This window comes from Vipera ursinii (genome assembly GCF_947247035.1).
Source record: "Vipera ursinii genome assembly, chromosome: 2".
Taxonomy (NCBI): Eukaryota; Metazoa; Chordata; class Lepidosauria; order Squamata; family Viperidae; genus Vipera; species Vipera ursinii.
Window position 1 is genome coordinate 90,767,452 of NC_139513.1, and position 115,923 is coordinate 90,883,374.

General features: G+C 41.6%; 1 protein-coding gene across 1 annotated transcript; it reads left to right on the forward strand.

Annotated features, from left to right (window-relative positions):
* The first annotated feature begins 20,053 nt into the window (after positions 1-20,053).
* RAD50 (RAD50 double strand break repair protein) lies at positions 20,054-71,906 on the forward strand. Its single transcript, XM_083354372.1, has 26 exons — positions 20,054-20,308; positions 21,049-21,228; positions 24,213-24,296; positions 25,056-25,207; positions 25,837-26,022; positions 26,165-26,369; positions 26,924-27,052; positions 27,607-27,772; positions 30,675-30,868; positions 32,930-33,136; positions 34,991-35,173; positions 35,485-35,642; positions 42,779-42,954; positions 44,435-44,672; positions 45,134-45,323; positions 46,727-46,853; positions 48,431-48,624; positions 48,812-48,922; positions 51,652-51,744; positions 51,853-51,966; positions 54,424-54,551; positions 56,259-56,483; positions 64,976-65,061; positions 65,668-65,810; positions 70,231-70,364; positions 71,494-71,906. Exons 2-26 carry the CDS (start codon positions 21,100-21,102, stop codon positions 71,678-71,680), a joined length of 3,939 nt encoding a protein of 1,312 aa, XP_083210498.1. The 5' UTR covers positions 20,054-20,308; positions 21,049-21,099; the 3' UTR covers positions 71,681-71,906.
* Positions 71,907-115,923: the final 44,017 nt, after the last annotated feature.

The window sequence follows — 115,923 nt, forward strand, 5'->3', positions numbered from 1 at the left end:
GGCAAATGCCATCTATAAAACATTTTATATAAATTTTCTTTGTACACAGTTGACATTGACAATTTATAATTTCTCTCCCATAATTTTTTGCCATTTTTCTAATTGTATATTACAACCAAAGTTTTTCGCCCACCTTGTCATTGACTCTTTAGTTTGTTCACTTTCCATCTCTAAAATTAATTAAAAAAATATACATTTTCTTAATTTCTCATCAGAAGTTAATATCTTATTAAATGGTTTGTTCTTTATAAAATCCGTACAGTTTCACATCTTTTTCATATCTATTTTGTATTTGTAACAATACCCACCATGACATGTTGATGCCCTGATTTTCCAGCTCTTGTTTCGATTTTAATGTCCTATCAGTATTCAAAATATCTCTATATGCCCAAGTTTTTTCAAAATCTAACAAATTTGGGTGTGAGAAAACTTCCGTCGTTGATAACCACCCTGGAATTTTTACGTATATTTTTGTTTTAATTTTTCCCCATACTGTTATCAAAGCATTTCTAATACAGTGATTTTGAAAATACTTATGGATTTTGTTTTTCCTGTACCACAAAAAAGCATGCCACCCCAATTGTAAGTCATGTCCCTCCAAATATAACCTTTTATTCCTAAGCATTATCTATTCTTTCACCCATGTTAATACAGATGCTTGATAATACAAAGCCCACTCAGATAGTCCAAAACCTCCATTTTCCTTAGCATCTTGCAACATTTTCATCTTTATTCTAGCTTTCTTTCCTTGCCATACAAGCTTCAAAATTAATGAATTCAACTCTTGGGAGAATTTTTCCCCAAGTTTTATCGGACTTGTTTGAAATAAAAATAAAATCTTAGGCAATATATTCACTAACTGTAGCAATTCTTCCTAGTAATGACAATTGTAAATTCTTCCACTTTTCCAAGTCTAGATTTATTTGTTTCAATAACTTTGTATAATTATCTTCTTTTATTGTTGAGCATTTGGCTGATAAATATATACCCAAATATTTAACCTTTTTCACTATCTGGGGAAGGAAATTATGCTGTGGAATAAGGGAACATACATTTTAAACTTATTGAGGCTGAGAACCAGTTTTATTTCCCGCCTTTATTATTTTTATAGTTAACTCAAGGTAGTGAACATACCTAATTCTCCTTCCTCCTTCTATTTTCCTCACAACAACCACCCTGTGAGTTGGATTGTGATGTTTTCTGGAAGTTAAAAATATTGGCTTGCGCTGAATTTGTTTGTTGATCTCGACAACCCAGTGAGGTCCCAAGCATTCTTGTAACCAGCATGGGATCCAACCAGAGAAATGGTGTCTGCACAAGCCAATCCATAGTACCAGCCACCAGTCAATCCTTCTCTTCTTAACAATTAGGAAATTACCTGAAAAGCTGGAGGGAAGGATGGATGGAAGGATAAATGAATGCAAACCCAACTTGGGCAGAAGCAGTGTTAAAAGGACATGAATGAGGCAGGGCCATTTCATTTTAAAAAGTGTGTTTTGGAGGCACCTTGGGCATCTGATTCAAGGGGTTAGGAAAATATAAATCAATCCAGATACCCTTGGTCTCTCTGGTCACTGGAAGGAAAAATAACAAGAGCTGCTTCTCACTTATTTTGGCCATGTCATGCGGGGGATTTCACTGGAGAACGTAAATTATGTTGGGAAGAGTTTAGCAGTAAAAGGAAACCAGGCCAAAGAACACGATGGCTGGATATGGTCAAAGCTGACACCAGCCAGAGCAGAGAGAAACTCAAAGAAGCAGTCAGTGCAAACTTGGAAGATGTGGAGAGACCTGGCTCCACAGAGTCGGAGACATGACTGAACGGATGCCGCCACCATCATCATCATCCTCCTCCTCCTTGTCATCATGATCATCTCGCTCTCCGGCCTCTCTTTCATTCCCTTCCCTTCCTCCTTTCTTTCCTTCAGCAAACGGGTCCTGTAAATAGAGCCTCACTTCCGGCTCAAAGTAAACAGCAGGCCCACAACCGTTCACAGGCTGCTGGAGCAGTGTCTCCCCGGTTCCCTTCCCGCCACACCCAACCCCCCAACCCCGATCTCCGGAAGGGCTCTGGATACAGACGGGCACATCGCTAAGTGGAGAAAGCGGGCTACTTTCGGACTTCCCGATACTTGCAACTCGGCTGATTTACAGCAGCGTTTCCCAACCTTAGGAACTTGAAGATGCGTGGACTTCAACTCCCAGAATTCCCCAGCCAGCTATGCTGGCTGGGGAATTCTGGGAGTTGAAGTCCACGCATCTTCAAGTTCCTAAGGTTGGGAAACGCTGATTTACAGAAACTCCAACGAGCAGTCACGATCGGCGGGCCTGCCCGTGCCTCGGAGGAAGGCAGCCCCAGGGAATCACAAGGGAGGGAGGGAGGGAGGGAGGGAAGGGAAGAGCGCGGAGGCGGCGCTATCTTCCATTCTTCTGAAAGGCGAATTCTCCCGGCCTCTTAAGTTTCGTTTTCTTGCAAAAGGAGCGTGGTCTCAATGAAATCGAGGATTTTCCCGGAATCGCTACTAACGTCGGCGGGTCACTAGAGGACGGTAGCGCCACACAGAGAGAAAGGCGCACAGCAACAACAACAACAAAAAAAAAAAAAAGGAAGAGAGGGAATTTCCTGAGAAGAGAATTATTAAAAGAACTTGGGATTCCTTGGGTGGGAGGGAGGACTTTTAAGGGTGAGGGGGAAACGCTGCGGCGGATGAAGGGTTGTTCCAGGCGGCGATCTGACGGTATTCTCCACCGGTCTTAAAAGGCAGGGGTGGGGTGGGGTGGGGAAAGAGAGCAGTAATTCATTTTATTTTATTTTATTTTTATTTTTATTCCATTTATATCCAGCCCTTCTCCGAAGACTCAGGGCGGCTTTACAAACTTAGCAGTAGCCTTCATTCTATGTGTATGCCTGCTTATTAGGGCTTTCACACACACCCCAAGCGGCATTATTGCAAAGTCAGCTTAATTGCCCCCAACAATCTGGGTCCTCATTTTACCTACCTCGGAAGGATGGAAGGCTGAGTCAACCTTGAGCCTGGTGGGATGCGAATGGAGAACGCAGAATAATAGAGCTGGAAGGGATCTTGGAGGTCTTCTAGTCCAACCCTCTGCTCAAGCAGGAGATCCGGACGAATGGCTGTCCAGTTTCTTAACAACCTCCAGTCACCAGTTAAAGAAAGGGACCTGTGGTTTTCTTGGGTCTGGTTTTCCTTCCCAAGAAGCTTCACTGGTTGGGCAGGGAGGCAGGTGCTTGGAATAGCAACCTACCAAGTTCCTTTACTAACTAAAAGATGGCGGGCCCTAAGGCAGAGGTCCCCAACCTTTTGGGCACCAGGGACCAGTTCCTTTAAGAGGGTTTTTTCCATGGAGCAAGGGTACATGGTTTTGTGTGCTGCCTGCATCCCATGATAGAGCTTTGCTTGTTTGTGTGGACCGGTTGCTGGCATGCCGTGGCCCGGTATTGGTCCATGGACCGGGGATTGGGGACCCCTGACCTAAGACTTGGCTATTCGAGCTTGCCAGCCTGGACTCAGGGTTTTTAAGGTTTTATTTTTGGGGGCTATCTAATTTAATTTTTATTTTAACTTGTATATATTGTATTGTTTTAATCTGCCCTGTAAACCGCCCTGAGTCCCTCGGGAAAAGGGCGGTATATAAATATAAATAAATAAATAAATAAATAATAAGGGATGGGCTTGGGGTGACCCTAGTGCAGGGGTGTCAAACTCAATTTCATTGAGGGCCGCATCAGCATTGCGGTTGCCCTCAGGGGGCCTGGTGGGTATGGCCAGGGTGGGTGTGGCTTACTGGGTGGGCGTGGCTAGAGTGCGTATGGCCTACTGGGTGGACGTGGCCAGCTCTACATCGTTCGCATCAAGGGTGCCTATGGGGGCCTGGGCAGGAGTGGGACAGATCTGAGGGTCTCTGGTAGAAGGAGGGTCTCAGGGCCAAGGCAGTGGGGGCCGTTCCCTCACTGTTTCCAAGGTGGCTTCGCGGGCCACATGAAACCACTTCGCGGGCCGGATCCGGCCCCCGGGCCTTGTGTTTGACATGTCTGCCCTAGTGAGATTTCCTCAAGTGTTTGCAACCTCTGCAGGTTGCGTAGCTTTTCTAATTGAGCTGCCTGGTTTAGACATGATAGGGACTAATTGGGGGCAAAAAAGGAGGGCTGGGATGAAACCATCAATAACCAGTAAGTTTTTTCCCCTTCGACTGATGTTGCAGGAGAATGGTAGCATGAGACCAAGCAGTCCAGTTCCAGTTCTGATCTTGTGGACACCAGTGCCTGGAAGTGGCCACTGGGTGGCCAGGAAGAAGTTGCAGTTATGATAGGCCTACGCCTAAATAGTAACACCGATCATTATGGCAGGTTGTTCTGCAAATAAGGAATTAAGTAAAGTAGCAGCATTTTTCCCCTAAACCAGTTTCTCGACCTTGGCATCTATAAAATTTGTGAACGTCAAGTCCACACATCTTAAAGTTGCCAAGGTTGACAAACACCGCCCTAACCCATTTCATCCTAGACATCATTAGAAACTATATTGCATTACAGAAAATAGCAACTGGAATTGCAATGTACTAGTTGTGAGATGGTTGGCTAGCTAAGGTAACAGTTTGGACATGAATCCTCAGAAATAATAAAAATAGTAAAATAAAAATAAAAAATATAGAAAGCCTTTTGCCAGGGACAGCAGAGGAAAGTCTTATCACCTATCCAATGTTGCAAGGAATGGCAGTGCTGATTGAGAGTGTTAAAAATACCAAAAGTATCCAATTTTGTTTGCAACCATAAGCCACACCGATAGGAAGTAGCTGCTTCTGACAACATCGATAATCCATGGAGCAGGCAAAAATAGTGTAGGAGTAGGCAACCACCTGTCTCCATAGCATATGCAACAATGCCATAAGGAGAATAAAAAAATATGAAAAGCTCCTTGTTGGTAGATACAGCAGGAAATATCAAATGCACTCATTGCTGACAAACTAGAAGCACACAGATAGCAGACCTCATCTTCATGCCAAGTTTAAGTCAATCTTCTTTGCTTCACAGATAGCTAGAATTCTTTCAAAAGAGCATTAAATTACATGCACGTGAATGTGTGTAGCTAACTCTGTCTCCTGAGTGCTGGAGGAGCTTGAAAAGTCACAGGTGCCTTTGTGGCAGCCAGGTGTTTGACCTCCTCTGTAGTTCAAGCCAGAAAAAACATAAGGGCCGCTTCCCAATGGCTGGAGGTAAGAACCAAAGTGACCAAGGAGAAGCTGGGCAGATCCCTTAACTATTGCAAAGATGAAGATCCCAATGGTACACCCATTGCCATTGCCATTCCAGTTTCAATTCCATTCCACTTTAGTCCATCCACCTTACTGATGGTCATCTTCATCTACACCTTTCCAGCATTAAAGATATTATTATTATTATTATTATTATTATTATTATTATTATTATTATTATTATTATTAATCCATGCTATAGTTAGATGAAGTGACACTTCCATTTCTTCTACTGGAATTTCTGCCTGAGCAGGGGGAGACTAGATGACCTCCAAGGTCCCTTCCAACTTCTTCTTCTTCTTCTTCTTCTTCTTCTTCTTCTTCTTCTTCTTATTATTATTATTATTATTATTATTATTATTATTATTAATCCACCTTACTGATGGTCATCTTCATCTACACCTTTCCAGCATTAAAGATATTATTATTATTATTATTAATAATAATAATAATAATAATAATAATAATAATAATAATAATAATAACAATATCTTTAATGCTGGAAAGGTGTAGATGAAGATGACCATCAGTAAGGTGGATTAATAATAATAATAATAATAATAATAATAATAATAATAATAATAATAATAATAAGAAGAAGAAGAAGAAGAAGAAGAAGAAGAAGAAGAAGAAGAAGTTGGAAGGGACCTTGGAGGTCATCTAGTCTCCCCCTGCTCCGGCAGAAATTCCAGTAGAAGAAATGGAAGTGTCACTTCATCTAACTATAGCATGGATCAGGGAGTCTCCACACTTGGCAATTTTATGACTTGGGGAATTCAACTCCCAGAATTCCCCAGGCAGCATGGAGACACCTAGCATAGAGGAAAGTGCCACATTGCATCAACATCAAGAATTGGGTTGGGATGAGCTTGGTATTTTAAAGCTGGCACAGCTAGACATTTTCACGTGGCTTTACCTAAAGGCTGGGAATGATATGAAGTAGTATCATGAGCAATGCCATATAAAACAGTGGCTGGGGCTTATGGATAAGGTCAGTGCTCCAGAGCTCCCTCTTGCCAATAGTTACAGGCCTAACTGCACTGCCTATTTATACTTGTGGTGAGTCAGTGCTGGGCATGGATCCATGGGGTGTGACAGAAAGCAGCTGGAAGTTCCAAAATCAAGGGGAAAATCCATCAGCTTGGGACAAATCCTTTCTGAAAAACACCTACTATCCCGTGTTGCTTGTTCATTTTTCTGTCTTGGCTAAAATTCGAACAAAAATGGAATGAAAAAATTAGCATGCTGAGATAAAAAGGAAGATAAAAATAAAAAAAAAGATCTGGCATAGCCATTGCTATAGTGTGCAGTCAAAAGCCTTCAATGTCTCAAAATCAGTTGAACTGAAGCCAAGTGCCATCTAGAGGCAGCTATGAATCTTTACAATTGATAAAAGTTAATTTTGATTCCTATAGTAAATTATATCTCCTTTTAGTTTCACAAGTTAATCAATCAGTCACATTTTTACTACTTACTATGAACGATTTACATTATGGTGCTGCAGTGATTCCCACCTTGGTCTGTGTTGCCTGCATTTCATTCTGCTAGGCTTTTGAGATGAAGATGAATTCTTGGGAAAACCCCAGAGGTTGCAAAACAAGAGCAGGAAACACCACTCTTACATAAGCATGTTGCTATTTTTCCTGGTCATTGTTGAAAATAATAGCCACAAAGATCAGCCTGACCCAGTAATTTCTGAAACAGAGGCTCCAGAACTACTTCCAACAACTTTTTGAAGTTGAAAAACATTTTTGAAGGTAAAAGTACCAAGCTGTGATTATATTGCTGCATTGTATGGACATGCCCATGAGGTAACCAGGGATCAAGCAGGACTCCAAGGGACTTTACTTTTTTATCTTATTTTTATGGTAAGGACTATTTTCAGATAACAGCCTGCTCTTTTCTTACTTAGTTGAAACTCTGCCGCCTACAATATTATAAAGAAGAAATACATAAAAGGACAAAAGTCTATGAAACATTCAGGGCAATGCCAAACCAAGAGCTCATGATCCCAACTGCCCTCTGTAAGAGTTAGTCTTTTAACTACTTCAACCACTTCCAGAAAATGGCCAAGAAACAAGTAGATCTAACCTCAAGTGGGAGGCTGTTCCACAGGGTCAGTGCCACCACTGAAAAACAGCACTTCTGAGCCTCAGCCTCCCAACCTCCCTGAAATGAGAACAATCAGCTGCTTTCCCCATCTCAACTGTTGAAGCCAGGCTGACTTCTGTAGGGAGATATGATCCTCTAGGCCAGGGGTGTCAAAGTGCCGGCCTGTAGGCCGGATCCGTCACGCCAAAACTACACCCACCCCATTGCCAGCAATGGGAAAAAAGTTGTGATACGTCGCGACACGTCACGTGACATCGCGGGTTTGACTCCCGTGCTCTAGCTAGGTATATATTGTGTAAAGTGTACTTTTTTACGTGGAATGATAATAGGAGAGTCGATTTCAAGACTTGAGGAAACCAGCCATAGATTGTGTGTTGGTACTTTAAAATTTCTCTTCCAGGTATGTGTGTATGTGAACTGAAATTCATTTCATCAGATAAAGTAGCTAGGTAAAGTAAATTAAATCCTATATCAATCTACCCACAGGTAAAGTGATTAGGTTGGTATAGGATTTGAAACAAACTAGGTGGGAAGGCAGAGGAAGACAGTTATGCAGAATGAGATTATGTTAGGTTAATGAGTAAATTAAACGTAACTGATATAATACATCAGGGCTTTTCAACCAGAGGTTACAGGTACCACCTGTGGTACATTGGCACCTGGCAGGTGGTACACGACCATCCTAGAGAAGTAGCGGGGGAGGGGAATGAGCTGAACTGGTGACAGCACTGCACAAGCCTGAGCAAGAGACAGCTGGAGCTGCAGGGCTGTCAGGGCTCAGTGGAAGCACCAGGATCAGTGCTTCTTCAGGGCTGTCAGAGCTCAGTGGAAGCACCAGGATCAATGCCAGGCTCCAGTTGGAGCTCAGCACTAATCCTGGCGCTTCTGCTGAGCCCAGAAGAAGCACCAATCAGCTGGAATGTTGCAGCATCTCCAGGGTCTTATGATTTACATTTAGATGCTTGGCAACTGATTCATATTTATGACGGTCACAGTGTTCCAGGGTCATGTGAAGTGACCAAAACCTACTGCAACCATCCAGCAGATGGGGGGAATAAAAACCAAACACCCCCTCAACCCCACTACTGCTGCCAATCCTCAACAGAAATGCTCGCAACAATGAAAACCTCGTACAGGAGGAAGAACGCTGCCGGGCGGACAGGCAGGTGTCTTGCTCAGCTGTGGCTTGGGGGGCACTTTTTTTAGTGCCATTGTAACTTCGAACAGTCACTAAGCAAAATGTTGTAAGTAGAGGACTACCTGTACTTCATTATTTTTTTCCTTTTTTGGTGGGTGGGGTGGTGTCATCAAGTTTTTGACACCTTGCTAGGCAACTGGTACTCGGATGTTGCCATACCCTAAAAGTGGTACAACGGGTGAAAAGGTTGAAAAGCCCTGTAATACATCAGTGGTTGATTATTATTTGTATTATTTTTCAAATTTGGTTTAGTGGTTTAAGGCATCAGGCTAGAAACATGGAGACTGAGTTTGACTGCCACCTTGGGCACAAAGCTAACTAGGTGACTTTGGGTATATAAATCTAATAAGCAGGCATATACATAGAATGAAGGCTATTGCTAAGCACATTGATTTGTGCTTAGATTGTAAGCCGCCCTGAGTCTTCGGAGAAGGGCGGGATATAAATGGGATTTAAAAAAAATAAAAAAATAAAATCTAAATCTAAATCTCAGCCCTAAGAAGGATGCAATGGCAAATTACTTCTCAAAAAGCTTGCCAGCAAAACTTCAGGAACTTGTGGAGGCTGACTCCTAGAATCGGCCACAACTGAATGATTAAAAAAAAAAGCTGTTATTGTGGAACCTGGGTCTGCGTTCTGTTTCCCCTCACCTTTTCTCCCCCATCTCGGCACCAATTAAATCCTACATCAATCTGGTCATTCTATGCATCTCATGTAGCTGAAGCTCAGAAAAGCTTAGATCTTTCAATAAACTGTCTTAGTCAAAAAAGGTGCTAACAGATTCCTTTGGATGCTATCATACAATATAAGACAGTTCTTATATAGTTCCAGAACAGAATTTCTAATGTAGAGCATTTCCCAGTCTGCATAATTGCATGATTTCTGTGGTGAAGTTTGCCATTTTCACAGATATTGTACACTAGTCAGTATTTTTACTGGGCTATCGAAAGAAACGATCCTGTTTCAGTTATCACAGACTGTTATTTCAGACTGTATATAAAGTTAGTCCCAAATGGGCAACATGGGAATCCAATGCAGCAAAAAGGACAGTTTTGTGACACCTTTAGAAATAAGTGTGTTTTGGAAAGTTGTAAGATGCAACCCATTTTATCATGGAGTGGCTTCCCAGGTTTTTTTTTGGGGGGGGGGGCTGGAGCACATACCCTCCATGATTGAGGAGGAATAGGTAGAGGGGGCAAATGCTTACTGGGATTTTCAATCCATACACTACTTCTTGCTTATTTTAAATTTTGTTGCTCATATACACCTCAGTTTGACAGAATTTTTAGGAGAGTGATTGGCCCAAAGTCACCCATATTGGTGGCTTCATGTTGATGCTGGGATTGGAACTTATAGCCTTCCTTAATTACAGTTGAGTCACTTGGCAACCATTCAAAGTTGTGACTGACCCGAAAAGGGGGACTTATGACCTGGATTCAAAGTTCAAATGGTTGGGCCTCCTCAAGTCATGGGACTGAACTTTGGGGGCACGAGCAACATGTCTGCATCTACAGCGGCTTGCAGCATTCTGCAGTTATGTGACCATGTTTTATGTTTTTTTTCTGAAAACCAGCACCTCCAGTTTTCAGCAAGACTGCACCCATAGCAAACCATTGATTCATTTAATGACCTCAGTATTCATTTAATGACTGCAGCATTCACTTAGTGACTGCTGCATTCACCTAACAACCATCACAAAAAAGTTGTAAAATTGGGTCAGTCAGGAGACTGACTTGTTTTATGGCTGTCACAACATATGACTATATGGGCAGGCCTCATTACTATCACATGTCAAGGATTATCTGTATACCAAATTGGCTTTTTTTGTTCCTGCTGCTGACCTACAGATGCATAATATCTCAGCAGGTAATAGCATCTGGATGACCTTGTCTGAGATCAGAAGCTAAGCAGAATCACTTTGGATGGAAGATCTCTAAAGCAGGGGTTTCCAACTTCTGGGCTGTGGCCCACTATTGGACCCTGGGTTATTTGCAACTAGGACACAGAAATGGCAGTGAGCAGAGCCAAATTACTTCTGGCCTGTGTCCAGAAAATCATGGATATGGCAGTGACTACGAGGCAAGTTCAACTTTAAAGATCACTTTACTTTCTTTGCCTTTTATCTTGAATTTGCTAAATTTGTTAAATTTGGCCCAGAATCTTTGGTGAGATTCAAGTGAGGAAAACAATTTTGTTGAAATTTCTCTGGTATTGTAGTTTTCAGAGTCCAAATGCCACAGAGAGGCATTGTTCAAACAGGCCATTTAGCCCGTTTCATAGGGTGAAGTGGAAGAATGTTTTCCTTTAACTGTGGCTTGGCCACAGAATATTTTCTCTAGCTTTACCTTCTGAACATTGATCTGATTCAGCTTTATGTGTAGCCTCTGAACTCAGACAAGATTGAACAGGTGCTGCCTCCTACTGAGCACATATATATAATCCACACCGAAACCCACATTGAACAGGATCCAGTTGTGGATTCAGTTGCGTAAACTGTCATTTCCTATTCTAATTATAAAGTACAGATCAGATTGAATTAGATTTGCTTATTCAAAGCTGTTTCTCCAAAGTGTGATGGCCACTCTGGATCACTTACAAATTACATCAATAAAACAGAGAATAACATTATAATTAGAGAGTGCCTGAAACATATATTCAATGTTTGTTTGAATTATAATACTGTTCCTGGCAACAATGTCCTATAATTGGATGCCAGCAAGGTCTTTTTTTCTTCCTAGTGGTCCTGCTCAAGAATGTATGTTTTGTGTTCATTCCTAACCCATTTATATTGTTTATGCCTCAGAACAGCCTATGTGCTGGGTGACCAGCCTTTTTCCTTGTTGTTATTAAAACTCTCCAAATCAGGCAAAATTGCACTAAGTACCTAATCCTTAGCTACTCTGTGGCTATTCTTATGTTATGTATGTGAGAAGAAACTTGGGTGAACGAGGAAATAATATGGAGACGTAATGTTCTTTTCTGGGTTGCAATGGTTGGCAATTTTTATTTTTTTAATACTGGACAGCCATCTGCTGGTTCCAACATATCATTGCCATTTCTAAATTACTGCCCTCTGCTGTTGTCTGATATTATTTAAATGATATTGTCAGTTTTGATATTCAGAACTCAGAATGGAAACTGCAACTTCCTAATTGTTGAGAGAGTAAAACCAATACACCAAGGAAAAGCTGAACAATTTTTTTATTTGATTGTTTTTGTTGTTTTTAATCTAGCTGTTGAAATATTGTGTCAAATAGTGTCTAGTGTCAAATAACCTAAAAAGCAATGATGCTGAAATTTCCTGCTAATTAATATTAGCTGGTACACTCAAAGAGACATTATAGTCCAGGGGTAGGCAACCTTGGCTCTTTTATGACTCGTGGACTTCAACTCCTAGAATTCCTGAGCCAGCACTGGCTCAGGAATTCTGGGAGTTGAAGACCACGAGTCATAAAAGAGCCAGGGTTGCTTACCCCTGTTATAGTCTGTATTTTTTCTATCCTGCTCTATGGAGTAGAGAGTTAGTCTCTGACAGAAGGCCACCTGAAGAGACTAGAAGCATTTGAAATGTGGATTTACAGGCAGCTGTTATGTATAAACTGGGTTGACAAGATCAGAAATGAGGTGATATCCTGCCTGGGAAAGCCATGGGAAATCATCAAAACAGTTAAAAAACTAAAATTAGAATATCTCGGAAATGTGATGTGACACCCAGAAAAATACGGCATACTCCATTTAATCGTCCAGGGAAAGATTGAAGGCAAGCGAGGTCCAGGCAGAAGATCATGGCTTCAAAATCTAAGGGACTGGTTTGGACAAAACTCAGCAGTACTTTTTCATGCAGCTGCTGATAAAAATAGGATCGCCAACATGATTGCCAACATCCGATAACGGATATGGCACAAGAAGAAGATTACATATTTATTTCTAGTTTATCAGAAGAGATATAAAACCAAGCAGACAAAAGCTGTACCATTTCCATGTACACAGGGAAGGTTGTCAGAATTGGCATTTTGAATTCAAGTTTGTTCTTAGCCTCTTTAAGCTATTCAGGAACTGTATGCATGGACAAAAAATGGGGACAGCACTGTTTCTTCTGCCTTCATCCTTCTGGTTGTGGAAATGGTCTGGGGGAAAAATCCTAACTACATTTGGCTAGACATCTACAGTACCTCATAAATTGAGGACTCGGGTTACAGAGTTCCACTCCCATACAGTATAGTTATTTATTTATTCTTTTTATTCTGTTTATTTACTAAATTTATATGCTGCTCATCTTGCTATCCAAAGCAACTTTAGTAATAGTGTCCTGCAGTTCCTTTTGAACCTTGAAAAACTGAGAGCCAGACAGGGTGGAAAGGCTGTCTCCTACCCCCCAAAAGAATTCTGAACAATTGAGGAGGGCATTTGTCATGGTCAGTGCAATGGATTTTGAACTGTATGTCTATGTTACAATTAATAGTTATGCCTGTGCTCCCCAAAATAGTAATAACTTCACCAGTATGCTTACTTAATAATTGTAGAATTTTTCAGAAAAGGAAAATTTTGCTATTAAAATTTGTCCTGCCATTGCCAATGCAGATTTTATTCCTGTGATTGATGTGGAAGATGCCTTGCGGATGAGCAAGTCCAAGCCTCTGATAGTATCCAATACCTGAGCTGGGTGGATTTTTTTTTTAGGAGCAGGAGCATCAGACTTTATACCTCAGAATGTCAAAAGTTCCAGCCAGTTGCATGAAATGAATGGCTCTCTCCCAGATTTCAGACTGGGGAAGAAATGCCTGAGGCAAATTGGAGAAAATGGCTTGGAATTTCAATCACCCACAGAAAAATTATCTCCTTAATTCCCTGACCTAAATCCAAGGATATATGTTGAAATCTTATGCTCTGCAATTAACTTTTGTTTAGAAAACAAAATACAGCAAAATAATCCCTCATGCCAAACTTTGCTCTTGTACAGACATATCTGGAATTTATTGATCCCATATATCCCACTGGTTTACCACAACTTTTTCCCCCCAATATGCTTTTTAAATTCCCAGTCCAGCCTGCACAATTACGATTTTCCTCATCCATGAACTAACCAGATTCAGCCTGTTTAGTTTCTGAGGTCTTCAAAGTCAGTTAGGGGCTGTTGAATGTCCTAGTCCACCTCCCTGATCTCATGAACCACAATTCTCTAAGTAATAGTAACAGAGTTGGAAGGGATCTTGGAGGTCATCTAGTCCAACCCCCTGCTCAAGTAGGAAACCCTACCAGGGGTGTCAAACTGCCGGCCCATGGACCGGATGCGTCATGACGAAAACGCGCCCACCCCATTGCTGGCAATGGAAAAAAAGTCACGATACGTCCCACGATGGAGCACTTCTTCAGGAGAATGGAATGGAACGGAATAGAGTTGGAAGGGATCTTGTAGCTCATCTAATCCAACCTCCTGCCCAAGCAGGAAGCCCTACACCATTTCTGACAAAGAGCAGTCCAGTCTCTTCTTGAAAGCTTCCAGTGATGAAGCTCTATAACTTCTGAAGGCAAACTGTTCCATTGGTTAATTGTTCTAACAGTCAGGAAATTTCTCCTTAGTTCTAGGTTGCTTCTCTCCTTGGTTAGTTTCCATCCATTGTTTTTTGTCCTGCCTTCAGCTGCTTTGGTAAATAAATTGCCCCCCTCTTCCTTGTGGCAGCCGGGAGTTGTAGTTCTAAAAGCATCATTAGTCAAGGAGAGAAGCAACCTAGAACTAAGGAGAAACTTCCTGACAGTTAGAACAATTAACCAGTGGAACAACCTGCCTCCAGAGGTGGTGAATGCTCCAACACTGGAGGTTTTTAAGAAGAGACTGGACAGCCATTTGCCTGAAATGGTATAAGGTTTCCTGCCTGAGCAGGGGGTTGGACTAGATGACCTCCAAGGTCCCTTCCAACTTTATTATTATTATTATTATTATTTATGATGATGATGATTATTATTATTATTATTATTATATTATTATTATTATTAGTAGTAGTAGTATAAGCCTGGAGCTATTTCCTCGTTCCTAAGCAGCAAGCTGTCACAGGCAGGAACGAGGAAATTAGAAACGCCACTCGTGGAATCACTGGCAACCACGTTCCTAGACATGATTTCTTAAAGAGCTCAGGCCTACGCTTGCTCTACCAGGTCCTTTCCTCCTTCTCCTCCTCCGCGTTTGCTGAGGCCACTCTAACTTTGACTATCTCTATGCTCGCAGGTTGCTGACGTCAGACGGGGGGGGACGTTTCTTCGGCGGTGGCGGGAAACTAATGTCGGGTTCGCGGCCCGGGCGGTAGACGTAACTTGCTCGCGCTCGAGAGCCCTTGCTCCGTCAGGCACGCCCCCAGGCCCCATGCCATTTGTGAGCCAGGCGTGTCAATCAATCTCTCTTGCGCGATTCCATGTTAAAATCGTCGAGCGGCCGGAACTGCCTTTCCCCCTCCCACCCCCAAAATCCGAGTCTCCTCCTCCTCCTCCTCCTCCCTCCGCAGAGCTGCGCCCCTTCCCCGCCCCAAGAAAGGTAGGGTTCCCCCGCCCCCCCCTTCTCGCGCCGTTTCGCTGCGGGTCTGGGAAGTTCACCGTCGCAGAAAGCGGGAGTCTCGCGCGCGCGGGATGCTCATCCTCCTTCGGAATTCCGGGGCTGGGTTATCCCCTTCCTCGAAGCCCTGGCCTCTGCCCCGTGGCTTCTGAATCCCACTGGGGGATGTGGGGGGGCGGGGGGGCGGGATTCTTGCCCTAAAGCAGGGGTAGGCAACCTCGGCTCTTTTATGACTCATGGACTTCAACTCCCAGAATTCCTGACTCAGCTGACTCAGGAATTCTGGGAGTTGAAGTCCATGAGTCATAAAAGAGCCGAGGTTGCCTACCCCCTGCCCTAAAGGAATTGCTGAATCAAGAAGGAGAACCCGCTGTGGCGTTGGGGTTTTCTGCCAGGATGGGCTGCATTGTCTTTTTGCCCTTTCCATCGGCCTATGTTCTCCTCCCCCCCCCCCCGGCCCGGGGCATTGTGTTTTTTTAACAGAAACAACGGATGTAGGCAGATCTCAGATCTCCTCAGTGGAATCAATTGCTAGAGAGGTGGCGATGCCTTTCATCAGCCAAATCTTTCTGCAGAAGACTTCTCTTTGAAATAGCAGCACTGAGGCTTCTAACGCTGCTCCTAATATGTTTAAAAAAATAAATGTACGCATGGAATGCACTGTGTCTGTGTGTGTGTGTGTGTCTGTGTGTGTGTGTCTGTGTGTAACGGTATGTATGCATGCATATATATGTGTGTATGTGTATATATAAAGGGACGCGGTGGCTCAGTGGGTTAGGATGCTGAGCTTGTCGCTCAGAAGGTTGGCAGTTTGGCGGGTCAAATCCCGAGTGCCGCGTAACAGTGAGCGCCTGTTACTCGTCCCAGCTTCTGCCAACCTAGCAGTTCGAAAGCACGTAAAAATGCAAGTAGAAAAATAGGGACCACTACGGTGTGAAGGTAACAGCGTTCCGTGCGCCTTTGGCATCTAGTCATGCCGGCCACATGACCACGGAGACTTCCTCAGACAAGCACTGGCTCTTCGGCTTTGAAACAGAGATGAGCACCGGCCCCTAGAGTCGGAAACGACTAGCACACATGTGCGGGGGAACCTTTACCTTTACCTTTTTTATGTGTGTATATATATATATATATATATGTGTATGCATACAATTTTTAACCCCTTCATGGATTACTGCCTTGTCGTGGCGAAGGGGCTTGCGTAATTCAATGAAGCTATGAGCTATGCCGTGCAGGGCCACCCAAGACGGACAGGTCATAGCAGAGAGTTCTGACAAAACGTGATCCACTGGAGAAGGAAATGGCAACCCACTCCAGTATCTTTGCCATGAAAACCCTATGGACAGTACCAAAAGGCAAAACGATATGACGCTGGAAGATGAGCCCCTCAGGTCGGAAGGCGTCCAATATGCTACTGGGGAAGAGCAGAGGGCTAGTACTAGTAGCGCCAGAAAGAATGAAGCGACTGGGCCAAAGCCGAAAGGACGCTCAGCTGTGGATGTGTCTGGTGGTGAAAGGAAAGTCCGATGCTGTAAAGATTTTTTCTCCATAGGAACCTGGAATGTAAGATCCATGAATCAAGGAAAACTGGACGTGGTCAAACAAGAGATGACAAGACTGAACATTGACATCTTAGGTATCAGCGAACTAAAATGGACAGGAATGGGTGAATTTAATTCAGATGACCATCAGGTATACTACTGTGGGCAAGAATCCTTCAGAAGAAATGGAGTAGCCTTCATAGTCAATAAAAGAGTAGGAAAAGCAATACTGGGATACAATCCTCAAAATGACAGAATGATCTCAGTTCGAATCCAAGGGAAACCATTCAATATCACAGTAGTCCAAGTCTATGCCCCAACCACCAGTGCTGAAGAGGATGAAATTGACCAGTTCTATGAAGCACTACAGCACCTTATAGAACTAACACCAAAAAATGATGTTCTTATCATCATGGGGGATTGGAATGCTAAAGTAGGAAGCCAAAAGATAACTGGAATAACAGGCAAGTTTGGCCTTGGAGTGCAAAATGAAGCAGGGCACAGGCTGATAGAATTCTGTCAAGAGAATACGATGGTCATAGCAAACACTCTTTTCCAACAACCCAAGAGACGGCTCTACACATGGACATCACCAGATGGTCAACACAGAAATCAGATTGACTATATGCTCTGCAGCCAAAGATGGAGAAGCTCTATACAGTCAGTAAAAACAAGACCAGGAGCTGACTGTGGCTCAGACCATGAGCTTCTCCTTGCAAAGTTTAGGCTTAAACTGAAGGAAGTAGGGAAAAGCACTAGGCCAGTCAGGTATGAATTAAATCATATCCCTGTTGAATATACAGTAGAGGTGACAAATAGATTTAAGGAATTAGATCTGATAGACAGAGTGCCTGAAGAACTATGGACAGAGGTTCGTGACATTGTACAACAGGTAGCAACCAAAACCATCCCAAAGAAAAAGAAATGCAAGAAAGCAAAATGGCTGTCTGAGGAAGCTTTGCAAATAGCTGAGGAAAGGAGGGAAGCGAAAGGCAAGGGAGAAAAAGAAAGATACACCCAATTGAATGCAGAATTCCAGAGAATAGCTAGAAGAGATAAGAATGCCTTCTTAAATGAACAGTGCAAAGAAATAGAAGAAAACAATAGAATAGGGAGGACCAGAGATCTTTTCAAGAAAATTGGAGAAATGAAGGGAACGTTTAATGCAAAAATGGGCATGATAAAGGACCAAAATGGCAGGGACCTAACAGAGGCAGAAGAGATTAAGAAGAGGTGGCAAAATTACACAGAAGAACTATACAAGAATGAGCTTAACGTCCCTGATAATCACAATGAGGTGGTCACTGACCTCGAGCCAGACATCCTAGAATGTGAAGTGAAGTGGGCCTTAGAAAAGCTGAGCAACAACAAAGCTAGTGGAGGTGACAGTATTCCAGCTAAGCTATTCAAAATCTTAAAAGACAATGCAGTAAAAGTGCTACACTCAATTTGCCAGCAAATTTGGAAAACTCAACAGTGGCCACAGGATTGGAAAAGATCAGTTTACATTCCAATTCCTAAGAAAGGCAGTGCCAAAGAATGTTCAAACTATCGCACCATTGCACTCATTTCTCATGCTAGTAAAGTCATGCTTAAAATCCTACAAGCTAGACTTCAGCAGTATGTGGATCGAGAACTACCAGAAGTGCAGGCAGGATTTCGAAGAGGCAGAGGAACTAGAGATCAAATTGCCAACATACGCTGGATCATGGAGAAAGCTAGGGAGTTCCAGAAAAACATCTACTTCTGCTTCATTGACTATGCTAAAGCCTTTGATTGTGTGGATCATAACAAACTGTGGCAAGTTCTTAAAGAGATGGGAGTACCAGACCATCTTATTGGTCTCTTGAGAAACCTATATGCGGGTCAAGAAGCAACAGTGAGAACTGGACACGGAACCACTGATTGGTTCAAAATTGGGAAAGGAGTCCGGCAAGGCTGTATACTGTCGCCCTGCCTATTTAACTTATATGCAGAGCACATCATGAGAAAGGCAGGGCTAGATGAATCAAAAGTTGGAATTAAGATTGCCGGAAGAAATATCAACAACCTAAGATACGCAGATGATACCACTCTAATGGCAGAAAGTGAAGAAGAACTAAAGAGCCTCTTGTTGCAGGTGAAGAAGGAGAGTGCAAAACTTGGGTTGAAACTTAACATTAAGAAAACCAAGATCATGGCATCTGGCCCTCTCAATTCCTGGCAAATAGATGGGGAAGAAATGGAGGTAGTGACAGATTTTATTTTCCTGGGCTCCAAGATCACTGCAGATGGGGACTGTAGCCAAGAAATTAAAAGACGCTTGCTCCTGGGGAGGAAAGCCATGGCAAATCTAGACAGCACACTAAAAAGCAGAGACATCACCCTGTCAACAAAAGTGCGTATAGTCAAGGCTATGGGCTTTCCAGTTGCAATGTATGGTAGTGAAAGTTGGACCATAAGAAAGGCTGAGCGCCAAAGAATTGAGGCCTTTGAACTGTGGTGCTGGAGAAGACTCCTGCGAGTCCCTTGGACTGCAAGGCGATCAAACCGGTCAGTCCTAGAGGAGATCAATCCTGACTGCTCTTTAGAAGGCCAGATCCTGAAGCTAAAACTCAAGTACTTTGGCCACCTAATGAGAAGGAAGGACTCCCTGGAGAAGAGCCTAATGCTGGGGAAGATCGAGGGCAATAGAAGAAGGGGACGACAGAGAATGAGGTGGCTGGATGGAGTCACTGAAGCAGTAGGCGTGAGCTTAAATGGACTCCAGAAGATGGTAGAGGACAGGAAGGCCTGGAGGAATGTTGTCCATAGGGTCGCGATGGGTCGGACACGACTTCGCAGCTAACAACAACAACAAAACAATTTTTAAAAATAAAGTACAAATTTTGAAAAGAAAGTAAAGTAATATATAAAAAAAGATGTAAGAAAGAGGAAAGAAAGATTTTTAAAAAGCTTATAAAGAAGTGGTTTTCAATTGTCTTAACAGCAGTTTCGAGTATATCCCAGAATTGTAGATCACGAAATAAGAAGCATCCAAAGATGCTTCTGTTAAACATATACTCCCTCTTTGATTCCATTTTTAACAACATGGGAGTGCACATTTTGGGGTTTAACAAGATTGTGTATTTCTGAATGCCTTCTTATTCCTTTCCACCTCTGAAGATCTTTTCAAAGTAAATTTTAGGGTAGAGGTCAAAAAAAAAATAAGTATGAAGATTATTCTGTAGCTCTTTGAAAAAGAACCACTTGATCTTAATATGTGGTTTAAGCAAGTTTTTGTGCATCTATATGCTCAAATTTATTTAAAAGTGTATGATGTGGTTTTTGAGAAATAATTGAGAGAATTTTCAAAGAATACAAGGACTGAGAGATTCCAAATATGAGACAGACTATTTTTCAAGTACTGTATTAAGTATGGATGTTGGAAAAGATGGACATGGAGGAAAAGGGAAGAAGTGAAAGAAACTAGAATGAAAGTAGATTGAGTACAGAAAAAGGAAGCAAAAATCCAGTATGAAGAAATCTTGAATCCTAAGTAATCTCAACAGAAGGAATGAAAGTGCGTGTAAGAAAGAGGATGCGGAAGCTGTTTGGAACAGAATTAAAAGAACTGCATAAGCATTTAGATTGAGACAGCTTCAGTTACCAAAGCAACTTTAGGTGAGCAATTATAGTTACAAATGACAGTAACAGCAACAAATATTACCAAGCCATGTCAGGGAGATAGTACTGCAGCTATGTACGTTCTGTAATTTCCTTGGTGTTAATTTTTCCATCCATTTCCAATAACCATCTTTCATTACTGACAGCTTTTTCACAAGCTATTTATTCAAATGATGTTAGCTCCTTTAGATATTGTCTTGTTTTTTACCCTGATTGGTATTATTTGAGCTTACACTATCCTTAATTTTCTTTTTAAGAATTCCCAGCTGGTTACCCCACCTTTACCTTTATGAGTCTATTCTCATGCAACTTCCTTATTATTTTTCTTAGCTTATTCAATTGGCCTTTTGAAAATCCACAGTTTGTGTTTATTTTTAATCAAGCTTTTTATTAAAAACAAATGCTCTTATCTATACCCAAACTCCTCACAACTTTCTGCCTTTCTTTACATACTATAGTAATATTGAGGTGAGAACTTGAGTGTCATCTAGTTTATGGTTCAATAAAGTCTGGAATAGATGGTGCTAGTCTACCTTTTGAATTGTGGGTGAAATCAAATGAAAGTTTTGACAAAATTGTTTATTTGACAAAATGATGTTTTATTCTTTTAGTTCTACATTTAGAAATTTGCTTAGATGCAAATTTAAGCAAATTACATATGGAATATTGTTTCCCTTATCTAGAAGAAAGATTACTGAAACTGTCACTTTTTATTCTATTTAACTATTACTCTGCAGGGTATTTTGAATACAGTTTACTGCTAGAGGAAAGAAGAATATTTTTCAAACATGTCCAAGGTTGATAAAATGAGCATTCTTGGTGTGAGGAGCTTTGGTGTGGAGGATAAAGATAAACAAGTTATCAGTTTCTTTAATCCTCTAACTATTTTGGTGGGTCCAAATGGTGCTGGAAAAACGGTAAGATTCAAGTGGGTTTAATTTCTTTTTAAATAAACTATACTTTCTTACCACCCATCCCAATGCTCAGAAGTGGCTTAATTCTGAGAATAAATACATTTTAAAATCTTAACTACAAATATCCCAAAAGAATTGTTGTTGTTAGCTGCGAAGTCGTGTCCGACCCATCGCGACCCTATGGACAACATTCCTCCAGGCCTTCCTGTCCTCTACCATCTTCTGGAGTCCATTTAAGCTCACGCCTACTGCTTCAGTGACTCCATCCAGCCACCTCATTCTCTGTCGTCCCCTTCTTCTCTTGCCCTCGATCTTTCCCAGCATTAGGCTCTTCTCCAGTGAGTCCTTCCTTCTCATTAGGTGGCCAAAGTACTTGAGTTTTAGCTTCAGGATCTGGCCTTCTAAAGAGCAGTCAGGATTGATCTCCTCTAGGACTGACCGGTTTGATCGCCTTGCGGTCCAAGGGACTCGCAGGAGTCTTCTCCAGCACCACAGTTCAAAGGCCTCAATTCTTTGGCGCTCAGCCTTTCTTATGGTCCAACTTTCACTGCCATACGTTGCAACTGGGAAGACCATAGCCTTGACTATACGCACTTTTGTTGACAGGGTGATGTCTCTGCTTTTTAGTGTGCTGTCTAGATTTGCCATGGCTTTCCTCCCCAGGAGCAAGCGTCTTTTAATTTCTTGGCTACAGTCCCCATCTGCAGTGATCTTGGAGCCCAGGAAAATAAAATCTGTCACTACCTCCATTTCTTCCCCATCTATTTGCCAGGAATTGAGAGGGCCAGATGCCATGATCTTGGTTTTCTTAATGTTAAGTTTCAATCCAAGTTTTGCACTCTCCTTCTTCACCTGTAACAAGAGGCTCTTTAGTTCTTCTTCACTTTCTGCCATTAGAGTGGTATCATCTGCATATCTTAGGTTGTTGATATTTCTTCCGGCAATCTTAATTCCAACTTTTGATTCATCTAGCCCTGCCTTTCTCATGATGTGCTCTGCATATAAGTTAAATAGGCAGGGCGACAGTATACAGCCTTGCCGGACTCCTTTCCCAATTTTGAACCAATCAGTGGTTCCGTGTCCAGTTCTCACTGTTGCTTCTTGACCCGCATATAGGTTTCTCAAGAGACAAATAAGATGGTCTGGTACTCCCATCTCTTTAAGAACTTGCCACAGTTTGTTATGATCCACACAATCAAAGGCTTTAGCATAGTCAATGAAGCAGAAGTAGATGTTTTTCTGGAACTCCCTAGCTTTCTCCATGATCCAGCGTATGTTGGCAATTTGATCTCTAGTTCCTCTGCCTCTTCGAAATCCTGCCTGCACTTCTGGTAGTTCTCGATCCACATACTGCTGAAGTCTAGCTTGTAGGATTTTAAGCATGACTTTACTAGCATGAGAAATGAGTGCAATGGTGCGATAGTTTGAACATTCTTTGGCACTGCCTTTCTTTGGAATTGGAATGTAAACTGATCTTTTCCAATCCTGTGGCCATTGTTGAGTTTTCCAAATTTGCTGGCAAATTGAGTGTAGCACTTTTACTGCATTGTCTTTTAAGATTTTGAATAGCTCAGCTGGAATACTGTCACTTCCACTAGCTTTGTTGTTGCTCAGCTTTTCTAAGGCCCACTTCACTTCACATTCTAGGATGTCTGGCTCGAGGTCAGTGACCACCTCATTGTGATTATCAGGGACGTTAAGCTCATTCTTGTATAGTTCTTCTGTGTAATTTTGCCACCTCTTCTTAATCTCTTCTGCCTCTGTTAGGTCCCTGCCATTTTGGTCCTTTATCATGCCCATTTTTGCATTAAACGTTCCCTTCATTTCTCCAATTTTCTTGAAAAGATCTCTGGTCCTCCCTATTCTATTATTTTCTTCTATTTCTTTGCACTGTTCATTGAAGAAGGCATTCTTATCTCTTCTAGCTATTCTCTGGAATTCTGCATTCAATTGGGTGTATTCTCCCAAAAGAATAATAAATAACAAAATTGGGAATTATGTCTTATGAAGAAGAGTGGTATTCTGTTTGTCATTTACCTTGAAGATTAGCTCCTTACAAATATATATATTTTTTAACAATGACATTGAAAGAACAAATTGTATAGAATATATATTTTCTTTTGAAGAGATACATCATCAAAACTTCTGTGTGCTCATTTACAGATCGATTGTTTAATTTGCACAAGTACCAAGATCCTGCCCTTTCTTTTCTCTCCATCCCACTGGTTACTTCTTTTTTCTTTTCTCTTTATTCTTCCTAACCTGTCTTGTCTCTTGACCATATCTTTTTTTTCTCCCTTCATTCTCCTAAATTTGTGGCTGCTTTTTTTAAGGTAACACCAATTAACTTTTTACTTATATTTTAATTGTGCAACAGATAAACTCTCATCACACGCAAAGTGTTTATGAGCAGGTTAACTATAACGCTAAATTTTTTAAAAAACATGACTGCACAGCACACATGCATTTTTAAAGTAATTTGTACATTCATTCCAATTTATCTACCTGCTCTATATTTAGCGGAAATTTTGAATGTGTCCATGGATTTCTAACTGTTCCAAGGTGTTAATGTATGTTTCTTATTTAGTGTATTTTACATTTAAGAACATGACTGTGGAAAATAGCAAGACACTTCTTTCTATACAGGAGGATGTTTTGAAAGAACTAACTATAAACATTTTGCTATCTCATTTGTTTAACAATATACACAAGAAGTCAGCTTGTGTCAAATGCATAACATCTTGCAATTCTGTACAAATCTGTTGGTGGAAATTCTTGCTAATAGAAGTGATCAGCAAAGCTCTGTATAGTTCTTCTGATAGCATCAGCATCATTATATGAGTAAATCATTTATATCATTTCTTAGACATATGGGAAGGTTGTAGAAAATAATACATGAAGTAGTCTACTTTTTTAATCTGCTCATCTAGACATAGTCATTTAGTGGCTATTAAATATATTTCTGATGCTTGTTTCCATTTCATTAGACCATCATAGAATGCCTCAAATATATTTGCACTGGGGACTTCCCACCTGGCAGCAAAGGAAATTCATTTGTCCATGATCCAAAAGTAAGTAATTCGGTTGCTAGTTTGTTTGTCTAGTAAACCGCAGTATAGATTAAGTTGATGAGGAACTTGTAGTTCCCTATTTCAAGAAAAATGACAATTGTTATTTTCTATGTTGTGCCTTGAGTTGCACTGTCCCTATTTGAAGAGCATATTTAAGCATAAATGTAAACAATGGATTAAAATGTTTTTCACCAGAAAAATTGCATTATAAATCCGTTGGAAAAATACAAAATATTACCATAGACACAGAAATGTGAAATCACAGCTGCCAGTACTTAGTTGGTGTTTGGCATACTATATGTGCAGATCCAGGCAATGTGTCCTTTTGTAATTGACAGATGGAAATTTCGTCAGCGCACATACCTTTACAATTCTGTTCTCATGACAACTTCCTTAGGATTTTTAAAAATTCATTAGCCTTCTTTGGGATGTTTAAGATTTTTTTTTCATCCTCAGATTTGCTTGCATGCAGCTGACAATGATTTTCTCATGCAATAAAGTATTGACTAAGGTTTCTTGTCCTCATGCTTCTCCTTGTGTGTCTCAAATCTGTTCAAAAAGAGCCCCTCAACTCTGGAGAGGAAATAGAGGAAATTCAGTCCATTGTCAGTGTCCAATACCCAGAAAACAACTTTTAAATCTCTGCTTCCACTTTTATTATAAATAAACATGGTTAAAGAGGTGATTTACGAGAAGAAACCGTTGGTCTTCCTGGACCTGTAAGCAAGCTGAACCAATTCTTAAATGCATTTTCCACAGGTTGCCAATGAAACAGATGTCAGAGCTCAAATAAGACTTCAATTTCATGATGTTAATGGAGAGCTTGTTGCTGTTCAGCGGTCCATGGTATGTTCTCAGAAAGGAAAGAAGACAGAATTTAAAACTCTTGAAGGAATAATTACAAGAATAAAGTGAGTGAATTATCATATTTTTTAAATTGGATGTGATCTTGGGATTATATCAGTGCATAAGTGTAATTGTATGTCTCATAACAAAGTATAGATGTACCTTCTATTTTTACATGCCACCAAAAGAATTGTAATCTTGTACCAAGTTGCGATTGGAATCTTTTCTAAATATGTTTATTTTACTTGATGCTTCCTGTTCTTTTCCATTACATTGATTTAACTGAGCAAATAATATAACTAACAATGTATGTTTTTCTTCTCTGATATTGAAAAGAGCTGTAGTGTCCTTATATATGATATATTGGAAAACAATAAACGTAAGAATATAAAAAATCAAATAGTCATGAAATATATGGAATAAAACAAGGGACCGTGAGTTCTAGTCCTGCCTTAGGCACGAAGCCAATGGGATGACTTTAGCTAGTTGTTCTTTGTCAGCCGTAGAAAAAAAGGTAACGCTAAGCCACCGTCAAATATCTTACCAAGAAATCTGCAAGGATTTGTCCAGGCAATCATAGCAGTCAACACTGATTTGAAGTGACCAAAAAAAAACCCCACACAAAAAAATAAGAAAATTGTGTATATAATGTTTAGCATTCACTTGCTGTGTTTTTGTGCCTATGTTCATACAGGCATGGGGAGAAAGTCAGTCTGAGCTCCAAGTGCGCGGAAATCGACCGAGAGATGATTGCTGCCCTTGGAGTTTCTAAGTCTGTAATTAATAATGTCATTTTCTGCCATCAAGAAGAATCCAACTGGCCTCTAAGTGAAGGAAAGGCCCTGAAACAGAAATTCGATGAGATCTTTTCAGCGACAAGGTAATCTATACTTGTGCCTTCTTGAGTAAGAAAGATTAAAATGAGTCAAATAACCTTTAATATTGAATTAATAAAAGGTTGTCTATGGAAGTTATAGATACAATTTTAGTTAAAAATCACCCTACGTTTTCCTTTCCAAAAGGTATATTAAGGCTTTGGAAACGCTTCGTCAGGTGCGCCTGAAGCAAGGGCAGCGGGTGAAAGAATGTCAGGTGGAGCTGAAGTACTTGAAGCAGAATAAAGAAAAGGCACAGGAGATCCAGAATCAGCTAACTGGCAGGGAAACTCAGTTAGCTGCCTCCAAAGAAAATGTCAGACATATTGAAAACCAACTAGAGCCTCTGAAGGTGATTTACTATTTGTAATATGTTGATTAAATGGATGTGTCCTCAGAGCTGGCAACTTGAAACTTTTTATTTCAGCTTGGTCGCTGATTCCAAATTGTCACCCTAATTTAAAGGTGTGCTTAATTAATGAAATGAAACATGAAAAAGCATGAAGAGAACATTAAGTTGAATATATTTTTTTAAAAAACACAAAATTGGATATTTGAAAGTTGGGACTAGTCAGCCATTTGTCCAAAATGGTATAGATTTTCCTGCCTCAGATGACCTCCAAGGGCCCTTTCTACTACTACTACTACTACTTATTATTATTATTATTATTATTATTATTATTATTATTATTATTATTATTATTATTATTATTCATATAGATGGCAGCCTGAGCTCCATGCCCACCTTAAAAATGTGGTGGTTGAAGATGGGAGAGAGCTTTGCTTGCTTCCTTCTTGAGAGCCCAAATGGCTAATTCCTTCACGGGCTTTATTTACAAGGTTGTTTTATCATCCCTCCTAATTGTTATGCAGCTTCTTTACATTAAATATTTATTCCTTTCTCAGAACTCTTTGATGGAAATAGAACAGAATCTTGTAAAAGTGATGAGACTTGATAATGAAAGCAAAGCTCTGGAAAGTCGGAGAAAGCAGATGGAAAGGGATAATCAAGACCTGCAAGAAAAAATGGAGAAGGTTTGTTTGTATTGTTTTATGTTTGCATGAAGTAGAATACATAAACTGCATTTACTAATGAAGAACATTTGTAGCTCAGGGTTGAAATGAGAGGTCCTTGGTGCTCTCTGAGCTTGGTTGTCCTCTTTCAGACATTTCATTACCCAAACTAGGTACCATCATTGGTGCTACTGCATGTGAACGCTATGCTGACCCAATGGTAAAGGTTAGGTTTTTGTTCCCAGCAGCTGTCCTGTTTATGATCAGTCATCCCTCTTGCATATGCTATTACTATTGCAATGTTTTTAGTGAGCAAATCCACAGGTAAGCGGTACAGCAACATTCAGAACTGAGATAAGAGCTAGATTAGGAAAAAGGTTTTCCCAGCCCACTGCGGTATTTGTCAGTCTTCGTGGTAACAATGCGGCCTTGTGGGTTGGGTTTTTAGTTTAGTAAAGGCAGTCATAATCATCTACTTCTTTACGTCATATCGTCTTTGGCCTTTGCAAGACTCCCACTCTGAAAAAGATATATTATTTCTAAAAGTTTTTTTCTCTCCTACATTGCAATGTTAGGTTTTCCAAGGAAGCGATGAGCAACTTAGAAGGATGTATCAAAACCATCAGAAAACCGTGAGAGAAAAGGAGAAGCGGTTTGTGGAGTGTCAGCGAGAACTGGAGGCAGTAAACAAAGAATGCCAAAGATTTAATAAAGAAAAATCAGAATTACTAGTTGAACAAGGTACATTTTTGTTAACCTTTTAGTGCATGTTAGTAGTGAAATTGATACGAGTATTTTTTATTTTATATATAACTTATAAAGATTTTAGCAGGAGCTGCATTGGTTACTGATCTGCTTCCAGGTGCTATTCAAGATGCTGGCTTTAAAACCCTACATGGCTTGGCACCAGGTTATTTGAAGGACTGCCTCTCCCCAGTTAAATCTACTTGACCCACCAGGGTGGGAGGGCAGAACATGTTGTGGGTCCTATCTATTAGGGAAATCGGGGGGGGGACCAAGAAAAAGGGTCTGAAAAAGAAAAAGTGATCGCTTTCTCTCTCTCTTTGGAATGAATATAATCCCCTCAGACTTAAGGTTGGCCCCCAACTTGTTACTTTTCCAGAAGACCCCTAAGTTGGAGGCTGATACATATAAAATTAAATGATTGGTATGATTATACTTTTTGGAGTGGGTGAGAGGTGGCACTATATCAGTTTATGCTTTGGATTTTTTTGTAACCCACACGTAGTCACCATGTGTTGGATGACTGTATAAATTTGTTTAATAAATAAATAAACATTGATTATAGTAGTAAAATTTAATAAAAACTAAACTTAAAAAGCATAGAAGAAAGTAAAAATGCAAGAAAAAGAAGAAAGAAAAATGTATAATAAAAAGTAGTATATAAAGAAGTGACTTTCAACCTTGATCACAACAAGCATAAATTTTGTGATTCTTCACCTCCTGTAAGGTTACAAACATTTATCTCTTCATCCCATCTCTTTATCTGTGAACAAATCCATGAAACATCATCTTTTCAGTCCTGGTATCATCAGAAAGTTCATAAAAGATTGCCAGAAGTAACAATCTACCTTGTTTCAACCTTGATCAAATAAGCCAACTTTATAATCCTTCTTTTTACTTTTAAGTCTTAATCTTTAGTACATTCAAATATTGTCGTAGGATTTTATTTCTTTCATTTTTTCCCCTCCCATCTCATATACTGTAGTTCTTCTTTAACAAGCCTTCTTTGTAAATCCAGTAGGAAAAAAAATATTCAAATTACTTTCTTGGTTTGTCATTTTTGTTTGCCTTTAAAATTTGAAAGCCTCAGCCAATTTCTTTTGTAAATCCAGTGGAACGTCCTTTTCTAAGTCATTCTCCTGGTCTGTCAGTTATAAATCCACTTTCAATACCATCTCTTATCTTGTCAAATAATTGGTCAAATCTCTGTCATTTCTTCTGTTACATCTTTTGGGTTCAGTCCATCCCAACACCAGTTTAATTGACTTACTAACTTAAATTATAATTTGGTAAAGGAGGATGGCCACATAAATTGTCATTCATATTTAACATGAGTGTGGCCTCAGCAGCTCAGCTAAAGTTACACATATCTAAATTAGAAGATGGCATCAAATTTTCACTGTGATCATGTAACAGATCCTAGTCCTTTTCCAGGAATGTTCATAATTCATATAAGAAGCTTTCAGAAGAGATATGAGGAAATTGCAACAAAAAAATTCAGAATCAGCCTCCTCCTCCTCCTCCTCCTTTACCTGACAATTATAGTGAGCTGCAATAAGAACTCAGGTTGAATCAATTATATAACAATTAATTTATCTACTTCTGCTTACTTATATAATATATAGATTTCTCATGCAACATCTTTAAGAATGAAATGTTTGTTATTGTGGCAATCAGTGCTTTCTAATGATTGATTGTGTAGTTCACACCTTGAGAGGACTTGGGGAAATATGCTACAGCATATAACTTATATACTGTATATTCTGTAGCATATGATATATATATATATGCTACCGTATATAAATTTCTAGTTATAAACACAGTGTCAGTCTGTTAAGAATAACAATCATAGCTAATATATTAAAGCTGTTACGTTGAATTTTAAGGAATGTGCTCATGGTTACATTATGAAAGATCTTTGTGTCTTCTTTCTTGACTGTCCTGTTTCCTTATCAGTTATAAAGCTATATTTTCTTTATTTGGGACCTTCTGCTTGTGTATATACACACACCTTGAACTATGTTGTCGTTTAAGATCTCTCTTGTCCTGTGTCTCTTACTCTTCTGTCTAGGTACAACAAACCAGTAATTCACTGTAATATGATAGCTTTGAAATTAATTAACTACCGTGTTTCCCCAAAAATAAGACCGGGTCTGATTATTATTTTTTTTCCTTGCTTCCAAAAGAAGCACCAGGACTTATTTTGGGGGGATGTCTTACCTCTGGCATCGCCAGCATCACCCAGCAGGTCCACTTCTTCTGCAGCCGAAGGAGCAGCTTCATTCTGTAGCTGCATTCCAGCCAGCATTTTGTAGTCAGGCCTTTCCGTAAGACCACTTCATCCGAGTACTGAGCTATGGATTGAATCCATAGCTTGATCCTCGGCTGCAGAGGTCTTGCAGAATCGAGCGATGGATTGAATCCATCGCTCGGTTCTTGGCTACAGTGGCTTTCTGGAAAGGCCTGTGACTGAGAAATACAGGCCTGGCTGCAGAGGACGCCGCAGAAGAAGTAGGCCATCGAGGAGAGGCCTGGGTGCGGGGTGTGTGGGGGCAGCTCCATACACCCCACCCCCATCCTAGCTTGATTTTTTAGGTGTATGCCTCACCCCGAAACTAGGGCTTATTTTTGGAGTAGGGTTTATATTAGGCCCACCCCCAAAAATCAAGCTAGAGTTTATTTTCGGGGTAGACCTTACTTTCGGGGAAACACGGTACAATTTGGACTTTCCAATTGTCGGTTTTTTCCACCACAGAATTAATTTTACTTGATGATTACACAACTAGTGGGTTTTTTTCCTATTTATATGTAGATAACAATTTACCGTTTCTTTAATCTGATCAACAGTCCTGTAAAACCTTGAATACATATATGTTTAAACTCTGTTTTTTCTGCGAAGGTCGTCTTCAGTTACAAGCAGATCGTTACCAGCAGCATATTAGAACCCGAGATTCGTTAATTCAGTCTTTGGCAGCTCAGTTGGAATTGGAAGGATTTGAAAGAGCACCTTTGAATGAAAGACAAATCAATAGTTTTCAGAGGCTGGTAAAAGAGAGACAGGACAAAGATATAGAAACTGCTAATAATTTAATGGTAAATATTTGAATTTGTACATTTTTAAAGGCTCAGTTGGTCTAAAATAGGAAAATCTCTGTATTCCAAGTTGCAGTGAGATTAGGATGTAAATAAAAACATATTTCTTTAAAGTACACTTAAACAGTAGGTTGTAGGAAAATTCACATCAGTCAGTGATAGTGTATACCGTTTTCTTTTTGGTTATAACTGGAGAAAAGTGAACTAGATAGTAGAAAGTAGGGATGGCATTATATTTGGCAGACGTAAGAAAAAATAACCAGTAAGAACAAAGTCTTGGGTTTTGCTTTTTCTGGTTGTTGTTTTTCTTCACTTCAATATATTTCTGTGGTAGCAAAATATCACAGGCACTATTTTTGAATAGCTACAGGTAGTCCTCAACTTACAACATTCATTTAGCAACCTTTTCAAGTTACAACGGCATTGAAAAAAGTGACTTATGACCGTTTTTCATACTTATAACCATTGCAGCATCCTCATGATCAAGTGATCAAAATTCAGACTCTTGGCAACTAACTTGTTTTTATGACAGTTTTTTTATTACATTTATATCCCGCCCTTCTCCGAAGACTCAGGGCGGCTTACAAGCTTAGCAGTAGCCTTCATTCTATGTATATGCCTGCTTATTAGGGCTTTCACACACCCCCGCAAGCGGCATTATTACAAAGTCAGCTTATTGCCCCCAACAATCTGGGTCCTCATTTTACCTACCTTGGAAGGATGGAAGGCTGAGTCAACCTTGAGCCTGGTGGGATGCGAACCTGCACTAATTGCAGGCAGCTGGTGTTACTTAAGGAGGCATTAGCCCACTGTTCCACCAAGGAACCAAGTTGCCGTATCAGGGTCATGTGATCATGGAATTGGGTATGTCTAGTCTAATGAAGAGAAGGGCGATGGGGGGACATGATAGCAGTGCTCCAATATCTCGGGGGCTGCCACAAAGAAGAGGGAGTCAAGCTATTCTCCAAAGCACCTGAAGGCAGGACAAGAAGCAACGGATGGAAACTAGTCAAGGAGAGAAGCAACCTAGAACTAAGGAGAAACTTCCTCACAGTTAGAACAAATAACCTGTGGAACAACCTGCCTCCAGAAGCTGTGAATGCCCCAAAACTGAAGTTTTTAAGAAGAGACTGGACAGCCATTTGTCTGAAATGGTATAGGGTTTCCTGCCTGAGCAGGGGGTTGGACTAGGGCCCTTCCATCATCATTATAATCATCATTACCACCACCACCACCTTTTGTAACCTTCTGACAAGCAAAGTCAATGGGGAACCCAGATTCACTTTAACAACCATGTTACTAACTTAACAACTGCAGTGATTCACTTAAATGTGTCAAGAAAGGTCATAAAATGGAGCAAAATTCACAACAAACGTCTCCCTGAGCAATGGAAATTTGGGGCTCAATTGTGGTCGTAATTCGAGGACTACCTGTAAAGAGAAATGTATTATATGCACATTAATTACAAATTTCCCTTTCCTGATATGTTAATCTGCCAGTGCAACAAAGTTAGGTGGTGAGAAACCTGGGGTTAATTTGCGACATGCCATGCTCCAAAAGCAAAGCACTTATTTCAGACAAAAGGCATGTATAAGAGGGATTCTATCTCAGTCCTTATTGGTGGCTTTTATTGGCTTTTTAACATAAAACATTGTTTTAAACAGTAAATGTATATACATTAAAGTAGATTAATAAATAAATAGTAGGTTAGCTTGGGCCATATATGTATATAAGTTATCACAAATTTAGTTAGGTTCAGTATAGTAAAATATTAACATTAAACAGCATTAATTGTGGGACATTTCTTAATTTTACTATGTTTGGATTAGGTTTTTTTTTAACTTAGCCCTAAATAATTGTTCATAGAGTCAGTAGTGACAGAATTATTTTCAGAACATGGAAAATGGGAATTATATGAGCATTTGTACATAATGTATAATATTATTACTTAATTTGATGCCATTTAATTGCAGAGGAACCCACTTGCATGGGCCTAATTTTGTAATATTGTTTAGATTACAACCTTTGCTTAAATAAACTGTGATTTTATCTTTTAATCAGAAAGAATTTGGCGAGAAGGAAACAATGAAGCAGAAACAAATTGATAAAATAAGGGATAAAAAAACTGGACTTGAAAAAACCATTGTCCTAAAGTCAGATATTCAGAATAAGAAACAAGTTGAAGTAAAGAATCTAAAACAGGAATTACATCAGCTTGAAGGATCCTCAAGTCGACTCCTAGAACTGGATCAAGAACTTACAAAAGCAGTAAGCCTTGGTTAAGAAACTATATGTGATAAAACTAAAGGATAAACATAGCTCTTCGCATCCATGGTTTGTTCTAAATACTCTCTAAATCCGTATTCTAAAACTAGTTTTCCCTCTTAACAAGTAGGAAGATATTAAACTCACAGCTCCCCCATGCAGCCCAATTCCAAGCAGGCCATACATTGAGGCTCCCTTTGATGTTGATATGTGAAGAAGGTGCCACCAAAATATCTTCTTATTTATCACCTTATTAAATGTCGGATATCAGAACAGAACACAAGAGGCTACTTTGGTATAGTCAAGAGTTTGAGCACATCACCTTTTTTCACCTGCGTGTGTGAAAAAAAATAACATCAGCTTGAGAAGGGCACACTTAATGTAGCCCTTTCTCTGAACTGACCTATTTCTATATTCAGATGCTTTTTCCATAGGAGAGTGCTATTGTGGTAATAATGACTGAGAGATGTTTTATTCTTTGGCTACAATCCAGTATATATTGCTAGGATTAGCATTAATTCAGTGAATACAGTTCTAATCTGTTCATTAGAGCAGGGCTTTTCAACCTTTTCACAGATTGTACCATTTTTAGAACATGACAATATTTGAGTACCACCAGTGCTTAGCAAGGTGTCAAAAACTTGATGACTAAAAAAAAGGGGGGGTTGGATTTTACTGATTAGATTCATTTGTTCTTATAGAAATGGCTAGTTTATAATATTATGGAAAAGTAAAAAGTTGAGGCTTAATGTTAATGCTTCCTTCTATTGCAACAGAGGAAGTATGTTCTTTTTCCCTCCTCCCCCTCATTTTCCCCCCTTTTTCCTCCCCACTATGTCCTACTATTTGCTTTTGTATTTTATTCTATAATCTAATAAAATATTACAAACTGTAGAAAAAAAGTACCAGTTTTAATTTCTTTAGTGGCTGTTCCTTTGCTGAATCACTTTCCCTTTGCACTGACAAGTTGTATGATGAATTTATCCATGTTTATTAATATGCATCACTACCAGCCAGCTCAGGGGTCTTCAAACTTGGCACTTTTAAGACTTGTGGACTTCAACTCCCAGAATTCCTCAGCCATCATCGCTGGATGAGGAATTCTGGGAGTTGAAGTCCACAGGTCTTAAAGTTGCTACGTTTGTAGACCCCTGAGGTAGCTGAGCTCTTCCACAGCGTAGTAAGAATGCACCCCCCCCAAAAAAAAACCCTTCCCTGTACCCTTAAAGACACAGGAATCAAGTGCAAAGCAAGAAAATAAAGAAATACAAACTCCGTTTTTTTCTCTTTAAGCTGCCTCAGGTGTGTCACGTCACAATGTTGTAATCCTAAACAGAAAGGCTCTGGCAATTGAGAAAAGCTTTAGCTTTTTATTAAGCCAGTTTATCTTCAAAGAAAACTTTCTAAAAGCCACAGACAGACTCAATTAAAGGGGGTAAAACTAATTACATTTGTTTAAAGGGATTAAACCTTTCCAGTTGTCTTTTTTCCCCTTCCCCTACCCAAACCATGTTCTTTTATAGCCTCTCTTCTCCCCCACGCCTTTTTTTTTCTTCTGTTCACCTCCAACTCTGAACTGCTTCTGGAAGCACCAATCAGCTGGAGCCTTGCTGGTTCCTGGTGCTTCTGCCGAGCCCAGACAGTCCTGCAGCTGCAGCTGCCTCTCCTTCTCCCTCAGGCTTGGCTCACTTAGGCTCATTCCCCTCCCCTGCTACACTTGGCTAGCAATCATGTACCACCTGCCATGTGGCAAAGTACCACAAGTGGTACGTGTACCACTGGTTCAAAAGCCCTGCATTAGAATATGTATACCTAAATGGAGGAGGGGGAAAAATCTGCTTTTTTATTTCTCTTTAGAAACATGAATTAGCTGAAGCTGAGAAAAATTGCAACGTTGAAACCCTAGAAATGGAAATTAAAGAACTGCAAAGAGAAAAGGAAAATTTGGACAGTACTCTTCGGAAACTGGATAAAGAGATGGAACAACTGAACCTGAATACTACAATTATAACCCAAATGGATATGCTGAAAAAAGATAAAGTAGTATATTTTATTGGATACTCCTATATGCTTGAAATATTTAGCACAGATAATATCTCGTTTGCATGAAAGCAACAGCTAGTTCAAATGTAATGCCTGAGCCATCATTTGGAGTACTCAGATTAACATTATTTCCCACATCTATGAAGTAGCAAACAATGTTTATTTTAAAGTAATGACAAACAAATATTGAAAATCTTTAAAGCTTTCTATATATATTTTGCTATTAAGTCTTAGCTAGTTCAGTATTTAAAGACCAAGGAAATGCTTTCTTGCTTTTAAGCAATCGTATTGTTGTTTCTTTTTTTAAGGCTGACAAAGAAGAACAAATCAGAAAAATTAAATTCAGACACAGTGAAGAATTAATCTGCTTATTAGGATTTTTTCCAAGCAAAAATCAGCTTGAAGATTGGCTTCATTCAAAAGTTAAAGAAATTAATCAGACAAGAGACAAACTCGCCAAGCTCAAGTGAGTATTAATTCTATTTGATACTGTAGTGAAGTGTGGGGATTAACATTAATTAGATCTGTCTTTCACTTTTTGATCATTAGTACAGAATACAGTGTCGTGGTCCCGACCGACAGAGACGAATAAAGCAGAACTCCCAAGGCTTGAAAATTCCTTAAAGAACATGTTTATTAGTTACATAGTATTGGTACAATCAAAAGTGAAACCAAGTCTGAATACAGAAGTAACAATTACCTGATTACAAAGTATAATGTCTCACCCACAAGACTATGCAAGCCTCTCAGGGCTTCCCCCATCCTCCTGTGGTAACCCCCCCCCCACACACACACACTCTATCTGAGACTCTCTGTTGTGACTCAGGGCCAGCCTGTGGGTCCGACAGCCGACTCCGATGTATCGGATGACTCAGATGAGGGGGAGGGAAACGAACCGGCTGATGATGGTTTGGAGGCTTTGCAGAGCCCTCAGCCGGGGACCTCTTCTCAGCTGCGTGAGCCCGAGAGTGCGGAGGAAGATGACCCACAGCTGGCCCTGTTCAAGGACACCCGACGCAGGAGGCAGTCGAGCAGGAACAAACAAAGAAAGGCTGTGGGACTCCTCGGGAGGAGGCACAGGGAGACCACGCCCTGAGCTCTCTATAAAAGGAGTGTTTGGGGAGGGGCTGGTTGCTGAAAGCAACTTTTCCTCTTGAGAAGACAAGCTCTAGTGTTTTTGTTAACTGCGTAATTAAATCTTGGCAGATGCCTTTTAGCCTTGGACGCTCTCCAGTCTCTTCTTTCTGAATAGGGGTTTGCCTTACTACAAGGCCAGAAGAGGGCTGGTTCAGAACAGTTTTGCTTTCAGCCACCCACCCCTTATTACTACGATGGAGCAGCTTCTTGCCGAGAATGCCCAGCTCACCCAGCAACTCACTTTGCTGGCAGCTCAGGTGGCTCAACTGCAAGCTCAGGTACATGCTGCACCCCCACCCAGGAGGAAATGTCAGATAGCTATGCCGGATAAATTTGCTGGTAATCCAGAACTGTTTCCTGCCTTCCTGGGACAATGCCAGCTTTATATCAGCGTGAGAGCAGCTGATTTCCCCACTGACCGGGATAAGGTGGGGTTCGTGTTGAGTCTTCTGTCGGGGGATGCAGCTCGTTGGGGCACGCCTTTGCTGGCACAGCCTAGCCCTTTGTTGGATAACTTTGGGGGGTTTTGTGACCATATGCGCCTCATGTACGAGGACCCAATTAAGGCGCAGACCGCCACCCGACGCCTGAAAGCTTTGAGGCAGGGTCAGCGCCCCCTACAGGCCTATATCAGTGATTTCCGGCTGCTTAGCCAGGATTCCGCCTGGAATGAGGCTGCGCTCGTGGATGCCTTCCAGGATGGCTTGTCGGAGGAGGTGTTGGATGAGCTGGCCCGCGTGGACATTCCCTCAGACCTGAATGGGCTGATCCATCTTTGTCTGCAGATCGATGCCCGGCTGCAGCAGCGAAAGAGTCGCTGTGCCACCCCACAGACCCCTGCCGCTCCTGTTGTGCGTGAGCCCCCAGTCCAGAGGGAGGAGCCAATGGAGCTGGGTGCCGCCAGGTCCCGTCTCTCGGTGACGGAAATGGACAGACGACGATCGGGGGGGTTGTGTTTTTACTGTGGGGACCCTGGACATTTGGCTGCTTCTTGCCCGAGGAAGCGTCAGCGGGCATCAGTGACCAAGCCTGCCCCGAGAAAGTCTTCTACTTTGCTGTCGGGAAATGGCCCGAGCCCGATCTAGACAGTGTGATAGATCGGGCGACCCACAACGACCACGCCGAGCGACGCCGTTCTGACGGTGCCTGTGAACCTCCACGGCATTTGATTTTGGAGGCACGTCTGATCCTTCCTGGCAAGCCAGAGGGGATTCCGGTCCATGCCTTAATTGACTCTGGGGCTACCACTAACTTTATGGACTCGGCCTTCGTGGCCAAATGGGCTGTTCCCCAGTGTCCGGTGGATCCGCCCATGCTTGTGGAGACCATCGATGGTCGAGTGCTCCTGTCCGGGCCTATTACGGCCGCCACGCAACCCGTGTGTATGGCCATCAGTTCTCATGTGGAGGCCATCCAGTTCTACATCACTTCGGAACTGCACTTCCCCGTGGTCTTGGGATTGGCGTGGCTCCGGGCGCATGATCCACAGATCTATTGGTCTCAGAACTTGGTCACCTTCCCAAGTTTGCAGTGCGTGGATCACACCCGCCATATCTGTGCCGGCCAGGTGGAGGGTTCCCCAGGGGTTTCCTTGCCTCCCGAACTGTCCGACTTTGCTGATGTGTTCAGCGAGTCAGAGGCGGACCAATTACCCCCGCACAGGCCCTATGACTGTTCCATTGATCTAGTCCCTGATGCGCCTCTCCCAGTGGGGCGTTTGTACTCCATGTCGGAGCCCGAGTTGGCTGCATTGCGGGACTTCCTGACAAAGAATTTGGCTCGTGGTTTCATCCGGCCCTCGTCCTCGCCAGTGTCTGCGCCCGTGCTCTTCGTCAAAAAGAAGTCGGGCGAGTTACGGCTTTGCTGTGACTACCGGAAACTCAACGCCATCACGGTGCGTAACCGCTACCCGCTGCCCCTCATCCCCGAGCTCTTGGACCGACTCCGGGAGGGTAAGATCTTCACGAAACTGGACCTGCGTGGAGCTTACAACCTCGTCAGGGTTCGGCCGGGTGATGAGTGGAAGACGGCGTTTGGTACTCGCTATGGACATTTCGAGTACACGGTGATGCCGTTTGGCCTGACCAACGCCCCCGCTGTGTTTCAGCATTTTATGAACGACATCTTTCGGGATCTGTTGGACCAGTTTGTTGTGATTTACCTGGACGACATCCTGATTTACTCCCCGTCGCGTGAAGCGCATCATCAGCATCTCCGTCAGGTCCTGCAGCGCCTCCGGAAACATCGGCTGTTTGCCAAGTTGGAGAAGTGCCAGTTCTACCAGGTGACCATCGATTTCCTGGGTCATCGCATTTCTCCTGAGGGCATCGCCATGGAACCGAGTAAAGTTGAGTCGTTGCAGAGTTGGCAACCCCCGCGTCGCGTGAAGGACGTTCAGCGACTTCTTGGATTTGCCAACTACTATCGGACATTCATCCCTGGCTTTGCTGCCTTGACAGCCCCCCTCACCCGGCTCCTGCAGAAGAAGACTCGGTTCCAGTGGAACACCCCCGAACAACAGGCGTTCCAAGCTTTGAAGGACGCCTTCATGAAGGAGCCCATCTTGAAGCATCCTGACCCGCAACGGCCGTTTGTCGTGGAGGCGGACGCCTCCGACATTGCCATTGGGGCCGTGTTACTCCAGGCAGCGACGCCCAACGGTACCCTTTTCCCTTGCGCGTATCACTCTCGGAAATTGAATCCCTCGGAGCGCAACTATACCATCTGGGAGAAGGAGCTGCTGGCCATCAAGGCGGCGTTCGAGGCTTGGAGGCATCATCTGGAGGGGGCGCGGCATCAAATCGAGGTCCGGACGGACCACAAGAATCTGGAAAGCCTGCAGACCGCTCGGAATTTGAACCAACGCCAGATCCGGTGGTCCCTCTTCTTTGCGAGGTTTGACTTCCGGGTGCGGTACATACCAAGCGGGCACAACCAGAGAGCGGATGCTCTGTCCAGGAAGCCCGAGTACACCCGAGTGGAAGACAAGCTTCCGCCCAGGACAGTGATCCCCGTCGAGTCTTTTGCTGCGGTGCGGGAGCCGGTGGATATACGGGCTCGGATCCGGGAGGCGCAGCAGCAGGAGGCGTGGGTGGCTCAGCGGAAGGAAGAGGTGGGGCCAGATTCGCCTTGGTCGGTCACGGATGGACTCCTGTATTATCGTGACCGGCTCTATGTTCCAGGAGGGCCACTCAGGGGACTCGTCCTCAGCCAGTGTCATGATAACCCGGCTGCGGGGCATTTTGGCCTGTTCAAGACTCTGAACCTGGTCTCCCGTACCTTCTGGTGGCCCCGAGTCCGACACGATGTCCAGTCTTATGTCACCTCCTGCATCCCATGCAGGCAGGCCAAGTCAGCGACAGGGGCCCCGCCTGGTTTACTGCAGCCTTTGCCAACGCCCAAGAGACCCTGGGGGGCTGTGTCCATGGACTTTCTGACGGATTTACCCCCATCCTCCGGCTTCACGACAGTGTTTGTGGTGGTGGACATGTTGACCAAGATGGCGCACTTCATCCCCTGTCGCGGCTTACCGTCAGCTCGCGCCACTAGTCGCATGTTCATCCAACAGGTGTTCCGGCTGCACGGCCTTCCCGATAGAGTCGTCTCCGATAGGGGGGCCCAGTTTACAGCCCGCTTCTGGCAGGAGTTGATGCGGGCGTTGGACATTAAGGTTTGCCTCTCGTCCGCGCATCATCCTCAGACCGACGGGGGTACCGAGAAGGTCATCGGCATCTTAGAGCAGTATCTGCGCTGCTACGTTAACCTGCAGCAGGACAATTGGGTGGACTATTTGGCCATAGCCGAGTTTGCCTTTAACAACTCGCAGCACACCTCCACGCAGATGACACCGTTCTTGGCCAACGTGGGTTATCACCCCCGGTTTTTCCCCCTTTCTCCCGTGGACTCACCGGAGCCGGCAGCGAACGAATTCATGGCGGAGTTACAGGCGATCCATCGGTTGGTGCGACGGCAGCTGGAGAAGGCCAAGGCCGACTACAAGAAGTTCGCCGATCGGTCAAGAAGGGATACGCCTCCATTATCGGTGGGGGATCGGGTCTGGCTGTCCACCAGGAACCTACCATCCACTCGGCCGGCGAGGAAGCTGGACCACCGTTACCTTGGACCGTTCCCAGTCGAGGCCGTCATCAACCCGGTCGCCTATCGTTTAACTCTGCCACGTTCCCTGCGCGTGCACCCCGTCTTCCATCGGTCCTTGTTGGTCCCCGAACAACCGGCTTGTCCACTTCGCCAAGCGGAACCTCCCCCATCAGGACCTCGTGATGGCGACAGCACCCCCGAGTACGAGGTCGCCAGCATCAGGGATTCCCGCTGGCTGAAAGGTCGCTTCCAGTACCTGATCGAGTGGAAAGGGTACGGGCCGGAGGACTTCACATGGGAAGACGCGACCGCCGTTCATGCCCCTGCGTTGGTGACTGCTTTTCACGAACAGTTCCCATCCCGACCGCATCCGGATCGGCAGACCCGGGGGAAGGGCCCTGCGGTGCGGGATAGTGTTGTGACTCAGGGCCAGCCTGTGGGTCCGACAGCCGACTCCGATGTATCGGATGACTCAGATGAGGGGGAGGGAAACGAACCGGCTGATGATGGTTTGGAGGCTTTGCAGAGCCCTCAGCCGGGGACCTCTTCTCAGCTGCGTGAGCCCGAGAGTGCGGAGGAAGATGACCCACAGCTGGCCCTGTTCAAGGACGCCCGACGCAGGAGGCAGTCGAGCAGGAACAAACAAAGAAAGGCTGTGGGACTCCTCGGGAGGAGGCACAGGGAGACCACGCCCTGAGCTCTCTATAAAAGGAGTGTTTGGGGAGGGGCTGGTTGCTGAAAGCAACTTTTCCGCTTGAGAAGACAAGCTCTAGTGTTTTTGTTAACTGTGTAATTAAATCTTGGCAGATGCCTTTTAGCCTTGGACGCTCTCCAGTCTCTTCTTTCTGAATAGGGGTTTGCCTTACTACGAGGCCAGAAGAGGGCTGGTTCAGAACACTCTCCACTTCCCACCTAATGATCTATGCATCTGGAGTTATGGAAACAATTGGGTGCCTGCCTGTATCATTGTTGCTAATCTATGTGGTCATGTGACATTACACATTATGACAGCATTGCTTAGCGGCCGAAATTCCAGACCCAATTGTGGTTGTAAGTTGAGGACTACCTATGTTTTTATTTTATTTTTTCTTTCTTCTCTGTTTTTCTTTTCTGCACTTTACAGTTTTTTGTTTTTCTTTTAGTTTGTATTAGTTTTTTTATTTTTGTAAACCTTTAATAAACTTATTAAAAAAAGAAACTTAAGCAGTAATGAGACCAAGCTAAATGGCTTGAGTCAGAGCATTCATTATCAGGGTACCATCAGAGAGAATGTATTTAATTAAATTAAACTAGAAATGGCCAGCATATGAGTAACATTAGAAAAATCTTAACAAAAACTCCATAGTCCGTGCTTTGCCACAAAGCCCAACAGAGAGGTGGGGAGGGGGAAAATAGGTAAGTGATCTTTAGTAGATCTGAGAGTTAAAGAAATTGGTTTGGGTGAAAGCAGTTCTTAAGAGCCTAGCATGTGGTTGTTTAAACTTTATAACAGAACTTTGATGAAGGAAATAGACGAGACAGATTCAGGGTAGAGGGAAGTAGAAGAATCAGACTTGGAGATGTGGTTTGGCAGCTGTAGTAGACCTGTAGAATGTGGCAAACCCTATGATTCACTATTTGGGTTACTGAGTGGTTGTGCCCATTGGGTTTATCAAGTAAAATTTTACATGTACATATGTGGTTGAGAGGGTTGTTCTTTGTCCAATAGTTTTAAATGTTTACCTCCTATGCTATTTGACCTGCAAATAGTTTGAATGATTTCTTCTGAGTATTTTCTTTTAAACAAAAGCATCTATTCCTTTCAGGTTATAAACTCATTGAAGTAAAAGTGTAAAAAAGCTTGTGTTTTTTTTTAAAAAAAAAGTATGATCCTTTTGGTTAGTTTTTGATGACAGTCTTATTGGTTAAATTATGATTAGGGTTAACCCCCAAACTTAAGATAACTCAATTTACAAGCTAACTGCATTTCTTGGAAAATTATGGGTGAGATAATCCTGGAAATGAAGGAAGTTACTGATATGCTGAATTAGAGAAACAAATACACAAGCCTATAATACAGTCCTACCAGAGCGTGAAAGCCATGCATATCTGCCAGAGCAATCTTAAATAACAAAAAGATAGATAGAATTGCTTTGAATTGATGAACATCATTTGGTAGTCAGATGCCCACCCAGGGAACATTTTTAAAAGCTTCCTTTTAAATAGAACTAGAAAATCAAATCACTTCAACCATATATATATATATATATATATATATATATATATATATATATATATATATATATATATATATATATATATATATATATATATATATATATATATATATATAACCCCTCAGTTCTGATTATAATATTTATGTTTCAGCAAAGAACTTATTTCAGCAGAACAAAACAAAAGTCACATTACCACTGAACTAAGGAAAAAGGAGGAACAGCTGTCCACATATGAAGAAAAGCTTTTTGATGTCTGTGGAAGTCAAGATTTTGAAAGTGATCTTAATAAACTGCAGCATGATATTGAAAAAGCATCCAAGCAGCGAGGCAAGTCTATATAACTCCTTCCTACTCCCATAGGATACAAAACAAAATTCATTTTTTCCCCTTATATACTTGTTTATACCAGTAACTTGTAAGCTTTAAAACAGGGATCTTCAAATTTTGCCCTTTTATGAGTTGTGGACTTCAACTCCCTGAGGAGTTCTGGGAGTTGAAATCCACAAGTCATAAAAGGGTCAAATTTGAAGACCCCTGCTTTAAAACAATATCAGGAGCTTCATTCATAGTAGAGCTGGATATCAGAATAGAAAAAAATAGGCAATAGCATGATGTTTCCCTCCTTAGTTTAGGAAGTTTATACTGAACACTGAAGTTGAGCAAAGATCCAACACCGTGTGCAAGTCATCCAATAATCTTGTTAAATTATGGCATGAAAATCTTGATAGAAACTTAGCATGGAGATTCCAGTATTATTTTAAACAGGGATCGTTGTGTTACTGCCTGTTATTTTAAATAGATTTACTAGTAACTAATTTTTGTCAGGTGGACAGGCATTCAGATTGTCATTCCTTAAATGTAAGCTCTCATAAAGGTGGGGAGGGGATTTAACTTTTCCAGTTTTAATTGTATAATTGGCCTTAAATCTTCTGCGAGAAAACCGATGTGGGTTACAGTAGAAAGTTAGTTATTATTAACTTTAGCTTCTTTCCTATTATTTTGCCTTGTGGGAAGCCAAGAGAAGGTTGCAAGGAGGTACTTAATAGCCCACAATCCTCAGAGTGCCTGGATTGCCATCTATAAGTCATGTGACATTGCGCTTTACAACTGCATTTCTTAATGATGGAAATTCTGATTCCAGTTACCCTTGCTAACCAAAGGCTATCTGAAATGTTCAATTGAAAAGAAATTGCAACTCTTGATGCAAATTTTTTATTTTATTTTTATTTGTTTAGATTTATATACCGCCCTTTTCCCGAGGGACTCAGGGCGGTTTACAGGGCAAAATTAAAACAGTGCAATGTACAAATTAAAATAAAATTAAATTAGTAGCCCCAAAAGAGTTTAAAATTTAAAATTTAAAACCTTAAAATCCCTCAGTCCAGGCCGGCTAACTCAAATAGCCAGGTTTTTAGGTCCCGGCGAAACGAGCGAAGGTTGGGGGCGATCCGGAGTTCCACAGGCAGTTGATTCCATAGGGCAGGCGCGCCCACTGAGAAAGCTCTCCCCCTGGGGATGGCCCGCCGGCACTCCCTGACCGGCGGGACCCTGAGGAGGCCCTCCCTGGATTTAAGAAATATTCTGGCTTTCAGCCTTTGTTTTTATTGATTTACTTTGTTGTTCATCTTTGCTTTGATAACAAATTGCTTTGGAGGTTTTTTGGTAAGCAGGTATAAGTTCTTGATTTCAATCATCCATTAGTAAGAAAGGCTAATCCTCTTTGCCAAAATGAATTTGAAAAATGATAATTGATAAAAAAAAATCAGTCTTCCCTCTGTCTTATAAAATCATTTGTTTTTCAATACAGCTATGCTTGCAGGAGCCACAGCAGTTTATTCACAGTTCATCACACAACTAACAGACGAAAGCCAGTCATGTTGCCCGGTGTGTCAGAGGGTCTTTGAAAAAGAGGCAGAACTGCAAGATGTCATAAATGATCTTCAAGCCAAACTGCGCCTTGCTCCAGACAAACTGAAGGCAACAGAATCTGAACTGAAGAAAAGAGAGAAGAAACGTGATGATATGATTTCTCTAAAGCCTATCAGGTGAGGCAGGAATCACAATGTTCTGTGTTGTGAGAAGTGACTGAAGTTTTCAGGAAAGGCAGTGTTTTGATATGTGCGTGTTAAAGGCGTTTCCTGGCTTATCAGGCACTAACATTCTCTATCACTTCCATCATAAAATAATACAGTGGCTTAGATAATGAGTTGCCCTTCTCAACAGCCTCGGTGGCCGTGTGGTTGTGAAGGATCCCTAAATATTTGGAGGCCAGAGGCGGCTCAGGAGAAAACAGTAGACACATTCCTCCTTCTCATCCCTTTTTCTCCAGAGGAATATGCCATGAGGAATTCCACTTAAGGGAAAGAAAGATTTAGGACTTCACAACCCAAATAAACCTAATTGTAGCATTCAAGTTAGAATCCGAGTATAGTTGTCCTAAGTTGACTTTATGGCTATTAATGGAGAAGAAAACGTCAAGCATTTTTATTTTCTGTTTCTTACAAAGGCAAACAGTATCTGAACTCCATGAAAAAGAAATACCTGAGTTGAGAAACAAGCTACAGATTCTTAATAGAGAGATTCAAAGACTTAAAGCTGATATAGAAGAACAGGAAACCCTCTTGGGTACTGTCGTAACAGAGGAAGAAAGTGCAAAAGCATGCCTGCAGGATATTATACTTATGGAAAGGGATCAGGTAAGGATACTTCTTACCAGATTTGCACACAAAAACCTTCCTTTATCACACTTCACACGTGAAGCGGCAAAGTCTGTTGGAAAAGAATGTCTGTTCATTTAGCTTCCCCCCCCCCAATTGGTCACATAACAGGAAGGAATCCTTGAATTGAGGTTGCAGGGGACATCTGTATAAATGTGCCATGTTTATCTGCAATAGATATTCTGGAGCCTCAAATATATTAAAAGCCAGTCCTTTACTTAAGATGCAGAATTTACCTTGCTAATTGATGCAGTCATAAAGTGCAATCTCTTTGCTTAGTGAGAGCAGTCGCTGCAGTCCTGGTTGCTGTCATTAACTGAATCCTATAGTCAGTAAAGGTAAAGGTTCCCCCGCACATGCGTGCTAGTCGTTTCCAACTCTAGGGGCCGGTGCTCATCTCCGTTTCAAAGCCGAAGAGCCAGCGCTTATCCAAGGACGTCTCCGTGGTCATGTGGCCGGCATGACTGGACGCCAAAGGCGCACAGAACGCTGTTACCTTCCCACCGTAGTGGTCCCTATTTTTCTACTTGCATTTTTACATGCTTTTGAACTGCTAGGTTGGCAGAAGCTGGGACGAGTAACAGGCGCTCACTCTGCTACGCGGCACTCGGGATTTGACCTGCCAAACTGCCGACCTTCTAATTGACAAGCTCAGCGTCCTAACCCACTGAGCCACCGCGTCCCCTAATAGTCATTAGCCGAGGCAATTTCCTGCCAACTTCCCCCAACTCAGTCAGTGGGGAAGTCAATAGGAACTTGCAAACCCCAAACGGCTCCTAAGCAGGCCCACAGGCAGTTAAGTGAGTGCTGCCTGGTGGGGGAGGGCATGATGGGTTAAGGAGGCATGGTGAAAGTTGGGGAAGTGCAGGAGGTGTGAGAGGCACAATGAGAGTGTGAGAAGCACAGTGAGGCTCAGTGTGGGTGTGCAAGGGTGCATGAGTAGTAAAGGCACAGCGAGATTCAGGGATATGGGGGAGTGGTATGAGGGTGACAAGAAGGTATAACTCTGGGAAGGGTGCGCAAGTGGAGCAGAAAAGTGCAGAGGGGGGTGGGATAGGATGCACAGGTGGGGGAGACTTTTCCCAGGACTTTCAATCCTCCCCTGCCGGCTTCCCCATTGAATTTCTGGAAGTGATCGAGGTGGGTGGGCTGTGAATGGTTGTAAGTGCAAGATGGTTGCCAGGTACCCAGTCTAGGATCGTGTGACCACGGGGGAGGGTGGGACGGCCAGAACTCTTAACAACCAGTCAAAGCTAATATTCACTGAGCAACATCATAGCTTCAAACGATCGCTGAACCAATAGTTGCACATTGAGGACGACCTACGTTAAGCGCATCAAGATTCACAGTGTTTTCTTTCTGGTTTTTTGTTTTTCCCCCAGATTGATCTAAAGGATGTTGAAAGAAAAATTGCTCAGCAGGCTGCTAGGCTTCAGGGAGTGGATTTGGGCCGGACTCTTTTACAAGTGAGCCAAGAGAAACAGGAAAAAAAACATCAGTGGGATACAGGTGATGACATACAAGGAGGGATCATATTTTCATAACTAAAACCGTGTTTCTTAACCGTGTCCTTCTATGCAAAAATCTTTAAAACCACATTTTCAAAATTAATGGAAACATGGAATCATTTTCCACCAAAGAAGTAATTTATTTATTTATGTATTTATTTATTAATTAAATTAAATTCTGCCCATCTCATGGTTTGCAATATTCAAAAGAAACAATTGTTCGTTTTAAGACTGGCTGCATTAAATTAAAAATGTGAGGAGGGAGTGATATTTGTGTCATCTTGTGCTCCCCAACAAAGGGTAGGATATAAATCAAAGAAAAAAAAACTGCTTATAGTTACAAGTACACAGCTAAAATTAAAATTTATCCTTTTACTAATAAAAAGTAATATTAACACATTTTTCTTAACTCAAATATTTGAAACTGTCTTACAGGTCTCTATTTTTTTATTTCCAGTTTTTTTTCTAATTTTTAAAACTTACAAGAAGAATTTTATGCACAGCTATAAAAAAATTTTGAATCAGAATGTTAAATCATTTTTGATATATATGTTATAATGAATGTAGGTAATTAAAATTCCTCTTGTCTCAATTAATTGCAATAACTACAACTTAAATTTAATCTTAAGGTATCTCTTTGTCCAAACAATCCCACACAATATCATCAGAATAAATATGATAGTTGTTAATCAGATTTTACCAGCCTGTAGTCTTTATAACTGAAGTTTCCTGTGAGAGCTAATAATAGAAATACAGTACTGGTAGTCCTTGCTTAACAACTGCCCTGTTTAATGACCATTCAAACTTACAACAGGATTGAAAAATAACTTTATGACTGGTCCTTGGACTTACGACTGTCACAATGTCCCTCTGATTGAGATTCAGGCATTTCGCGATCAGTGGGTATTTAATAACATTGCAGCGCCCTGTGGCACGTGATCTGATTACCATTTGTGCACTTCACAGCCAACTTCCAACAAGCAGAGTCAATGGAGAAGCTAGGAGTAAAATTAGAAGTTGTGGTTATATGATGCCATGCTTAACAGCCACAGGGGATTCATTTAACAACTACAATGAAAGTGAGTCCCTAAGTGTTGTGGTCTTGTGATGTCTTGCTTAACAAGTGCATCACTTAATAATGGAATTGCTGGTCCCAGTCATGGCAAGCAAGAACCACCCGTAGTGCTATATTAAAAGCAAGCAAAGCCTTTAAGTATGATTGTGCAACACTTTGGATTTAATATCCAAAACATGACTTGGGGAGTGCCAGAGTAAAGCATTGCAGCCGTCTGCAACTCCTAATAGCAGACACATCTTTTCTGCTTTAAGTACCTAGATATGTTTGGTCCCCCTTTGAAGCACTCTACTTGATCGTTCGGGTTCAGATTCAAAAAAAATCTTAACACGGCAACCGTGTCATCCTGGGAAAGAAGTTGCTGCTTTAAGGAGTCGCAGACCAGGTGCCCAATATACTCCAGTGCATATCTTTGCCATCCTGACTTTAGACTAAATTTCATCCAATTGATTGTATTCTTTCCTAGTTTATTAAAAAGTGACTCCCTTTCATTTTGCTTGCAGTTACAAGCAAAATTGAACTGAAGCAGACACTTAAGCAAGACCAACAAAATCAAGTCCAGCATTTAAAATGCACAGTAAATGAACTCCAAGCCGAGAAACTTCAGATTTCCAGTTGCATGCAGCGTCGGCAGCAGCTTGAAGAACAGACTGTAGAATTAACAACCGAAGTGCAATCTTTAAACAGAGAGATCAAGGTAAAAAACCCAAAAAACTAATGAATATCGGGACTATCATTGCTATTCCTCCCTTGTTTCAGTTTTGTTCAACTTTATATATTTGGTCAAATCATCATAAGGTTGTTACACGTGTCTGTAAAGGTAAAAAGCAAATTTCTAAAACAAAAAAAGACAGAGTTGTGTGCTTTTTTTCTTTTCTTTTCAGGAAGCAAAGGAACAGTTACTTCCTTTGGAAACAACTTTGGAAAAACTACAGCAAGAAAAAGAAGAGTTGTTGGACAAAAAGAATAAAAGTTACAAAATAACACAAGAGAAGGTTGGTTGCTGGCCCTGAGTTGGTTTATATATTCTTGTAGGAAATTTATTTTTGGTTTTATTTTTGGGGTTTGGTTATTTTTTGTCTCATTGTTTTTGAGCATGACAGCCACTCAGGTCAGTCCCAACAATATATCCTACAGTTAAATTAAAACTCAGATCTCTTTCTCATCATTTTCACAATTTTTTAAATGCATGTCTTAAGTTTCCTTTATAGAAGCAATCTACTCCAAACACAGCCTCTGGTGCGAAGTCAGCTATTACATTCTCTCCATTCTTCATACACATAAAGACGTTATATTGATAACTACAGTCTTGGTTAGACCTATGGTGAAAACACATGGTTGCAAAATTGCTATCTTGTTCTTGCAGCATCACAAATAATAAGAGGCTTAAAATGCATGTTATACCTTCAAAAGAGGAAGACTGACCCCCATTATAATGCTGTACAGAATTATTTGGTTCTGTACTTAGCTGCTTGAAGCTATCAAAAGTGAAGGTGTTCAGAGATTAGTTTCAAACTGGGTTATGAAGGATTTGGGTTCCACCATACTGCAACTGCCACGTAGAAGTACCCTAGACCAGGGGTCCCCAACCTGTGGGCCGCGACCCACTGGTGGGCCTTGAGGGGATTGCAAGTGGGCAGTCGGTGAATGCACATGTGTGCACGCACATCCTCACTTGTGCAAGCCGCACACAAGCTCATGCCCGTGCTCCATTTGCGTGAGCGGCAGGCATACGTGCACTTTTCTTGTGCAAATGGAACTTGCATGCTTTCCAGCCACTTACGGAACCTTCTCCCCCGCTGGTCCGCCTTGGGGACCCCTGCCCTAGACTCCCAACCTCTGAAGGACATGAAAGCAGACTACAAGAATAGTTGGACAGTTCCTACAGTGAAAAAGTGGTGAGAAATGGAATCCTTCAAATACATATTAGAACTGAAGCAAAGAAGTACCTGCCTTAACCATTTGAAGAAAGGTGTTTCCTTGATAACTAAATGCAAATATCCTTTCAAAAGATTTGCTTAGCTTTAGTCTACTGCAGGGGTGTCAAACTCAATTTCATTGAGGGCCGCATCAGCATTGCAGTTGCCCTTAGGGGGCCGGGTGGGTGTGGCCTGGGTGGGTGTGGCCTATTGGGTGGGTGTGGCTAGAGTGCATATGGCCTACTGGGTGGGCGTGGCCAGCTCTACATTGTTCGCATCAAGGGTGCCTATGGGGGCCTGGGCAGGAGTGGGACAGATCTGAGGGTCTCTGGCAGAAGGAGGGTCTCTGGGCCAGGACCAAGGCAGTGGGGGCCGTTCCCTCACTGTTTCCAGGATGGCTTCACAGGCCGCATGAAACCACTTCGCGGGCCGGATCTGGCCCCCGGGCCTTGTGTTTGACATGTCTGGTCTACTGCATAGTAGCTGTGGAGCAGGAAACATCTGTGCTAAGGATTATTAGAAAAGGGAGATAAGAATAAGTTGCCAGTTCTAGAGCTATAAAGCTGTGGGGCATCTACACTTGAAATGGTACTTCCCTAAACCATGTTATAAAACTCTGTCCCCTCCACTTACCAAACAGCATCAAAGGGTGGAGAGGAGAATGGAAAATAACAATCAGACACCTGTGGATCTTCACAGTAATCTTTGCAGAAATCACAATTGACCTATATATAAAAATAATGTCATGGTTCCGATCGACAGAGACAAATAAAGCAGAACTCTGAGGCTTGCAAATTCCTCAAAGAGCATGTTTATTGATACAGAGTGGGTTAGGACGCTGAGCTTGTCGATCAGAAGGTCGGCAGTTTGGCGGGTCGAATCCCGAGTGCCGCGTAACAGAGTGAGCGCCTGTTACTCGTCCCAGCTTCTGCCAACCTAGCAGTTAGGAAGCACGTAAAAATGCAAGTAGAAAAATAGGGACCACTACGGTGGGAAGGTAACAGCGTTCTGTGTGCCTTTGGTGTCTAGTCATGCCGGCCACATGACCACGGAGACGTCCTCGGACAAGCGCTGGCTGTTCGGCTTTGAAACGGAGATGAGCACCGGCCCCTAGAGTCGGAAACGACTAGCACGTATGTGCGGGGGAACCTTTACCTTTACCTATGAGTACTTCAAAAGTGAAACCAAGTCAGAAGAGATGCATAACAATTCCCCAATACAAAGTTAAGAAATCCCACCCCCAAAGCTACGCAAGCAGCTACATTTCCCCATTCAGCTTGTTGGCAGGCTTTTCATTAAACACCCAGCCTGCAATCTCGGGAGCAGCCAATGACCTTGGTTCCCATGAGAGAAAGCTGAAGAGAGAAAGTCTGTTTTGTCTAGCACAGGGGTAGGCAACCTCGGCTCTTTTATGACTCATGGACTTCAACTCCCAGAATTCCTGAGTCAGCAGTAATTCTGGGAGTTGAAGTCCATGAGTCATAAAAGAGCCGAGGTTGCCTACCCCTGGTCTAGCGCAACACCTGGCAAACCCCCCATTCCCTCCGTGCTATGTGGCAACTAGGAATGAGAAGCAAAAAGATGGCTGCAGCCCTGCTCATTTTAAAGATGACAAACATTTTGTTTCTTTCAATCTGGGCAACATGTTACAGATTCCATATTGCTTCTCTTTGAAATATTCTGGTCCAATTAAGGTAAGGTGCAGTTAGAACCTACAGTGTTTTGAAATATATATTACTTGAATAATATTGGCTGTTGATTAATATATTTCTTACAATCAAGCATGCTTCTTATGCGTTTAACAGATTAATGACATTAAAGAAAAAGTTAAAAATATCCATAACCATATGAAAGAGATTGAGAATTATATCCAAGAAAGGAAAGAAGAATACAAGCAGGTAATAAGCAAAAAGCTAATCAATAATAATAATTTTCAGAAAGTTTCTTCGGAAGATTTTACATGAAACTTTGAACACTAAAATGTTTGCTTCTTTTTTCTTTTCCAGCAAAAGGAATCTGAACTGGAGAAAGTCACAGTTCAGCTAGTAGACTGTGAGAAAAAGACAGAGAAGATAAATAAAGAAATGGGAACAATTAGGCAAGATATCGATACTCAAAAGGTACCTTTATCTTCTCCATTAATCTAGTAATAAAAATATAGGTTGTGTATAATATGTCCTCCAATTTTCCGTCATAGTCTAATCTGAAATCTTAATAGACAAGAAACACTGTGATATCTTAGATTCTACTTGCATCATATTTGCTGTTATTATTCGACCTAATAAAACAAATGACAGTGATTTAACTTGAGACTTTATAAAGTAATTGTGCAGTGATTGCAATAAAATCCTCTGGTAGCTTCTAGCACGGGAGTGCAATTTATTAGTAATCTCAAGTAGCCAAATACAATAACCCAAAGCAGAAAGAGTATGAATAATACCAATCCTGCTCTATCAAAAACTGTTGGCTTATATTTTGTGCTTGCATTTCCGTGTATGTTATCCTGAAATAAATTGGCAATCAAAATATTCTGGTGGTTAGTATGAGAGGGCAATAGATATTAATGTGATAGATAACATAGACTGTCCAAAAATATTAGACGAGCATTTGAATTTCTCTACAAATTTTGAGGGAAACATTAGCAATGAATGCTGCTTCAAAACAAAGCAGCTTCAGGAAACAATGAGTGAAGATAGAAAACTGATATACCGTAAATACAAATGTTTTCTCAATTTGTAAGAACATATGCTATTATGTTATTTCAGAAAATAAATGCTATGTTCCGTTTATTGAACAGCAATCATTAGGACATCAGTTCTCTCCTTTGGAACTTGCTTTATTCTCCACACAAATTATATAATCCTAGCACTTTTTTCATCTGATGAATTAGTTGTGAGTTTCCCAAAACTAATTGCATAAAGATTCAGTTATAGTCCCTTGAAATCTTTCTTCTGAAATAAAAAAAATCTCTTTCACTTGAAAGGTCAGGGTCATTAATGAAATCTATTGCTTTTGTAAACCTAAGTACAATATTATAAAATTTTAAAATGATTTATACTGTTTGAATAAATATACTCGAATGAAAACTTAGGCCAACATCTCCTTATACAGTGGGACTTGCTTATCTGTCTGCTACCTTATATGCCTCAAAGTCTACTTATTCTGCGGTGGAAGTCATTTAGCTGATATATGCACAATTTGATTCTGCATATATAATTTTCTATTCTAGACATGATTCTTTTTGCACAATGAGATATCATCTGAAAATAATGGCTGGTTCTGATGTTAGTTAAAATAACTTATTGCCTTCGAGTCAATGCTGACTTTTGATTACTACATGAACTAGCCTAAAGTGGGATTAGAGTTCACAGACTCCCACCTGATACCTTAACCATTACAGGAAATCTTCAGTTAACGACTATAGTTGGCACTGGAGTCTAGGTTATTGAGCAAAGCAATACTTGAGCAAAATGCCCGTGTGACTGTGGGGGAATTTGGCCTCTGTGCATGATTGGATTTTGGTTTGTAAGGTTCAAGCAGGCATAGAGCTGGGAGAGCTCTTCAGAGGCAGGGAGGGAGGGATTTGAGGCTCTGTGCATGCTTGAATTTCAGTTCCCCAGGTTCAGGAGGACCCAGAACTGGGTGTCCTTTGCTCCGTGCGTCTGTGGGGCTCTCTGCAGGGATGGTGAAAGAGGGATTTGGGGCTCCATGCATGCTTGAATTTCAGCTGTGGCAGGGACCTCTTTCATCCAGACCCCAGAGATGAAAGGGAATCCTCTTGGCAGATGGTAACAGTTTGTAGCCTTCTCTCCTGGCTTCTCCATTGCCTTTCTGGGGAGGGTGGCAGAGAACATTGCAAGTTGTAATCACATGAATATGGGGCACTTGGCAACTGGTCATAGGTGTGAACAGCCAGATCGCAATCATGTGACCAAGGGAGGGGCGCGAAATTTTGTGACAATCAGAAGTCCTTTACAGCAGAGGTCCCCAATCTTTTGAGCACCAGGAACTGGTTCCATGGAGAGAGGAAAGGGAGGGGATGTGGTTTCATGTACTGCCTGCATCCCGCAGATGCGGGTTTGCTTGTTTGCACGGACCAGTTTCTGGCATGCCGCAGCCTGGTACCAGTCCATGGACTGGGGGCTGGGGACCCCTGCTTTACAGGACATAAACCAAGACCATCGTAATTTCAAACTAGTTGTTAAGCAACCGATCATTAAGTGTGGATCACCTGTTCACCAAACTAGCTCTCTAAAATAACATATGCATCTAAAAGTTTAAAGTTAAGCATAAGAGTATTTTTGAACATTGAATATCTTTGGTTCTCAAACTGTGCGCGGGCACACCTTTTTTTAAAGCTAACTGGGTTTGTTCATGCAAAATGTGTCCCACTTTCCTTGGGCAAGTCGTGAAATTCATGAAATTAAAATTCATATGTCATTTTTAGGGATCGTGATGTTGAAATCTTGAAGAATAGCTGATAACAGCTCCTTGTTAACAAAATCCATATGTTGTTCTGATTGTAATGGGATAAAATAGCGTAGAATAATTCACTATTCAATTTTATTTGCATTTAGATTCAGGAGCGGTGGTTAGAAGATAATCTTACTTTAAGAAAAAGAAATGAAGATCTAAAAGAAGTTGAAGATAACATAAAACAGCTTTTGAAGGAAATGGGGGAAATGCAGGTACCACAACTGAAAAGGTATATCTTTCTTTATAAAGAAAAATCATTTCTTAAATCAAAGGCATCAGACCTCATGTATTTGCATTCTTTTTTCTTTTGTGGTCACAAGGATTTTTGTAGTGTCTACCTAGTGATAGAAGACTGTCTTGTAAACCTACTGTTTTGATTAGATGATTCTCTCCTCTTAACAATTGTAGCATGAGCAATAGACCGTTGCTTCTGATAACCCTAAATAGTGCTTCAGTGTATTCTTTATGCTCAACATCTGGTATCACAAGGTGCACCGTCTTTAATGTTGACATCTCTATTGATTTGTTACCACGACTAGGCATAGATCAGCTGTAATTGCCACTTCACGCCCATAGCTGTAAGTTTACAGTTATAAGGCAACTGTTAATTAGGAAGAGGCACCTTTTCTGACTATTTTTATGAAAAGGCATAAGTTTTCGTCAGCTACAGTTCATTTCATCAGATGCATGGAGTAGTTAAACTCATGAATGACAGCTATTGTAATCCTTGAAATGTAATGTAGCAAAATTATTTTCTGTTGCGTGACAGGGCATGGCTCAAGCCAACAGGTTCAGGTTACAAATAAAGGATTTATAAGCTGTTTCAATTGTGAAATGCTGCCTCAGAAATAATGTTTCAGCAGAGATTGAACGGCCATATATTAACGTTCCTAAAAGAAGGGGGCTTGCTTCCCTAAAGCCTGGTAAGAGCTAGGAGAGGCCTGCAGTCTCCTGACAGTCAGCTGATCGGGCCAGAGGCCTAGCCCACAAGCGTAGCTACCTGAAGATAGATCACTAAGGTTCCACCCTGGTGTTTCAGGGCATCAGAGCTTCTCACAGCCATGCATGTAGGCTTGTTTGGAAGCCTATTCAGCATTGGAACACTCAGGCCCTAATGTAACTGGACTCTTCCACCCTGCTGGGTTGATTTTGGCTTTGCAAAGCCTTTTTGCTGCTTGTCTGTCTCCTTTTGAGACCTGGTTGGGTGGCGAACCTCCCAGGGTCTCCCCTATCCCTGAGGCACCATTTAATGACTGCTTCAGGGAGAGCAGGGTTGAGGGATATTAAGTGAGGTTGAGGGTTATTTCGCCTAATGGCCATCACAAATTGTGACTATAATTAGCAAACTCCATTACAGTTGTATGTCGAGGACTACGTGTATGCTACTATTTTGTCTTTAAACTGGGGAATGAAATAGTGATTAAAACACAGATCAAGATTAATGGTAAGTATGGCTTTTAGATATTATAGGAAACCACATTTTCCTTAGGATATGAAAAAGTAAGCATTCATTATTATCATCCATACTTGAATCTGGTTGGAAATCAGCTCAGCAATGAAGCTGGTGACTTTCTTTGTATCTGTTTTATAAACCAATATTTGGTTTCAGAGATTTGAATGCACTTCACAACCATTAATTAGATGTTTTTCATGTTTCAGGCAGGTTATCGTAATGCCTTTACATTATTAATACACATGACTGTAAAAATGCCATTTCTTAATCCTGTTTTATACTTTCATAGTTTGTTTTCCATTGTATTATACTTCCTTTAAAATGGAGATTCTTGCTTCTTTCTGTTGAAGATTACTTCCATATTGACCTAATTTCTCATGTACTCTTTTTTCGTAATCAAGTTGCCAATACATTTTGCTCATAATTTTCTGTGCCGTGTAAAACTAATAATAAAATTGTATGTTTATCTTTTTTTTTACTTAGAAATCAAAAACATTTAGAGGAAAAGATAGAGGATTTGAAAAGAAGCCATAGTTTGGCAGTTGGTCGGCAGCATGGATTTGAGGAGGAGATCCTGAGATATAAGAGAGAGCTGAAAGAACAACAGTTTAAAGATGCTGAAGAGAAATATAGAGAAATGATGATAGTTATGAGGACCACAGAACTGGCAAACAAGGATCTTGATATTTACTATAGAGCACTGGATCAGTGAGTAATGTCATATGCCCAAAATATTTCCATTTCAAACTAACCCAAATAATATTTGGCTGTTCTTTAATAAATCATTAATATATGTACAAGAGCTTATTTGGGTGGATGGGATGAATATGAACATACGGGCTGCAAAAAAATATCTCAAAATTTTGGAAACCTAGGATCTGATTTTTGGACAGTTCTTATATAATACCTGATGAAATCCAAGTTGCAAGTTATTAGCTGGCAACTAGACATGCATACCTGGGTTGCTAAAATTGAATACCTCTGTATTCTCTCATGCATGGTGTAGGTTAGGGCGAATAATCTATATTTAAACTCAAATATAATCTATTCATTACTGCTCATCCACATTTAAAATAAAGCAGGCCTACAAACAAAATGAATAACAAAATGTTTATCATTCAAATTAATTTGTTCTGTGCTTGTGCAATAAAGCAGGGGTCCCCAACCTGTGAGCTGCATCCACTACCAGGCGGGTGCTCGGGGCCTCACGCAAATGTGGGTGCTTGCGGCCCCACTTGCGCGAGCTTCACAGGTGCCCTTGGCTCCCCTCGCGTCAGAAAGGTTGGGGAATTCTGCAGTAATAATGGAAAGCTAAGGTTTTTTGCAAAAGTTCCACCAGACAGCAACGTATCAACTTTTTCCTCAGTTCCACTCCAAACCCTGCTGCATTGAGGTCCATCCCACTGTTTTTCCAGGCCCTCCTTCTGTGACTCTTCCTGATTCGTGTATTGGGATGTGATAGGTCTTTGTCGGCCTGTGTGCCCCTAACCTAAGTGGTCCATTCAAAAGCAAACTCACAGTCAGAAAAACAACATATGGTAGTGACTCACCCTCATTAAGGTAAAGGTAAAGGTTCCCTCGCACATGCGTGCTAATCGTTTCCAACTCTAGGGGCCGGTGCTCATCTCCGTTTCAAAGCCGAAGAGCCAGCGCTTGTCCGAGGACGTCTCCGTGGTCATGTGGCTGGCATGACTAGACGCCAAAGGCGCACGGAACACTGTTACCTTCCCACTGTAGTGGTCCCTATTTTTCTACTTGCATTTTTACGTGCTTTAGAATTGCTAGGTTAGCAGAAGCTGGGACGAGTAACAGGCGCTCACTCTGTTACGCGGCACTCGGGATTCGACCCGCCAAACTGCCGACCTTCTGATCGACAAACTCAGCGTCCCAACCCACTGAGCCACCGCGTCCCTACATTACCCTCATTCCCAGGTACTTATTAAGCAGATTTCTGGGAAGAAGCACTCGCCACAGCCAGTTTTGTGGTTATTTCGATACAGGGTATTTTGCCAATCTCTCTTTGCTGATTCCATATTTCCACCATACTGAGGACAGTACACAAATAAGTGTTTTTTCATGCTAAGTGTCCTATGATGGTGGCTGTTACCACACCAATATCAAGATTCTTAATACCGCAGGATGTATTCCTACCTACTAAGAACAGATTGAACACAAATGTCAAAAGGATAAGAAAAGGAGGAAGTGTGAGCAACTCACTATCTCTTCTCCCTCAGGGGCCTGTTGCTACCACACTCTAAACTTCTGACAGCTACAGGTCAACTGTATCCTTTAATACTAGCTCACAATACTAATAAGAGGAGATTCTAGATTTTATTTCTGAATAAATGTGTTTGTTTTTGCATCCGTTAGATTTATACTCCTCCTTTACTTTGTACCATTCAAGGTAGCATAGAAGTAGTCCTCAACTTACAATCGTTCGATTAGCAATGTTCAAAGTTACAACGGTACTGAAAAAAGTGACTTATGGCCAGTCTTCACACTTAAGACCGTCACAGTATCCTCATGGTCACATGATCAAAATTTGGGCACTTTGCAACCAACTAGTATTTACAATAATGCCCAAAATCATGTGGTCACCATTTTGTAACCTTCCTAGATGGCTTCCAACAAGCAAAGTCAATGGTGAAAGCAGTATTTGCTTAATGACTATGTGATTCACTTAACAACTGTGGCAAAAAAGGTGATAAAATGGTTGTGACTCACTTAACAAACAACTGCTTTGCTTAGAAACAGAAATTCTAGTCCCAGCTGTGGTCAAAAAGTTGAGGACTTCCTGTAAATATTGCTCCCTCCACCTATTTTCCCCACAACAACTCCTTGTAATGAGGGATGGACTGAGAAAGAATGACTGGCCCAAAGTCACCCAGCGATTAGACTGCTTTTGGGGAACCATTTTGAATACCTCTCTTTTAAAATCGATGTGCAGAAGCTGAATTGGGTTCAGAGAAGAGCTGATGAAAAGGGCCTGGAAATCAAAACTTAGTAGAAAAGTAAAACACTTGATATGTTTCACTTAAAAAAGAGCAAGAAGATAGGATAGCAAACAAATATTGAAAAGACTGTTAAAACTGAGAACAGGACAAGAACCTTTGGATTGAAATTAAAAGAAAGGAGATTTAGGCTGAATCCTAGAAGGAATTCCATGACAGTAAGAGTTGTTAAACTGTTGCCCAGACTGGAACAGTGGTGGAATTCCCCTTATTGAAGGCTTTCAAGCAGGATTGGATGACTTACATTTCTTATATTTATATGACTTACTTTTAGATTTCTGCACAGAATGGAGGGTTGAACTAGATCAGGGGTGCCAAACTGCCGGCCCACGGGCTGGACGCATCACGAGGAAACCATGTCCACCCCATTTGCTGGCAATGGGGAAAAAGTTCCGAGTTTAACATGTCTGAACGAGATGGCCTATATAACATCCTATAACTTACAAATTCTACATCGTACATTTGTTGATCCATGCAGAGTAATAGACTTGGGAGTGTGGAGTCATGACCATTATACTATCATATGTCAGAGTGCTGTATTCGTTTGTCCTTCAGTTTGGAACCCTGAAAAATAAGGAACTGCCATGTCTATGATTAGGTTTGGAGAAGACCACCTGCCAGATCAATAACCAGGTGCTTCTGCAGTCTTTCATTGAGGTGGTTTCTGATTACTGTGGCATTAAAACAGTCACGGGTCAGAAATTCCACACCACACATTTCCTTAAAACAAGAGGTTTCCACATGGGAATTTCTGAGATCACCCCAGAGAAATCTTCTATCCTTGCTTTTCTATCCTTTGCAAGAACTAAAAGTTCTCTCAATGATATGGAAGGAGATAAACTCCAACTGCAAAAGAAATTGGTCAGAAGAACGGGTGGAGATGTTTTATAGTTGCCTTGTGAGAGAGAATTAGTTTGTAATATAAAATAAGTTGAAGTCTACCTTTAAATTAAAGCTACTTTAAAATCTAGTACAGGTAATCCTTGACTTACAACCTTTTGTTTAGTGACCATTCAAAGTTACAATGGCACTGAGAAGAATGACTTACGACCGTTTTTCACACTGATGACCATTGCAGCATCCCCATGGTCACATGATCAAAATTTGGATGCTTGGCAACTGGCATGTATTTATGATGGTTGCAGTGTCCCCAGGTCATGTGATCACCTTTTGGGATCTTCTGACAAGGAAAGTCAATGGGGAAGCCAAATTCACTTTAACTACTGTGTTACTAATTTAACATCTGTGGTGATTCGCTTAACCACTGTGGCAAGAAAAGTCATAAAATGGGCCAAAACTCACTTAACAGCTGTTTTGCTTAACAACAGAAATTTTAGGCTCAATTGTGGTCATAGGTTGAGGACACCCTGCTTTTGTCAGCCGAAGTCGATGATTCCCAAACCTTTTCGTTTGTTATCCAAAACTGCTTATCAGAAAGTCTTGTCAAACTTCAAGCACTACTTGTAAGTTCCTTCCTTGAGCACTGTCATAACTTTGGTTGCTAAACAAATGGTGGTAATTCAAGGACTACGGGTATTATGAAAAAATGAACGATTTTCATGTCATTTCAACAAATTACCATTGGTAATTTCATCATTTTTCATCTTACCAGGAACACTGTTAGAGATTTTCAAATATATTTTACTACACATGGCAATTTTTAAGTCAATTTAAATGTCACTCTTGTGATGGGTAATAAATTTATAAAACCACGGTTGCCCAATTGGAGTGATTTACCTACATTGGGGAAGCATTGGCCTAAGTGAAAAGAAGCAACTTATGAAATCAAAAAATAAAATAATAACTTCTCCTTTTCATTCTCTAAAAAAGGAAAGCTTTTGTATTGTTGTATTTTAAAAAAACACGATAAGATTAAACACGATAAGTAAATATGCTTCTCTTTTTATATGTTTATCTGATGCATCCAAAATATGCCATTTCGTTCACTAGTAAAAAAATAACCATGAGTCAATTTGATATTATCAGGCAAAAAGCTGCTATATAAAATCCTGTGTTGGAACGGAAGCATGACTAAATATAACTAATGAGATCAATGAAACCAAGAGTTCCTGGAACACCTTTGGGCTTCCTTATAGCATCTACCAAATTATATTTTCCATTATATATTTTCTATTTGTGCCTTTGCTATTATCATTCCGAAAGTATGGCATAGAGGTAACTTTAAGGCTTTCTAAAGTGTTAGCATCCTATCATAAGTATAATGGAATGATACAAAAGCTTTTCTTACCGAGAAGGATTAATAGCTATATAAGAGTAAGATTTACATTATTAACATTTCAGCTTCTTGTTAGTGTAGTGTCGTAGTGTAGTTCCATATAATCAGATGAACAAAGTGGCCATAAATATATGATTTGACAGCAAAAGCGTAAACAATTAAGAAAAATGAGATTTATACAGTATAAGTAGAAAGATAACTACCATAATTAATGGTAGGTAATTAGATGTAGAGTAACCAAGATTTAAAGGCTCAGGTAAAAAAAAACAACTAAAAATTCAGGGCAGGAAATGTCCCCCACTATTTTTTTTCTTCTAAAATTGAAATATTTTTAAAACATGGTTTACAAATGAAATATTTTCTTGTAGTTAATAAATGGAGAGAAGCACCAGCAGAATAATTCCATGCCTAATTTGGATGTGGCTTTTATGTTTCTGATTTTTTTTATCTCAAATGTCCATGGATCTTCTTTTCTGTAGGCCTCACAAGGCATAAAAAGTGTATGCACACACATATATATGCGCACACATGACAGGAGTGCCAAAAAAAGATTTTTAAGCTATTTCAGAGTAAATCCAAGTAGTAAATTTTTGTCTGAATTATACTTTTACATTGAAAAAGTTCATATTTAGTTGTCAAACATGATAATATTATGAGTAAAACAACTTAGTTGTACTACAGTGTATCTCAACCTAAATCTGAATCTAAAATCAACAAATGGCTTGAAATAAAGATTATGTAATGTTTTTTAGTTTTTCCAGAATTTGGATTTGTTTGGGGTTTTTTGGGTGAAGTTAAGGAAAAAAACATGAGGATGGAAGAGCCAAAAGAATTGATTGAAAAACTGGTTTTAAGATTGAGAAAAAAAGTGAAATGCTGGGGTATTACTATGACCAGTGCTTTTTTTGTAAAAGAAAAAGGTGCCAGAACTCACATATGTCATACAACCCGCCTTGCCTACCCTACAAGGTTCCATCCAAAAAAAGGTGCCGGAACTCCGTTCTGAGCGTTCTATGAGAAAAAAAGCCCTGACTATGACTAATGTGAATTATATGTTATTTCAGAACAGTTCAGTTAAGACATGGGATGATACAAAGAAAGATATTCTAAGATGGGAAAAATTACAGTTGTCATTGTGGGAGAAAATTTCAGTGATAAAAATGAATGCATTGCCTAGAATGTTGTTTTTGTTTCAAGCAAAATGTATTTTGACAACTGAGATACCTTTTAAGCAATGGAAGAAAGATGTGGATTTCTAGGGCCAGGGGAAAAAGCAAAGGGTTAAATGTAAATATAAGAACCTCCAAGATGCAAAGGAATGAGGAAGAGTAGGAGTGCCTGATATGAAAATGTATTTTGTATCCTGTTGCTCAGTTTGGATAAAGGAATGGGCGCTGCTGAGAAATAAGAGAATTCTAGCACTAGAAGAGCACAACCTGAGTTTGGATGGCATGACTTTCTCTGGTACAATAAGCTTTATGTTGCTTTTAAAGATCGCTACATTAGAAATGTCATATTGAGACTACAGAAGAGATATAAATTCAGATTGTGCCCCAAATACTTTAAGGGTCTCAGCATTTTATAGAAAAGAAACAGCAAGAGAGATGATTATGCTATTGAGAGTTGTTACAAGAGCATGAAGAATATAAGATGAAATCAAGAGATCAGTTGATTTCAGAGGCATTTAGTTTCAATGGTTTTCATATGCACAGTTAAGAGAAAGATTTAAAGTAGATAACAGGGCATTTTGAATTAAACAGTATAGGACATAATTTGAAATTGAAGTATGTACAAATGATTAACATGTAATTGCTAAAATATATCAACTTTTGTTAAAATTTGAAACAGAACAAGCGAGAGTGTATAATAAAATGAGCTAAGAATTTTGGCCCTAATATATTTTAGAACAATGGGAAATATGTGACTGGAAGGATTGAAATTTACATTATGAGTTAAAAGAGAATTTGTATTATAATGATGCATTATTGGTAAATGACTCCAGAAAAATAATTTATTTTATCCAGTATAAAATAGTTCAGATTTCTGTTGAAAATATAGAAACCATGAGGGATCTTTTTTATCATACCTGGTGGACTGCAAATAGCCAGAAACTTTTGACTTCAAATACATACAGGGAACGAATACAAAGAAACATTAATATTCAGTCAAAAGCAGCTGGGGCTATTTAATAGAAAAGTAGAAAAGAGCTATGGAATATTGTTTTTAATATATAAGCGCTGTGAGATTATTATATGCAAAGTAAAAATGGAAAGACCCTGAAATTTCCACAGTTGAGGAATGGCTGGTGAAGATGACAGAATAAGCAGAGATGACAAAATTGATTTGTTTGATTAAAGAAATGACAATAACTGCATTTATTAGTGACTGGAAACCCTTTATGGACTTTGCTAAAAAGAAAAAAATGAAATTGTGATTTATACCTTTGATGGTTAGAAAGGGTAGATTATGGAAAGAAGGAAATTAGGGTCTAAATACAGAGAAAGAGTAAATATTAATGTACTTATAACTGCTGTTAAGGTTGGAAACTGCTTGTTTATAATTTTTCTTTTTCTTTTCTGTTATTTTTATTTACTTTCCTTTTTTCTTTCAAAATTTGTCCAGTTTTATTATTTTTTAAAAAATAAAATAAAAATTATATATATAACAAAACAACATTTGGAACAATTTTTTTTGAAAGAAAAATCTTTTTTTTCTCCATCTGTTCAAAATTTCTGGAAATTTTAAATCTCTAAAATTAACATCATAGAGATTCAGTTATAAATAATAGTATTAGTTTATAATGTGTCATCAGAGAATTTATTCCCATGCTTGGGGAAGCCAGATTTTACTTAACAACCCTGTTACTAAATTAACAACTGTGTTAATGAAGTGATTCTCTTAACAACTGTAGCGAGAAAGGTTGAAAAATGGGGCAGGATTCACTTAACAAATCTTTCACTTAGCAACAAACATTTGGGGCTCAATTGTGGTCTTAAATTGAGGACTACCTGTATAGCTTAGCTATTTTATATTTGTATGGATATTTGTGCAAGAGTAGCCATTTTAAAGTCAGAATATCCTGAGGTGGTGAAATGAGAAATCTTGGTTTGCTAGGCAGCATTTGGCAAGGGAGGAATGACACCAAGTTAATGTTGCATAGGCCTAAACTAGAGATTTGAATGTCTTATTATACTGTATTATGAATTGTGCTGTATTAATTACATGTTTATTTGGTCAACAATCTTTTTATAATCCAAATATGTCCTAATAATATGTGTTTCTGCTTCTGTAAGAAATAAAAATATTTTGAAGCTCACATTACTATTACTATAATAAATACTATCCTTTAAATCAGGAGTCTTCAAACTTGGTCCTTTTGTGATTGTGGACTTCAACTTCCAGAATTCCTCAGCCAGCCATGCTGGCTGAGGAATTCTGGAAGTTGAAGTCCACAAGTCACAAAAGGGCCAAGTTTGAAGACCCCTGCTTTAAATACTTTCTGATAAAAATTTGTTATTTTAAAATCAAGAGGTTATTTTAAATATTATTTTAAGCGAACGCAGAAAGCTTTTAATTTGTTTCTACTTATGGCCTTATTTATGATCAATGTTAAACAATGAATGCTTACACTATAGTACCAGTCTAGGTACAGTATAGTTGGATTCATGAATATCAGCAACCCATTTTTGTTGGATTGTGGTGTCAATTACTTAGAAATGGTTGTGACATTTATTATAGTATCTCCTGAGAATACCTGAAGATATCGTACAAGGTTCAATGTTAGTAGTGTAGTTTCCAGGCAAGATAATCTTTTATCATGCTTGTAGTAGAACTTTTTATATAGGACTGGTATCATTCTTGAATATCAAAGCACAACATTGCATGATCAGATTATAGTGAAAGCAAAGGAACTTACATTGTAAAAAACCTGTTTACTCTTTTCCATCTCTTAGAGCAATAATGTCGTTTCATAGCATGAAAATGGAAGAAATTAACAAGATAATTCGTGATTTGTGGCGAAGCACATACAGGGGCCAAGGTACAAATATATGTGTACAGTATATATCTTTGCAATAAATTTTATTAGGGGTGGGGAGTATTAGGGATAAATTCTGGGATCATCTTTCTTTAAGATAAAAACAGATTTATACATTTAATCCTTGAGAAGTTATATAATCTTCCATAATAAGCAATATGACATTTCCAGTTGAGTCATCTTAATTGATACATCTAGATGAATTATTTCCTATTACTTGTCTTGTTACATAATCATCTTCCTCTTCCTCTTTATACACTTATATATATTGCAATTGCTGAGTTACCAGAATTCTGCATTTTGAAATTTCTTTTCTTTTTCTTTTCAAAATTAATACCTTGCATTTGTTAAAAAAAGTATGAGCAGTGCTTTATAAGGAAAATCCATCTTCTTGGCTAACGGAGGTAAAATAAAAATGTATCAGTACCCAAACAAGATCTGGAAAAGCTTTTGACAAAAAATCTGAACTAATGTGACAATATGGTGGACAAATGCCTATATGATAATAGAGTGGATTCCTTCTGTAGATAATGTTTAGAATGCTTTAAGGTAAAAAAAAAAGTTGCTTTGGCACTAACTGCATAAAATTGTTTTTTTTTCCCCTTAAAGATATTGACTATATAGAAATTCGGTCTGATGCTGATGAGAATATCTCTGCTTCTGACAAAAGGAGGAGTTACAATTATAGGGTAGTCATGACAAAAGGAGACACTGCTCTAGATATGAGGGGCAGATGCAGTGCTGGCCAAAAGGTATGTAGCAGCATATTGTTTTCCTGCCAACTCATTGATTTGTAGACATTTATACTAAGAATAGGATCTAGAGTATTTTGTTGAAAAGCTGAACTCAGAAATAGTGACCCTACAATTGGCCAAGCAAGATGGAATGAGAAAGAACAAAGAATGAATTCATATTTTTCCCAAGGGAAGATTTATGGGAAACATACATTACATATTAAACCCCATGAACTCTACGGAGCTGATTAAGGAACTGCGTCTGTGTTTAATTGGAATAAGACTCACATTGTCATTTTGTGCAAACAAAGTCTCCATCAAACTACAGTTTTCTCTTCTATACAGAGAATTATTTATTTTAGGATAGTTTCAGTTCCCAGTTTCAAATCATGTTTGCTTCCAAAACATTCTGATGTGAGAAACTGTGGATAATGTTTTAGCCTGGTTTTTCACATGAGCAATGGAAAGAGTAAAGTGGCTACTTGGAGCAGCACAGTTTGCAATGTCTATGGAGATTCTCAGTCATTCAGGTCATGGTTGTCTCAAAGGTGCTTTTTCAAAAGGCAGGTGGACTATGTTTTTTTCCCTTGAGGAGGAGGAGGAGGAGGAGGAGGAGGAGAAGATGATGATGATAGAGTTGGAAGGGACCTTGGAGGTCTTCTAGTCCCACCCCCTGCTTAGGCAGGAAACCCTATACCATTTCAGACAAATGGTTGTCCAGGCTCTTCTTAAAGACTGGACAACCATTTGTCTGAAATAGTATAGATCCGTGGTGGTGAACCTCTGGCACGCGTGCCACAGGTGGCACGCAGAGCCCTCTCTGTGGGCACGCGCAACATTGCCCCAGTCCTAGGCCATCAGCTGGGTTTTCTAAAACCTTTTTGCTTTAGGCCTCCACTGCCATGTGCAAAAAAAAAAAGGTTCAATCAATCAATTTCAACTTCTCGCGGAGAAAAAAAAGATCTCGCAAAGTTGGACTTGATTGAACTTTTTAGTCCCACCCAGTCTGCCATTACCACTGCAGCCACACTCACCCAATGAGCCACGCCCACCCAATGGGCCAGGCCCACCCAATGAGCCACGCCCACCCAATGGGCCAGGCCCACCCAATGAGCCACGCCCACCCAATGGGCCAGGCCCACCCAATGAGCCACGCCCACCCAATGGGCCAGGCCCACCCAATGGGCCACGCCCACCCAATGGGCCAAGCCCACCCAATGGGCCAGGCCCACCCGGTACCCGATGATACATAAGTGGGTTTTGGGTTTCAATTTGGGCACTCAGTCTCTAAAAGGTTCGCCATCACTGGTATAGATGTTTCGCTTCTCATCCAAGAAGCTGGTTGGATTGGGGGGGTGGTAAGGATCAGACTAATCCTTCCATTCCTCTCTTCTCTCCCCCCCCCAGTCCACAATCCAGCCAGAACTGATGAAACTTATTGGATGAGAAGTGAAACGTCTTCTTCCTCAAGGGAAAAAAATCAGTCCACTTGCCTTTTGAAAAAGCAGCTTTGAGTCAGAGTTTGCATTCCTCTCTTCTTAGCTTACTTAAATGCAAGATGGATGATCAGATTTCACCAACCAGCTTGGGACTTGTGAGGGAAAGCAGGTGCATGTAATGCTGTTAGTAACCCCACAAGGTGCTAGTAATGGTGTTCAAAGCCCTCCATGGCATGGGGCCGGAGTACCTCAGGGAACATCTGCTGCCGGCATCAAGCTCCCTGCGCCCTGTGCGTTCCCACAGAGAGGGCCTCCTCAGGGTGCCACCGGTCAGAGAATGCCGTCTGGTGGCCCCCAGGGGGAGATCCTTCTCTGTGGGCGCCCCGGAGCTATGGAACCAGTTACCGGTTGAGCTCCGGACGGCGCCCGATCTCCGCTCCTTTCGCCGCGATCTGAAAACATACTTGTTCGAGCAAGCCGGCCTAGCCTGAGGGGGGATTGGTGGGGTTTTTTTTATCATTTTTAATTGGGGTTTTTATTATGTATCAATTGTATTTTAATCGGGCATGTATTTAATTATCTTTTAATTTTTGTAAATTTCTGTGTTTTATTCTTGCCCTGTACACCGCCCTGAGTCCTCCGGGAGAAGGGCGGTATAGAAATATTAATAAATTAAATTAAAAATTAAACCTTAATATGAGAGGTGATGGTGGTTTCTGTCACAGAAAGATTTCAACGAAAGTCTTCTTCATTGTGTACCAATCCTTGTAAGAGTGGGCTTTTTAAAAAAAATAAAAATAGGTGAGGCTTGATGTATCTAAGTCTCATTTAAGGTTTAAAAAGCAAAAAGAAAACATGCAAAAATGCAAAGATTCATAAACACAAAGTGTTGCCACCCCTGTTGTAGGGAAGAAAGTCTGATCAATCTCTTTTTAAATAGAATTTCCTCTTTGCATATCTAAATATACATGGAACCTGTCAATTGCACTTAAGCAAAATTATTTTGTATTTTAATTTGGGGGGAGGAAATGTTTTCTTGAGGGTGAGAGCTCCTCATTAGCTCAGTGACCCACGATCTGTCATCACTGAAGCTTTCAATGACAAACCATAGTGAAGGGTATGTTGCGTCGGTTGTGCTAAGAAAAAGTGCAGGGGAGGAAGACTGTTAGATGGGAAGATCTCAGGTTTTTTACTGGGGGAAAAAGATGTGATGCTAGTGTACCATAGGATATGATTGTAGATTTATGTGGCTTGTTTAAGACCCAGCAAGCACTTGATGCTGTTCTGGGTGCATTTTACCTAGTCATTTTCAATTATTTTTTGGTTCATAAAATAAGATATAATATACCCACTGTAGTTAGATGCTACCTATTGTAATACAAGTTAAAATTTTAGAAACTTCTTATATACTTTTACTCAGTCTTGAATTTGGAAAGTAACCATAGTAATGATTGCTGGATTCTCTTTAATTTGTAATCAAATATATTACTCGGATTTCTCTAGTTTAACCATTTGAAGTAGAAGACGCTGTTGCTCTCATTTAAGCTTAAACGCTGATAATCACACCTTCCAGAACTATATGAATATTTTCATAGTAATACTGAAACAGAAGGGAATTTACTAAGAAAATTGGAAGGATAATAATTACAAAATACCCAACTCTCTTTTTCTGTTCTTGGAAGGAGAAAGTGACTCAGCCAATTCAAGTGTGTAGATGTTTTAGCATTATAAATTTAAAACATAAAGTGCTTGCATAGGAATTGCTGGTGACTATTGCCAGATTACCCCAAGTGGTAGTTATCTCTAAAGGGTCTTTGCATATACAGACTACGTCTTTTTTCCACATGGCAAATGGTCTAGTTAGTAAATCCATAATTTCCTCCCAAGAGATTGGAGGTTCAGCCTGTGGAAAAACTAGAGTGATCAGTCAAGATATGTTTTTTGTTGTCTCAGTGCTGTAAAGGTACACAAGTTATTAGGGATGCTTTCAGCCTTAGAAAGACAAGATTAACTGAGGTTTCCTTTATCAGAGGGCTAAGAAGTTTAATCATGGCTAATGACTTGCATCAAATTAATGTATGCTACAAATATGCTAATACTTTTTCAAAGCTTGGAAATGATATTTATTTAAGAAAACGGGGGGTCTTTAACAGCACCTGTAGCATCTTATTTATTTTTTTATTTATTTTATTGAATTTATATACTGCCCTTTCCCGAAGGACTCAGGGCGGTTTACAGGGTACTTAAAACATTGATACAAAAATTAAAAACGATTAAAAAGATTAAATTTAATCCCTGAAAAAAATATAAAAAACCCCGATTAAAACTCTCAGCCTGGGCTGGAAAGCTCAAAGAGCCAGGTCTTCAGGTCGCGGCGAAATGAACAAAGGTCGGTGGCAGTCCTAAGCTCCACGGGCAGCTGGTTCCAAAGGGCAGGCGCACCCACAGAGAAGGCCCTCCCCCTGGGTGTTATCCGCCGGCAATCTTTTACCGGCGGCACCCTGAGAAGGCCCTCCCTGTGGGAGCGCACTGAACGAAGGGAACTTGATGACGGCAGCAGGTGTTCCCTCAGATATCCCGGACCCACGCCATTTAGGGCTTTATAGGTCATCACCAGCACCTTGAATCTCACCCGGAGGGCAACCGGAAGCCAATGCAGCTCGCGGAGTAGAGGTGTTACATGGGAGTATCGGGAAACCCCCATCACAACCCACCCGGCTGCATTCTGCACCAGCTGAAGCCTCCAAGTGGTCCTCAAGGGCAGCCCCATGTAGAGAGCGTTGCAGTAGTCTAAATGGGAGGTCACGAGTGCATGAGTGACTGTGCGTAGGGCATCTCGGTCCAGGTAGGGTCGTAACTGGCACACCAGGCGAACCTGGGCAAAAGCCCCCATACCATTTTTCTCACATACTGAATGAGTGCTTAATCATAGTAATGCATTTTAAATACATTTGTATTCCAGTCCATTTATTAAATGGTGATATTTATTTTAATTGTAGGTTCTTGCCTCTCTCATTATTCGTCTTGCTCTGGCTGAATCCTTCTGTCTTAATTGTGGTATTCTTGCATTGGATGAGCCTACCACCAATCTTGACCGAGAAAATATTGAATCTCTTGCACATGCTTTGGTGGAGTAAGTATCCTCAGATTTTATTAAGAGGTTTAAGAAGATTTACTTACTTGGAACTAAAAATTACAGGGAGTCCTTGACTCAACCAGTCACTTAGTTATGTTGAACCCCGAAAATAGGACTTACAATCCAGTTTCAAAGTTATGACGTCTGGGCTCAGTTACAGTCATAACTCAAGGACAGCCTCTATACACATAATAAACAGTCTTCATCAATCTTATGCTTCCTCAGACATAAGATAAAACCTGTGGAAACTTTCCATGCATAATAAACGACTAGTAATTCAGATAATTGTATGGAAATTTTAGCAGCAATAGATTCAGTTTCAGGCAAATCTGCTCTATGTTTATCTACCACTTTTTTGTTTGAAATTGGAGGCTATGATGCTATCCTCTACCCCAATATGTGTTTCTTCTATGTTCAGCTAGTATTCACATTCCACGTAACTGAACAACTACTCAGGATGCGGCAAAAGCTACAGTGCTTCTGGTGATGATCAACTGGGAAAATTGATCTTGGCTAATATGATGTTGAAGTAAGCCTCTGCCCAGCAAACGGAGTCTTCATGGGTTACGTGCCACCCACTGCTTATTTAGTAGAAAATCAGCTCTGCCCTGAATTAAGGGATTACAGGATCGTAAAAAGGGCGTTTATTGGTCCAAAGACATCGACATGATGTAGAATTTAGTATTCTTGTTTCTTAAAACCAGCAGGTTCTTATATTTACAATTGGAATTCAGCCCTAAAAATTAGTAACATAAAAACAAGAGAAATAATGTTATGGCTAAAGAAATAAAGGGCTATGTATAAAGCTTTTAATAAATAGAAATATTTTAGCTAACACAAAGCACATATAGTGTTTTGGTAAATACTGTTCCTCAGAACTGGGCAGGTCCTGTTCTGCATTCTTACTTGCCTGACATAATTTCTCATGGGATCTGGAAAAGCCAACCTCTGACCTCCTCCAAGTAGCACTCTTTGTTTTCCTTGACCTACTCTGATGGTCTCATAACAATCTGAAGTGCAATTTTCTCAGAGCTTATCTCACCTAATTAGAAGAATTGGGTTAAGTGTGCATTTGGATTATATCAGCTTTTGTGTTACATATACGATATTTGTTTTTCCTTTGAAGGATAATCAAAAGTAGATCTCAGCAGCGTAACTTTCAACTCCTTGTGATAACTCACGATGAAGATTTTGTGGAACTGTTGAGTCGATCTGAATATGTGGAGAAATTCTATAGAATTAAGAAGAACCTTGACCAGTGTTCTGAGATTGTGAAATGCAGTGTCTCAACATTAGGATCCTATGTTCATTAGAGCTTCCAAATGACTGTATTGTAAGATTCTTCCAAATAAAGATTCTTCTTTGGATAAAAAAAAAATTCTGCTGAAAGAGGTTCCCCCCCCAACTAAACAAATGTTATGTGTTGTGTGTACGTAGGGATAAATAAATATTGAGAAGTACCAAACAGCTGCAGTATTAAAATATTGGGGGAGAGGAAAGTAATTAAGAATAAAAGTGTGCACAGAAATATAGTGTTTGGTAAGACTTGTCATTGTATAGTTTTGAGGGAAAAGGTTCATCAGAACAAAACATCTGGTCGCCATTCAGAAGTTAAAGGAAGTTACCACAATTCTATATCCTGAAGGATTGAAAGAGATACATAAGAAGCTCAAGATGTAGCAGTCATCACTACAAGGACAAGCCATTTTGTGTCAGGCTGCTTGACTTCTAGTTAAAATTAAAATTCCTTTTTCAACCTTGATTCTCAGAGACTCTCTAGCAAGATTTATTCCGAGGAAAGGAATGGAGAACTCTTTTCCCTTTTACAACTAACATGCCCCATTAAGGGTGAAATGCTCCTGATTTTCTGTTAACTGGCAGGTGTCTTCACTGATAATGTAGGAACACAGTGTGTGTGTGTGTGTGTGTGTGTGTGTGTGTGTATGTGTGTGTTTTCTGAATCGACTATGGGTTTTTCAAGTGACTCTGAGGCATTATTTACCTTAAAAGTCCTTTATTAGCCTAATACACCGGCAAATGCTTGCTCGAAAGAAGCTGGAATCTGAAATCTTTGCCCCTTGGACAATATATTAAAACACAATTCTCCACCTTTCTAATTTTGTCATTGACCGGCCAAAGCCTTATCTTCTTTAGGGAGAAAAATGGCCTTGAAAAGTGCAATCATACTCATTCCCCCTCCTAACCTTAAACTAAAACAATACAGAAGTTTAACATATGAAACGGCTACTTCTTCATCTCTTGTCAAGCAATAGCATTGTTGACACCTTATCAGTCTGGAAACTAATCCTTACATCTTGGAAAGTGAAAACACATGTAGGCACTTCACCAAGCAGGCTGCTACTAGAGCTATGGGATTACATCACCATCTTCCCTCTCTCTTCAGAATCTCACTCTAAATGTTGACACCCAGCTCCATAATCTGCTTTGCCTGACTGTGTTCATGCTGATATTATTACCATTTGGGGCCACTGCTATAACACAGTTTCCTGGGAAAACATTTACAGATAAAAGCAACAAATTCTATAAATTCCATATATGCAGGAAAAGTACCTTACAGTATATCCATACAAGTTTCAAGTTGGCAGCTTGGTCTTATGTTGGATGGCAACTGCAGCCCTTTTCTATGAAGCCTCGGGACACAATTGCCAATGGGTTTCAGTGTGCCTCCCCCAGTCCAAACAGATTTCCTTGCCCTCTGCTTCCTCAGTACCAAGCAGGCAGCGAGATAAACAGCTTCCAGGGGCATAGTGTAGTGGCAACAGTCACAGCTCCACCTGCTTTCTTTTTAAAGGTGTAGCAGTTGCATCTTGGCCAGATTCCACTTTGCATAGATCTTTTAACCAGTAGACTTCCACTTGGTTAAATCACGATTACAATCTAACTCTTCTGCCCCCTCCTTTCCATTGAGTTAAACTTTGCATAAGGCCCAGGCAAGGCTGATTGGTCTTATGGACTGAGGCAGGAGTAAACTTCAGTTTTCCTAACCTCTCCCCATTGGATCAACCCCAAATAGGCTATGTTGTCAAAGCAGGAGTTTCTTCTCTTTTATTACTGAAATAAGCCTTAGTTTATGGGTCAAACCAGCTTTCATTGCCATAGTCAGTTGATGATCCTACCCAGGTTTATTTAGTAACTGTTGAAATTAAATCTTAAGAAACTATGGAGACCACTTTTAGTTCTGTGATTACTGATTGTGATGCACTTTTTCTGTGTTGCTAGTAGGTTAATTTACCAACTTGCATATAATATTAAGTAATGTTCTTTATGAACTATATTAGAGCTGGTTTGATGGAGAGATTAAGGCACCAGGCTAGAAATGGGAGACCAGGAATTCTACTCCCACCTGAATCATAAAGCCTGGGATGGGTGACCTGGGGCCAGTCCCTCTCTCTTAGCTCTAGGAAGGATACAATCGCAAACCACTTTTCTAGAAATCTTGCCAAGAAATCTGTGTGCACAGGTCCAGGTAGTCATCAGGAATCAACATTGACTTGAAGGCTCCATAAAAAAAAAATCCCACACATGTTGGAATTAAGTTTAATTCTCCTCAAATCATTAGAAAGTATTTCCATATAATCTCCCCCCAAATCATATGAATACTTTAGTTCCAGTGCACGTCTATTTAAAAGCATGTATTTTACTATGAGTTAGATAAATGCATGAAAATGATACTTCCAAGTTAGGATTTCTAACCACATGCTGACCAAAATGTGGTTGAGCTTCACTTCACATCTGAGGGAGGAGATGAAGTTGTATTATATTATGTGGCATTGCATTGCATTCTGTTTTAAATCAAACTGAGCAATCAGGAAAAAAAACTAATTTAAATATTGGGGTTTTTATTAATTTGCAGTTCTACTTACTAAGCATTTTGAGATATGATGAGTTTACTGAATGCCCACACACTCTGCTTATGCTTCAAAACTTCCTGTGGTTCATATTCAAAGTAAGAATTCACAGTGATAGGTTTTTTTTTCAGTCACTGATTAAAATGATACTGTGCATACCAAGTTGCTACTTTTGTAGTTGGGTGCAATTTTTCATATTTTAATTTGACAATCGTAACACAACTATTGATAATTTAGGTGTCTTTAAAATATATAAGATATACTATAATTCCTCCTCAGTAGCCCTAGTGAAAAGGCTTGAGTAGAACATGCTTGATTTTGCCATTAATTCTCTCTGAATTAATAGCTCTCTGAAATCCTGAGCTATTAGTCAAATGAATTATTTCAACAGCATGGAAGGCAGGAAAATCAGCATTTTGTTGTGATGCTCCAGAACAACCAATGTAAAACCTGGTTGCTGGAAATTTTCAGGACATCCAGAAATAAGAATAAATGCTTAAAACTTGCATAAGGTTGAACACCATCAATCATGATGGTTGTTCCAGCAGGTTCTGGCAAGCATTTTTTCTCCAAAGGACCATACATTGGACCGTACAGCGTTAGAACCATTATTTAATTTATTTTAGATTGCCTTACAGAGAAAAGACTTTTAAAATGTGCTTTCCAGAACCACCTCTTTCTTTGCTGGGGATTTCCTGGGCAAAGAAGGCATTGCCAGAAAGCATTGCCAAAGACAGCCTAACAGTTGCTTTAAAAAAAATGGTTGGACTGCCACTTGCCTACAGATTCCACGATATTCCCGCTTCACCATTCTACCCACTTTTGTCCTTTTCATGTTACGAAGTTATCTCGGTACATCACATTTTATATGCCCCATTAGAATTCCATGGCAGAACATAATGTAAAACACACAAACATAACACAGCAACTGAGAAACCAAGCCAATATGAGCAGTACCATTTGGCCAAACTGATCATGACAAAATACTCAGAACTGTAGCATACAAGTTCAAGATTACTAATTTTATATTCTCACCCTAACTCCTGACATACCATATGGTTACAGGCATGTGTATTATAGGTATTAATACTTCGTATGACTTTTAAAGGATTTTAATGATACATTTTTGGTTACTTTTAAATTTTTGTGTGTGTGTATGCGTGTGTGTGTGTGTGTGTGTCCCTAGCAATTTATATCTCGAAACATCACTATAAATTCTGCATAAAAACATCCATGGTAAAATGGCAAATTAATATAATAAACTGAAAAAAATATCCAACTTATTGCTTGGCGTAACACCAGACGTGTCAGTAGAAGGCAAAAAATCACAAAACTGTGTTTCACTTGATTTGGCCACGTCATGCAGGGGGAATTCACTGGAGAGTTAGTGGTAAAAGAAAACCAGGCTGTCAAAGCATGGTGGCTGGATGCCAGCAAAGCTGAACACAGAACCAGCCAGAACACAGAACAAGGAGCGCAAGATCAGAAGATGTGGGGAGACGTGGCACATCAAATTGCCAAGAGTCAGACATGATTGAATGGATAACACCATCATCACTGCTTGAGGGGACCAACGGGGGGGGGGGCTAACCAAACTGAGTCTGTTCCACAAAAAAGGAGCTATCATTGAGAAACAGCATCTGTCAGCATTTGCCCCCGTTCACCTCACTGAGGCAGGGAACTTCCAGAAATTGTTCTCAATGAGTGTATGTGGCTGGAAATCATAAAGGGTTTGTATAGATAAAAACTAACCTTTGAGTTGCACAGCAACCTATTGCCCGCCCGTTGGGAGCCTGCAGCACTGGTGTGAGGTGTTTGTGTTGATGATTGCCAAACAAGATGCAGGCTATGCAGCTTCCAGCTTGTCTTCAAAAGCAGCCCCATGCAGAGGTAATCCTTGACTTGCGACCACAATTGAGCCCAAAATTGATGTTGTTAAGTGAGAAATTTGTTCAGTGAGTTTTGCCCCATTTCACGACTTTTCTTGCCACATTTGTTAAGTGAATCACTGCAGCTGTTAAATCAGTAACACTGTCGTTAATTGAATCTGGCTTCCCCGTTGACATTGCTTGTCAGAAGGTTGGAAAAGGGGATCATGTGATCCCCCCCCCAGACACTGCAACTGTCACAAATATGAACCAGTTGTCAAGCATCTGAATGTAAATCCCATGACCATGGGGATGCTGCAAGTCATGAGTGTGAAAAATGGTCATGTCGTTTTTTGTAACTTCAAATGGCTGCTAAACTGGTCACTGTAAGTCGAGGACTACTTGTATTGCAGTAGTCCATAGGAGGATGGGAGGTATGGCGAGGTGTGATGGATGGCCTTAAAGGACAGAGGGACAACCTGACAGGAAAGCAACAATCAGATAAACATGGCTTGAGCCCTGACACTTCAGCCACCCTCACCCTCCCACCCATTCCATATTCACATAAGATAAAAGAGGGAGGCCAGGAAATACATTAAGACTTGCAAAATGCTATTACTATAACTGTTCTAATAAAAGTAAGAGATGCAGTGGCTCAGTGGGTTAGGCCACTGAGTTGTTGATCAGAAGGTCGGCAGTTTGGCAGGTCAAATCCCGAGTGCCGTGTAACAGAGTGAGCGCCTGTTACTCGTCCCAGCTTCTGCCAACCTAGCAGTTCGAAAGCATGTAAAAATGCAAGTAGAAAAATAGGGACCACTACGGTGGGAAGGTAACAGTGTTCCATGCACCTTTGGCGTCTAGTCATGCCGGCCACATGACCATGGAAATGTCCTTGGACAAGCGCTGGCTCTTCGGCTTTGAAACGGAGATGAGCACCAGCCCCTAGAGTCGGAAACGACTAGCACGGATGTGCAGGGGAACCTTTACCTTTTACCTCTAATAAAAGTAGCCTTAAGCACCTTTGGTCCGGTCTGTCTTAAAAGGCTGATAGGTTGCCTCCCAACTCTGTATACTGATGATGCCACACCATAAAATCAGTAGATTCCTTCTCCTAGCAATTTCATGCTGATGTTTAAATGCAGGAGGGAGAGTACGGAATCTCACCACCGTCAGTTTTGGGATCACCACACACCAGAGTGTGGTGTCTTCTCCCTCACTACTACTGAACTACCTCCTTGGAAAACACAGAATATGCCTCGCATTCTCAGTGCTCAGAGGCAGTCCAGAAAGGTATAATGATCAATGGCATTTAATACCAAGTGTTGCAATAGGACTAACCTCATCCAGGGCTAATAATCTACCAGAAAATCACTGGTGATTTCCATTCTCCACCATCCAGACAAAGCTGAAGAAGCTTCTTCGATGAGAAGTGAAACATATTGAAAGGAAAACAAGAAAATCCAGTTGTTCACAGCTGTTTATCATTAAAGAAGAGAAGTAGAGGTATTTGTCATCTTTTGTGACCATGGTGTAAGCTTGAACATCCATCTGCTGTTAGGTTCACTTTTGGCTTTGCCCCAGAACTCCATCTAGGAACAGTCACTACATCAAAAGACCAGCTTGGCCCCTGATTCCAGGATCAGTTATGCAATCAACAGAATTCCCTGCTGAATTGCTGGGAAACTCTCAAAGCACCTGTCCTAATTTATCTGGATCCATGAAATGACTGAGATGGACCATCTGAACAAAACTGATCACCTGAAAGAGGTCGCATGTTGCTGACAACCTCGTCTGAACAAGGAAGTGTTCTGAGTGTAGTGATGGGCAAGGTGTAATGTTCTCCACTCCAGATTACAGCTCAGGTGCTGTAAATAGGGCCATTTGATTACTTGCATGTGTTAGGCCAGAGATTACTGAAGGCAACCCTGTAGGTGCCAAGGAGAGGCATCAACTCCTGGCTCATCCAACCTCTGCCCTTGGCATGAATATTGATGTCGCCAAAGACAAAAAGGCTAGAGGATACTAACATCAACTGAAATAGCAGATCCAGGAATTTGGGGAGGGAATCCTCCCAAGAAGCAGAGCAGTCAGTACACTAACTAATTTAACCAACAGACATTCATACTCTTGTCGCTACAAAAGCAGAATTCTGGCCATAAAAAGACATCTTTTAGGATCCAGATCTCCTTCTCTTGGCCTCAAAGTTGCTACAAGTCATAAAATTTAAGTAAACATATCTCAATATCTCCAAATGAGTAATATCTCTACCCTCACCCAACTAGTAATATATTCCAAATTTCTTGCAATGCTCATTTCTTGCATTCATACACTCCCTCTCTAGAGGATCTTCTGCTAATGAGCACCTTCTCACTAAAGTCCAAATACACCTTGTTGTCTCACTGCAATTAGGGCCTCCTCTGCTGCCAACCTGCCTCCCACCTAAGGAACAGCTTTTCTCAAACTTTTTAGCCTAGCTAGATTCACTTCCAGATGACACAGTAATGGTTCTCCATAACCCCCCTCCATCACCAGAACACCCCAGGCTGGCTTAAAACCAGGGTTCCCTGGTCCCTACACCCCAAAACTGGGAACCTTCTTTCCAGTTCCATCCTAGCCTCAAAGTGCCTACTGAATTTCCAAAAGTCATTCATGTGGAAGAGCTCCCTGAAGCTACCACCTTCAGTTCATTCACCTTTGGAAGTTCCAGGAGAACCTTCACTGTCCCCGCCATTGTTCTTCCTCTTCTGCTCAGGAAGTAACTCCATCCATCCAATGCAGGCAATGTCCTTTATGCTCTCCAATATCATTTGCCACTTTGCAACACTCACAATCTGCTACTCACTAGCTAGAGTATAAGATGGGTGGTAGATCAATCAAACTTAACAAGATTATGTTACTATAACCATTTTCAATAAAGGGAGTGTTAGACTTCCTGTAGAATAGATTCCCTGGTCTGGTCTACCTACTGGGGTTGACATTAATCTTGTAAGTATCAATATTTGGGGGACGCGGTGGCTCAGTGGGTTAGGACGCTGAGCTTGTCGATCAGAAGGTCGGCAGTTTGGCAGGTCGAATCCCCAGTGCCACATAACAGAGTGAGCACCTGTTACTCGTCCCAGCTTCTACCAACCTAGCAGTTCGAAAGCACGTAAAAATGCAAGTAGAAAAATAGGGACCACTAAGGTGGGAAGGTAGCAGCGTTCCGTGCACCTTTGGCATCTAGTCATGCTGGCCACATGACCACAGAGACATCCTCGGACAAGCGCTGGCTCTTCGGCTTTGAAACGGAGATGAGCACCGGCCCCTAGAGTCGGAAACAACTAGCACGCATCTGCGGGGGAACCTTTACCTTTTTATCAATATTTATTTCTTGAGTACCTTTCCTTCTTATACTCATGTAAACCATGGAGGCATCTGCCTGAGCCACCTCTGAATATTATTTTGTTTCTCAGACTTTGCAAAAAGTCTGACAAAAATTTCCCTTTTTGCCTAGGCAACAATTTTTTAAAAAACTTCCCTTTTTGGTTAAGTAATGTTTCTTGCATATTTCCATCAAACTCATTTTTCTTTTCATTTTTTTTCCAGTTGGACAGAAATTACTGCTCAACTGAAAACAAATGTTAGTCTTTGAATTATCTCTTTAGCAATGAAATGGGAGGACTGATCAATTTTGCAATTGAAAATTTGACTACTTCATACGATTTGTCAGAAAAAAGGCCCAATATTTTTAATGCAAAGATGTGGAACTGGCTTATCTCAAGTCAGTCCATTGGTCCCTCACATTCTGTAGAGTCCACAAGGACTGACAGCCACTTTCCAAAGACTAGACCTAATTCTGGGACCTGTTTTCAAAATGAAGGCTCTCTCTTCTGCAGTAATCTGAAAGCACTGCGAGGACATTAGTAGAATCTATGGAGAACATCTTGGGAATTCTTGGTGCTCTCTGAGTTTGGTTGTTTGCTTGCAGTCATTTCATTACCCAACGTGTTTGTCTGGTTTTCTCCTTGGTATTTCCTTGATTAGGGTATTATTTTCTGTTGGATTGTTTGTCTGGTGTTAATCCCGGTTTAAAGGATGGAGAAAACCACACTCCTGCCAACACAGGCAGGGCAAGCACATAAATCTAACAAATAAATATAAATAAATAAAATGTAAACAGGGAACAAACCGCACACTCACTAGCACTGATGTTCCGTAGTTGGGTAATGAAATGGTCTACAAGAAAACACCAAGTTTAGAAAGCCCCAAGATTTCCATAGCTGACCCCTGAGCTACACGCATTCCCTTCTATTGGAAGAATATCTTTGGCAGTGAGGATTGAAAAATATAGCTGTGCTTGGTGAGGATCTTGGTGTCCTTCTACCTGGACACTATTGTTCATCCACTGACATAGGACATCTTTGACATTATTTGAATTTTGTGTTTGCCCAAAAACCTCATGGAACCACTTACAGGTAGTCCTTGACTTATTTATTTATTTTTATTTATTTATTTATTATTGGGACTTATATGCCGCCCTATCTCCCGAAGGACTCAGGGCGGCTAACAACAGTAACATATAATAAATAAATATAGAAGTTAAGATAAAAAATTAAAATTAAAGGCCTCTGTACAATACATTAAAATTAAAATAAATTAAAAGTTAGAGTTAAAAATTAAAGACATAATTAAAATCCTTGTCAGTCCGGGTCAGCCAGGTGGAAAAGGAGTGTTTTGAGGCCGCGGCGAAAGGACTGGAGATCTTGGGCCATCCGAAGCTCATGGGGGAGCTGGTTCCACAGGGCTGGCGCTCCCACAGAGAAGGCCCTACCCCTGGGGGTTGCCAGCCGACATTGTTTAGCCAATGGTACCCTGAGGAGGCCTTCTCTGTGTGAGCGTACTGGGCGATAGGAATTCGTTCCTGGCAGCAGATGATCCTGCAAGTATCCCGGTCCTAAGCCATGTAGGGCTTTAAAGGTAAGTACCAGCACCTTAAATCTCACCCGGAGGGCAACCAGTAACCAATGCAGCTCACGCAGGAGGGGTGTAATATGGGAATATCGGGGTGCTCCCATCACTACCCATGCAGCCGCATTCTGCACCAGCTGAAGCCTCCGGGTGGTCTTTAAGGGCAGCCCCATGTAGAGAGCATTGCAGTAATCTATACAGGAGGTAACGAGTACGTGGGTGACTGTGCGTAGGGCATCTCGGTCCAGGAAGGGGTGTAACTGGCGTACCAGGCCAGTTATGACCACAATTGTATCCAAAATTGCTGTTGTTCACTGAGACATTTGTTAAGTGAGTTTTGCCCCGTTTTATGACCTTTCCTGCCTCATTTGTTAAGTGAATCACTGCAGTTGATAAGTTAGTAACCCGGTTGTTAAGTGAATCCGGTTTCCCCATTGATTTTACTTGCCTGAAGGTCTCGAAAGGTGATTACACGTCCCTGGGACACGGCAGCCGTCATAAGTGTGAACCAATTGCCAAGCGTCTGAATTTTGATCATGTGGCCATGGGGGAGGCTACAAAGGTCGTAAGGGTGAAAAACGGTCACAAGTCACTTTTTCCAGTGCTGCTGTAACTTTCAATGGTCAATAAATGAACTGTTGTAAGTCAGGGACTACCTCTACTTGTTTCTAGAGCTGCCGATTCTTTGTCTGCACATTTATTTCTTTTTTTAAAAAAAACAGATAGGTTCAGAGGCAACAGTTCAGGTGACAGAGCCACATGGGCAGCAAGATCAAAGACAGAAAGGCAGACATCAAAGGCAGAACAGGCTTGATCTTAAGCAACGATAAACAAAGACTGGTTCTTTCTTAAGAAATAAATGTAGGTTCAATAAGTACAAGTAGTCCTCAACGTGTGGTCACAGTCGAGCCTAAAACTTTCATTGCTAAGCAAGACAGATGTTAAGGGACTTTTTGCCCCATTTTATGACCTTTCTCGCCACAGTAACTGAGTGAATCACTGCAGTTGTTAAATTAGTAACACGGTTGTTAAGTGAATCTGACTTTCCCGTTGACCTTGCTTATCAGAAGGTTGCAATAGGTGATCACGTGATCCCAGGACATGGCCACCGTCATAAATTCACGCCGGTGGCCAAGCGTCCGAATGTTCGAAGCACATGACCGTGGGGAAGCAGCAACAGTTGTAAATGTGAAAAACGATTATAAGTCACATTTCTCAGGACCATTGTAACTTCAAACGGTCACTAAATGAAGGGTTGTAAGATGAGGGCTAGCGGGATCCTTTCACTTATGCCTGAAATCCTCAAAGACCGATAAACTTGAGTGTTTAAGATAAATCTGATGTCAGCTTTGGAGTGGTTGAAGGAAAACAATTTAATACATCCAGATGGGTCTGCAGTGTTCCTGGTCCACTGAATTGAAAATTAAGGCATTGCTACCCAAACTAAGCACAATTTTAGATAGGCAGACAGGAAATTAATGCAGAAATATATTTTCAGATTTGCTTGTCCTACGTCTTTCAAAATATGTGCCTCCCAGCTGTTGAAATGTGGATGACAATGTGTTGTCATGCAAGGCTGTCTCTAGATTAGTCATTCTAGGCTTGCATAGAACTGTGTAACATTACTGGGGTAAAATAAGGCTGTGGTTGTGCTTGTGACCCTCTAGTCAAAAGCTCATTTTAATGACTTTTTTGCCATGGCTGCTAAGGAAATCACTACAGTTGGTAAGCGAATCAGGTGGCTGTTAAGGAAATCTGGCTTTTCCCACTGACGCTGCTTATCAGAAGCTCCCCAGGAAGGTCGCCAATGCAATTGCAAGACCCCAGGACGCTGCAACCATCACAAATACATGCCAGTTGCCAAGTACCCAAAGTGTGAGCATGTGACTATGAGGGTGCTGCAATGGTCATAAGTGTGAGAACCAGTCATAAGTTGTTTTTTTCAGTGCCATTGTAGCAGTCATTCAACAAATGGTTGTAAGTAAATGACTATCTGTGCAGCATTTATGATTAGCAAGGAATGTAAGATCATAGCTGGTAACTTAGTGTCATCTCCTTTGTTTTACTTTAAAAGGCTACGTGAAAGCCTCAGTTGGTCTTCATTGATTAAAGCCATGGTGAGTGGTGGAGGTCAATCTCTATGGGTCCATCTGTTAATGACCATGGCATATGGAAGATTGCAACATAAAACAGAAGTAAATAATAAAGAGCGTGATTTAACAATAAAAATCGCGGAGAGAAAATAAATGCATTGTGTGCCTCTGCAACTAAGAGAACGAGGAAAGATATGAAGTTGGTGAATGCACGAAGGAAAGTCAAGATATAAATTTAACTGGGAATGAAAGAGCTAAAATGTATCTCAGAAAGGATGAATTGGTGTTACTTAGTTTGCTGTAGATGTACGCAAAAAAGTAAGAATCTGTAGTTTAATGTTAATTAATTAATTAATTAATTAATTAATTAATTAATTAGATTTATATACCGCCCTTCTCCCGAGGGACTCAGGGCGGTGTACAGGGCAATTAAAATATGGTATACAAAAGTTAAAAATAGATTAAATTAAATTTAGCCCCAAACAAAATAAATTAAATTATGTAATTTAAAACCCCAATCCCTCAGTCCAGGCCGGCAAGCTCGAATAACCAGGTTTTCAGGTCACGGCGAAAAGAGCGAAGGTCGGGAGCCATCCGGAGTTCCACAGGCAGCTGATTCCAGAGGGCAGGCGTGCCCACAGAGAATGCTCTCCCCCTGGGGGCCGCCAGCCGGCACTCCCTGACCAACAGCACCCTGAGGAGACCCTCTCTGTGGGAGCGCACGGGGCAATGGGAAGTTGACGCCGGCAGCAGGTGCTCCTGTAAATAATCCGGACCCATGCCATTTAGGGCTTTATAGGTCATCACCAGCACCTTGAATCTCACCCGGAGGACAACTGGGAGCCAATGCAGCTTGCTGAGAAGAGGTGTTACATGGGAGTATCGGGAGACCCCCATCACAACTCACGCGGCCGCATTCTGCACCAGCTGAAGCCTCCGAATGGTCCTCAAGGGCAGCCCCATGTAGAGAGCATTGCAGTAGTCTATTCGAGAGGTCATGAGTGCATGAGTGACTGTACCTAGGGCATCTTGGTCCAGATAGGGCCGCAACTGGCGCACCAGGCGAACCTGGGCAAAAGCCCCCCTGGCCACGGCTCCTATGTGATCTTCCAAACTCAACTGTGAGTCAAGGAGGATGCCCAAGTTGCGAGCCCTATCTACGGGGGGTAACACCTCACCCCCCATAGTTAACGATGGAATAGGCTGGATTGCCCGAGATGCCGGTATGTACAACCACTCGGTCTTGTCGGGATTAAGTTGAAGCCTGTTCCTCCCCATGCAGACCCGAACCGCCTCCAGGCAGCGGGACATCACGTCGAGGGCATCACTGGGTTGGTTTGGATACCCCACCCCAAAACCACAAATTATCTCACCCAGCGGCTTCATATAGATGTTGAACAGGAGGGGCGAGAGGTCCGACCCCTGAGGAACTCCACAAACGAGAGGCCTTGAGGCCGACATCTGCCCTCCTGCCAATACCGTACGTACAGTCACTCATGCACTCGTTACCTCCCGGATAGATTACTGCAATGCTCTCTACATGGGGCTGCCCTTGAAGACCACCTGGAGGCTCCAGCTGGTGCAGAATGCGGCCGCGCGGGTAGTGATGGGAGCATCCTGATACTCCCATATTACACCCCTCCTGCGTGAGCTGCATTGGTTACCGGTTGTCTTCCGGGTGAGATTTAAGGTGCTGGTACTTACCTTTAAAGCCCTACATGGCCTAGGCCCGGGATATTTGCAGGACCGTCTGCTGCCGGGAACGACTTCCCATCGCCCAGTGCGCTCACACAGAGAGGGCCTCCTCAGGGTGCCATCGGCTAGACAATGTCGGCTGGCGACCCCCAGGGGGAGGGCCTTCTCTGTGGGAGCGCCAGCCCTGTGGAACCAACTCCCCCTTGAGCTCCGGATGGCCCCGGATTTCCGGTCCTTTCGCCGCAGCCTTAAAACTTTCCTTTTTCATCAGGCTGACCTGGACTGATGACAGGGTTTTTTAAAATGTTTTTTAATTTTAATTGTTTAGTTTAACTTATTTATTGGGGCTGTTTATTTAATTTCTTTTAACTTTTGTATTGTTGTTTTTATTGTTGTTAGCCTCCCTGAGTCCTTCGGGAGATAGAGCGGCATATAAGTCCCAAAAATAAATAAATAAATAAATAAATAAATAAATAAATAAATAAATAAATAAATAAATAAATAAATAAATAAATAAATAAATAAAATACCGACTGCAAACGACCCAGGAGGTAGGAGGAGAACCACTGTAAAACAGTGCCACCCACTCCCAACCCCCTGAGGCGCCGCAGTAAGATACCATGGTCGATGGTATCAAAAGCCGCTGAGAGGTCTAATAGGACTAGGACAGAGGAGAAACCCCTGTCCCGAGCCCGCCAGAGATCATTGAAAGTTATCCCTCAGGGAATGATAATGGAAGAACCAGAGATGATTTTTGTAAGAATTATGCACAGTTTAAAGTGCTCATGTTTCAGAGGGGAAAAAAGCACTGTGGTAGAACTGTTAATTCATTGACTAGGGCAATAAACAAGAATACAGGTAGTCCTCGACTTACAACCACAATTTATGTTGCTAAGTGAGACATTTGTTGCATGAATTCTGCCCCATTTTACGAGCTTTCTTGACACATTTGTTAAGTGAATCACTTCAGCTGTTAATTTAGTAATGGGGTTGTTAAGTTAATCTGGCTTCCCCATTGGCTTTGCTTTCAGAAGGTCAGAAAAGTTGATCATGTGACTCAGGGACACTGCAACTGTCATAAATATGAGTCAGTTGCCAAGTGCCTGAATTTTGATCATGTGACCATGGGAATCCCACAATGGTCGTAAGTGTGAAAAACAGTCATAAGTCACTTTTTTCAGTACCATTGTAACTTTGAACAGTCACTAAACAAAACGTCGAGAAGTATCCGTTGATTTTCTTTCAAAATGGCACAGAATGACATCACATTTTTTAATATCTTGACTTACATAACCTCTTTTTAAATAACATCATACTATTAGAAGCTGATATTGCTGAAAATTAACAACTTATACTGTAAATTGACTTTTGTTTAAACTTTCCATCTCATGGACTCTGACTGATATAGCAAATCCACTTTTTAATTTGCTTATGCATGTAAAAACTGTACTCAGAAAATTTTTCAAATGCCTCGGTGTGTGCTATTACAACAATTTCCAGTTGACTGTAAAGTCATTTTCTCTCCAGCGTCATTGCGGTACAATCTTCTTATCTCCTTTTGCATGAAGTGACATGTCTGCCCATAATTTTGTCTATTTTAAGAATTTCCCTTTCTTTGCTTGATAATGAACAAATCTAGTCCCATTTTCAAAAGCAACGCATCAGTTTCCTAAACATTTCCCCCCAAGTGGCTCAAAAATTAGCAGTTATCTTTTCCAATGGGATATTCCTTTCCAGTTGGTGAAGGTAGCCAAGATTAGAAAGATTATGATGTCATAATCATTTACCACAAGAAAAATCAAGTCTCAGAATCCTTTATTATATGTAAGAAAAATCTTTGTGAAAAGGTAGAGTTCTACGGTCCTGGAAAATTGTTTCCCCCTTTCAGTTCAACAAGAGAGAGCTACATTTTCAAGGATAAGAACGCTTTGGTCTTGGCTGTTCCTTTTGTCCCCACTGGACATTAGGAAGAAAAAAAGAGAAGGGAAGGTCGGAGATGATCTTCTCAACAATGCCAGCATCATGAAGAGGGTCTATGACAATTTGCTGCAGCCAACTCGCCACAGCCATCTTGCTGCGGGACAAGAGTTACACTAATATCAAAGAAATGGTGGAACAGAAGCATTAAAGAAAGGATGCAAAAGGGGGGGAACGGAATGAAATGTGAATGGCCAAAATTAAAATAACTTTTATTTATTTCAAATAATTCAAGAGAAATGTTAAATTACCCCACCGCCAGTTGTCCCATGGCATATTGGCCATGGCAAGCGGGCCGCAGCGAGTTGGCTGTGGCACGTTGTCCCATTCCCTCACAAAGAAAGGAAGGGGAGAAGAAAAATTTTCACCCGCAGTAGCAATTGCACAAATGATTTCCAACACTTCGTAACTGCCATTTCACTCTATCTAGAATGGAACGAGAGATGGAAAACCCCCCGACAGAAGATGAGGTATGTTGAAATCCTCCACAATGGAACATTTCGGGCAAGGAAGATTTACCTTTGAATTTATTTTTACGTTTGATTTGGCATTATTTATATTCTGCAAAGTCACATTCCCCTCCCCCGCAAAAAAAAACCCAAAAAGAAAAACAACCCTACAATACACACTCTAATAAATGAAGCATGACCATCCAGTCATGAAAGCTTCTGAAGTTACCCATTTCTGTTATTTAGTGGCGAACAACACTCTGACCATAGGCTTGTTCTCCCTCGTACACAAGGAGCTCGTATTGGCTTTACTAATTTTTAACCAAGCTTGTCCCTTGTTGTTGTTGTTGTTCTGTTGTTACTACCTAACACTGACAATGTTACCTAGTTTGGGTAATGAAGCATCTGCAGAGAAAAAAAAACAAGCTCAGAGAGCACCAAGGCCCCTTCATTTCAACCCTGGGCTACAAATATTCTCCTTTGTTGTTGTTCTGTTTGACTTTTGATGGAGGGTAAAATGGGATTGATTCATTTTAAAGATTTGCCTTTGGACAATGTGTAAGCCTGAATGCAGTGCCAGCCACAATCAGAAGAAGTATAACAGATCTGTTTTCATGCACAAAGCTGTCTCAACTTTTGGAAGGAAAAAAAAAAGAAATGAGCAAATCGACTTCCGAAACCGGTTGATTCTAAAGAGTGGGCACCAACATTGAAAAGGCCATACATTTTTCATATTGAAAACTTAACATTTGCCCTCCTCTATTAATAATTACTCATACATTGAGATAAGATGTTATCTTGATGAGATGGTGGTTATTGATATTAGTAGGTGGAGCTGCACCATCTTATGCATATATATTTGGTACAGAATATGTGTGATGAAGGTTCAATTTTCAGTTCTTAACTATCAAAAGAATATGGTTGTGAAATCTATTTTTACAGTCTCTTGCTTTGTCGTAATGGCTTTAGCCATTGGAACCGAAGACTGGAAAATGCCTCCACCAATATTAATTAACTTGATAGAAGAAATGAATGCTACATGTTTCAATCTGATGGTAAATATTATATACTTATTCTGATTGTGATTTTGTGATATGTTGGTTAACTATTTATTTAACAAATGCAGAAAAATTAGAAAGGACAATATTTATTAATGTATAAAATTTTGCAAACTATGCAAGGACCTGCTTCCTCTCTAAATAATTTGTGTGTAATACATGTTATGTGGATTTCCAATTCTAGATTATAGAGGAATGTAATTATTAATATTTCAATTAAATATTCAACTTTGTACATCTGTCAATCCTGCTTATAATTAAACTACTACTCATGCTCATTTTAGGAATAAAAAATAGGGTACTAAAGAGCCTAAGCTATTAAATTAAGAATCACACAATCATAGAGTTGGAAAGTGCCATTCAAATAATTGAATTTAGCTCTCTGTTTCTTCCAAGAATTCAAATTACCCAATTTCAGAGATACATTATTCTGGAAGGGAGTCCAATTATCTTCTTATATTACCCAACTCTTTTATTCTTAGGAGCTGTTTGCATCTTCCATCATTTCATAGCCTGCATTCTTGAAATGTCATGGCTTTCTTTTGTGGGACTTCTCTCTGAGCGATTAGAATGCTATTCCAAACAAATTTGCTGACCACCATTAATGTCATCAAATTATCATAAATTCTAGAAGCAACAGAAATACTAATTGTAATATAAGCAAAAATCTTGTTTTCATTTATTGACTGATATAATCAAAATGTATATAGGTTTCTAGATCAAAGCTTTACCAAACTAAAAAAAAACCTTATAATTATCTCTTTGTTTAGCTAATTCACTTGGCTCACTTAGAGACCAATGAAAGTTCCATCTTACATATTCAACTATATGATGGGGAGCACAATTCAGAAAATTATGGAAGCATATCTATTTGCTTCCAGATGGGCTAATATCTTGAGATTAGACACCTATTTCTCCTTTGCTAAGTACTGCTTTATGGAATGGGCTTTCCAGAATGAATACAATGGAAGCCAACTATGGGAATTTGATTGTATTCATAGAATTAGGCTATTATGAAAGCAAATATTTACTTCTTGCTGAGCTCAGCTTGCATAGTTTGTGGCAATAGTGAGGATGGTAGTCACTAAAGTCTGTGAGATTTTCCCCTATATTCTTAGACCCTGGGTATTGTTGTTTTATTGTTATGGCTGTTTTTGTCCAGGCTGGTATGCTTTGTGGTTATGTTTTTAATTGTACATTGGATGTTGTAAGCCACCCAGAGTCTTTTGGGATGTGTGGTTATAAATCCTCCTCCTTCTCCTGCTCATCTTAGTAAAAAGTCCATAAATAGGATGTGTGTGTGTGTGTGTGTGTGTGTGTGTGTGTATTTATTTATTATTTATTTATTTATTAGATTTATATACCGCCCTTCTCCTGAGGGACTCAGGGAGGTATACAGGGCAATTATAATATGACATACAAAAGTTAAAAATAGATTAAATTAAATTTTGCCCCAAACAAAATAAATTTAATTATGAAATTTAAAACCCCAATCCCTCAGTCCAGGCCGGCAAGCTCGAATAACCAGGTTTTCAGGTCACGGAGAAAAGAGCGAAGGTCGGGAGCCATCCGGAGCTCCACAGGCAGCTGATTCCAGAGAGCAGGCGCGCCCACAGAGAATGCTCTCCCCCTGGGGGCCGCCAGCCAGCACTCCCTGACTGATGGCACCCTGAGGAGACCCTCTCTGTGGGAGTGCACGGGGCGATGGGAAGTTGACAGCGGCAGCAGGTGCTCCCGTAAATAATCCAGACCCATGCCATATATCTATCTATCTATCTATCTATCTATCTATCTATCTATCTATCTATCTATCTATCTATCTATATATATATATCCTGTGTAATCATCTTTACGAACATCTGTTTATATCACTCCATCTAAAAAGCTATCTTTTTTCTATTGATTGGAACTAGATATATTTGCCCACAGCTCTGTCAGTTATTTAAAAAAGACTCAATTAATAGCCAAAGCAGAGAGATAACCAGTTGTGCTGTTACTTGTGATAGAGGGAAAAAAGCAAATAAACCATGCATTACTTTGAGAGAATCCCAGCTGGTAAATAGAATGTTGAGGATCTACAATCTCTAGCCAATGTTTGCTGGTGGATCTCAGTTTATTTTTCTACTATTTTTGCACTAAAAATGCCATGGCTCATCTGCATTGCTTCAAAGGAGAAATAAGCAATATGAGATCATCCACAGGTTTTGATCTCCAGTTTCCCTTACCCTTACCCATTCCCTTACTGGAATGGACAAAAACAAGAAACTGTGGAAATAGAACTCGATTCTATTTTGTACATTTTAAGGCAATATGGTAGTGTCTGATGCTTATCTGGATACATAGAACAAAGGATACACCTGAACAATGCGGATACTGTATCACCAATGCTAAACAAGTTATTCTAAAGGCCCCAATAGTTGGCTGAAAGGGGCTGGTATCAGAAATGTTAGAATATGGTATATTTCATAACTCATTTCTTAAACCTTTTGTCTTACAGAATGGGAAATGCCGTAGAGTAAATAAAGTTGTCTTTAAGACCAGTGTAAGTAAAACTTTTGTTAGTAATTGCAGGAAGTTGATATCTATACCATATAGTCTTTGAACTAAACCCAAGATAAGACCCAGGTTAGCAGGCAAAAAATGATACCAGTTATTTCTATGAAAATTTTGGCACTTCACAAAAACTATCAAAGACATGTCAAACTCGCGACATCATGTGATGTCGCGCGACATATCGGAACTTTTTCCCCATTGCCAGCAATGGGGTAGGCGCGGTTTCTTTGTGATGCGTCCGGTCCGCGGACCGACAATTTGACACCCCTGAACTATCAGTTGAAAACTAGCATTATTATGAAAACTATCAACAGAATATATCAAATAATTGCTTTTTCATGCAGTGTTTACATAAGTGAATAATATTTTTAAATCAATTTTATACTTTCTCATATTATTACAAAAAGGCATGTTTTTCCTCAGTGTAGTATATACATTATTCTCAGTCAGTGTTTATGGTTTAGATCAAAACCAATTGGAGCATCAACATATTACTATTATTATTATTATTATTATTATTATTATTATTATTATTATTATTATTATTATTATTATTATTATTATTATTAATTTAATTTGTATACCGCCCTTCTCCCGAAGGACTCAGGGCGGTGAACAGGGCAATACATAATAAAAACAAGATACAAAAATTAAAAATTATTAAAAAGTAATTAAACAGCAATGCCTGTAATAAATTAGTACAGATTAAAAGTTAAGACCAATTTATAAAACCCAACCCCATCCCATCAGGCCAGGCCAGCTTGTTCAAAAAGGTGGGTTTTAAGATCGCGCCGGAAGGAGCGGAGATCAGGCGCCATCCGGAGCTCGACCGGAAGATGGTTCCATAAATCCGGCGCGCCCACAGAGAACGCCCTCCCCCTGGGGGCCACCAGTCGGCATTCTTTGACCGGTGGCACCCTGAGGAGGCCCTCTCTGTGGGAGCGTACTGGGCGGAGGGAAGTTGACGCCAGCCGCAGGTGCTCCCCAAGGTATTCCGGACCCATGCCATGTAGGGCTTTGTAGGTCATTACTAACACCTTGAACCTCACCCAGAAGACAACTGGAAGCCATGATGGTCATGTTTTCCAAATTGCTCTGAGTTGGACCAAGTCCTACCATTAGATAAAATGAGGCAGCTAACTTGAAGTCAGTTATTATATACTCTGTATTTTACTGTAGTCAAGGATTCTGAAGGACATTGTCCAACTGTCCATTTTAAAGAAAACATTACACTGCTGATCTTGTTGTGTTTTGCCCACGGAATAGGTAAAGATCATTTCTTGATCTTCATCTAATGCAGCTTATGGACCATCATATCCTGGCACTGTGACATTCTAATCAGACCTGGAAGTGGGTTTTTTACCCCGTACCTTGAAACTTTCTCTTTAAACACCTTAAGGTTAACTTGATCTTTAAAAACTAGAGGAAGTCTTACTAGAAAATGTCCAGAGAAATCTCTTGGAGATCAGAAAAGTGCAGAGTTCATGTTCATAGTGAAAAAACAAGATTTCCTAAAACCTTATCCATCATTATTAGCAGTATGGCTTATAATTTAACTACAGTAACTTCTATTTGAAGACTTCAAGATTTTAAGGAGCTCTTTACACTTACGTAGCTGTCTTTAAAAAAAACAATGCTTATTCTACTGTTTCAGTAAGGGATTCAAGTACATTTGTCAGAACAAAATCTGTAAAGTTTTTCCTTCTGAAAACTTAATCTAAAAATAAAAAATTTCCCTCTCTAGTAACAAAGCTGTATGAATGTAGTATTTGTTCTACCTTATGAAAATTGGATTGCAAACTTTGTTCCCATTTTCTTTGTAGTGTGAAGAAAAAGATTATCAGGACACTTTCTGCCAAGTCAACCGTGCTCTGCTCAATTGCAAAGGTTATAATTCAAGTGCTTTGTCTGATTTCCATGTTGTAAGTATTTACTTATAAGACAAGTAAAGCTCCACTTCCCTTTTTCAACGTTTCTAAAACTACTAGTCCAAGCGTGGAATTATAACAAATTTATTTCCAAATGACTACAAATGATTTACTTCATATTACTTTATTTGTCCAAACGTATATGTCAATTAATATATTCATTAATTAAAGTTCATTTCATTACCTTGTTATTCAAATAGTTTTCCTCCCATTTTTTTTGGAGAAAAGAATTCTTTTTAACCTTAAAAAACATTAATGTTGGCAAGATGAACAATTAAATGGGCTTTTATATAGTATTATCCCCATTCTCACACAGAAGTTCACCATCAGTCAATTATAATTGAAATTGTGTGATTTTAGTTCTATCAAGATAGATTAATATATTGTGACATATTGCTAAAATTTGTTATTTGGTTAGCAACAGTTGACTGAATGTAGGCAGTATCTGGCAAAAGCTGACAATTCCTAGGCCAAAAATCTCTAACAGTGGCCTGTTAGAGATCTGTAGATTGGTATAAATCAGTATTTCTCAACCTTGGTGACTTTAAGAGGTGCGGACTTCAACTCCCAGAATTCTTGATGGCTGGCTGGGGAAATCTAGGACTTGAAGTCCACACACCTTGAAGTCATCAAGGTTGAGAACCACTGGTATAGATGTTCAGTTCAGCTATGTCCAGATTGATTTCATTTATTTAAAATATTTATGTAGAGCCATCCATGTTATGTTGAACACTGGGTGGCTTCCAGATTCATTGTACACATTGATTGATTGATTGATTGATTCAATTTCTATAGCTGCCCAACTCAACCAAGTGACTCTAGGTGGCTTACAATTCTAAAATTAGAAGCAATTGATTTCATTTATTTAAAACGTTTATGTAGAGCCATCCATGTTATATTGAACACTGGGTGGCTTCCAGATTCATTGTTCACTGATTGATTGATTGATTCAATTTCTATAGCTGCCCAACTCAACCAGGTGACTCTAGGTGGCTTACAATTCTAAAATTAGAAGCAATTAAAAAAAATCAAAACAGTAAAGACATCTACAAAATAAATTCAAACAGCAGCCAAGTCAATTAATCAAGTAACAGTAAAGCCAAGAGACTGGGTCCTTAACACCTTCTGAGCCTCAGGTCTGGGTACATAGCCGGGTTTTTTAAGCTTTGTGAAAACTAACAAAGTTGGGGCCATTCTAATCTCCGAGGAATGAATACAGGTAGTCCTTAACTTATGACCACAACTGAGCCCAAAATTTCCATGGCTAAGCAAGACAGTTGTTAAGTGATTTTTGCTTCATTTTATGACCTATTTTGCCATGGTTGTTAAGCAAATCACTGAGGGTTGTTATTGAATCATTAAGCAAATTTGGCTTCCCCCCTCATTGACTTTGCTTTGTCAGAAGCCATCTGAGAAGATTACAAATGGTGATGGCCCTGAGACAGTGCAATTGACATAAGTACCTGCCAGTTGCCAAGCGCCCAAATTCTGATCATGTCACCATGGGGATGCTGCAACAGCCGTAAGTCACTTTTTTCAATGTTGCTGTAACTAGAAACGCTCACTAGACAGATGGTTATAAGTCAAGAACTACCGGTATATCAATAAGGCAAGCGTTACAGCAGAGAAGGTCTTTCTTATAGTTCCTGTCAGTCAACACTCTTTGACTGACAGGATCTGCAACATGCCCAATCTGTTGGATCAAGTTGGAAAGGTAAATGGCTGGGAATGTAAATTTTCTGGTTTGTTCAGAGACCAAAGTATTTATTTATATTTATTCTGAATATGTATAGTATGAGATAGAAGAACTCTTAGCTTTTTCTTTTTTTTTACCAACACCACCCCCACACGCATGTGCTTCTAAGAACATAGGTTCTCAGCCTGCATCTTCTGTGCTCTCTCTCTCTCTCTCTCTCTCTCTCTCTCTCTCTCTCTCTCTCTCTCTCTCTCTCTCTCTCTGTGTGTGTGTGTGTGTGTGTGTGTGTTATATATACATGGTCAGTCCAGGAAATGCTGCAGACAACAAGCACCCTCTGGGAAGTGCCCCAATTCTCCTATGAGTTAGCTGAAGGATTTTCAGAGTGAAAAGAAGCTAAAATCCCTGACCACCTTGAGCTTTTTAAAAAATAAGCAGAAGAGGGACCACCTAAGTAGGAAGATGAGAAACATTAGCCTAGTTTACATCACCACGATGTAAAAAAGATGTTGAGACTCTAGAAAGGGTACAGAGAAGAGCAACAAAGATGATTGGGGGACTGGAGGCTAAAATATATAGGGAACGGTTGCTGGAATTGGGTATGTCTAGTTTAATGAAGAGAAGGGTGAGGGGTGACATGATAGCAGTGTTCCAATATCTCAGGGGCTACCACAAAGAAGAGGGAGTCAAGCTATTCTCCAAAGCACCTGAAAGCAGGACAAGAAGCAACGGATGGAAACTAGTCAAGGAGAGAAGCACTAAGAGAGAAGCACCTAGAACTAAGGAGAAACTTCCTGACAGTTAGAACAATTAACCAGTGGAACAACCTGCCTCCAGAGGTGATGAATGCTCCAACACTGGAGGTTTTTAAGAAGAGACTGGACAGCCATTTGCCTGAAATGGTATAGGGTTTCCTGCCTTAGCAGGGGGTTGGACTAGATGACCTCCAAGGTCCCTTCCAACTTCTTCTTCTTCTTCTTCTTCTTCTTCTTCTTCTTCTTCTTCTTCTTCTTCTTCTTCTTCTTCTTCTTCTTATTATTATTATTATTATTATTATTATTATTATTATTATTATTATTATTATTATTATTATTATTATTATTATTATTATTATTATTATTATTATTATTATTGTTTTACTCATGGACTGGTTAAAACAGAAAAATCCTAAATTCCACCCAGGAAGAATTTATGATCATTTTTTAAAAAATGTTCCAAATGTGTGTACAGGTAGTCCTTGATTTACAACAGTTCATTGAGTGACTGTTTGAAGTTACAACGTAACTGAAAAAAGTGACTTATGACCCTTTTTTCACACTTACAACCTTTGCAGCGTCCCCATGGTCCTGTGATCAAAATTTGAATGCTTGGCAACTAATTAATATTTATGACGGTAGCAGTGTCCCGGGGTCACATGATCACTTTTTGTGACCTTCCGACAAGTAAAGTCAATGGGGAAGCCAGATTCACTTAACAACCGTGTTACTAACTGAAGCACTGCAGTGATTCACTTAACAACTATGGGGAGAAAGGTTGTAAGATGGGGCAAAATTCACTTAACACATTTCTCACTTAACAACATAAATGTTGGGCTCAATTGTGATCGTAGGTCGATGGCTACCTGTACCCTGAAAGCAGTTGGCAGCTTCCAGGTTTAAAAATTTCTTTAAACTAGAATAATGTGAAGTGTTGTAAATTTTACCTGTTTATACCGTCGGTCAGAATATTCTAGGAAAAGATTGACTAACTCAACTCTTCTACATTTTTTTTAAAGGACAAATGCACTTCGAAAAACAGCTTTATCACCTTGAACGCTTTCTGCTCAGGTTTACGGTCTCACCTTGACAGATTTTATAGGGAATGTGCAACCATAAAGAGGAAAAGGGTGGGATTGAACATTGGTCAATGAACAACTCTACAAGGAGAAGAGCTGCTTTACAGTATATCGACAACCCAAAGAAGTCCTTTTAGTGAAAATACAGCACTTCATATTTTTCTAACGATCAAATGTCATTCAGGTTTTCTCTTCTTAAAATATTCTGATCAAATATTTTTACGATCATTAATTTATTTAGTCACATTCTTCAATATAGATGCAGATATATGCTGGCAGCTTCCACATGTACAGTTTGTTGAATTTATTTATGTTCTATTTAATATATTTAATGTTACATATTCTGTGGTAAATGTTTTCTGATCCTAGAGCAGAGAGCCAATCTGAACATAAATAAAATAATGCATAGTGTTCCTCCTGAAAAGGGAAATGTTCTTAGTAAGGGTAAACCTAGGTTATATTGGGCTAGGATTTAATATTTATGTATTTCATTGCACATATTTATAATATTTATAAATATTATAAGTTATTGATATACAAATCATGTAAGTGGATAAGAATCTTGTGTTAGAAATAATTTATAATACTTATAAATTTATTTTTTGTAGTCCTTGGCTATTTTGCTGATTATTTATTGTACTGATTTTTATTATATTTATAAATTGCTGTGAATGTATTTTTAAAAGATAATAATGCTGTATGCTTTTGTTTTACCACTAGGCATATTACGTATTCCTCCAGATGAGGGATGTTTTCATGAAACCCCAAATCATAAGATTTACGTGGGTAGTAATTAATATTTAAGTTCTTTGTGTTCCTAAAATTACAGAATATAAAGACTAGCAGAGAAATAGAGATCATCTAGCCTGACCATTATCCATTGTGGGCATCCACTACTATAGCACATTAAGATGGCCTTCCAGCTTCTGTTTAAGCCCCTCTGTCAAAGGAAAGGCCATCACCTCCAAGGCTGATAACTCACCAGTTTTTCCTCTTGGGAAATTCTGTCTGAAGTTCAATTAAAGTCTGCTGTTTCTTACAGCAATAGCAATAGCACTTAGACATATATGGCTCTTCACAGTGCTTTACAGCCATCTCTAAGTAGTTTACAGAGTCAGCATATTGCCCCCCAACAATCTGGGTCCTCATTTTACCGACCTCAGAAGGATGGAAGGCTGAGTCAACCCTGAGCCAGTGAGCCTTGAATTGGTGAACTGCTGGCAGTCGGCAGTCAGCAGAATTAGCCTGCAATACTGCATTTTAACCACTGCGCCACCACGGCTCTTCTCTTGTCATCTGGATGAAGTCTGAACATTTCTGCCCTGTTCCCCAGATGACTACCTGTCAGACTACACAAAGATAGCTATCGTGTCTCCTCACCACTCTTTTTCAGGTTTAGTCTATCCATTTAACCCATTTCTGATGGGCTTTTTCCTTATGGGCCTCTTGACATTTGCGCAGAACTAGCTGTTCTGCTTCGGACATATTCCAGCTTGTCAATGTTCTTCCTCAAATGGATCACCGGACATGGATGCAGTATTCTAAAAAATGCAGTCTAATTGAAATAGGAACAATATTTCCTCTTGAAAATAACTCTATAGTTCTGTTGAGGCAATCTATGACTATATTTGCTGTTCCTTGAAGCTCTGGGATGCTGTTGACTTACATATAGTTTGTGATCCACCCAGACACCCATATTCATTTTTCTCTCTCTCTTTTCATTAAATCATTTGCATTTTTAAATCTCATTGCTCCATTTTAGTTTATTACTGTTGTCAACTTTCCAGACTTAATTCTAAATCTATATTAAAGCATATTTGTATTTACACTGACTTTGTAAAGTATTTAAACTGAAATGAATGTGTTTGGTTTGTAAATAAATAATGCTCATGTAAAATTATTTTACTTATTCCAAAAGCAAAATAAATATTGAGCAAAATACCCTTTGAAGCTTATCTTGAAGTTTTCTATCCGTCCTTTGGATTTTAAAGTACTGCTTGAATCTAGTCTTTCTAAAGTTGAAATGAGGGGATTGGTGTAACATTTCCGTGAGCAAAGGAGAAACAGTATAAAGTAAAATTTCCTCACCAGCCAGTTAGATTAGAACTAAGAAGCTAACTTCAAAGAAAAAGAAAAGAAAACCAGTTGCCTTTTGGAAAAAGCACCTTTGGGACAATCATGATCTGGATGATTGAGAATCTCCATAGACAGTAAAAAGACAAACATACAGAAAATTGTAACTCAACTGTCTTAAATGGTTTGTTGAAATATAATGCTAAAAATAGAGACTACAGATCAGGAATAGTAATCCAAATCAAGTCACCAAAATTTAGGATGAATTCTAAAATGAGAACAATGAATAATGTGATTTTAAAAAATAAGCTAGAATTGTTCATAATAAGGCCACATTAAGCAAATGAAAGCAAGGCCATACGAAGTGAAGCTGTTCCTCTGAAGTGTGGAGGGCCCAAAAAGAAGGGCCTTCCAGCACTGCATGGCACGTAGATGGTCTCTAGAACTGCCTGGCATCGTGAGGCTGGCTTACTGGAAGAGAAGAATCGGTGAGTATTTGGCTCCATGTCAACTGATCCCAATTATTTCTCCAGTCTGTGAGGTAACATAAAAGTATGCTAGTGTAATTGGCATTATAGTTCCTCAGTAACCTGGCCTACAACTGCAAATTTTCCCCCCCTCCCCCTGCTGCTTCCACTTTTAGTGTCCCTCACCATTGGACATTGTTCTTACATGGCTCTAGCACAGGGGTCTTCAACCGTGGCCCTTTCATGACTCGTGGACTTCAACTCCCAGAATTCTGGTAGTTGAAGTCCACAAATCATAAAAAGGCCACGTTTGAAGACCCCTGCTCTAGTGATTTCCCATAGATTTGCCAGACTGGACAAGAGACAATAACTTCATTTGCCAGTGACTGGAAACCCTGTTAACTATTTTAGATTACCTTGCTAGGCCCCAAACATGGGACAAATCTTTATTTCCTGTGTCAGCCTAACCTGAAGGCCATCGACAGGCAGTAGTCACATTGGTGACAGCTCATATTTGTGTAAATTTTAAATTGCTAACAAAGAATTAAGGGAGACTGATATGCATTTCAAACTTATTAGTTTTCATCAGTCAGCCATACCCTTCTGAGATTCAAACCTGGGCTGATACACACACACACACACACACACACACATATATGGATTTGGAATTAATCCTATAACATTTTAAGAGGAGATGTCACTATGACTAACGCCACCTCCGTTTGTTTTAGCACTTACAATGTTAATATTAATTTTAATATATTTTCTCAAACTATACATACATTTTGTTCTGGAGTTAACTAAAATAATTATGAAGCTAGTGTTATTATACAAATTTAAACATGTTTTTATCTGAAAACTTATCATTTTCAGCCACTTGGCAAGTATCTTGGTAACTGTTATGTTTTCAGTTCGGTTCAGCAATTAAGGCCAATACATTACAGTAACTAACAATGGGAAGGAAATCTGCAGTCAGTAAATCACTGGACTATGGTAGGCCCCCAAAGTTTGCACCAAAATCAGGTAGTAACTGAGCTGGAGGTATATTAAATGAAAGAGAATAGTAGGCAGGAGGAATAACTGATCATTAAGAGAAGCAGACCTTCAACAGCAGATCAATATGATATATGAACTAGAAATAGACAAAGGTTTGTTCAAAGAAATGGGTCCAGGGTTTTTACATTTAGATTTAGATTTTATTAGATTTATATACCGCCCTTTTCCCGTAGGACTCAGGGCGGTTTAGAAGGTGTTTAAAACATCAATACAAAAATTAAAAAACAATTAAAAATGATTAAATTCAATCCCTGAAGTAAAAATATAAAAACCCCAATTAAAACTCTCAGCCTGGGCCGGAAAGCTCAAAGAGCCAGGTCTTCAGGTCCCGGTGAAATGAGCGAAGGTCGGGGGCAGTCCTAAGCTCCATGGGCAGCTGGTTCCAAAGGGCAGGCACACCCACAGAAAAGGCCCTCCCCCTGGGTGTTATCCGCCGGCAGTCTTTTACCGGCGGCACCCTGAGAAGGCCCTCCCTGTGGGGAGCGCACAGGACGAAGGGAACTTGATGCCGGCAGCAGGTGTTCCCTCAAATATCCCGTACCCAAGCCATTTAGGGCTTTATAGGTCATCACCAGCACCTTGAATCTCACCCGGAGGGCAATTGGAAGACAATGCAGCTCGCTGAGTAGAAGTGTTACATGGGAGTATCGGGAAACCCCCCATCACAACTCGCGCGGCTGCATTCTGCACCAGCTGAAGCCTCCGAGTGGTCCTCAAGGGCAGCCCCATGCAGAGAGCATTGCAGTAGTCTAACCGGGAGGTCACGAGTGCATGAGTGACTGTGCGTAGGGCATCTCGGTCCAGATAGGGTCGCAACTGGCGCACCAAGCGAACCTGGGCAAAAGCCCCTCTGGTCACGGCTCCTATGTGATCTTCAAAACTGAGCCATGAATCCAGGAGGACTCCCAAGTTGCGAGCACTATCAACGGGGGGGTAACACCCCACCCCCCATCATTAATAATGGAATAAATTGGTTAACCCGAGATGCCGGTATGCACAGCCACTCAGTCTTGGCAGGATTGAGACGAAGCCTGTTTCTCCCCATCCAGACCCGGACTGCCTCCAGGCAACAGGACATCACAGCGAGGGCATCACTGGGTTGGTTCAGGGTGGAGAAAAAAAGTTGGGTATCATCAGCATACTGATGATACCCCACCCTGAAACCACGAATGATCTCACCCAGCGGCTTCATATAGATGTTGAACAGGAGGGGCGAGAGAACCGACCCCTGAGGAACTCCACAAACGAGAGGCCTCGGGGCAGATCTCTGCCCTCACATCAACACCGACTGTGAGCGGCCCAGGAGATAGGAGGAGAACCACTGTAAAACAGTGCCTCCCACTCCCAACCCCCTGAGACGCCGCAGTAGGATACCATGGTCAATGGTATCAAAAGCCGCTGAGAGATCTAATAGGACTAGGACAGAGGAACAACCCCTGTCCCGAGCCCGCCAGAGATCATTCACCAGTGTGACCAATGCCGTCTCCGTGGTGTACCCGGGCCTGAAACCCGATTGGTACGGGTCCAGATAATCAGTTTCCTCCAGGAACAGAGGAAGCTGATGCGCCACCACACTTTCAACAACCTTCACCAAAAAGCGAAGGTTGGAGACCGGACAATAGTTGTTCAAAATCGCTGGGTCCAGGGCAGGCTTCTTGAGAAGGGGCCTCACCACCGCCTCCTTCAAGGCGGCGGGGAAAAACACCCTCCCTCAAAGAGGCAGTTATTACTGCCTGGAACCAGCTTCATGTCTCCTCCCGAGCTGCATAAATCAGCCAGGAGGGACACGGGTCCAATAAACAGGTGGTGGAGCTCAGGCTCCCCATAATCCTGTCCACATCATCAGGGGAAACAGGATCGAACTCAGTCCAGATAACATGCTCAAGACTGTCCGATTCCTCCACGTCAGACTTTGCCCAGTCAGAGTCCAAACCGGCACGGATTTGAACAATTTTGTCCGTCAGATGGTGACTAAACTCCTCGGCCTGACCCCGTAAGGGATCCACCCTCACCTCCTGGTTAAGAAGGGAGCGAGTCACCCTAAACAGGCGGCTGGGCGATTATCTGCAGATGTAATGAGGGCAGCGAAGTAATTAGCCTTTGCTGTCCTCATCGCCATGAGATAAGACCTTATAAAGGTTCTTAACTGTAATCGGTCAGATTCGGATCGGCTGGACCTCCAACCGCTTTCTAGACCCCGTCTCCAATGCTTCATCTCCCGGAGCTCCACAGAAAACCATGGAGCCCAACGGGATCTGCGCCGGGTCAGGGGTCGCAAGGGTACAACACGGTTGAGTGCCTCGGTGGCCGCCCTTTCCCAGGCATCCACCAAGGCATCGGCTGGGCTGTGAATGAGGGCGATGGGTATAGACCCAAGCGCCGTCTTTAACCGTTCTGGGTCCATTAGGCGCCTGGGGCGGAACCACCTGGTCGTTTCCGCAGCCCAGCAGCGGGTGGTGGCATAACGGAAGACCAGCCGCAGGAGATAATGATCGGACCATGACAGAGGGACAATAGCTAGCGAACCCCCTCCCAGATCATCCAACCACTGTCCAGATAAAAACACCAGGTCGAGAGTGTGACCCCCCACATGAGTAGGGCCCTGAATTACTTGGGTCAGGTCCATGGCCGTCATGGAAGCCATGAACTCCCGAGCTAACTCCGACGACCCTCTCAGGGAAGGCAGGTTGAAGTCACCCAGAACTATAAGCCTGGGGAACTCCACCGCCAACCCTGAGAGGGTGTTGAGCAGCCCGGGCAGGGCTGCTGCCACACAGCTGGGCGCCAGGTATGTAAGCAACAAGCCCATCTGAACCCGAGGGCCACATCTCAGGAGGAGGGACTCACTCCCGCCTATCTGGACAATGGTGGTCTCCCACGGAAATAGAGTCTCCCGAATAACCACCCCCACCCCTCCACCCCTACCCTGAGCCCGTGGGTTACTACAAGACAATGCAGAGGAAATTCTTAATCAGGAGAACATTCTGAGATACATGGTGATCCTATGAAGAAGAAATCTGCTCTACCTATGGCACTTCTACACTACACCATGTGTGTTTTTCAATTCACCGTAAAGCAGTTTTGAAGCAAACTTAAAATATTTTTCTTTTTTGTCAACTTACGGAATGACAGGAAACATTTAATGCTCCACTCTACTTAGCCACTAGAGGGAGCACATAGAACAGAATGTAAACAGAGTTCTACTTTCAGAATTATTCTTTCTGGAGCAATGCATTATTTTTAATGTTTGCTGGTTGACAATTTGTTGTCTTTACTTTTGTATTCTGCCTGAATTACATTTCAGTTACATGGGTAGCCATGTAAACTTAATGAATAAATAAATGGGTAAATAAATATGTAAATCCTCAGTTGACCAAAACTGAAATAAAATAAGCAGCCACTGTCACCTCCCTCCATGTTCTCAGTAGATGTTATGAGCCTTTGTCTGATTATTTGCAAAACCAAAGCCAAATTCTGAATAATTGCTACAAGAATATTCCTGACTGTAAAGATACCATGTCTCTGTGGCGCATGCAAATTTTAATAGCGATAGGAATCCAGGTTAACATTTTTGCAACTCTGCATGCACATTGTTATGGAGTCTGAAATAGCTTAGTTGGAGAGAGACCACAACCAAGAATATGGGAGGCTGACATTCTATGCATCTGCAAGAAAGGGAGATAGAATAGATAAATGAATGTTAGAGGCCAGGGAACCAAGAATCAGGTTAAGGAAACAGTTCCACCAATGAGAAAACAGAAGAAAAGACTTTTTTTTTCAATTTTAGCTGAGCTAGAAATAAACCTTATCAACTGCTAATCACAGATGAAGATATGAGGTCCTGCAAGTGTGGAATTACTTGAAAGCCGTGCAAAGAGACAAAGTGGAAGCCTGTCAAGGACCCGGCCTTCCTCCTGTTTTACTGAGAATAAATTTGGGGGATGATTGAGTTAGGTCAGGAGTGAACAACTTCAGTCAGTTTGAGGGCCACACCTCAAACTGCCTGGTGTGCCAAGGGCTGCACTGAGGTGGAATGCAGAGGCCTTTGTCCCATTTGTTTAGTTCAGCTTGGTTGTCTATGAAAGAGTGACATCTGGTGGGGCCCAAGAAGAGGGCCTTTCCTGCCATGATTCTTGCTGTATGGAACATCTTCCCCTGTTGGCCTTTGATGAAGCTTTGAAAATTAGGTCCTGTCACTGGGCATGGAGGTCAGGGCAGAACACACTGAATAGTTGGATCAATGATTGCAGTGATTTTTTTTACCTTGCTTCTGATTTATTAATTATTTATTTATAAATAAAATTTATTGACCTCCCATCTTAATTCAGGGTACCTCTGGGTGGCTTACAATCATCAAAATAAAAAGTATATAAGGATAAAAGCATAACTAGTGTGATGGTTCCGACAGACAGAGACAAATAAAGCAGAACTCCGAGGCTTGGAAATTCCTCAAAGAACATGTTTATTGATAGAAAGTATTGGCATGTCAAAAGTGAAACCAAGTCTGAATAGATACGTGTTGTTGTTAGCTGCGAAGTCATGTCCGACCCATCGCAACCCTATGGACAACGTTCCTCCAGGCCTTCCTGTCCTCTACCATCTTCTGGAGTCCATTTAAGCTCACGCCTACTGCTTCAGTGACTCCATCCAGCCACCTCATTCTCTGTCGTCCCCTTCTTCTCTTGCCCTCAATCTTTCCCAGCATTAGGCTCTTCTCCAGTGAGTCCTTCCTTCTCATTAGGTGGCCAAAGTATTTGAGTTTTAGCTTCAGGATCTGGCCTTCTAAGGAGCAGTCAGTGTTGATCTCGTCTAGGACTGACTGGTTTGATCGCCTTGCAGTCCAAGGGACTCGCAGGAGTCTTCTCCAGCACCACAGTTCAAAGGCCTCAATTCTTTGGCGCTCAGCCTTTTTTATGGCCCAACTTTCACTGCCATACATTGCAACTGGGAAGACCATAGCCTTGACTACACACACTTTTGTTGACAGGGTGTTGTCTCTGCTTTTTAGTGTGCTGTCTAGATTTGCCATGGCTTTCCTCCCCAGGAGCAAGCGTCTTTTAATTTCTTGGCTACAGTCCCCATCTGCAGTGATCTTGGAGCCCAGGAAAATAAAATCTGTCACTACCTCCATTTCTTCCCCATCTATTTGCCAGGAATTGAGAAGGCCAGATGCCATGATCTTGGTTTTCTTAATGTTAAGTTTCAACCCAAGTTTTGCACGTAACAATCTCCAAGACAACATTAAGAAATCCCTCTTCTAAAGCTGTACAAGCTACTATGTTCCCCAATACATCTTCTTGGCAGGCTTTTCACAGAATGCCCAGCCTGCAGTCTTGGGAGCAGCTGATGACTCTGGTTCCCATGGGAGAAAATCTGTTTAGTCTAGCGAAGCACCTGGTAAACCGCCCTTCCTCCATGCTATGTGCAACCAAAAATGAGTAGGGAAAACAGCTGCAGCCACGCTCATTTTCAAAGTTGACAACTAGGATACAACACACAGCCAAATACAGCAGCCCAAATAAAAGATGGGGAGGGTAGCAGCAGGAGGGGAGGGAAGATGGGATCTGTTGTTAACTGATCAATGACTTCCACTGTAATGTTCCTCTCACTGAAGCTGCAAGCAAACTGGCAGAGCCAAGTCTTTAGGCTTTTATGAAACTCAGGAGAGTTGGAGCCAACCTCACTCTGGGAGGCAAGATGTTCCAAAGAGCAAGTGCAATGGGAGAGAAAGCCCTTCTCCTGGACACAGCCAGCCAGAATACTTGAGCCAATGGGCCTGCTACATGCCTCCTCTGCTAGCATGGGTGGGGCGGGCCAATCCAATGGGATGAGACAGTCCTCAAGTAGCCCAGACCCATGCCATGAAGGGCTTTAAAAGGTGATTACCAACACCTTGAACTGCACCTGGATGCAGACTGGCAGCCAATACAACTCACGGAGCAGTGGTGTTACAGGGGCCATTCTCGGGGCCCCAAGAATTGCCTGCGCTGCCATACTCTGCACCAGCTGTAGCTTCTGGATACTTATTATGATTCAGGTCACCTAAGCAGAAGCAGGCTTCGACAGAGTCCTTTATTGCTCTGTTCAATTCCACAACAAATGGCCCTACAACAGCCCGTAAGCCTCCACCCCCAAACATCCCTGAAGGCAGCCACCCACAGTCTCACAAACAAAAGCCAGTAAGCAACAAAACCAATTTGCAAAGGCAGAGAGGAAGTTGAAAGACAAGGTGCAAGCTCATGGGGCAAGGTCCAGAGTCAAGGTCCACAGGGCAAAGCAGGTCCACAAGGCAAAGGCACAAGGCAAGGCACAGGCAGAAACACGAGTCAAGGCTGAGTTTTTCCAAGGCCGGGGGAATGCATGCCAAAGCAAACAATTGTTCCTGATGAAGACAATCTCCTCCAGCCTTTGCCAGGCCAGGTGTTCCTTGTGAGGAAGGGTGGGGCAACCTTCTTCTGAACAACCTTGGATACCTCCTTTGACCATGCCTCCACTCTACTCTCCATGCCCTCGGATCAAGTGGGGGAGCTGGCTGTTCCTCATCAGAGGGGATCTGCTGCCTCTCATCATCACTGCCCGTCTGCAGCTGATCCTCCCTGGTGTCTGAGAGGGCAGGCAGCTCCCTGTTCAGTTGACCACCTCCCCCAATGCCTGAGGGGCTTGGGCTTGGGACAGCATCATCTTCAGCCCTGACCTCTCCAAACATTCCAGGGGAAATGTGCCATCCCCATCAGAAAGTCCTGGTCCCGACTCCTCCTCTTCCTCCAAACTGGGATCAGATGGGGCTTTCAAGGGTAGCCCCATGTAGAGCGCATTGCAATAGTCCAACTGTAAAATGATTAGGGCCTGAATGACTGAGCACAGGAATCATGATCCAGGAAAGGAGCCAACTGATGCACAACACAGAGTTGTGCAAGGGCTCTCTTAGCTGCAACTGCCACCTGCTCTTCAAGCAGGAGTTGCGAGTCCAGGGGAACCCCCAAGTTGCAGACTGGATCTATCTAGGGCAGTGCCACCCCGTTTGGGATTAAATATGACAAAGTCCCAGATGTCAGCCCCCCTTCATGCAATTTGACCTTGCCCAAAGTCTGTTATCCCTCATCCCGGCCCCCTTAGCCTCCAGGCATGCGAGAGGAGAGCAGCAGCATCACTTGGGTCACCAGGGGTAGAAATATAGAGTTGTGTATCTTCTGCATACTGCAGATACCTCAACCCATCATGACGGATGATCTTATCCAGCAACTTCATGTAGAGGTTAAAAAGGAGTGGCAAGACTACTGAGCCCCGAGACACACCACAAGATAGTGGCCAAACTCTGGACCTCTCACTCTCTATAAATACTGATTGGGATTGGAGAAAGGAGCCAAACCAGCACAAAACTGTGCCGCCCAGCCCCAGCCCCCATAGCTGACCCAAAAGAATACCATGGTCAACAGTACTGAAGGCCTCTGAGAGATCATGGAGAGTGAGGATGATTGCACTATCCCCATCCTGTTCTCGCCAAGAACATCAACAAGTATGACCAATGCTGCTTCCACTCCATAATCGGGCCTGAGCTGTGGTGGTACAGTGGTTACAATGCAGTATTGCAGGCTAACCCTGCCCCAGCCAGGCGTTCGATCCTGACCAGCTCAAGGTTGACTCATCCTTCCATCCTTCTAAAGTCAGTAAATGAAGACCGAGATTGTTGGGGCCAATATGTTGACATTTGTAAACTGCTCTGAGAGGGCTGTAAAGCACAATGGAGTGGTATATAAATGCTATTGCTCTTGTTGAGTCCTGACTGGAAGGAGTCCAGATAATCCGTTTCACATTGGACCCTCTGAAGCTGCCAGGCCTCCACCTTTTTCACAATCTTCCCTAAAAAAGGGGGAGGTTGGAAACTGGATGAAAATTGCCCAGGGAGGTGGGATCAGTGATGTTTGTTTAAGGAGGAGGTGAACTTGGCCCTCCTTAAAAGCCCCTGGAAATGTCCCCTTCTCTAGAGACATATTAATCACTGCCTGGGCCCACCTGCTAGTCACCATCTTGGAGCCATTCATCATCCAGGAAGGACAAGGATCTAACTGCCAGGTGGTGGCACTGACAGCATCGAGGACCCTGTCCACTTTGTATTATATCTGTAAACAGCTGTAATATATAAGTTAACAAGTTATACGATGAGGGAAAACAAATCTGACAGGAGAACACGCGGGAACTTTGACAGCTGTCAAAGTTCCCCGCAGGGCGCAGGCGCAACCACTGACAGCTCGCGGCTGTCAAAACACCGAGCCATGCGGAAGCCTGAACTGTCAAGAACAGACGACGCGGATTGGTCCGGATAGACGCGGCGCCAAAACGAACGATCCTGATTGGCCCTCACTGACAGCTGCCGGCTATAAAAGCCGGGCGAGTTATTCTGTTTTGTCTTGCTCTGAATAAACAGTTAGTTAAGTAGCCTGTCGTCCCGAGTGGTCCTTCGGCTACTTCACTGGCGACGAGGATGGGATCGCTCCTGAGCTGAAGTCACGGCCATGGAAGAGAGTTCCCGGCCAGAGCTGTCACGGGAAGTTTTAACTTCCAACGGAGCGAGACCTAGGACCGGACGACATGGCAAACTTCGGGCGCGTGAGGGAATTCGATACCCGCCATCCCGAGAGATGGCAATCACACCTGGGGCAAGTCGAGGGATTTCTCCTCGTCAGCAAGATCACCGAAGACAGAGCAAAGGCCGCCGCGCTTCTATACATCAGCGGACCCCCAGTATACGACGCTGCCGTAGGGCTGTTTAGCCCGGTACCCATCACCGAGGTCTCCTACGCGGACCTGGTAGACCAGCTCACTAAGCATTATATGCCGGCCCGCTCAGAACTGTACTGGCGGGTACAATTCGCCCAGAAGAAACAACGACCAGACGAACCCGCAAACGATTTCATCGCCGGGGTCAGACATGCCGCGCGGAACTGCCGTTTTCCCGACCTAGAAGACCGCATCAGAGACCAGGTGGTGATCGGGTTGAGGGACGAACGTCTACAGAAGAAGCTGACATCCAAAACCGACATGAGCCTGGCAGAATTGACCAGAGAAATCATGGCCTACGAGTATAACCACAAGAAGAAACCGACTACCATGACCCCAGAGAGCCCAGCGACCGTATACCAAGAGAGCGCAACACTCAGCGACAGCGACGAGTCGGTGGACTTCACTGACGGGGAAGCCCTTCAGCGCAGAATGGAACGCAGACAACAGAGAAGAAGCGGCACATTGGATCGCCAAAGATCCAGGAACCCCCCTCTGCCACCGCCGCGCTACGAGCAACGGGCCGCCTGCGCCATCTGCGGGGGCAATCATGCCCGAGGAAGCTGCCGGTTCAGAAACACGAAGTGCCACAATTGCGGGAAGACTGGCCACATCAAACCAGTGTGTCGCAGCCGGGGCCGCAACAACGTCAATGATTTGGAGGCCAATTCCCCAGGTAGGCCAGCTACCCGGGCCAACAGAGGAAAAACGCCAGGGGCCCTTGTAGAAACCATTGATAGGGTAAACAGCTTAAGCTCAAAGGTGAGGATCAGGGTAAAAATTCAGGGTGTGCCCTGCCTCATGGAGGTGGACTCCGGGTCAGCAGTCTCCTTAATTTCAATTGAAACGTATCAGGAGATCTGCCAACAAAGCAAGGGAAAAATTCCTCTGAAGCAAACCCAGGTCCACCTAGCAGATTTCCAAAAAACCCCTATTCCTCTGGAAGGGAGGGCTAAGGTTGCTGTGGAGTACAAAAAATTCAAGGGTCCCTTAGAAGTTCTAGTAACGCCAGGGAACCGCACCAACCTGATAGGACTGAACTGGTTTGGCCCTCTAGGAATCGCCATAACGGGGGTAAATACAGTCCAATCACCCAGTCTCGAAGCCGTTTGCAACAAGTATGCAGACGTCTTCGACGGCACGCTAGGGAAATACACCGGTCCCCCCATCTCTTTACAATTAAACCCAGCAATCCAACCCATAAAGATAAGAGCTAGGAGAGTACCCTTTGCCCTCAAAGAAAAAATAGAAAATGAGCTAGAACGCCTCGTAGGTCTCGGGGTGCTCGAACCTATGGAGGGGGGAAGCTGGGAGACCCCAATAGTCACCTCTGTTAAACCTAACGGGGAAATAAGATTATGTGCGGACTATAAGGCGACCCTCAACCTAGCGCTCAGCCCCCATGCTTACCCGGTGCCAGCGGTAAGGGACGTATTTGCTTCCATCCGCTCCGGCACCATTTTTGCTAAACTTGATCTCACGCAGGCGTATTTGCAACTGCCTGTCACAAATGACACCGCGGAAGCCCAGACAATTGTCACCCACCGCGGTGCCTTTAAAGTAAAAAGGCTCCAATTCGGCATATCGGCAGCCCCGGGTATCTTCCAGGGTATCATGGAGAAAACCCTGAAGGGAATACCCGGGGTCTGCCCCTATTTCGACGATGTTCTCATCGCCGGAGAAAATGAAGCAAACTTAGCTGACAGACTGTCAGCTGTGCTGAGCCGGCTCAGAGAAGCCGGTCTCAAACTTAAACGGGAAAAGTGCTCCATTGGAGTCACTTCCACAGAATTCCTAGGGTACAAAATAGACGGCCAAGGCATCCACCCCACCACTGAAAAACTAAGGGCTATTCAAACAGCACCAAGCCCAAAGAATAAACAAGAACTCCAAGCCTTTTTAGGATTATTAAACTTTTATCACGCCTTCCTTCCCCACAAAGCCACTATCGCAGAGCCTCTGCATAGGCTCCTGGACAAGGGAACTGCCTGGTCCTGGACCAAAATACATGAAAATAGCTTCCAATCATTAAAAAAGATTATTTGCAATAGTTCAACGATCACCCTTTTCAGAGAAGACACACCAATATGCATCGCTTGCGATGCATCTCCCTATGGGATTGGGGCAGTGTTAAGTCATTTATACAAGGACGGCACCCAAAGACCCATAGCCTTTTATTCACGCACTCTGTCAAAAGCAGAAAGGAACTACGCACAAATAGACAGAGAAGCCCTAGCAATAGTCGCAGGGGTTAAAAAATTTCATGACTACCTCTATGGGAGACCCTTTACTATATTCACAGATCACAAACCCCTACTAGGGATATTCACGTGGAATAAAACAACACCTCAGATTCTCTCACCGAGAATTCTACGGTGGTCCACATTCTTATCTGCCTATTCTTATCAGTTAATCCATAAACCAGGAAAGGAATTAGGACACGCAGACTGCCTCAGCAGACTGCCAATTCAAAACAAGGACCCAGACCCAGCCCCAGCTGGACTGATTCTAGCAATTTCTCAACTTCCAGACTGTCCCCTCTCTGCAAAGATTATAGCTAACAACTCAGCTAAAGACAAAATACTCAGCAGAATTCTCAGGTGGGCCACAACAGGGTGGCCAGCACAAAACCCACACTCCCAATTCCAGCCATACTTCAACAGGAAAAATGAAATATCTTCACACAGGGGATGCCTGCTATGGGGAAATCGAGTCATAATACCTAATAAAAACATAAATCAAACATTAGACATCTTACACGAAGGACATCCAGGCATTGTCAAGATGAAAGCGATGGCCAGGAGTTATGTCTGGTGGCCTGGCATAGACAAAGAGATAGAAAAATATGTGGGAGGGTGCTACACCTGTCAAGCAACACGAAACGAGCCACCCCAAGCACCAATTCACAAATGGGAGACTACAAAAAACCCATGGTCACGCATACACTTAGATTTTGCAGGACCTATCCAGGGACAGAGTTTCCTAATTGTAGTGGACAGCTATTCTAAATGGTTAGAAGTCACTCCCCTTAGAAAAACTACGTCAGGAGCCACTATACAAGCCCTAAGGAAAATATTCGCCACACACGGCCTCCCAGACACCATAGTTTCAGACAATGGCCCTCAATTCACCTCTCGTGAATTTCAGATCTTCGCTATGAAGAATTGTATTAGGCTGGTCACGTCTGCACCGTTCCACCCATCGACGAACGGGATGGCAGAAATTATGGTGCGTTCCACAAAAGAAGCTTTGAAAAAATTCGTCAAGGGGAACTGGCAGCGGCGACTCAGCCAGTTCCTAATGTCACAACACGCAACGCCATGCACAACAACGGGCAAATCACCGGCGGAACTAAGATGGGGGAGGAGGCTGATAACGCGGCTCGACAGACTACATCCGGACACCTACCCGGAAGAAAACGAGCACCCCCACCCAAACCGCACACTCAAACCAGGGCAAATGATATGGGCACGGTCATACACGGATAAAAACAAATGGGTCCAAGGGACAGTGCTTAAACAAACAGGACCCATTTCCTATCTCATATCCACACAAACTCACGGCAATCTACGCCGCCATATAGACCAACTCAGACTCAGACAACCACCACACACCCCAGAACCCCAACCGGAGGAACACGACCTACAACCCCCCCCCAGAAATACTACCGATACCTAACCAAGAGGAAGAGGGGCAAAGAGACGCACTACTGGCAGAACCAGACATCGCCCCACTTCCACGTCGCTCCGACAGGAACCGAAGAGCCCCCGCCTACCTAAAGGACTACCAGTGGGCAGGTTCCAACGACCAAGGGGGAGGGAACGCTCCAGGGGAGGGGTAAGGGGTGTATTATATCTGTAAACAGCTGTAATATATAAGCTAACAAGTTATACGATGAGGGAAAACAAATCTGACAGGAGAACACGCGGGAACTTTGACAGCTGTCAAAGTTCCCCGCAGGGCGCAGGCGCAACCACTGACAGCTCGCGGCTGTCAAAACACCGAGCCATGCGGAAGCCTGAACTGTCAAGAACAGACGACGCAGATTGGTCCGGATAGACGCGGCGCCAAAACGAACGATCCTGATTGGCCCTCACTGACAGCTGCCGGCTATAAAAGCCGGGCGAGTTATTCTGTTTTGTCTTGCTCTGAATAAACAGTTAGTTAAGTAGCCTGTCGTCCCGAGTGGTCCTTCGGCTACTTCACACTTCCTCAGGTCCAACAGGGTCAAACCGTTCCCAGATAATCGGGCAAGACCTCTCCTCAGGCATCTCACATGGATCAGTGCACACACGTGATCCAATTCGAAACAAATCCAGGTGACTTTGTCTTTCAGGTGCTGAACAAATTCCTCTGCATGACCCTGAAGACAATCACCTGAGCGCCCCCCCTCTGATCCAGATGGGACCAGGTGATCCAGAACAGGGCTGCCGGGTGACACTCTGGGGACATAATAAGAGCAGAAAAATAATGCTGCTTTGCCACTCTTGCTGCCATAAGGAAGAGCTTAATAGCAGCTCTAAGTCATGTCTGGTTAGAGTCATTCTTCCTCTTACATTATAATGGTTGCTAACCACCCAGAGTCATGATGTTGAGAAGGACAGCCTTATACGTTGAAATAAATAAATGTTGATATTGCTACTATTTTTGAACTTTTTAATATGTAGGATTGATAATAATAAAACGTTTCTTCATAAGTTTCATTTGAAGAGGACTCTCCCACAGAGTCGGCCTCCTCAGGGTTCCGGCGGCCAGGCAATGCCAGCTGGCGACCCCCAGGGGGAGACCCTTCTCTGTGGGCACACTGACCCTCTGGAATGAGCTGCCTCCGGAGCTGCGGATGGCCCCTGACCTTCGGTCCTTCCACCGTGACCTGAAGACGTGGTTGTTCCAACAAGCGGGCCTGGACTGACTACGATTTTTAATTAGGCTTTATACTGGGTTAAATTGTTTTGTAATTTTGTATTTATTGTTTAATTCTCTTTTAAATTTTTTACTCTATGTTTTTTAATTTTTATTGTTGTGAGCCGCCCTGAGTCCTCAGGGAGAAGGGCAGCATATAAATTTAATGAAATGAAATGATGGCATTAAAACTCTTGTTTCAGTTTACAGCTCTCTCTTCTGATAACAAAAACATAATTTCCTTCCTTCCTTCCTTCCTTCCTTCCTTCCTTCCTTCCTTCCTTCCTTCCTTCCTCCCTCCCTCCCTCCCTCCCTCTTTCTTTCTTCTTTCTTTCTTTCTTTCTTTCTTTCTTTCTTTCTTTCTTTCTTTCTTTCTTTCTTTCTTTCTTTCTTTCTTTCTCTTACTTTCACAGAAGTGGAAAAGGAGAGATGGTAAGGCCAAAGGGCTTTGTTTCTGTGTTTTATGCTTTCTGAAAGACTTGGAAAATATTTTATTTTATAAGTTTGTACTCTACTTTTCCTCTTGGAATTCAAGATTCTGTACTTAAGACCCTCACCCAATCTTTTCACATAAAAGTAACTCTGTGATGTAGATTGGGTTTTAGAGAGTTATGAACAAAATTCACCTTGTGGGTGTCCATGTTTGAGGCTGGAATACCACCTGTTTCTACCCAGTCTTAGTCTACACCTTAATAACTTTGTGATTTTTTGTCTTAGCAACTCAAGCAAGTACAAACAAATACATAACATTTCCCTCCCATCTTTTCTATAGGATTCTGAGAACCACAAAAGGATTACTAGAATTTCTGAGCTTCATTTTTCCACCGATGAGATAGAAGGGCACACTTTTAACTTTAAAGGAGAAATATACAGGAACATTTTCCTGAAAACCAAAAGCTTCCTCTGCAGATTTCACTCTGCAATCCCGGGTCTGATCTGGACCATTTTATATTTGATCTTTCTTTTGCTGGCTTCTTTCCCATGCCCTATTTTCTTTCTTTCCTTCCATCGCTTTCCTCGTGCTGTTGATGAAGAGGAACTGACTTCATAGTGTTTTGAACTCCATCTTAACTCATCAGAATGCAAGAGATTCTTAGAAGGCTTATATGCAAAGTGATACTATTGCTTATACCTGCAACAGAAAGTGAGAAAAAATAATCTTAAACATCAACAGCCAGAAACTTTGCTTAAAGAAAGTTAGATTATGCAAATGAGCCCACAGAGCAGGTTTATAAAGTATTTGTGTTAGCTACACAACACTTAGGGGATTTCTATGCTGACAGGGTAGAATTTTCATTGAACAGATTAAAATTAAAGGATTGGGAGTCTGGTTAAAGACCTGGGAAATTGCTGGCAGATCATTTGAAATAGCAAAATCAGCAGAACTTAATTTCTGAAAGAGTTACTGAGGATGTCCAGACTGTTTTTAAATCCATTGCTAGTAATAATGAATGATATGTTATCATTCAGTCGAGTCCAACTCTTGGCAATTCCCTGGGGCCAGGTTTGTCCACATCTTCCAATCTTGCGCTGCTTCTTTGAGTTTTCCTATGCTCTGGCTGGTGTCAGCTTTGAAAGCGTCCAGCCACCATGTTCTTTGGCAGCCTGGTTTCTTTTTACTGCTAATTCTTCCAAACATAATAGCTTTCTCCAATGAATTCCCCCGCATGACATAGCCAAAGTAAGTATAATTTACTACAACTCAATTTATAGTTTGGATGAAACCATTATGAGATTAAACAATTGCTGAATCAGGTGGATGTTATGATTAGGTAATATTAATGTATTGAAGGCTCCTCTGCCACTCCAAGCTTTTAGATTCTATTTGTGTTATGTATTGATGTAAATTACTTAGGAACAGTTATAAATAGGTAACTGCTGTGTTCATTTAAACTCCAGACTGCCTGTCTGCAGAATTGTAAGTTTGTGTTTTGGGCGGGAATAACTGCTTTAATTCCATTGGCCGCTGCCTATCGGCAGTCTGTATAAATAGAAGTTAAGCGGCTGTTAGAGCTGCTTCTGTGTTATCCTAATAAATGTTCTGTTACTTTCACCTTTGCCTCGTCAATGCCTCAAAGATCCCAGTACACAACAGTGGCAACAAAGGTGGGATGTACTGCTAAGGAAGAGAGAGCCAAGAGTCACTAGGGGTAAGACCAGGCATCAGCGCCCTGCTAGGAACCACGTCCCTCCCTCTGCCTGCCAGCAAGCCATGCTGGAAGCATCCATCCCTAGGATCAACACAGAAGCCCTTAGCAGCACAAGGCATTGCAAGGTCAGTAACAGCAAACCATGGCCAAGGTCGGCAAACTG

Excerpts from the sequence above, each read along its gene's own strand:
- RAD50 (XM_083354372.1), top strand. The coding sequence starts at position 21,100 with ATGTCCAAGGTTGATAAAATGAGCATTCTTGGTGTGAGGAGCTTTGGT. Across the intron at positions 33,137-34,990 it reads ATCAAGAACTTACAAAAGCA|AAACATGAATTAGCTGAAGC; the intron begins GTAAGCCTTGGT and ends ATTTCTCTTTAG. Across the intron at positions 48,625-48,811 it reads CTTTAAACAGAGAGATCAAG|GAAGCAAAGGAACAGTTACT; the intron begins GTAAAAAACCCA and ends TTTTCTTTTCAG.